Source organism: Pristiophorus japonicus, chromosome 5, assembly GCF_044704955.1.
Source record: "Pristiophorus japonicus isolate sPriJap1 chromosome 5, sPriJap1.hap1, whole genome shotgun sequence".
NCBI lineage: Eukaryota > Metazoa > Chordata > Chondrichthyes > Pristiophoridae > Pristiophorus > Pristiophorus japonicus.
Genome location: NC_091981.1, coordinates 194,721,882 through 194,866,060, shown reverse-complemented (window position 1 = coordinate 194,866,060; position 144,179 = coordinate 194,721,882).

Genomic DNA, 144,179 nt, shown 5'->3' with positions numbered 1-144,179 from the left:
TAGAGTGAAATGATAATTCTAACCTAACCCACTGGTGGGAAACAGGTCCGCCCAAGTCAATGGAGAGTAAACTCATGTGGGGTGTGAAACTGGCATCTTATCCGAACCCGCTTGTTTCTCACTCAGTGGGCTAGGTTAAAATTAGTCTCATTAAATGTAAAGATCATTTCTCAAATGGCAGAGTATGAATTGAAATAAAAACAGAAAGTGCTGGAAATACACAGCATGTCAGGCAGCATCTGTAGAGAGAGAAACTGAGTTAACGGCTGCGGTGTCCCCAACCTCGGTGGGGTCAGTGTGACTGGGGTCGGTGGCGGTGCAGAGAGCAAAATTCATCAGAACCCCCCTGTGTTTGAGTTCATTCGAAAGGAAATTTAATTTGGGACTATCTACCGAAATGTTTGGAACTCTAAAATGCTTATGGAAGAAACTACGAACTTTAATAGAATTATGAACTTTTACAAGACAAATTCATACCTGTGGGCAGACCTAGGGAACAAAAGAAGCCCACTTGATTATTGGAACTGTCTGGGTGTGAGGACTGAGGTAACCTGTCTGGAAGAATGAGTATTTGGAAATCTTCCTCCACAAGAGGCATTACCATCACAAATCACCCAGAGGTGGCTCCCCATCAACATGGGTCTGGACAAACCATTTCAGCATATACATCACAAAGAGGCCCAATCCAGCCTGTATGCGAAAGACTATACACAAAAGGACATTGCAATTACCAAACTAATATTTCTACCAGGAAACAGTTTCTCGAACATCAACCCACTCAAGACATATCAACTTTAACGAGCCCGACAAAAATATTACAAAGAAGAACCAAGTCCGCCAAAATTTTACCAAGGACTGTGAACAGATTGGACGGCAAGATTACAACACTGAAATTGTATAACTGGCCACTATTTTCAACAGAGAGAGGAGAGAGAGAGAGAGAAAGAGAGAGAGAGAGAGAGGGGAGAGAGGTGGTTGCTACTACCTCATCAAGACAAGGAGAGAATCCAACATGACAGTTGTAAACTAACTTCTCCAGCCTCGAAGTCTTGAAGTCCTGAAGGAAGGAAGATCATCATCATCTACCATTCACTATCAAAAGGATTGGTAAGCATAAGTCCCTGCCTGCCCTGGAATCTAACCTAGCTAGAATTAGGTATTGGGAGGTGGGAGGTATAATTTTACTGCAACCCCCTTTGAATGTGTAGTGTATGATACTTTATTAGAGTGATTTTAAGCTTGACCTTGTACCTTTCCTTGTATTGTTCCTTATTGGAGCGATTTTAAGTTTGACCTTGTACCTTTCCTTGTATTGTTCTTCATTAAAGTGATTGTAAGTTTGGCCTTGTATTTTCTTACTAGAGTAATAAGCCTGTATTACCCTGACTGTAATAAAAACAAAGTTATTTGCATCAAACCAGTGTCCTCTGCACTTTTGTCACACCCCCCAAATAAATCCAGAGTACAGAACACAAGGGAGGGGGAGTGATTCAAAACAGCTCAAGTTGGTCAGAAGGGTACCTGACCCCCTCATAGAGACACAAAACCGCCGCCCCCTCCCCTTACAGCGGATACCGACCTCGCTGCTGCCTCCATCCGCTCTATGAAATGAAAAACTCGATCAAATTGGTGAAGCACGATTTGCCTTTAACAAATCCAGGCTGGCGTTGCTTAATTAATCCACACTTATCCAAGTGACTGTTAATTTTGTCTCTGATTTTTGTTTCTAAAAGCTTCCCCACAACCAAGGTTAAACTAACCAGCTTATAGTTGCTGGGTTTATCTTTACATCCTTTTTTGAACAAGGGTGTAACATTTGCAATTCTCCAGTCCTCTGGCATCAGCCCCGTTTCTAAGGAGGATTGGAAGATTATGGCCAATATCTCTGCAATCTACACCTTCACTTCCCTCAGCGTCCTAGGATGCATCCCATCCACTCCTGGTGACTTATCTACTTTAAGTACAGCCAGCCTTTCTAGTAGCTCATCTTTATCAATTCTCATCCCATCCAGTATCTCCTCTACCTCCTCCTTTACTATGTATATGGCAGAATCTTCTTCCTTGGTGAAGACAGATGCAAAGTACTCATTTAGTACCTCAGCCATACCCTCTGCCTCCATGCATAGCTCTCATTTTTGGTCCTTAATTGGGCTAATTGATCTAGGAAACTGAACAGCTGTGAGATGGGTGCATTTATAGTACATTTGCAGCTGTCAAGTAAATAAATAAATTCATAGTCACAGAACTCCCGACGTCCTTACCTGACGTGATCCCCGAGCAGCTTAGATCTCATGGACAACCTGGTAAAATGGTCAGGTGAGCTCAAAATACTATTTAAGGGGCTGTTAAGGTCATAATGACCTAAATTGACTTCCTCGCCGCTGCATGTCAGGTCTGTTCAGCCCTGACAGACTCCACATCTAGGAAAGTAGCATGGTGGCTGGTTGACAACTCTGGTCGTCCCGCTATAAAAACATTTTTTTGCCCATTCGACCCCCACCAAACGTGCCCACTGATCTTCTGAAAAATTCCCCCAGTGTTTCAGGTCCATGACCTTTTGTCAGAAATGGAAAAGTTAGAGATATAACAGGTTTTAAGCAAGGACAGAGGCAGGGAAAGGAGGGAGGGGAGAAAAAAACCCAAAGGGAAGGTATGTGATAGGGTGGAAGGCAGGAAACATTAAAGTACAAAAAATTGGACAAGGCAAAAGGAGATTGTCATGTATTCAACTATTATTGTAATCCATGTATAAGCTGACCTAAGTTGAACATCTTGAGAACATTGACCACAAGGGGGTGAACTTGTGGGAGACACTCCTAACCTGGACTTTCAGGTATAAAAGGGGAAGCTCCACCCATCTTCATCACTTGAGGTCTTGGTAATAAAGGTAACTGGTCACAGAGTGACCTTCTCTCAAGTATGGGCCTCGTGTGCATTTATACTGTATAGTAAGGACATATCATTGGCGATGAGAAACTGGGATTTAAACCACACGAGCATGACCACTAGCAGCACAGAAGAGAGGTACTGTGTCGGTGATGATTGGGACGACTTTATTGAGAGACTACAGCAAAGTTTTGTCACTAAGGAATGGTTGGGACAGGATTCAGCCGACAAACGCAGGGCTCATCTCCTGACAGTTTGTGGATCCAGAACGTACTTCCTGATGAAGGACCTTCTAGCACCAGAGAAGCCGGCAGACAAGACGTTCGAAGAGCTCAGTAAGTTGATCGGGGAACATCTTAAACCAGCGAGCAGCATGCACATGGCGAGACACCGGTTTTACACGCACTGGTGGCGAGAAGGGCAAAGCGTTCCAGACTTCGTGGCAGATCTCTGGCGACTGGTGAGCCTATGTAAGTTCCCAGATGCATGCAGAGCGGAGATGCTGCGAGACTTTTTTATTGAGGGCATCGGGCACGTTGGGGTTTTCAGGAAACTTATTGAGACCGAAGACTTGACCTTGGAAGCGGCGGCTCTGATAGCCCAGACATTTATCTCAGGGGAGGAAGAGACCAGAATGATGTATGACAAAAATCTTGGCTCAAATGCGGCAAACGATCAGGGAGTCAACATTGTTAACGTGGCATACAGTTCTCTAGTAGACAAGGGTAATCAGACATGCCCCAGCATGTAGTCGAACCCAGAGGGGGAATTCAACAGAGAAAATGGCTAGCTGAATAGTGATTCATGCCATCGCAATGAACAATGCCGCCTGTTAATGGTGCGCTTAAGGACAGTTACAGAGACAGTCAGAGACGATCGACTGGTAATGGACTTTTTGTTTCCAACAACAGGGCCTCCAGCTCATGCTGGAGGTGTGGAGGCAAACACCCAGCCAGAGCTTGCAGGTATCAGCAACGTCAGCGGTCAATTGGCGCATATGTGCAGGAAGCCTGCAGCCAGGTTGATGTATGAGGAGGACGGGCCCGATGTAAGCCCTACGAGGCCAAATGAATACTGGGGGAAATCACTGGAAGTTGAAGCTCAGCGAGTTCATGTGGAGCACATCTACAGTTCATATACCAGGACACCACCGATAATGATGAAAGTGCTCCTTATGGCATCCCAGTATCAATGGAGCTAGACACAGGAGCCAGCCAGTCCCTGATGAGTATCAAACAGTTTGAAAGGTTGTGGGTGTCCAAGGCCAGGAGGCTAAAATTATTGACGATTGACGCATAGCTACGGACATATACAAAGGAGATCATTCCGGTGCTAAGCAGCGCCACGGTAGTCATGACCCACAAAGATTCGGAGAACAGGTTGCCACTCTGGATTGTCCCGGGGGATGGTCCCGCACTACTGGGGGGGAGTTGGCTTGCTGTCATGAACTGGAAATGGGGCGACGTCAATGCAATTTCTTCTGTGGAGCGAGTATCATGCTCACAGGTCCTGGACAAATTTGGCTCATTATTTCAATCCGGCATCGCCACTTTCATGGGGACCAAGGTAGTGATTCACATAAACCCGGACGCCAGGCCAGAACACCACAAGGCCAGAGTGGTGCCGTACGTGATGCGGGAAAAGATAGAAGGCGAATTGGACCGCCTGCTGAGGGAAGGCATCATCTCGCCAGTCGAATTCAATGACTGGGCAAGCCTGATCGTGCTGGTGCTCAAGGCGGATGGGTCGGTCAGGATATGTGGCGATTACAAGGCCACCATCAATCGGGTGTCACTCCAAGACCAGTACCCGCTACCGAGAGCGGAGGACCTCTTTGCGACGCTATCCGGTGGCAAACTTTTTTCAAAATTGGACCTGACCTCAGCTTATACGACCCAGGAGCTGGCGAGTGAGTCGAAGAAGCTGACCACCATCACGACACACAAGGGGTTGTTTGAATATAACAGATGTTCGTTCAGGATTCGTTCGGCCGCCACGATCTTCCAGTGAAATATGGAAAGCCTCCTCAAGTCAATTCCAAGGACGGTGGTTTTTCAAGACGACATCCTCATCACGGGTTGCGATACTGAAGAACACTTCCACAACCTGGAGAAGGTGCTATGCAGGCTGGACCGGTAGGGCTGTGACTGAAAAAGGCGAAGTGGGTCTTCTTAGCTCCAGAGGTAGAATTCCTGGGGAGGAGGGTAGCAACAGACGGGATCAGACCTACTACGTCCAAAATGGAAGCGATCCAGAGAGCACCCAGACTCCATAACACGACGGAGCTGCGTTCGTTCCTGGGGCTCCTGAACTATTTTGGCAACTTTCTTCCCAAATTGAGCACGCTGTTAGAGCCGCTACACGTGCTCCTATGCAAAGGTCGCGATTGGGTCTGAGGGGACAGCCAGGAAAGGGCTTTTGATAGAGCACGCAATTTGTTATGCTCCAACAAATTGTTAATTTTATATGAAGAAACTTGTTTTAACATGCAATGCGTCGTCCTATGGGGTCGGGTGTGTGTTGCAGCATATGAATGCCAATGGTCAGTTACAGCTGGTAGCTTATGCCTCCAGAAGTCTGTCCCAGGCAGAAAGGGGCTACAGGATGGTAGAAAAGGAAGCGCTAGCATGTGTATATGCAGTAAAAAAAAAATGCACCAGTACCTGTTTGGCAGGAAATTTGAGCTGGAGACAGATCACAAACCCCTAACATCCTTTTTGGCCGACAGCAAGGCCATAAATGCGAATGCATCGGCCCGCATACAGAGGTGGGCACAGACCGGGCACTGAAAACTGCGCCGATGCACTCAGCAGGCTCCCATTAGCCACTACTGAGGGGGCAACTGAGCATGATGCTGAGATGGTCATGGCTGTTGAAGCTTTCGAAAACGAAGGCTCATCTGTGACAGCCCGTCATGTAAAGTCCTGTCCCCTCAGTACAGATTCACACGAGACATGTAGTGAAGTCAAGGTCACTCTGGACCTGCACCTTTATTTTCCAGTTCTGGAGAAGGTGCTACGCAGACTGGACTGGATAGGGCTGTGACTGAAAAAGGCGAAGTGTGTCTTCTTAGCTCCAGAGGTAGAATTCCTGTCCTTATATACCTGTCTCTTGCAATTGCACCCCTGGTGGTAAGGTATGCTGGTGGTTACAGGTCATATCTTATTACAGTCATGTATAGCATGTTAGGATACAGTTATATATAATAATGTAAGATACTTGACACGTCAGATTAAAGTCTGGACAAATAAAGACCCGCTACTGTCTTTAATTAAGAAATGTGTCCTGAATGGAGACTGGGCAGCCACGTACGGGGCATGCCCTGAGGAATTTAAACCGTTTCATAGGCGCAAGGATGAACTCTCGATTCAGGCCGAATGCCTACTGTGGGGAAACCGAGTAGTCATGCCCCAGATGGGCAGAGTGGTGTTTATCAGAGAACTTCACAATGAGCACCCGGGCATTGTCATGATGAAGGCAATTGCCAGGTCACACGATTGGTGGCCAGTGATAGATGCAGACCTAGAACTTTGTGTTCGCAGGTGCAACACGTTTGCTCAGCTGGGCAACGCACCCAGGGAAGCCCCCCTTTGCCCCTGGTCCTGGCCCGCCAAGCCATGGTCACGCATCCATATGGACTACGCAGGTCCTTTCATGGGAAAAATGTTTTTGGTTGTAGTAGATGCCTACTCCAAATGGATTGAGTGTGCCATTTTAAATTCAAGCACATCCTCTGCCATGGTAGAAAGTCTACGGGCAGTGTTCGCCGCCCATGGTCTACCGGATGTTTTGGTCAGCGACAATGGCCCGTGCTTCACAAGCACTGAATTCCAGGACTTCATGGCAGGCAATGGAATCAACCGTGTCAGAACGGCACCGTTCAAGCCGACCTCAAACGGCCAGGCGGAACGAGCAGTGCAGATCAATCAAACAGGGGATGCTCAGAATCCAAGGGGGTTCCTTACAAAGGCGCTGATCACGCCTCCTGTTGGCCAATAGATCCCGACCACACTCGCTCACAGGGGTTCCACCCGCAGAGCTGCTAATGAAAAGGACGCTCAAAAATAGGTTATCCCTTATACGCCCCACCATGAAAGAAATTGTTGAGAGCGGGCGTCAGTCACAATGTGACTACCCTGACAGGAATGCGAGGGCGCAATGTATTGATGTCAATGATGCTGTTTTTGTCCTTAATTACGCTGCAGGGCCCAAATGGCTTGCTGGCACTGTGATTGCCAAAGAGGGGAATAGGGTTTTGGTAGTTAAACTTACCAATGGACAAATCTGCCGCAAACACGTGGATCAAACTAAAAGAAGAAGCAAAGGAAGAACACGACGTAGAGTTTACTACACCACAGGTGACCGAATACCGGAACCAAGTGGAGGAGAACCCAGTCACTGTGGGCAGTCTGGACAGGCCTGAGGCACCGCAAACAGCAGACACTCAGGCCAACGCCCAACAACCGGAGCCCCCATCGCAGGCGCTCTACAAGGGAGCATAAACCACCAGAGAGACTTAACCTGTGATCCCAATAAGACTTTGGGGGGGGAGGTGATGTCATGTATTCAACTATCATTGTAATCCATGTATAAGCTGACCTAAGTTGTACACCTTGAGAACATTGACCACAAGGGGGTGAACTTGTGGGAGACACTCCTAACCTGGACTTTCAGGTATAAAAGGGGAAGCTCCACCCACCTTCATCACTTGAGGTCTTGGTAACAAAGGTAACTGGTCACAGAGTGACCTTCTCTCAAGTATGGGCCTCGTGTGCATTTATGCTGTATCGTAAGGACATATCAGAGATGGTAATGGCATGAGTAAAGAAACAAAAGATGGGACTCGAAGAGGTGTAATTGGGAACAGCAGAATCATCTGCAACAGCTGCCATCTGAAAAAATGGGGGCAGAGGTTATAATCTGAAATTGTTGAACTTAATGTTGAGTCCAGAAGGCTGTAAAGTGCTTAATCACAAGATGAGGTGCTGTTCCTCGATCTTACATTGAACTGTGTACGAGGCCGAGAACAGAGAGGTCAGAGTGGGAGTGGAGCGGAGAATTAAAGTGACAGGCGACCGGAAGCTCAGGGTCATGCTTGTGAACTGAACAGAGATGGTCCACAAAGTGGTCACCCAATCTGCTTTTGGTCTTCCCAATGTAGAGGAGACCACATCGTGAGCAGTGAATACAGAATAAATTTGAAAGAAGTACAAGTAAATCGCTGCTGCACCTGGAAGGAGTGTTTGGGGCACTGGACAGTGGGAAGGGAGGAGGTAAAAGGGCAGCTGTTGCATCTCCTGCACTTGCATGGGAAGGTTCTGTGGGAAGAGGAGGGGGTGTTGTGGGTGATTAGAGAGTAGACCAGCATGTTATGGAGGGAAAAGAGAGAGAGAGAGAGAGAGAACCGGGAGAATGGGGACCGAGAATGGGGCCGGACTGGCAAGTCCTTCGGGCTGGGTTGGAGGTAAGTTGCTGCTATGTGTTTTTCAATTCTTTTAATGTGTTGGGAGCTGGCTGTATGCTTCACTTTGCAGCCTCAGCTCGCATTATGTCCCTGGTTACCATGGCAGCCTGATCTTTTTGGCGCAGATCAAGGCTCCACCCCCAAACCTAAAGGTCGGGTTACGCCAAGCCAAAATGAAGAAATCCAAAGGGGAAACTTAGAGGTTTTTTTGGCATACATAGGCCCCAAAAAATCGGTCATAACTCTTCAAGTACACCAAAAAAATGCTTTGGGAAAATTGAGCCCCATATCTTTCAGCAATATCCCAAACTCCTCCATCACCATCGCTGGTTATGTCCTGTCCCACCGGCAGGACAGACCCACCAGGGGTGGCGGCACAGTGGTATACAATCGGGAGGGAGTGGGCCTGAGAGTCCATAGCACTGACTCCGGACCCTATGAAGTCTCATGGCCTCAGGTCAAGCACGGGCAAGGAAACCTCCTGCTGATTATTACCTACTGCCCGCCTTCAACTGATGAATCAGTACTCCTCCATGTTAAACACAACTTGGAAGAAGCACTGAGGGTAGCAAGGGCACAAAATGCACTCTGGGTGGGGGAAGTAAATGTCCAACATTAAGAATAGCTCGGTGGTGCCACCACTGACTGAGCTGGCCATGTCCTGAAGGACATAGCTGCCAGACTGGGCCTGCGACAGGTAGTGAGAGAACCAACACGAGGGAAAAACCTGCTTGAACTCATCCTCACCAATCTACCTGTCACAGATGCATCTGTCAATGACAGCATTGGTGGCAGTGACCACCGGCCAGTCATTGTGGAGACAAAGTCCCGTCTTCACACTGAGAACACCCTCCATCATGTTGTGTGGCACTACCACCGTGCTAAATGGGATAGAGTCAGAACAGATCTAGCTCAAAAATGGGTATCCATGAGGCACTATGGGCCGTCAGCAGCAGCAGAATTGTATTCCACCACAATCTGTAACCTCATGGCTTGGCATATCCCTCACTCTGTCATTACCATCAAGCCAGAGGACCAACCCTGGTTCAATAAGGAGTGTAGAAGAGTGTGCCAGGAACAGCACCAGTCGTACCTAAAAAGGAGGTGCCAACCTCAGGAGTCAGCAACACAGGACTACATGCATGCTAAAAAACGGAAGCAACAGCTATCGACAGGGCAAGCGATCCCACAACCAATGGATCAGATCAAAGCTCTGTAGTCCTGCCATATCCAGTCATGAATGGTGGATGACCATTAAACAACTAATGGAAGGAGGAGGCTCCATGAACATTCCATCCTCAAAGATGGCGAAGCTCAGCTGGTAAGTGCAAATGACAAGGCTGAAGCGTTTGCAACAATCTTCTGCCAGAAGTGCCAAGTGGATGATACATATCGGCCTCCCCTTGAGCTTCCCACCATCGCAGAAACCTTTCTTCAGCCAATTTGATTCACTCCACGTGAAATCAAGGATCAGCTGAGCACACTGGATACAGCAAAAGCTATGGGCCCTGACAACATCCCGGCTGTCGTGCTGAAGACTTGTGCTGCAGAACTAGCTGCGCCTCTAGCCAAGTTGTTCCAGTACAGCCACAACACTGACATCTATCCAACAATGTGGAAAACTGCCCAGGTATGTCCTGTCCACAAAAAGCAGGACAAATCCAATCCGGCCAATGACCACCACATCAGTCCACTCTCAATCATCAACAAAGTGATGGAAGGTCTTATCGACAGTGGTATCAGCGGCACTTACCGCTGGTCACGTGTTATGCTCCTCCTGTACCATGTGGGAACTCAGGGACGCTTCCGGTGTCCCTGACGACGATGTGTGCGGGAAGTGTATCCGCCCATAGCTCCTGACAGACCACGTTGCGGAGTTGGAGCTGAGGGTGGATTTACTCTGGAGGATCCACGATGCTGAGAATGATGTGCGTAGCACGTGTAGCGAGTTGGTCTTACCGCAGGTGAAGGGTCCACAGCCAGCTAGGGAATGGAAGACCAGCAAGAAGAGCAGTGCAAGGAAGGTAGTGCAGGGGTCCCTTGCGGTCATCCCCCTGCAAAACAGATACACCGCTTTGGGTACTGTTGAGGAGGATGATTCATCAGGGAAGGGAGCAGCAGCCAAGTTCATGGCACCGTGGCTGGCTCTGCTGCACAGAAGGATGGGAAAAAGAGTGGGAGAGCTATAGTGATAGGGGACTCTATTGTAAGGGGAATAGATAGGAGTTTCTGCGGCCGCAACCGAGACTCCAGGATGGTATGTTGCCTCCCTGGTGCAAGGGTCAAGGATGTCTCAGAGCGGCTGCAGAGCATTCTGGAGAGGGAGGGTGAACAGCCAGTTGTCGTGGTACATGTAGGTACCAACGATATAGGTAAGAAGCGGGAAGAGGTCCGACAAGCTGAATTTAGGGAGCTAGGAGTTAAATTAAAATGTAGGACCTCAAAGGTAGTAATCTCTGGATTGCTACCAGTGCCACGTTCTAATCAGAGTAGAGGGAGCAGGATAGTTAGAATAAATACATGGCTTGAGCAGTGGTGCAAGAGGGAGGGATTCAAATGCCTGGGACATTGGAACCAGTTCTGGAGGAAGTGGGACCTGTACAAAAGGGAGGGTCTGCACTTGGGCAGGACTGGAACTGATGTCCTAGGGGTAACATTTTCTAATGCAGTTCGGGAGTGTTTAAACTAATATGGCAGGGGGATGGGAACCTATGCAGCGAGATAGGCCGAAGTAATATGGAGTCAGAAACAGATGGTAGAAAGGTAAAAAGCAATAGTGGAAGGCTGAGTAAACAAAGGCAAGAAACAAAAAGGGCCACACTACATCATAATTCTAAAAGGACAAAGGGTGTTAAAAAAACAAGCCTGAAGGCTTTGTGTCTTAATGCATGGAGTATCCATAATAAGGTGGATGAATTAACTGTGCAAATAGATGTGATTGGGATTATGGAGACGTGGCTCCAGGATGATCAGGGCTGGGAACTCAACATCCATGGGTATTCAACATTCACGAAGCATAGGATAAAAGGAAAAGGAGGTGGGGTAGCATTGCTGATTAAAGAGGAGATTAATGCAATAGTTAGGAAGGACATTAGCTTGGATGATGTGGAATCTATATGGGTAGAGCTGCAGAACACCAAAGGGCAAAAAACGTTAGTGGGAGTTGTGTACAGACCTCCAAACAGTAGTAGTGATGTTGGGGAGGGCATCAAACAGGAAATTAGGGATGCATGCAATAAAGGTGCAACAGTTATCATGGGTGACTTTAATATGCATATAGATTGGGCTAACCAAACTGGAAGCAATACGGTGGAGGAGGATTTCCTGGAGTGCATAAGGGATGGTTTTCTAGACCAATATGTCGAGGAATCAACTAGGGGGGAGGCCATCTTAGACTGGGTGCTGTGTAATGAGAGAGGATTAATTAGTAATCTCGTTGTGCGAGGACCCTTGGGGAAGAGTAACCATAATGTGGTGGAATTCTACATTAGGATGGAGAATGAAACAGTGAATTCAGAGACCATGGTCCAGAACTTAAAGAAGGGTAACTTTGAAGGTATGAGGCGTGAATTGGCTTGGATAGATTGGCGAATGATACTTAAGGGGTTGACAGTGGATGGGGAATGTCAGACATTTAGAGACCGCATAGATGAACTACAACAATTGTGCATCCCTGTCTGGCGTAAAAATAAAAAAGGGAAGATGGCTCAACCGTGGCTATCAAGGGAAATCAGGGATAGTATTAAAGCCAAGGAAGTGGCATACAAATTGGCCAGAAATAGCAGTGAACCCGGACTGGGAGAAATTTAGAACTCAGCAGAGGAGGACAAAGGGTTTGATTAGGGCAGGGAAAATAGAGTACGAGAGGAAGCTTGCAGGGAACATTAAGATGGACTGCAAAAGTTTCTATAGATATGTAAAGAGAAAAAGGTTAGTAAAGACAAACATAGGGCCCCTGCAGTCAGAATCAGGGGAAGTCATAATGGGGAACAAAGAAATGGCAGACCAATTGAACAAGTACTTTGGTTCGGTATTCACTAAGGGGGACACAAACAACCTTCCGGATATAATAGGGGTCAGAGGGCCTAGTAAGAAGGAGGAACTGAGGGAAATCCTTATTAGTCGGGAAATTGTGTTGGGGAAATTGATGGGATTGAAGGCCGATAAATCCCCAGGGCCTGATGGACTGCATCCCAGAGTACTTAAGGACGTGGCCTTGGAAATAGCGGATGCATTGACAGTCATTTTCCAACATTCCATAGACTCTGGATCAGTTCCTATCGAGTGGAGGGTAGCCAATGTAACCCCACTTTTTAAAAAAGGAGGGAGAGAGAAAACAGGGAATTATAAACCGGTCAGCCTGACATCAGTAGTGGGTAAAATGATGGAATCAATTATTAAGGATGTCATAGCAGCGCATTTGGAAAGAGGTGACATGATAGGTCCAAGTCAGCATGGATTTGTGAAAGGGAAATCATGCTTGACAAATCTTCTGGAATTTTTTGAGGATGTTTCCAGTAGAGTGGACAAGGGAGAACCAGTTGATGTGGTATATTTGGACTTTCAGAAGGCTTTCGACAAGGTCCCACACAAGAGATTAATGTGCAAAGTTAAAGCACATGGGATTGGGGGTATTGTGCTGACATGGATTGAGAACTGGTTGTCAGACAGGAAGCAAAGAGTAGGAGTAAATGGGTACTTTTCAGAATGGCAGGCAGTGACTAGTGGGGTACCGCAAGGTTCTGTGCTGGGGCCCCAGCTGTTTACATTGTACATTAATGATTTAGACGAGGGGATTAAATGTAGTATCTCCAAATTTGCGGATGACACTAAGTTGGGTGGCAGTGTGAGCTGCGAGGAGGATGCTATGAGGCTGCAGAGTGACTTGGATAGGTTAGGTGAGTGGGCAAATGCATAGCAGATGAAGTATAATGTGGATAAATGTGAGGTTATCCACTTTGGTGGTAAAAACAGAGAGACAGACTATTATCTGAATGGTGACAGATTAGGAAAAGGGGAGGTGCAATGAGACCTGGGTGTCATGGTACATCAGTCATTGAAGGTTGGCATGCAGGTACAGCAGGCGGTTAAGAAAACAAATGGCATGTTGGCCTTCATAGCGAGAGGATTTGAGTACAGGGGCAGGGAGGAATTGCTGCATTTGTACAGGGCCTTGGTGAGGCCACACCTGGAGTATTGTGTACAGTTTTGGTCTCCTAACTTGAGGAAGGACATTCTTGCTATTGAGGGAGTGCAGCGAAGGTTCAACAGACTGATTCCCGGGATGGCGGGACTGACCTATCAAGAAAGACTGGATCAACTGGGCTTGTATATTCACTGGAGTTCAGAAGAATGAGAGGGGATCTCATAGAAACGTTTAAAATTCTGACGGGTTTAGACAGGTTAGATGCAGGAAGAATGTTCCCAATGTTGGGGAAATCCAGAACCAGGGGTCACAGTCTAAGGATAAGGGGTAAGCCATTTAGGACCGATATGAGGAGAAACTTCTTCACCCAGAGAGTGGTGAAACTGTGGAATTCTCTACCACAGAAAGTTGTTGAGGCCAATTCATTAAATATATTCAAAAAGGTGTTAGATATAGTCCTTACTACTAGGGGGATCAAAGGGTATGGCGAGAAAGCAGGAATGGGGTACTGAGGTTGCATGTTCAGCCATGAACTCATTGAATGGCGGTGCAGGCTCAAAGGGCCGAATGGCCTAATACTGCACCTATTTTCTATGTTTCTATGTTACCCATAACCTGCTTACCGATACTCAGTTTTGGTTCTGCCAGGACCACTGAGCTCCAGACCTCATTATAGCCTTTGCCCAAACATAAACAAAATCCAGAAGTAAGGGGAGAATGATTGCCCTTGATATCAAGGTAGTATTTGACCAAATGTGGCATCAAGGAGCCCTAGTAAAACTGAAGTCAATGGGAATCAGGGGCAAAACTCTCCACTGGTTGGAGTCATATCTAGCACAAAGGAAGATGTTTGTGATAGTTGGAGGTCAATCATCACAGCCCCAGGGCATCACTGCAGGAGTTCCTCAGGGCAGTATCCTAGGCCCAACCATCTTCAGTTGCTTCATCAATGACCTTCCCACTATCATAAGGTCAGAAGTGGGAATGTTTGCTGATGACTGCACAGTGTTCAGTGCCATTCGCAACTCCTCAGATAATGAAGCAGTCCATGCCCACATGCAGCAAGATCTGGATGACATTCAGGCTCGGGCTGATAAGTGGCAAGTAAGTTTTGTGCCACACAAGTGCCAGGCAATGACTATCTCCAAGCGAGAATCTAACTACCACCCCTTGATATTCAACGGCATTAGCATCGCCGAATCCCCAACCTTTAACATTCCGGAGTCACCATTCATCAGAAACTAAACTGGACCAGCCAAATAAATACTGTGGCAACAAGAGCAGGTCAGAGGCTGGGTATTCTGCGGTGAGTGCTTTACCTCCTGACTTCCCAAAGCCTTTCCACCCTCTACAAGGCACAAGTCAGGAGTGCGATGGAATACTCTTCACTTGCCTGGATGAGTGCAGTTCCAACGACACTCAAGAATCTCGACACCATCCAGGACAAAGCAACCCACTTGATTGACATATCCTCCACCACCTTAAACATTCACTCCCTCCACCACTGGCGCAACATGGCTGCAGTGTGTACCATCTGCAAGATTGACGACAGCAACTCGCCAAGGCTTCTTCCGCAGCATCTCCCAAACACACAACCCCTACCACATAGAAGGACATTGGCAGCAGACGAATGGAACACCAGCATCTTCAAATTCCTCTCCAAGGTACATACCATCTTGACTTGGAAATATATCGCTGTTCCTTCATTGTCGCTGGGTCAAAATCTTGGAACTCCCTCCCTAACAGCATTGTGGGAGTACCTTCATCACATGGGCTGCAGCGGTTCAAGAAGGCGACTCACCACCTTCTCAAGGGCAATTAGGGATGAGCAATAAATGCTGGCCTTGCCAGCAATGCCCACATTTCATGAACTAATTTTTAATAAAATATTGGAAGCACTATTATGTAAGGTAGCATCGTCAGAACAGATGCGACAGAGATTGAGAAACTGGGAGAATGGAATACAGTCCTTACAGGAAGCGGGATGGGAAGAAGTGTAGTCAAGGTAGCTATGGCAGTCAGTGGGCTTAAAATGGATGTTGGTCGATAGCCTATCCCCAGAAATGGTGACAGAGAAGTCGAGGAAGGGAAGGGAAGAGTTGGAGATGGACCATGTGAAGGCAAGGGAAGGGTGAAAATTGCAAGCAACGTAAATTATATTTTTTAGTTCGGGGCAAGAGCAGGAAATGGTACTTATACAGTCATCAATGTACTGGAAAAAGAGCTGAGGGAGGGGACCTGAATAGGACTGGAACAAAGAATATTCCAAATATCCCATGAAAAGACAGGCATAGCTATGACCCATGTGGGTTCCCATAGCATCACCTCTAATTTTGAGGAAGTGAGTCGAGTTAAAGAATAAGTTGTTCAATGTGAGAACAAGTTCAGCCAGGCAGAGGAGAGCAGTGATGCATGAGGACTGGTTAGGCCTCTGTTCGAGGAAACTGTGAAGCACCCTCAGGCCATCCTGGTAAGGGATGGAGGTGTCAAGAGATTGGTCGTCCATGGTGTAAAGGAGAGAGTTAGAGCCAGGAAACCGAAAACTATTGAAGTGGCAGAAGGCATCGGAAGAGTTGTGGATGTAGGTGGGAAGAGACTGGACAAAGGACAAAAGATAGAGTCGAGATCAGAAGACATCATTGCTGTGGGGCAAGATCAGACTGAAATGATGGATGAATTGAAGCTTTATTTCAACTTTATTTTGTTTAACCCTTTGCTGACAGTGTCTTCTTTGGCTGTCATCTGTGGAATGATTTTAATTGTTGTAATGGTGACAAAAACCTTATCATCTTGCCTTACCAATGAAGGAGCCTTCTTGCTAGATTGAGGTGGAAACTGGCCATCTTGGAGAACATTACCCTTGAATGTCTTTTATGTTCATTTTCAGAGCTTGAAAGAGAATCCTAAGATAACCTTTATTCTAGCTAATCCCAGCCTCTACTGAAGCATTATATCTTATCCTGCCTAAGTGTGAATCAGTTAGATGAGTACAACGAAGAAAGACAATTGGTCTAGGTGAGGGCTGGGACTTTGGATGCTGTTGTCCACTTGCTTGGTTGAGAGGTTCTTTGATATGAGAAATTGGTTTACCCTGCTTGTTTTTCTAACTTTCTGACTCATCTTTGAGGAACGTGTAGCTTAATGATTAGAATTGGTATTTTAATCATCTATATTTAATTATGGTTACAAGTTATTTCTGGATTTTGTGTGCTAGCATCCAGTATTACGTTATTTATGCACTGTATTGCCATGATGATATTTGATTGTAGGGGTTTGCTTTATACTGGACAATACAATCATTCAAATAAGATTGAGTTTAATAACCTGTAAAAAGACATTGCAACCAAAACAGCAGTGCCGTCACCAGAAGATAAAACAATGAACTGATTACATTTGTGGAAGTTTATTTACATTGTTTCATACATTGGCTTATTATTTGCTGTAACATATTGGCTACTTCGCCAGTAGTGATGCTTTTTCATGAATTGAAATTATTTGTCAATTATGAGAGTTTAATAAAACCTGGAATGGGAAAAGACAGTTGGCACGTCAAATTTACTTCATCAGACTGCTGATCATGGACTCTAGCCCAGCTAATTAAACTATTGATGGGAAGTTATACATAGTGCTCCATGATCTCCAAAGCCAAATCAAGCAAAGCTTCAAAATATTGAAACATCTTCAGAACTCCAGTAGCCACATCATTTTCCAGATGATATTACCTTCTGGCATCAGCAGCACAGGAACTGTGGGGCGATTAATCGGCTCCTTGTGCAGTGACACTGGGATTACTGTGTGTATCTGTGTGCTTCCTGCTGACCTTCTGCGATAATGTGAGGTCAGCTCATTTTAATAAATCATCGGTCATCCTGGAACACAGAACATATCATGGAGTCAGCAGGGAGAGTATAAGAAATTCATTCTCGGAATGTGTGCTTTGCTGCCAAGGCCAACATTTATTGCCCATTCCTAGTTGCTCCCTCTGCAGCACCCTGGTCCATTCCACAGTCACCCCCAACAACCCTCCCCTTCCCACGGCACCTTCCCATGCAAGCGCAGGAGATGCAACACCTGCCCTTTTACCTCCTCCCTTCCCACTATCCAAGGTCTCAAATACTCCTTCCAGGTGAAACAGCGACTTACTTGTGTTTCTTTCAATTTAGTACACTGTATTAGCTACTCACGATATGGTCTTCTCTACATTGGGAGACCAAACATAGTCCGTAAGCATGACCATGAGCTTCCAGTCACCTGTTACTTCAATTCGCCGCTCCACTCCCACTCCGACATCTCCATCCTCGGCCTCCTACACTGTTGCAATGAAGCTCAACGTAAGCTCGAGGACCAGCACCTCATCTTTCGTTTCGGCACTTTACAGCCTCTGGACTCAACATCAAGTTCAACAATTTCAAATAACCTCTGCCCATTTTTGGCTCCCTCCCCGTCCCGTCCCATTCTCCAATGCTTCCACCAACCTTCGGCCAAAGTTACAGTGGGTGACTGAGAGAAACCCAAAGAAATTCTAGGCTCATGTTCAGTGATTCCTCATGAAAATAACTCTAAATGAATCAAACCAACAAGAAAATTTGCTTCACAGTATTCTTAAGACTAAAAATTTATTCTTTGGAGTTCAGAAGGATGAGGGGTGATCTTATAGAAACATTTAAAATAATGAAAGGGATAGACAAAATAGAGGCAGAGAGGTTGTTTCCACTGGTAGGGGAGACTAGAACTAGGAGGCACAGCCTCAAAATACCGGGGAACCAATTTAAAACCGAGTTGAGAAGGAATTTCTTCTCCCAGAAGGTTGTGAATCTGTAGAATTCTCTGCCCAAGGAAGCAGTTGAGGCTAGCTCATTGAATGTATTCAAATCACAGAGAGATAGATGTTTAACCAATATGGGAATTAAGGGTTATGGGGAGCGGGCGGGTAAGTGGAGCTGAGTCCACGGCCAGATCAGCCATGATCTTTTTGAATGGCGGAGCAGGCTCGAGGGGCTAGATGGCCTACTCCTGTTACTAATTCCTATGTTCTTATGTTCTTATGTAGACCAGCCCTGAGCCCCATCCACACGAAACTGAGAACGTACACCAAAGAGCTCATCACATCCTGGGCACGCCATGGTCAAGGTCACCTACGAGGGCATGGTGCATGAACTGCCACTCTGGATTGTCCCGGGCGATGGTCCCACACTGCTTGGAAGGAGCTGGCTGGGCAAAATCCGCTGGAACTGGGATGACATCCGAGCACTATCACATGTCGATGAGGCCTCATGTACACAGGTTCTTAACAAATTTCCTTCCCTTTCTGAGCCAGGCATTTCAAACTTTTCCTGGTCGAAGGTGTGGATCCACTTGGTCCCAGAGGCACGACCCATTCACCACAAGGCGCGAGCGGTACCTCATATGATGAGGGAGAGAGTGGAAATCGAGCTGGACAAGCTGCAACGCGAGGGCATCATCTCCCCAGTGGAATTCAGCGAGTGGGCCAGCCCGATTGTTCCAGTACTCAAAGGTGATGACACGGTCAGGATTTGCGGCGATTATAAAGTAACTATTAATCGTTTCCCGCCACAGGACCAAGACCCGCTACCAAAGGCAGACAACCTATTTGCGCCGCTGGCAGGAGGCAAGACGTTCACCAAGCTCAACCTGACTTCGGCCTACATGACGCAGGAGCTGAAGGAGTCTTCGAAGGGCCTCACCTGCATCAACACGCACAAGGGGCTGTTCATCGACAACAGATGCCCGTTTGGAATTCGGTCAGCTGCAGCGATCTTCCAGAGAAACATGGAGAACCTACTCAAGTCGGTACTACGCAAGGTGGTTTTTCAGGACGAAATATTGGTCATGGGTCGGGACACCGTTGAGCATCTACAAAACCTGGAGGAGGTCCTCCAGCGACTGGATCGCGTAGAGCTGCGGCTGAAGAGGTCGAAATGCGTCTTCATGGCGACAGAAGTGGAGATTTTGGGGAGAAAGATCGCGGCGGACGGCATTTGGCCCACAGACTCCAAGACAGAGGCTATAAGGAATGCTATAAGGAACGCGCCCAGGCCACAGAATGTCACGGAGCTGCGGTCGTACCTGGGACTCCTCAACTATTTTGATAACTTCCTACCGGGGTTAAGCACCCTCTTAGAGCCCCTACATGCGTTATTGCGTAAAGGTGAGAACTCGGTATGGGGAAAAAACCAAGTAATTGCTTTGAGAAAGCCAGAAACATTTTATGCTCCAACAAGCTGCATGTATTGAATAACCCGTGTAAAAGAATTGTGATAGCATGTGATGCGTCGTCGTATGGAGTCGGGTGTGTATTACAACAAGCTAACATTGCGGGGAAGTTGCAACCTATCGCCCATGCCTCCTTGAGCTTGCCTAAGGCCGAGAGGGCCTACAGCATGATTGAGAAAGAGGCATTAGCGTGTGTGTTCGGGGTAAAGAAAATGCATCAGTAGCTGTTTGGCCTCAAATTTGAGCTGGAAACCGATCGCAAGCCCCTCATATCCCTGTTCGCTGAAAACAAGGGGTTAAATACTAATGCCTCAGCCCGCATACAAAGGTGAGCACTCGCGCTATCAGCGTATAACTATACCATCCGCCACAGGCCAGGCACCGAGAACTGTGCGGATGCTCTCAGTCGGCTACCATTGCCCACCACGGGGGTGGAAATGGTGCAGCCTGCAAACTTGCTGATGGTGGCGCAGCCCACAGACTTGTTGATGGCTATGGAAGCGTTTGAAAATGATAAATCACCTGTCACGGCCCGCCAAATTAGGACTTGGACCAGCCAAGATCCTCTGCTGTCCCTAGTAAAAAACTGTGTACTGCATGGGAGCTGGGCCAGCATCTCCGTTGAAATGCAAGAGCTAATCAAGCCGTTCCAGCGGCGAAAGGACGAGCTGTCCATTCAGGCAGACTGCCTGTTGTGGGATAACAACGTAGTGCTACCAAAAAAGGGCAGGGAGACGTTTAGCTCGGATCTCCACAGCACAAACCTGGGTATTGTAATGATGAAAGCAATACCAGATCCCACGTGTGGTGGCCCGGTATCGACTCTGATCGAGTCCTGTGTACGGCAATGCAGCGTGTGTGCTCAGTTGAACAACGCACCCAGAGAGGCACCACTAAGTTTGTGCTCCTGGCCCTCCAAACCATGGTCAAGGATCCATGTTGACTATACGGGCCCGTTTCTCGGTAAAATGTTCCTGGTGGTGGTGGATGCTTTTTCAAAATGGATTGAATGTGAAATAATGTTGGGAAGCACTGCCACCGCCACCATTGAAAGCCTGAGGGCCATGTTTGCCACCCACGTCCTGCCTGATATACTGGTTAGTGACAACGGGCCATTTTTCACCAGTGCCGAATTTAAAGAATTCATGACCCGCAATGGGATCAAACATGTCACCTCGGCCCCGTTTAAACCAGCCTCCAATGGGCAGGCAGAGCAGGCAGTACAAACAATCAAACAGAGCCTTAAACGAGTCACAGAAGGCTCACTCCAAACCCGCCTGTCCCGAGTTATGCTCAGCTACCGCACGAGACCCCACTCGCTCACAGGGGTGCCCCCGGCTGAGCTACTCATGAAAAGGACACTTAAAACCAGACTCTCGCTGGTTCACCCCAACCTGCATGATCAGGTCGAGAGCAGGCGGCAGCAACAAAATGTAAACGATGGTCGCGCCACTGTGTCACGGAAAATTGATTTGAATGACCCTGTGTATGTGCTAAACTATGGACATGGTCCCAAGTGGATTGCGGGCACGATGATAGCTAAAGAAGGGAGTAGGGTGTTTGTAGTCAAACTAGACAATGGACAAATTTGCAGAAAGCACCTGGACCAAACGAGACTGCGGTTCACAGACTGCCCTGAACAACCCACAGCAGACACCACCTTTTTCGAGCCTACAACACACACCCAAAGGATCACCGACACCACCCCGGACCAGGAAATCACGCCCAACAGCCCAGCAAGGCCAGGCTCACCCAGCAGCCCTGCAGGGCCAACAACACACCAGCCCAGCGAGGGCACAGCCAACACACCAGAACGAAAGGCTCCCGACCGCCTCACCTTGTAAATAGTTTTCACTTTGACTTTGCGGGGGGAGTGATGTTGTGTATCTGTAAAGCATGCACTCCCATGTTCCGCCACCAGGGAGCACATCCCCTGAAGTCCCAAGGGATCCCAGCATCCGTTGGGAGCACTGCATATAAGCCGACCTCTAATGCCTGTTCCTCACTCTAGAGTGTCTTAATAAAGACTGAGGTCACTGTTACTTTAACCTCCCTGTGTGCAGTCCCATCTGTGTTAGGAACACAATATTAACCACAGTGGTGGGGACTCCTCGGTTGAAGAAAAAGGAAGACATTTCAGAGGCACTCGTGTGAAAGATGGCATCGTCAGAGCAGATGTGATGGAAAAACTGGGAGAATGGAATGGAGTTCTTACATGATGCGGGGTGGGCAGAAGTGTAGTCCAGGTAGCTGTGGGAGTATGTGGGCTTATGGTGGATACTGGTCGATAGCCTATCCCCAGAAATGGAGACAGAGAAGTCGAGGAAGGGAAGGGAAGAGTCGGAGGTGGACCATGAGAAGGTACCGATAATTCATCAATATACTGGAAAAAGAGGTGAGGGAGGGGACCCAAGTAGAACTGGAACAATGAATGTTGCACATATCCCACAAAAAGGCAGGCATAGCCAAGACCCATGTGGGTTCCCATAGCAACACCTTTAATTTGGAGGAAGTGAGTGGAGTTAACGGAGAAGTTGTTCAACGTGAGAACAAGTTCAGCCAGGCAGAGAAGGGTGGTGGTGGATGGGGACTGGTTGGGCCTCTGTTTGAAGAAGAAGCAGAGCACTCTCAGGCCATCCTGGTGGGGGATGGAAGTGTAGAGGGATTGGATGTCCATGGTGAAACGGAGACCGTTGGGGCTAGGAAACTGGAAACTGTTAAAGTGACAGAGGGCGTCGGAGGAGTCATGGATGTAGGTGGTAGAGACTGGACAAGGAGAGAAAAAATAGAGTCGTGATCGGAAGAAATAAGTTCTGTAGGTCAAGAACAGGCTGAAACCATAGGTCTACCGGGGCAGTCCTGTTTGTGGATCTTGGGGAGGAGGTAGAAGCGGGCGGTGCGGGGTTGGGGAACTATGAATTTGGAGGCCGTGGAGGGAAGATCACCAGAGGAGATGAGGTCAGTGACCATCTGGGAAATGATGGCCTGATGTTCAATGGTGGGGTCATGATCCAGGGGGAGATAGGAGGAAGTATCAGAGAGTTGGCGATCGGCCGCTGCAAGGTAGAGATCGGTTCGCCAAACAACAACAGCGCTACCCTTGTCAGCAAGTTTGATGACAAAGTTGGGATTGGATCTGAACAAGCGGAGTGCTGCAAGTTCAGAGGGAGGTAGGTTGGAGTGAGTGAGAGAAGCAGAGAAATTGAGATGGCCGCTGTCCTTTCGGCAGTTTGCAATAAAGAGGTCTGGAGAGGGGAAGAGGTCAGAGGGAAGGGTCCAGGTAGAGCGAGAATTCTGAAACAGGAGAAAGGGTCAGCTGTGCGGGGGTAAGACTGCTGGCTGAAGAAGTGGGCACGGAGGCGAAGGCGGCAGAAAAAGAGCTCAGCATCGTGCCGAGCTCGAAATTCATTGAGATGGGGGCGTAAGGGGATGAAACTCAGGCCTTTGCTGAGAACTGATCATTTGGGGTCAGAGAGGGGAAGGTCAGAGGGCATAGTGAAAACACGGCAGGAGGTGAGATTGGAAGAAGGGATGGAATCAGAGGGAAGTGTTGGGGAAGAAGGTTCCGGAGGGCGTTGGTGTCCAAGAGTTGTTGAAGTTTACGATCCTTGACACCTGAAAGGAAGGAAAAAAGTTTTTGGTTAAAGCCCCTGATGAGGTGAAGGATGAATTGGAACTGTGGACCAGGACAGCTCTGAGATAGAGTGAGTTGGTGCTGCTGAGGAGAGAGATCGAGAGCATGCATGTGCCGGTGCATAGCATTGAGTGTGGATCTCAGGATACAGCAAGAGCAGTGGTTTGAGGAAAGATTCTGAAGGGGATTTACAGGGTAAATGCTGAGCAATTGTTTCCCATGCTGGAGTGTCTAGAATTAGGGGGCATAGTCTCAGGATAAGGGGTAGGTCATTTAAGACCGCGATGAGGTGGAATTTCTTCACTCAGAGGGTTGTGAATCTTTGGAATTCTCTGCCCCAGAGAGCTGTGGATGCTGAGTCTCTGAATATATTCAAGACTGAGATAGATAGATTTTTGGACTCTAGGGAAATCAAGGGATATGGGGATCAGGTGGGACAGTGGAGTTGATAAGAAAGAAAGAAAGAAAGAAAGAAAGAAAGAAAGAAAGAAAGAAAGAAAGAAAGAAAGAAAGAAAGAAAGAAAGAAAGAAAGAAAGAAAGAAAGAAAGAAAGAAAGAAAGAAAGAAAGAAAGAAAGAAAGAAAGAAAGAAAGAAAGAAAGAAAGAAAGAAAGAAAGAAAGAAAGAAAGAAAGAAAGAAAGAAAGAAAGAAAGAAAGAAAGAAAGAAAGAAAGAAAGAAAGAAAGAAAGAAAGAAAGATTTGCATTTATATAGTGTCTTTCATGATCACTGAACATCTCAAAGTGCTTTACAGCCAATGAAGTACTTTTGGAGTGTAGTCACTGTTGTAATGTGGGAAATGCTGCAGCCAATTTGCGCACAGCATAGTCCCACAAATAGTAATGTGACAATTGTTATGTCTTCAGATGCTCTAATAATGACTCCATGAGACAATGTGTTGCTTGAACTGTCGTGACCTTAGTCCATTTAATGTAACTCCAGAGTGAGGATCACACATGGTGGCCTGCCTTTTATACTAGGTAACCTACAGGTAACCTACAAGTGCCCTTTGGTGGCACACCTTGTAAGAGTACAAGTAGTAACCATGTAGATTACATTGCATCACTCTCCCCCAAGTCTTTAGTGTAAATCACCTTCATGCATTGACTGTGCTCTGGGCTTAGCTCTATCTGGTTGAGCCTTGAAGGGTTATTTCCATCTTGGGTGAGTAGGTGGTGTTTCGTTGGCAGTAGAGATGCTGGTGGTTTCTGTTTGCGCGTCCATGACCACTCCATTCTCTCCCCCCCCACCCCCCCCCCCCCCGCCCCCACATATAGATTGTGCTGTTGGCTCATTACATTCATACACATTCAAGTCCAACAAAAAAAATTGCATTTACAGTATTGTATTCGTGGTACCATGGTGAGGCAAGTACATATGAATGGTGAGGTACATACTTGGAATCAGTGATGGGGTCAGCACCAGTGCGTGAGGACAAACTAGTGCCAGAGCTGCTGGATGGTGTCCAGGTAGTCTGGTGGTGGCGCAATGCCCAGTGCTGACAGTGGAAGCCTAGTTGGCTCAAGTTGCCTGCTCTCGGGGTTTTTGCCGTTGGTCCTAGCGTCGGGAAGGTTCACAGATGCCTGTGACCTCCCTGTCCTCTCCTTGCGCCCCGGGTCGCTGCTGTTCCCTGAGGAGCAGGCGTCTAGCAGTGCACAGGGAACTGCTGACTCACTTGCCTGGGCGTTATTTGGTTTGGGATCCTGGCTGGTCCCAGTCCCATTTGGGAGAACCGTTGCGGATGACCCTTCGTTCCCGGATGTAGCCTTGGTGGTGATAGGGTCTGGGGGCTGCGCCTTAGCACAGTTTGCTCTTTCAGGCTCGTGGCGGTTGGTGCCATCTGATGCCTGAGAGGTGGAGCTGATCAGGGGCAAGGTATCGATACCGTTGCCCTTCTGAGATCGCTTGCTCTGCAGCTTGTATATATTAGCTGCTTGTGGCCACACTCCGTGGTGCATCACTCTGGTCCCAGGAACGCAGGCTACAGCATTGGGTAGCTCGCTGGACCTGTGCGCTCCCAATGGGTGTTTGCCCGCTGCATTGACTGTATGGAATTGAAATCTTACATTGCACAACGTTTCATTACTTGCTTATTGCATGTACACAATTCTGATCATCAATTACACATTTTACATGATCGCAATCACACGACTTTTTCTTGTTTATTGCATGTACACAACTCTGATCATCAATTACACATTTTACATCTAACTCACAGTTGCTGTTACAGTGTGGAACTGTCCCTTTAAGTGTGGTGAGTTGTGGGCCTCCTTTAAGATAGCTTTGATATCTTTACCCCAATACTCTTCTCCGTTTGGTGCTACATATTGCTCCATCAGCGCTGCACCTCGTGGTCCGGCTGCGGCCATCCTTTTCTTCAGCGTCTCACCTCGTGGTTTGGGCGCCATCTTTCTTCCATCCACGATGTCGACTGCTGTGATCCTCTTCTGCCCGGGTTCCGCCACCAAAGCTGGGAAGTTGCCTCGGGGTCCAATTTTCTTCCTCTGGAGTCCTGCCACTGGAGCCTGGAAGGTGCGTTCGGGTCGTCTCAGCTGGATCACCTCCACACAATCATGCTGAGCGGTCGGTGCCTCGGGTGCTGTGCTGGCCTGCTCTCTGGTGCCAGATCCAACCACAGGTGGGGGTTTGCTTTGCCTCTGAGCGCGGGAGACGTTGATCGCTGGAGGGATAACATCTTCCCAGCTCCAATGGATCTTCTCCATCCACCTTCTTCCGAGTAGCATTGGTCCATCGCCTGCAAAAATCCACAGGGATAACTTGTGCACCACGCCGTCATGGAGTACCTTTACATGCTCACTACCAACGACTGGGATAAGTTCATCAGTGTAGGTGCGCAGCTTTGCCTGAACCGGGATCAACTTGGGTCGTTCAGCCTGATTGTCCCATTGCCTCTCAAAGGCTTCTTGATTCATTACTGACTGGCTCGCCCCCATATCCACTTCCATGAAGACTGGAATGCCATTTATCTCAACTTCCATCCTCAACGGAGAACATTCGGTGGCGCAGGTAAACATGCTATATACCTCATCGTGGGGCTGAGCTGCCTCTCTGACTATCGCTTCATAATCCGCGCTGGATTTATGGCCACCTGCAGACTCTTCATCAACAGTGAGTCATATTTCTTTTACACATTCGCTGGAGGTGGCCCTTTGTGCTGCAGCCTTTACACACAGTCTTTAAAACAGCACTGGTGAGCCCTGTGATTCCCTGCGAAAATGGCTAACCTTGGTACATTGCATCAGTTCGCCGATGGTGATGATTGGGAAGCCTTTGTGGAGAGGCTCAACCATTTCTTCACAGCAAACGACCTGGTAGGCGACAATCCGGCCACACTGGTTGATAAGCACAGAGCTATCCTGCTAACCACTTGTGGGCCCACTGTCTATGGCCTCGTCAGGGACTTGCTGGCACCAGCGAAGACAATGACCAAGACATACGAGGAGCTTGTAACGCTAATCCAAGAACAACTCAAGCCCAAAGAGAACATCCTCACAGCCAGACACCCATTTTATATACACCGACGGCCCAAAGGCCAGGAGATCACGAAATATGCTGCAGACCTCAGGAGGCTGGCGGCACTGTGTGATTTCGGCGGCCACCTCACCGAAGCACTGCAGGATATCTTTGTCATCGGAATTGGCCATGAGGGCCTTCTTCATAAGCTACTATCTGCGGATACCACAGTCACACTGCAGAAGGCCATCTCCGTGACCCAATCATTCATGACCTCGACCTGCGACTCTAGGCGGATGACTCATCCTCAGGACTCAAACCCGGCAGTACTGTGCACAGAGTGGCACCTTTTAGAGGCTGGACTGTAGAACATGAATCTTCTCAGGGGAGAGAGAACAGGCCCTTGAGTCCCTTAACCCAGAGTCCGCTGAGGGAGGCTAATCGAGTAGCACCATGCTGGCATTGGCAGTCGGACGAGAGGGCTGTGGCTGGCGAGGTGACTAGGGTCAGGGAACTGCTTGATAGCAGAGGAGCGGGCTGGATGGCGCCAGACGTGCTGGCACAGTGCCTAAACTGGGCCGACGTCCACCATGCGGCCGATGCCATCGAGTCGCTAAAAACAGCTCTGGGCCCTGACTCCGTTAGGTGTGTCGAGGAGGCTCAAGCACGTGGGGAGATCCGGTCCGAACTGACCCCCGTCCGGACGGAATTCCTCATCGGCACCAAGCCCTGAAACCTCCCTCGGGAGCCGGTGCCTCACAACTTGAGCTGCCTCAGGGAAATCCCCTTCGTGCCTTTCAGTTCTGCGCAGCGGGATTTCCTGTACAGGCTGCCCCTGCACACTCTCAACCTTGCCATCGTCGTCTGCCGTCCGGACACGCCTTGGCGCACTATCTTGCCGTCCGGAGGAGGCGGGGGTCCCCGATGGAGTGCACTCTACACGGGAGTCATCCCACTATTTATCGGGGACTTGGCCTGGAGAGTGGTGCACGGAGCAGTCCCGTGCAACAAATTTTTAAGTCGGTTCACAGGCTCCCAGACCGCCTGCAATTTCTGCAGTCTGGAGGAGTCCGTGTTCCATGTATTTATGGAATGTGCGAGGTTGCAGCCCCTCTTCCAATATTTAAAGGGACTGCTCCTCAAATTCTGGTTGTAGTTCAGTCCCATACTCCTGATCTTTGGGCACCCTGTGCGGAGGGGAGCGGGTAGGTCCAAGGGCCTCCTCGTAGGACTGCCCCTGGGCATGGCCAAGGGTGGCATCAGCCGGTCCAGGCAGCGGGCGGTCGAGGGGGTCATTCAGCCTGACTGCCTGCCTCTCTTCCATGCTTATATCCGAGTCAGGGTGTCCCTGGAGATGGAGCACGCAGTGTCCACCGGTACGCTCGCGGCCTTCCGCGAGAGGTGGGCGCCGGAGGGACTGGAGTGCATCATCACCCCCGGCAACCAAATTTTAATTTGATTTTATATGTTTTAAAGGTTAATTTGTTTTTATTGATTGGTTTTAGTGTCCACCTCCCCTTTTATTGGGGGCACTTGTAAAATTTATGATATTAGTGCCCAAAAAAAAATTTTTTTAAAACACAAAAAACACAAAACCCCCCCCAAAAAAACAAAAAAAAGGGCACTTGAAAAGTGTTTGGAGTGTCCCCCAGATCAGGGGCACTTGATTTAATTGATTTATTGTTTTACAGCCAAAAATAATTGTAGTGCTCACGTTAGGTCCTTTGAGCCAGCTGCACACAGGAAAACTGAACCTTGGGACCACCTTCTCCCAACAATGTAAGTTTTTAAAATATACTTACATAAATGTGGAGCCAGGAGGAGCCGGAGGCCCCAAATTTAAAGAACGCGGGCCGCCCCCCCCCATCCCCGCCCCCGCAATCGCTGCTGCTCCCCAATGCCCACAGCCTCCAATGTCCCCAATCCACCAGCCCTACAATCCATCCAGTCTCTGATCTCCATCCACAGCCTGAGATCTCCCTAGCTTCCTTTCTTCCCCCCATCCCCACAACCACTTCCCTGGCCTTCAGTTACCCGAGAGCTGCTGTGACATTAGTAGCAGCGAATCTTTGTTCATCCTTCACCAACAGGCTGTTCACGGATTCCAGCTCTATTGGAATGAGGCCTGAGGACCAATACCGGGGGTATCTCAGGACTCACGATTCAGGGATTGTACCCTCAGTGTCCAAATTTCTCCCCATAGTCTCCTGTTTAAAATAACAGGAGAAAGTGATTTCCCTCCAATTTTATGAACCTACTCTTTTTCTAAAGCAAAGGAGCAATATTTTTAAACGTGTTTGTCCTGTCCAGAATATCATTTTTATCGTTTCTTTTAAAGAACTCCAATATAATTAGATGTCCTGACATTTGCCAAACATAATTATCATGTCTGCGTCACTCTGTGAAAAGCTTGCGAATCACAAATAAGTCGCGTTTGAGTACATTAACATGTTCTTTTTATGTGACCTGAACGAAGTTACAGGAATTAGGAAATTGATTAAATAGCAAGACTTCAATGGTAGTAATATTAGGATTGCTCCCATTGTCACGGCTAGAGAGCTTAAGAATAGTAAGATGAGGGAGGTAAATACGTGGCTTGAGAAATAGTTTAAGAGGGAAGGGTTTAGATTCCTGCGACATTGGACTGGTTCTGGAATAGACTGCACAGAAAGAAGGCTTCACCAGGAGGTTGGAACCAATGTCCCCCACTGGAGGAATAACTAGTGTGGCAGGATAGACAAAAAACAAGATAACAAAGCAGAAATGACAATGGGGTGAGAGAAATAAGATATAAACTAAAAAGAGTAAATTTACAAAACAAATAGAGGCATGCATGAGTTGTATGTTAGAAATGCACAAAGTACTTTAAATAATGTTAATGAGCTAGGAACACAAAGTGCGATATTAGCATTAACAGAGACTTGGCTAGGACAGGACTGGAAGCTATGGATTCTTGGTTACAAAATACTCAGGAGAGAAAGAGTAGTAGAAAAAAGAGGGTTGATGATATTAACCAAAGATTTTATTATGGGCACAAGGATATGACAATTTGATACTGGGTTTTGAAATTCACCTTGGAAGGTAGTGCAAAATGAGAGATAGTGAATTGTCAGCCAGTTTTACACACTGCATAAATTTATTTTCTATTAACTTCAATGGAAAATTCACCAGCAAAATCATGCTGGTTGCTATTGGCAGGCAGCTTCAAGCTGGAAGAATGGTTCTTGTCCATGGTCGGAAACGGAATCGAAGAGGTCGCAGACATTTGGGGAGGAGGCTTTACCCCCAACGGATTTACAGGGAACATCTCTCATACCTCCACATTTCTGATGTGCAGTGCATTTGAAGGCTGTGCTTCAGAAAACAAGTGCTGACAGAGATATGCCAGCTCCTACAGGCAGACTTGCAGCCTATCAGCGCCAACAGGACTGCGCTGCCTGTTGAGGTGAATGTTACAGTGGCGATGGCCTTCTATGCCTCCAGCTCCTTCCAGGCAGCAGCAGTGGATATATGCAGCATCTCGCAGCACGCTGCACATTGTTGCATTCGCCAGGTGACAAGGGCACTGTTCACATGCACAATGGACTTCATAATGTTCCCAATGAGCAGGAACAGCCAGAATAAGAGGGCTCTAGGGTTTGCAGGCTTCCCCAAGGTTCAGGGTGCCATTGACTGTACACATGTCGCCCTGCAAGCACCAACACAGAATGCAGAGGTCTTCTAACATAGAAAGGGTTACCACTCCCTAAACGTTCAGCTGGTCTGTGACCACACTCAGCACATCCTGGCAGCCAATGCCCGATATCCAGGGAGCACACATGATGCTTTCATCTGGCGTGAGAGCAGTGTTTCACGAATGTTTCAGCGACAAAGACAAGGTCAGAGCAGACTGATCGGGGACAGAGGATATGGTCTGGCCACCTGGCTCTTGACCCCCCCTCTGGAACCCTGCCACAGAAGCTGAGCAGCGCTATAATGACAGCCGTGTAGCCACTCGCAACATAATTGAACAGACAATTGGCATGCTGAAGCAGCGCTTCCGATGCCTGGACCACTCTGGAGGCAGCCTTCAATACTCCCCTCAGCAGGTCTCCGAGTTCTTTGTTGTGTGCTGCATGCTACACAACTTAGCTATCATGAGGGGACAGGCATTGCCAGTGGGGATTGCAGGACCATCTCAGGAGGAGGAGGATGAGAAAGACGAGGAAGAGCAGCCTGCCGAGGAACCCATACCGCAACCACCACAACCACAGGGGAGGCAGCGTGGAGATGTGGCCGCTGCAAGAGCCTTTTGTCGGCAGCTCATCATTGACTGGTTTGCTTGCACGGGGAATGGGAGGTTTGAGCATTGTCTCGCTACTCTATGCCACCATGCTGGCTATTCTACAACTGATTTTGCAAATGAGAAACAAGACAGCAATGTCAAAGTCAAACAACAATTTTTACCAACAGTCTCAATTCCCACCCTCCCCGCCCCCCCCAAACAAAACCCACAATTATACAATGGTTAAACACTTAAGGACACAGAAATGATCTCTGCAATCAGAAACATGTAAGGTAACAAAAAACTGCATCCTGCAGTGCACAACATGTAATTGAACAATAAATTGTTGCCAGCCCTTAGTGAGTCTTCGACAGACTTCGCCCCCCTTTCCTTCAACCCCCTCCCATGTCTGCTGGTCCTCCTCAATGAGGCCTCAGGGCTGCTAGAGGGCTGCTGTGTTAGGGGGCCAGACAATGGAGACAGCGTCTGAAGACTCACTGGACCAGCTGCTGGCCTTGAAGGCCCAGCTTTCGACTGGCGCGCCTCTTCTTTGACATTATCAGTCACAAGTGGCTGGGGTGTCACTTGTGTATGGTGCATTGTTAGTGAGTAAGTGGTGGAAGCCAGAATGCTGTCATCCTGAGATGACAGCACTTCCCATTTCCCTGGAACCACTCACTCTCCGACGGGGCTGGGCCTTAGGAACTGTAATACGATGTTGATGATCAACTTGGTGGCCAGCTTTGGCACCGTCACTTCCCTGTGGGACAGTAGAGAATGCAGAGAGCATGGAAGCAGACATGATAATCCTCGTGATGTCATTGAACTTTTTCGGCACAGTGTGCCAGTCGTGGGCACAGTGTGTGCAGCAGAGACCTCCTGTGCTATCTCCTTCCATATTCTCTTAAACACAGGAGGGAGTGGTCTGGCTCCCCCAGCAAGATGGAGTGAGGGCCACCTCCCTTCCACCACGCTCACTAAGGCCTCGTTAGCCTCTGTCACTCCCAGACACCAGCTCAGAAAATGGAACAGCATGAACTTTAGAGGGTAGTATAGAGGCAAGATTTGCACCAGGCACAAATGGGCTGCCGCCAAGCCAGGGGGACAGGGTAGGTCAGGTGCTAGCTCCCCGGAGGGCGAGTTCGCACAAGAGTTCTGCTGCACAGGACGCAGATAAGGACTTTGAGGGGGTAGCCTTCAGAAGAAGGGTGATGGGCATGTACACAGAAATGCTTGGTGCAATGGCAGGCATGCCAGAAAGCCTTTTGCCAGTGTCAAGGAGCATGGGGGAGTTTGGCTCCAACATTGCATGTAGTTATGCATGGAGCTTGGAGCCCATGATTTCCAGGATGGAAGTGATGGGCAACTCCACTAGAGCACTTATGGACCCAACCATGAGGCTAGGCAATGTCACAGCTTCCGTTGCAGCACAAACGGAAGCAACCCAACGTCTGAGTGCTGCAGTGGAAGCTCAGAATGATCTCATGAAGGCTCAGTTTGGTGCCACGCAAGTTCAGATTGCTTTCATGCTGTCTCAGCTTGTTGCCACACAAGCTCAGACTGATGCCATAGTGGCTGGGTTTAAAAGTCTGGCAAGGGGCTTGCAGTATCTGACAGCAGTCCGGCAATCTGTCCTCCACCAGATGGCTAGGAATGCTGAGGCACCGCCCCAGGGAGTGGCATTCGCTGCTTGGCGCAAGAATCTGCTTTTCTCTCTCAGGTTGATAGCATTCCTACTCCTACCATTGCCACTCCGCCAGTGCCCTTGCTGTTGCCTGTTAGCGAGCCAGCCCAGATTGCTGCCGCCCATGCCGAGGTGGTGCAGTCGACAGCTTGGCCTTCTAGGCCCAGAGTTGCTCAAGTTGTTCTGCAAAGCTAGCTGCAGTGTCCCCCACAGAAAGTCAGCAGCTTTCCACCAGCCATGCTGTAGCCATAGGGGTAGAACTGCGTAGGAGCACTAGAATCGGCAAAGAAGCACGAAAGACAGAAGGGAATGCATAAACATAGAAATATAGAAATATAGAAAATAGGTGCAGGAGTAGGCCATTCGGCCCTTCTAGCCTGCACCGCCATTCAATGAGTTCATGGCTGAACATGCAACTTCAGTACCCCATTCCTGCTTTCTCGCCATACCCCTTGATCCCCCTATATCTAACTCCTTTTTGAATGTATTTAGTGAATTGGCCTCAACAACTTGTAGAGAATTCCACAGGTTCACCACTCTCTGGGTGAAGAAGTTTCTCCTCCTCTCGGTCCTAAATGGCTTACCCCTTATCCTTAGACTGTGTCCCCTGGTTCTGGACTTCCCCAACATTGGGAACATTCTTCCTGCATCTAACCTGTCTAAATCCATCAGAATTTTAAACGTTTCTATGAGGTCCCCTCTCATTCTTCTGAACTCCAGTGAATACAAGCCCAGTTGATCCAGTCTTTCTTGATATGTCAGTCCCGCCATCCCGGGAATCAGTCTGGTGAACCTTCGCTGCACTCCCTCAATAGCAAGAATGTCCTTCCTCAGGTTAGGGGACCAAAACTGTACACAATACTCCAGGTGTGGCCTCACCAAGGCCCTGTACAACTGTAGCAACACCTCCCTGCCCCTGTACTCAAATCCCCTCGCTATGAAGGCCAACATGCCATTTGCTTTCTTAACCGCCTGCTGTACCTGCATGCCAACCTTCAATGACTGATGTACCATGACACCCAGGTCTCGTTGCACCTCCCTTTTCCTAATCTGTCACCATTCAGATAATAGTCTGTCTCTTTGTTTTTACCACCAAAGTGGATAACCTCACATTTATCCACATTATACTTCATCTGCCATGCATTTGCCCACTCACCTAACCTATCCAAGTCGCTCTGCAGCCTCATAGCATCCTCCTCGCAGCTCACACTGCCACCCAACTTAGTTTCATCCACAAATTTGGAAATACTACATTTAATCCCCTCGTCTAAATCATTAATGTACAGTGTAAACAGCTGGGACCCCAGCACAGAACCTTGCGGTACCCAACTAGTCACTGCCTGCCATTCTGAAAAGTACCCATTTACTCCTACTCTTTGCTTCCTGTCTGACAACCAGTTCTCAATCCATGTCAGCACACTACCCCCCAATCCCATGTGCTTTAACTTTGCACATTAATCTCTTGTGTGGGACCTTGTCGAAAGCCTTCTGAAAGTCCAAATATACCACATCAACTGGTTCTCCTTTGTCCACGCTACTGGAAACATCCTCAAAAAATTCCAGAAGATTTGTCAAGCATGATTTCCCTTTCACAAATCCATGCTGACTTGGACCTATCATGTCACCTCTTTCCAAATGCGCTGCTATGACATCCTTAATAATTGATTCCATCATTTTACCCACTACCGATGTCAGGCTGACCGGTCTATAATTCCCTGTTTTCTCTCTCCCTCCTTTTTTAAAAAGTGGGGTTACATTGGCTACCCTCCACTCGATAGGAACTGATCCAGAGTCAATGGAATGTTGGAAAATGACTGTCAATGCATCTGCTATTTCCAAGGCCACCTCCTTGAGTATTCTGGGATGCAGTCCATCAGGCCCTGGGGATTTATCGGCCTTCAATCCCATCAATTTCCCCAACACAATTTCCCGACTAATAAGGATTTCCCTCAGTTCCTCCTCCTTACTAGACCCTCTGACCCCTTTTATATCCGGAAGGTTGTTTGTGTCCTCCTTACTGAATACCGAACCAAAGTACTTGTTCAATTGGTCCGCCATTTCTTTGTTCCCCGTTATGACTTCCCCTGATTCTGACTGCAGGGGACCTACGTTTGTCTTTACTAACCTTTTTCTCTTTACATATCTATAGAAACTTTTGCAATCCGTCTTAATGTTCCCTGCAAGCTTCTTCTCGTACTCCATTTTTCCTACCCTAATCAAACCCTTTGTCCTCCTCTGCTGAGTTCTAAATTTCTCCCAGTCCCTGGGTTCGCTGCTATTTCTGGCCAATTTGTATGCCACTTCCTTGGCTTTAATACTATCCCTGATTTCCCTTGATAGCCACGGTTGAGCCACCTTCCCTTTTTTATTTTTACGCCAGACAGGAATGTACAATTGTTGTAGTTCATCCATGCGGTCTCTAAATGTCTCCCATTGCCCATCCACAGTCAACCTCTTAAGTATCATTCGCCAATCTATCCTAGCCAATTCACGCCTCATACCTTCAAAGTTAGCCTTCTTTAAGTTCTGGACCATGGTCTCTGAATTAACTGTTTCATTCTCCATCCTAATGCAGAATTCCACCATATTATGGTCACTCTTCCCCAAGGGGCCTCACACAACGAGATTGCTAATTAATCCTCTCTCATTACACAACACCCAGTCTAAGATGGCCTCCCCCCTAGTTGGTTCCTCGACATATTGTTCTCGAAAACCATCCCTTATGCACTCCAGGAAATCCTCCTCCACAGTATTGCTTCCAGTTTGGTTAGCCCAATCTATGTGCATATTAAAGTCACCCATTATAACTGCTGCACCTTTATTGCATGCACCCCTAATTTCCTGTTTGATGCCCTCCCGAACATCACTACTACTGTTTGGAGGTCTGTACACAACTCCCACTAACGTTTTTTGCCCTTTCAGAGTGATTAGTTGACTTTGTTATGAAGTATTGTATTGAATCATTTATAAGTTATGTTTGGAATGTTTGTTTCGTGATGGCTTTCATTTCAGCTTTGTGCGCAAGAGAATACTGTGATGTTCTGTGACAGAGGGATGATAAAGTGGGGAAGTTGAGCAACGGGGATCTGGGGTTTCATTCAGGGGAACTGGAGTTTGATAAGGTGCTCACAGGCAGCCCATCCGGAATGAGGATTTGTTGCCTCCTCCCTTCCTCCTCCTCCTCCTCCTCCTCATCCTTCCCCTCCTGAGGTGGTCGCAGAACTGCCTATGATGATGGTGGCAAGAGCTGCACCCTCGTGATGGCCAAGTTGCGGAGCATGCAGCAAACCATCACGAAATAGGACACCCAGTCAGCCAAGTACTGGAGATCAAGGCAGCGGAACCGTTGCTTCAGCAACCCGATGCTCAGCTCCACTTGATGGTGTTCCTGGCGGCAGCATGACTGTCATTATAAGATGTGGTGGGTTGTGGAGGGGAGTCATCAGTTCAGTGCAGAGCGGATAGCCCTTGTCTCCCAGCAGCCACCCTCAGGCTGGAAGATTGCTGGCAGAGCGGATTGAGGCCAAATGAAGGCATCATGACTGCTCCCAGGATACCGTGCATTCACCATCAGGATGTGATGGGCATGGTCGCATTCATTGACTACACATTCATTGAGTGGTAGCCTTTGCAATTGTGGTTCAGCTCAGCATTGATATGCGGCACCCGCAAAGCCACATGTTTTCAGTCAATGGTGCCCTGCACTACGGGGAAACCTGATTTCCTGGCAAAGTCATGTGAGCACACCTCCTGTTTCTATCTGTTCAAAGAGAAGACATCGAAGTCCCTTCTCTTGGAGTATGGAGCCTCAGTGACCCCCCGGATGCAGCTATGGATGACGAACTGGGTGATGTTAGCTATGTCACCTGCTCAAGAGTGCAAGGTGGCAAAATAATTGAGGGCCACAGTCACCTTGAAGGCCACCGGTAATGCTGTCGCCACCCTGCTCTGAGGCTGCAGGTATGTTTCCAAGATGTGACAGACAATGTTCCCGCGTGGCCACTCAATGGCATTATAATGGAAAAAACCATGCATGTGCAGTAATTTGAATGGGCCGCGGAGGGTGCACCCAAAGTTAAATTTGCATGTACATTTGTGGTAGAGTTCTGTGACAACCTCCTTGGTGAAACAGAGCCTCCTAATACACTGTTCCTAGCTTAAATGCTGATAGGAGAGTTGCCCTTGAAAGAGCCTACATGAGTAAGGCCTCTGCTGAGCGCCCTCCTGCCGCTCCTTCTCCTCCCTCTGCGAGAATCTGCTTCTGCTCCATCATGAGGGGGACTGCATGAGGGGGACTGCAAGTCGAGCCCCCATGACTGAGAGCAAGTGGTCTGAGCAGAACCAGTGGATTCAGAAGGAAGGCATTCTCCACTTGCAGCTTCACTCCTTGTCACCTCACCAACTTTAAATAACTGTAGAAAGCTCCAAACTGTTCCACAAACTTACACAAAGCTAGTAGAAATCAAAAAGCAAGTTACCTGATTGCTTTAAATATTGCTGGTGGGGTCCCTCCTGCAGCTGAATGCACGTTCAGCCATGCGTGCCTTAGAAAGGCTGAGCAGTCGAGCAGTAACGTCCAAAATAGCAGGCCATGTGTCAAATCAGCATTGCAGGCTTAACAGGGCCGCTAGACGTCGCTCAGAAAAGGGCCCCAAAAGCATTTTTTAGAACGATTTTTTGTGGGGCCAGCAGGAACAAAGTCTTCGCTGTTTGTTTGCAGTCAGGTTTCTATTTGAAGCGAGTTTGAGAGGCTTCAACCCAGGTCCCAGTGACCAAAGCACCAAAGGACAAAATCTCTTCCACACTAACTGGTTGTCTCATTCAGAGAGGTTATAGGATGTTTGGTATGAAAAATGGAGAAGGGTGCTCTTCAGAGGTTAGTGTTATGTAACATTGTTGGGAGTAGGCTAGAAAAAGCTGAATTTGACATGATGTATTTGACTAAAGCATGCTTGATACAATATTGGGAGTCCAAAATGGACCGAGGAATATAAAATTCATCAATAAATAAGAAAAAATTATGTTGAGCCGAAAATGCTTGCTGTCCTTCTTTAAATTTCTAAATATAATGCATTGATTTTTGTTAAAATATTTTTTGCACAAAAGGCTTTTGTTTTGGTAGTTCATTCTTCTCTTGTTCGGATATATAACTGTTAAGGATTTTTAGTCTAAGTTGGCATTTTTCAATTCTTTATTGGTCTCCCATGGAATGTCATAAATATTTAGTTTTATAATTGTGGTGCCTTTGCTGAACATGATTCAGTTATTTTCTTGAGAGGATATTTTGGGGTCAAACTGTCTTGTATTAATTGGAAAAATAATGATGTTGATTTGACAGCATAATGTGCGCTACCAAAAGATGCAGGACTTCAGTTATGTGGAGAGGCTAGAGAAACTGGGGTTGATCTCTTTTGGGCAGAAAAAGTTAAGGGGAGATTTAATAGAGGTGTTCAAAACCATGAAGGGTTTTGATAGAATACATAAGGAGAAACTGTTTCCAGTGGCAGAATGATTAACCAGAGGACACAACACCAACAACTTGTATTTATATAGCACCTTTAACATAGTAAAACATCCCAAGGCGCTTCACAGGAGTATTATGAGACAAAAAAATTGACACCGAGTCACATAAGGATAAATTAGGGAAGATGACCAAAGGCTTGGTCAAAGAGGCAGGTTTTAAGGAGCATCTTAAAGGAGGAAAGAGAGGCAGAGAGATTTAGGCAGGAATTCCAGAGATTAGGGCCTAGGCAACAACGGTTGAGTAATAATCAGGGATGCTCAAGAGGGAAAAATTAGAGGAGCACAGATATCTCGGGGGGAGGGGGTGGGGTTGTGGGATTGAAGGAGATTACAGAGATAGGGAGGGGCAAGGCCATGGAGGGATTTGAAAACAAAGATGAGAATTTTGAATTCGAGGCATTGCTTAACCGGGTGCCAATGTAGGTCAGCGAGCACAGAAGTGATGGGTGAGCGGGACTTGTTGTGAGTTAAGATATGGGCAGCCGAGATTTGGATCACCTCAAGTTTACATAGGGTAGAACATGGGAGGCCAGCCAGGAGTGCATTGGAATAGTCAAGTCTAGAGGTAACACAGGCATGGATGAGGGTTTCAGCAGCAGATGAGCTGAGGCAAGGGCGGAGATGGCGATGTTACGGAGATGGAAATAGGCGATCTTTGTTACGCTACGGATATGTGGTTGAAAGCTCATTTCAGGGTCAAATATGACACCAAGGTTGCAAACAATCTGGTTCAACCTCAGATAGAAGTTGTGGAGAGGGATGGAGTCAATGGCTGGGGAACGGAGTTTGTGGCAGGGACCGAAAACAATGGCTTCGGTCTTCCCAATATTTACTTGGAGAAATTTTCTGCTCAACCAGCCGAATAATTTAGAGACCGTGGAGGGGTCGAGAGAAGTGGTACTGAGGTAGAGCTGGGTGTCATCAGCGTGCATGTGGAAACTGACACTGTGTTTTCCGATGACAGATTTAAGGTAATTGGCAAAAGAGCCAAAGGCGACATGAGAATTTTGTTTTATGCAGTGAGTTATGATCTGGAATGCACTGCCTGAAAGGGTGATGGAAGCAGATTCAATGATAACTTTCAAAAGGGAATTGGATAAACAATTAAAAGGGAAACATTTATAGAGCTATGGAGAAAGAACAAGGGAGTGGGACTAATTGGATTGCTCTTTCAAAGAGCCGGCACAGACACAAAGGGCCGAATGGCCTCCTTCTATGCTGTATCATTCTATGATTCTATAAAGGTGTTACAAATTTTGGGTCTGTACTGGATATTCTCTCAAGTTCAGTGTTGTCAGGCACTCCCATAAGAGTCTACATTTACTGTGCAATAACTAGACATGCGATAGTGTGACCTGGGACCATAAGAATAAGATTTTTATGTGCGCACTGATTATTGTGATCTCGCCCTTTCCCCTTATGCATTTTGTCTATCATTCGAAGTGGACTGATGAGACCATTAGTGGGACAAGATCAACTGTAAAGATTTATTTTATGAAATATGTGACTGAACAGAATGTCATTATCACCGTGAGATTTATTTCCTTCTAACATCATAAACAATAAATTATGCAAACTTTGTCCTCGATATAGGTCTACCTTGACTTTACTTGTCTATCACTGAACTGATAGGTGCTCACTGAGAAACACAGTTCTCTGCTTCTCGAGAGAAGAAACCAAAAGCTTAACCTCTGACTCTACCTTCCGCTCTGTGTTGAAGATTGGCCTGCCAAACTGCTAATCAAGGTTACCATCTTCGATCAGAAATCTCCCATCCTCCCAGAGTGAGAGCTATGGTCATTATATTACTTCTTTAGTTGGGTCTCCTGCTGTGCAAATCTTACTGAAATGTGGCAATTAACTAATTAATGGGGTCAAGTTTAACCTAACCCACCCCTGATGAGATCAGTTAGTTTTATACCACATCCGAATTTATCTCAATTTTATAAAAGGTTTGATTGAATAGTGTCAGCTGTAGCTCAATGGGTATTACACTTGCCTTTAAGTCACAATGATTGTGGGTTCAATTCCCACTCCATGGATTTGAACATATAAATCTAGGTTGACATTCCTGTGCAGTGCTGAAGGAATGCTGCAATGTAAGAGTTGCTGTCTTTCAGATGAGATATTAAACTGACGCACTGTCTGCTCTCTCACATGAATGTAAAAGATCCCATGGCACTATTTTGAAGAAGAGCAGGGGAGTTATCCTGTTGACCTGGCCAATATTTATCCCTCAATCAACATAACAAAAATCAGATTAAGTGGTCATTATCACATTACTGTTTGTGGGAGCTTGCTGTGTACAAATTGGCTGCGCGTTTCCTACATGATAACAGTGACTACACTCCAAAAGTACTTCATTGGCTATAAACTGCTTTGAGATGTCTGGTGGTCGTGAAAGGCACTATATAAATGCAAGTCTTTCCTTTTTTTCTCTTCAATGGAGAGTAATATTGGCCGGGATGTAAAGTCGGCATTTCAACTGATCCCATGGGTTTTCTGACTGGCGATTTAGGTTAAAATTACCTCCATTATCTCAAATTAATCTGGTATATGAGAAAAACAATTCTGAGGTGACTGGTATTACAACTAGTATGCTCTAAACACCATCTCAAATAGTTTAGATGATTCTGGAAGCTAACCATGTATGAACCAAATTTAATTGTATAGTAACATCGTAATGTAAATTAACCCAAGAATCTATTCTAGGCCAAATAGGTAAAATCATGAAACATGCCATTGAGTTTGTTTTTTCTCTGATTGACTGTTTTGGAAATGGTAGCTGTGTTTAAATTGGTTGTGCTGATTGTGCCGTTTGAGTGTGTTTTTATATGCATGCACAAGTGAAAGGCAGTTGAGTTATGAGATGCCAGCTGAGTGAGTAGGAGGGAGTTTGGCTTGAACTGCATTTCAGCACTGACGTTTAGTTGGCTTGAAACTACTAACAAATATTCGTGTTTCCAAAGTCTTTTGAGTCTGTTTATAATGATACGACAAAGGAAATAAGTGTTCAGTAGAACTTGAATGGTGTGAACAATTCTGGAAACCATGAGTATCCAGGACAGCCACAGCTGTAAGAAATACCTACAGGGTGACTCATTTAATCTCAAATGTTGTTGAGCTTGAAATAAAGTTGGAAACACTCTACACAATGCAGGAGGAGGAAGGATTCCTAAAGCAAATATTTCACGAGGTTTCCCCCTTACACCTAGAGAATATGGAAGGGAGGTTGGTGACCATTAGCCTGGGGGTGCGGTGGGGAAGAGAGAAGAGGAGAGGATGATTTGGATAGATAAACTATAAAAAGTCCTGGAGATATGAAGCTTTCTACTGCTTGGTTAAATTAGTCAGAACGTTGCCTTCATTCAAATCATTCCTCAGCAAAACCTTGACTGACACCAGAATAGTCACTTGGGGCTGAAATTGCCCCTTCCCTTTAAGGACTGTTATGTGGAATGGCTGCTATTTTGAAAATTCCGCTCCTGCGGTATCCCGGCGGTGACCCGCTCCCCGGACTACCGTTCTGCTGCTGCTGATGCATCCTAAGTGTAACTTTGGGAGGGACTGTTGGATTCCTAATGGTCACCTGCACACACGTGCAGGGCCAGGATAAAAGGTTGGCTGCCATGTTGTTTAGGCACTCTGCAGTTGTAATAAAGAAGACTAAGGTCACACTAAGTTTAGCTCACAGTACTCAGCCTCATGGAGTTCTTCTGTACACAACAATTGGCGTCGAGTAACAGAATACAAACCTTCATGCAACCATGGCTGCCATTGGAATATTAGAGAGATTCGTAGAGGGTGATGATTGGGAAGCCTTCGTCGAGCGTCTCGACCAGTACTTAGTTGGCCAATGAGGGAGTCACTAACACAGTCAAGCGCAGGGCAGTTCTCCTCACCGTCTGTGGGCCTAAAATATACAGCCTCATCAAGAATCTGCTCACACTGACAAAACCAATGGAGAAGGAATATACAGAATTGTGCACGCTGTTTCGGGACCACCTCAAGCTGAAGGAGAGTATCCTCGTGGCCAGGTATCATTTTTGCACTCACCATTGCTCCGGGGGCCAGGACGTAATGGATTATGTCGCCGACCTGAGATGCCTCGCGGGACCTTGCGATTTTTGAGCTGCGTTAGGGGAAATGCTGCGGGACTTTTTCGTGCTTGGCATCAGCCACGAGGTCATTCTTTGAAAACTGCTGGCTGTCGAAACCCTAGACCTGAGCAGGGCCATCACGATCGGCCAGGCATGCATGGCCATGGACAATAACACCAAACAGATATCTTCTCAACATCGAAGCTCACCGGCAAGTACTGCGCATAAAATGACGTCGCTAGCAGGCCGAACTGCATATGGCAGGGCTAATACGTCTGCGGCTGCAAGACCTGTGATGACTCAGAGTCCGCCATCGGGGTGAATGTGAATCCATTAGCACCGTGTTGGCGCTGCAGGGGTAATCATCGGACCCAACAATGTAGATTCAAGCACTACGTGTGCAAAGACTGTGCAACAATGGGGCACTTCCAGCGAACATGCAAATTGCTGCGACACACCACGTGGCAGAGGATGATCGATCCGGCACATATCACGCAGCACAGGCAACTCAATCTGAGGAAGAAGTGTATGGAGTAATACCTTCACCACCAAGAGCCCTCCTATAATGCTGAAAATCAAATTAAATGGAATTCCAGTATTCATGGAGTTGGACACGGGTGCGAGTCAGTCAATAATGAGCCAGTAGGCTTTCGGGAAACTCTGGGGCAATAAGGCACAAAGGCCCAAACTGAGCCCGATTACTGCAAAGCTGCGTACCTACACCAAAAAAAAAGCTCATACCAGTCTTTGGAAATGCGGCAGTGAAGATATTGTATGATGGGACTGTGCATGACCTATCATTGTCGATTGTTCCAGGCAATGGCCCAACGTTGTTCGGCAGAAGCTGGCTAGAAAAGATTAAATGGAATTGGAACGACATCAAAGCACTATCTTCAGTGAATGACGCCTCGTGTGCTCAAGTGCTGAGCAAGTTTCCCTTGCTATTTGAACCAGGCATCGGCAACTTCACAGGCGCCAAGGTACAGATCCATCTAGGCTCCGATGCACAAGGCTCGGGCGGTTCCATACATGATGAGGGAGAGAGTCGAGATCGAACTGGACAGGCTCCAACGCAAAGAAATCGTATCGCCAGTTGAGTTCAACGAGTGGGCCAGTCCAATTGTTCCGGTGTTGAAAAGTGATGGCACGGTCAGAATCTGCGGAAACTACAAGGTAACGATTAACCAAGTCTCACGACAGGACCAGTACCCGCTGCACAAGGCGGATGACCTGTTCGCAACGTTAGCGGGTGGGAAGTCATTCACCAAATTGGACCTAACCTCTGCCTACATGACACAGGAGCTGGCTGAATCTTCGAAAAGACTGATGTGCATCAACACACACAAAGGACTGTTTATATACCACAGGTGCCCTTTCGGGATTTGCTCGGCTGCGGCCATTTTCCAGAGAAACATGGAGAGTTTGCTGAAATCTGTTCCACGCACCGTTGTGTTTCAAGACAACATCCTGATCACCGGTCGGGACACCATTGAACATCTACACAACCTAGACAGAGTGGGACTCAGGCTGAAACGCTCCAAGTGTGTTTTCCTGGTGCCAGAAGTCAAATTTTTGGGGAGAAAGATTGCAGCAGACGGCATCAGGCCCACGGACTCAAAGACAGAGGCCATCAAGAATGCACCCAGACCACAGAATGTGACGGAGTTGCGTTCTTTCCTGGGACTCCTCATCTACTTCGGTAACTTTCTACCCGGGTTGAGCACGTTGTTACAGCCTTTGCACATGTTGCTACATAAGGGTGATGACTGGGTTTGGGACAAATCTCAAGACACAGCCTTTGAGAAGACCAGGAACCTGCTATGTTCAAATAAGTTACTTGTACACTATGATCCATGTAAACATTTAGTGCTAGCTTGTGACGCCTCATCGTATGGGGTCGGCTGTGTGTTACAGCAAGCCAATGTATCGGGCAACCTCCAACCGGTTGCATATGCATCTAGAAGTCTGTCTAAGACGGAGAGAGCCTATAGTATGGTTGAGAAAGAGGCATTAGCCTATGTATATGGGGTTAAGAAAATGCACCAATACTTATTTGTACTTCGGTTTGAGCTTGAAATGGACCACAAGCCGCTCATTTCACTGTTTTTAGAAAGCAAAGATATAAATACCAACGCTTCGTCCCGCGTCCAAAGATGGACACTAACATTGTCCGCTTATGTTATCCGCCATAGACCAGGCACTGAAAACTGTGCTGATGCTCTCAGCCGGCTACCATTACCCACCACCAGGGTTGAAATGGCGCAGCCCGTAGACTTGTTACTGGTCATGGATGCTTTTGAGAGCGAGGGGTCACCAGTCATGGCTCACCAGATCAGGACCATGACCAGCCAGGATCGTGTGCTATCATTAGTAAAGAGTTGCGTCCGTTTAAGCCCGCGTCTAATGGTCAAGCGGAACTGGCAGTCCAAACAATCAAGCAGAGCATGAAATGCGTGACGGACGGCTCCCTGCAGACCCGCTTGTCTTGCATTCTGCTCAGTTACTGGACACGACCTCACTCGCTCACCGGGGTTCCCACGGCAGAATTGTTAATGAAGAGAGCCCTCAAAACCAGGCTCTCCCTAGTCCACCCGGATCTTGCTGATCACGTGAAAACCCGGCGACACCGGCAGAACATGTACCACGATCACGCTGCTGCTACACGTAACATTGATGTTAACGACCCTGTGTTTGTCCTGAATTACGGTCATGGTCCCAAGTGGATTGCTGGCACTGTTTTGGCCAAGAAAGGGAATAGGGTGTTTATAATCAAACTGTTAAATGGCCAAACATGCAGAAAGCATTTAGATCAGACCAAATTGCGATTTACTGACAACCAGGAACGACTTGAAGAGGACAACACCATCGACGATCCACCAACACACACCCAACCAGCAATCAACCACGCTGTCACTCACGAGGATAAACCCACTGTTCCTGACAGTCCGGTCAGACCAGCCATGGTGCAGTGCAGCAATGGTCCGACCAACTTACGCATGCCAGGGTTTGAACTTAGATGATCAATCAGGGAGCAAAGGGCTCCGGATCGCCTCAACTTGTAAATAACTTGTACCGAAGACTTTGGGGGGGAGTGATGTTATGTATGTAACTATGTAATACTTGCCACCAAAGGGCACGACTGTTGGAGTCCAAATGGTCACCTGAACACATATGCAGGGCCAGTATAAAAGGTTGGCTGCCATGTTGTTTAGGCACTCTGGAGTTGTAATAAAGAAGACTAAGGTCACACTAAGTTTAGCTCACAGTACACAGCATCGTGGAGTTCTTCTATAACATAATGCTAAGTGCATCTTCAGAGCACGCACCGCCGATGTTCCCCATCCGATCGCGAAATTCCGCAGAGAAAATTTTGCTGCCGCCGCTTGGTTCCACCGGCAGCTTTTTCTGCTGGTGCACTGTGCTTGGAGTGCTTCTAAATTGGTGCTGTGGCTGCCATTAAAGAGAAGGACCTACTGCCGTGGCTGGCATCTTAATTTTTTTAAGACTGCCATGTAGGCCCGACAATTATGCCCCCGGGTTGTAGGCAGCCTGGCACGCCCTCTTGGGTGCCAGGCCGCTGGTCCAACCGAAACCCTCCCTGATAGCCTAGTGGACTGAATTTCAAGAATTGCACAGGCTCTCGCGATGATGTCATCAGTGCTATGCTGATGACTGACAGCAGAGGACACTCTGTCTGGCCCCCAACTTCTACCCCTCTAGTGTGTGAACTTCCACTCACCACCGCACATCCGCCCCCATTATGACCGACTTTCGGTACGCTGGAAAAAAAAAGCCAAACAACGGAATTTCACTCAAGAGGCCACCGCATCAATCATGCCGGTAAAAACATCTGAAACACGGCAGGTGCATCATGTTTCCGGCAGTGGGCAATTTCGGTCCCTTTTACTTCATTTAATTTTGACTGTGAGTGATCTGAACAAGGCCATCCTACCCTTTAAGTATTGGTACGCATGGTCGTACTAGTGTTAGGATATACCCAGTATTACATAGAAAGAAATAAAAAAACGTATATTTATATATCGCCTATCATGAGCTCAGGATGTCCCAAAGTTTTTTTCCAGCCAATGAAATACTTTTGATGTGTAGTCACAGATGTAATATTATCACTTCCCCATCTCAATAGCCACCCTTCACACTCACCTTCATCCTAGTGCAATCATACCAATTAACAACACACAAGGGTAGCATTTGGGTGGTTTATGAAATGTTCATGTAAAGTTTCTGTTAATGTGTTGTGGAACATTGAAACCTTTATTTTCAACACTTTTCATTCTTGGACAGATTTCAGACGTGGCTTAATGAGTTGCAGTGAATGGTGAGACATAATGATACCGCCCCCCCCTCCCCCCCCGCAATGGTGATGAGTGTGAAAGGAATGCCTTGGGCATTGTAGGGATGCTTTATGGTGTTGTTGTGAGGTGGTGCTAACCTGGTGCATCATGTGGCAGCCAGGGTTTACAGCATCAAGTGAAGTAAATGTGGCCATGGTGAGACCATCCCTGGTATCCCCAGCAGCAATGTGATCAGGTGCTGATGCCCTGTGTCCTGTGCAGCATCAGTTGATTATGGAGAAGGTCGGTGTTGTTGTTGGTGCTGCTGGTGTGCCTGGTGCTGCTGGTGTTGGGGCTGATCGTGGTGGGATTCTGAGAACCAAGGTGAAACATTATAAAGGGCACCCATGTTGATGGAATAGATGGCAGGTGAAGTAGAGATGACAGAAGCATTCTGTCAATGGTGAAAGAGTTTTTCCAATGAGGTGAGAGTGGTTGGAGAGTGAAAGTGGAAAGTCTGCAGAATGTGTGCTGGAAATGGAGTGAGAGAAAGCATCTGCCTGAGCAAAGTGAATGTCAGTCAGGTGTGAGCTTTTAATTCACATTTGAAGCTGTCAAGTAATCAGCTGGAGCAATGACCACTGAACTCATGCCTCAGCTTGACAGCTGTGGTCTGCGCACAACGGGGATCCTGTGGCCATGAAGTTAAAGACAAAAGGTAAGTGAAAAAAGGCTGTTAAGCATCTGACAACTAGATGCTAATCATTTTAATTAGGTCCCCCGCTGCTGCCCGTTGGATCTGCTCAGCGTTGACAGAACCGACATTGGGAAAGGCGCGTGGCGGCGGATTTCCGACACGCTATCAAATAAAAAACACTTTCCCACCCGACCTGCCACCGATTGCGCCCACTGACCCCGCAGACAATTCCGACCTCTGGATCTACCCTATCAAATCCTTTTACCAGTTTAAACACTGTGATTAGATCACCCTTCAATCTTCTAAACTCAAAGGAACGCAAACCAAGTTTATGTAACCTATCCTCATAATTTAACCCTTTAAGACCTGATTTAATTCCGGCGATGAAGCCAGTGAAAAGCATTCCGAATTGCATTTTTATGCGGCACATTGTTTTTGTTTCATTATTTCCTTTTGAACATAATATCCAGTTGCGAACATTTTACCATCTTTGCTATTTTAGGAATGCTAATATATTAGACAGGTAAAGACTTGGGGGAAAAATTGCCCCGTGCCCTGATTGGGAGTGGTAACCTTCCTGACCTGGGACTTTTAGCGCTAATTGGGCTATAAAAAGGAGCAATTTCACCCCCCAGGTTTCTATTTTATTCCCTTATGTCATTGCTAAATAGGACCAATTCCATGATCAGTTGCTAATGCTATTTAATAATGTGCTAGATTAGAACGTAACTTAATTTCCTTTCACACTTGTGGCTCAGGAGTTCTGGGCTGCCCACTGTGGAGGGGCTGGAGAGATTGATAACTGCTTTACTAACACACCTCAGCTACTGACAAATATATAGTTAAATGGAAATCTGTACACCTTCTGATCTCTGCAACTGATAACTCTGCTATATTTCTAATGTACATATTTGAAAAATGAACAAGTATTTGCCTGTAGAGCTCTGTCCTATTCATTGCCCTGACCCAAAAGGGCAGTGGTTATAAATGGTCTTAATTATGTTTTTATTATTTTTTGATTTTATTCACTTGCATAATTATACTCTTATTAAAAAACAAATTCTTAGCTCATGAAAAGAAATAGAGCAAATACTTACATTTATATAGTGTTAAAACAGCTCCAAGAGCTTCATGTAAAGCGTTATTTTTGGTTGTGCTTATTATGTAGGCAACCATGGCTGGTCAGCAATGGTAATATCCCACCGAAAAGCACTGAAATGAATGACCAGCTCTTATGTTATTTTTGGTGGTTTTGGTCAGGGAAGATTGTTATTGGATAGGACACCAGAAGGACTCCCTGCTCTTCTTTGAATAGTGCCACGGGATCTTTAACATTCACATGAATAAGTAGGTGAGACCATCAATTAATATCGTACCTGAAGCATTTTTTTATTGAGCAGTTTGTTTGAAACATAGAAACATAGAAATTTAAGTGCAGAAGGAGGCCATTTCAGCCCATCGTGTCTGCACCGGCCGACAAAGTGCCGCACGGCCCTTGGTCAGCAGCCCTAAATGTTACATATAAACCTATGAACAATGACGGAAGGCAAAGTGCACCCAGCCCAACCAACCCATCTAACATGACTGCGACACCCCTTATACTGAAAACATCTACACTCCACCCCAACCGGAGCCATGTGATCTTCTGGGAGAGGCAAAAACCAGATAAAAACCCAGGCTAATTTAGGGAGAAAAAATCTGGGAAAATTCCTCTCCGACCCATCCAAGCGATCGACACTAGTCCAGGAGATCACCCTGGCCGTATTCTATTCCCTGCAGTACTTACCATTATATCTGTGCTGTCCAACAAAAGGTCATCCAGTCTAATCCCAATTACCAGCTCTAGGTCTGTAACCCTGCAGGTTACAGCACTTTAAGTGCTCATCCAACCATCTCTTAAAAGTGGTGAGGGTTTCTGCATCCACCACTCTTCCAGGCAGCGAGTTCCAGATCCCCACAACCCTCTGCGCAAAGAAGCCCCCCCCTCAAATCTCCTCTAAACCTTCCACCAACTGCCTTAAAACTATACCCCCTTGTAATAGACCCCTCCACCAATGGAAATAGACCCTCACTATCCACTATGTCCAGGCTCCTCAATATTTTGTACACCTCAATGAGGTCTCCTCTTAACCTCCTCTGTTCCAATGAGAACAAACCCAGCCTATCCAATCTGTCCTCATAACTAAGATTCTCCATTCCAGGCAGCATCCTAGTAAATCTCCTCTGCACCCTCTCTAATGCAATCATGTCCTTCCTATAATATGGCGACCAGAACTGCATGCAGTACTCCAACTGTGGCCTAACCAAAGTATTATACAATTTAAGCATAACCTCCCTGCTCTTATATTCTATGCCTCGGCCAATAAAGGCAAGCATTCTGTATGCCTTCTTAACCACCTTATCCACCTGGCCTGCTACTTTCAGGGATCTGTGGACAAGCACTCCAACGTCCCTTTGTTCATCTACACTATTAAGTGGCCTACCGCTTAATGTGTATACCCTTTCCTTATTAGCCCTCCCAAAGTGCATCACCTCACACTTCTCTGAATTAAATTCCATTTGCCACTGCTCTGCCCACCTGACCAGTAGATTGATATCCTCCTGCAGCCCATGATTTTCCTCTTCATCATCAACCACACAGCAAATTTTAGTATAGTTTGCAAACTTCTTAATCATACTCCCTATATTCAAACCTAAATCGTTTGCTTTTGATAAATTGAGTTAAACAGACATTTGTGACCATGATAATTTGAAGAATTTTCTGATTAATCCAGACTAATCTGATCAGCTGCCTGGCCAGAGGTATCTTTAGAAGACTCAAGAGATTGCATAGTCTTTGCGGAGCTTTTCAATTTTTTAATAAGGAGGTTGTAATGTACTTGTTTCATGAGTCCTTTGCTTAAGAATTCCTAGCAAGACATTGTTATTAAGAAATAGTTGTTTTATTAACAAAGGTTTATTAATCACACTACACACTACCAGTTCACCTACTAGGCTCATAACTGCATACCTCATCGTGGATGTCCTAGACTCAACCGACTGGAGTTTTATTGAGTCTTGTGAACATCACATGACTGGCTAAGCAGCAGCTCTACAAACCTGTGAGTATATTCACATGTGCATACATTACAGAGGTCATTTGTCGTATCTGGACTACTCATGTTATGATGGTAATTTTGGTTTTACCAACTATCTGGTGTTCTTTCCTCCTGGGATGAGGACTCTCTGGCGCTGTAGTGAGTAGAATTGTAATTGTGAGGAAATTCCTTCCTAAATGCATTATTGCTCATGAGAGGTGTTCCAATGACTGCAATCATGCCTTCACAGTTACCCACTGCATCTTCAGAGCTACTCATAATCACATAGGTCTGCCCTTCCTTTCCACAACAAAATCTGACAATTGACTAACTGAGAGAAACGTTTGTAGCCAAGGGAGCTGAAAGTTGGAATTTGGACGACCAAGGACCACTTTCTAAGATTATTATTTCAAAATGTTAGAAATCTTAATGGATTTGATCCCATGCTCCTTGTATGCATCAACGGCAAAATCGAAAGCCAAATAATGTCACATTTATCCATATCAAACAAGTGGCCTGGTAATTCCGACCATAATTACCAATTAATGCTAACTTCTGTAAATCTATTGAAGTCTACAAATGTTATCTCAGCGTTCTAGGGTGATGAGAAAGATGGGCTTGCATTTCTCCTCAACATGAAGGAGATATATTTGTAAATTGCTCGGGAAATATACTCAGATACACGTTTCATTTTTAGAGCATAATTTTTGCTAATTGAGGATGTCAATCAGCTTCTTGTAAAACTTTGTCTATAGCCCACTTAACCATATATTCCAAACTTGGTTTAAATAAGAAAAACATGTGAGCCTTCACCAAAACCTATTGTTTATGCAGAAGTGATCAGACTTTTAAAAACACGCTGCTGCTTCTGGATTAAGAGAAGCCATTAATTGAATGCACAACATCAAATACTTAAACAACACTGGGGGCAATTTGTGCTCAGACCATGATTTTGTTTTTAAATGTCACAATTGGTTCATAAATTCTGTATAAAAGGAACAAGTGACAAATGGCTTGGATCAGTGGGATTTTATGTTTGCAACCAAGTAAAGTTCAGATTAGGATTACCTTACCTGTTTTCACTGTAGTATTCATTCTCGTACTCTGTAGATACTGCTGTTAGGTACATCTTAACATGTTCTGCTGCTATTGCTTTTATAAAATTGAGAGTTCAGACATTAATTAAAGAATTACATCTCAGTTCATTAAACTTCTAATTGTTAGGGCTATACCTCTGAACTTCAGTACAGTCTCCCTACCTTCGAGGATGCCAGCTAGAAGGAAATGAGCTTGGAAATCTCCCTTAGAAGATGAGAAGGGGGATTTAATAATGGGAAATGTGGAAATGGCTGAGACCTTAAACAATTATTTTGCTTCGGTCTTCACAGTGGAAGACACAAAAACCATGCCAAAAATTGCTGGTCACAGGAATGTGGGAAGGGAGGACCTTGAGACAATCACTATCACTATCACTAGGGGGGTAGTGATGGACAGGCTAATGGGACTCAAGGTAGACAAGTCCCCTGGTACTGATGAAATGCATCCCAGGGTATTAAAAGAGATGGCGGAAGTTATAGCAGATGCATTCGTTATAATCTACCAAAAGTCTCTGCACTCTGGGAAGGTACCAGCGGATTGGAAAATAGCTAATGTAATGCCTCTGTTTAAAAAAGGGAGCAGACAAAAGGCAGGTAACTATAGGCCAGTTAGTTTAACATCTGTAGTGGGGAAAATGCCTGAAACTATCATTAAGGAAGAAATAGCGGGACATCTAGATAGGAATAGTGCAATCAAGCAGACGCAGCATGGATTCATGAAGGGGAAATCGTGTTTAACTAATTTACTGGAATTCTTTGAGGATATAACGAGCATGGTGGATAGAGGTGTACCGATGGATGTGGTGTATTTAGATTTCCAAAAGGCATTCGATAAGGTGCCACACAAAAGGTTACTGCAGAAGATAGAGGCACGTGGAGTCAGAGGAAATGTATTAGCATGGATAGAGAATTGGCTGGCGAACAGAAAGCAGATAGTCGGGATAAATGGGTCCTTTTTGGGTTGGAAATCGGTGGTTAGTGGTGTGCCACAGGGATCGGTGCTGGGACCACAACTGTTTACAATATACATAGATGACCTGGAAGAGGGGACAGAGTGTAGTGTAACAAAATTTGCAGATGCCACAAAGATTAGTGGGAAAGCAGGTTGTGTAGAAGACACAGAAAGGCTGCAAAGAGATTTAGATAGGTTAAGCGAATGGGCTAAGGTTTGGCAGATGGAATACAATGTCGGAAAGTGTGAGGTCATCCACCTTGGGAAAAAAAACAGTAAAAGGGAATATTATTTGAATGGGGAGAAATTACAACATGCTGAGGTGCAGAGGGACCTGGGGTCCTTGTGCATGAAACTCTTTTGGAGTCCTTGTGCATGAATCCCAAAAAGTTAGTTTGCAGGTGCAGCAGGTAATCAGGAAGGTGAATGGAATGTTGGCCTTCATTGCGAGAGGGATGGAGTACAAAAGCAGGGAGGTCCTTCTGCAACTGTATAGGGTATTGGTGAGGCCGCACCTGGAGTACTGCGTGCAGTTTTGGTCACCTTACTTAAGGAAGGATATACTAGATTTGGAGGGGGTGCAGAGACGATTCACGAGGCTGATTCCGGAGATGAGGGGGTTACCTTATGATGATAGATTGAGTAGACTGGGTCTTTACTCGTTGGAGTTCAGAAGAATGAGGGGGGATCTTATAGAAACATTTAAAATAATGAAAGGGATAGACAATATAGAGGCAGAAAGGTTGTTTCCACTGGTCGGGGGAACCAATTTAAAACTGAGTTGAGCAGGAATTTCTTCTTTTAGAGGGTTGTGAATCTGTGGAATTCTCTGCCCAAGGAAGCAGTTGAGGCTAACTCATTGAATGTATTCAAGTCGCAGATAGATAGATTTTTAACCAATAAGGGAATTAAGGGTTATGGGGAGCGGGCGGGTAAGTGGAGCTAGATGTCCTACTCCTGTTCCTAATTCTTATGTTCTTATGTTCTTATTACTGCTGACAGACACAGCCCTAAAACTGAAAGTTTATTGAAACAGAGATAGTCCTTCAATTACATTTATTGGGGTGGAATTTTCTATGAGGTTGTAAGTGGGAAGTTACACCCAAAATTAAGCTAATTTGTGCGCCCATTTTGTAATAATCAATTTACTCTTAAATTTTCTACATACCCCGGAACATAAAATTCACCGTAAAAACGCAGAAATCAGCATAATCAATCGGAGGCTCAAGGACAGCACTGAACTCACACCATAGATTCCTTCTTTAAATATGAAAATTAAAGTTTCAATCCATTTAACCATGATTCATGCACGTTAGGCAAAGCATCTTTAAGAACCTGCAATCGTGGAAGCTTTTCCAGTTTTAATGTGACTCACACTGAAGCCATTAAAAGAAACAGAAAATACAGTGTAGCTCTCAGTGAGGATCAATTTAAATAAATTGCTTAGAAAAATCACAATGTAACACTAGAAAAATGACTTTGTTTCCTGCTGCACCTAATATTCTGGGCAGAATTTTACATCCGTTTTGAACCAGCATAATTACAGGAAATTTGTGTCTACAGCTCTTTAGCCTGGGGACGGTGCCATTATAATGTGTAGCGAGGCATTTGCTGCAAGGATTGATAGACGGGTGTAAAAAAATTGGGGCAATTTGGGCTTAACATAATTACGTGCATAACACAATTGTGCCTGAGTTTGCTCAATCTTTTACGGCAGGTATTTGCTTTACACCCCGAATATTCATGTCTCTGGTCGCAAATGCACAGGAAATTCCACCCCATTGCATTTATTTTAGTTTTGTTGTTTTCAAATTATAATCTAATAATATCTGATATAACCTTGCTTTTTCACAGTTTGAAATAGACGAAAGTAACAAACTTTAACACTCAAAGTCCGCTTAACAATACTTTGGATAACAAAATATAATTATGAATGATGCTGTGTTTCTGTACTTCCTTGCCAAAAATAAAGCCACCTGCCCTTGAAAGTGTTCAAAAGGCACGTGTCCAGCTTGTGTGGAATTTTTTAATGTCACCATAGTTTCCTTCAAGCTAGGAATGGCTATGAACTGTTGGGCTTGTGAAGTTTCCTGTTGTTTTAAATTATCGTTCTGCCAGCTGTTCTTTCCTACTAGGAGACAGAAATGCACAATTTTTCACACCATTATTTTAAATAAGAAAATCAGACACAAATAAACATATTGGGCTAGAGCCTACACTTTTTTCGCATGCTTAACGTCCACTTAACTCCCATTTAATCGCTTAAATAACGCCCAAATATTGCCCATTTTGGCACAAAATGGAAACTGACGTGCTTTTTTAGGAGACTTATCGGCGAGCGTTATTTTCCCCATGTGCTTATGCCGAGAAAAAATATTATCACCCGCCCACTTTTTTGGGACGAAATCAGCAGAATGGGCAATTTCAATGCCCATATTATCGCCCAGCGTTACTTTCCTCACGGACTTAACGCCGAGATTCAATAATAACGCCCGGTGACTGTTTTTTGTCGTAAAGAGCATATTTACCCAAACTAGCAGCCATGGAGATCACCCACTGTCAATTTCACCACCTCGCACACATATCGCCCAGAATATCGCCCGCTCAAAAAAAAGCCCCACAAAAAGTGGAACTAACCGGGACGGACGCCAGTGGTGTGGCTGGCATTTGTTAAATCCCACTCTTACGTGAGGAGCTGATATCTGAAAGATTTTCCTGAAAGAGCGCTGATGTGAGTGACAACGCTGTCACACTGCTGTGTGTGTGCAGCTCAGACATCAATAGTGCCCATCACCTTGATGCCAGTTAAAGTTTACGTTGATTGATGTTAAGTTGTATTTATCCCTTTCATGTTAAGGAATCACCAGTGTGTAACGGTCCAGCTATCTGAGACAATACGCAACAAGGTTATGTTCAATAACAAAAGTTTAATACCAACCTTGGTCTGAAATCATAAGTACACAGCCAATAACACCCAACCCCCACCCACATCCCACTTTTTCCACCATTGACATAAATCATATGTTCAACATGTCTAGCAACATAGAATACAAAGATAAAGCAGGAGCGTGGTCCCCAGCCCCCATACATTGCAACAAATTGCCTACACCCAGATGGAGATATAACACAGCCAATCACCTGCGCACATGCACCTCACTTTCCTTCCCCCCTCTCTTTCTTCTCTCCACCTCTATCCCTTCCGCTCCTCGCTCCATGGCACCTGGCCGAGGAGCTCCTCAGGCGGGATGAAGGCAGATCCGTTGGTTGGATGGGTATGGGAGTGGCGGGTGCCAAGAGAACAACATTCTCTGATGCAGAAGCAGGATCTTGGTGCTTGCTCGCATTTGTTATTCGCAGTGGTGGTACGGAACCTAAGGGTGGAATGCCATGCTCTGGGACCACTGGGAGGGCTGTGGCAGCAGTGTTCCTGGCTATCGCATCCAGGGACTGCGCCATGCGCGGAGTGTACTCGGACATGGTGGCCAGGTGTTGGGATATGCCCCCAAAAGCTTTGATGAGCTGGTCACCAATGTCTACAGTCCTCCTGGACAACTGAACCATCTCTCCGCTGTCATGTGGCGCTCGTGGAACAGACCTGCTGCGTCCACAAGGCCTCCCCGGAGTCAGCGCCATCCTGGGGAAAAATTGGGTGCCCTGTGGAGAGTTGCTTGGGGCCGGCACCTCCAGCGTGAAGGCGGGAATGACCGGAGGACCAATAGATGACCTTGGGGTGGAATGGGTTCTGGAGCATGGTGATGCAGGTTCTTCGAAGTCCGCGCTCTCATCCGTCGAGAACAGACCCAGCGGAATGACGGGCGACAATTGGAGCTCCTCAGCACCAGATGTAATAGGATCGTCCACCAACTCCTGCCCCGCGCCCCCACCTTCTGGCCTCTGTGGCCTTGCCTGGGGCCATGCTGATGGCTGAGCTGCAAGACACAAATGAGATTGTTAGAGGAGACGGGGGTGCTAGGGTGACAAGGTGAGTCCAGCACTACACACAGCATATGCACGACAAAAGCACCACCTCTCTCAAAATCATCGCAGACATCACATTTCATGACCATGTGGATTGCAATGATTTTCATTAGGCTAGCATGATTTCTATGACACTTTTAGAAATCATCTATCATATATGATTAGTCGGATATGAGTTGGTGTGGCATCTATTGAATTTACATCACGCAATGGTGTAAGCTTTATTCACGTGGCATCACTTCAGGGTCTGCAGATGCTTCCATGGCTGTCCGGGGGTGCTTCCCCACGAGTGCTAGCACTCACTCCTCCATGTCAGTGATGTCGCTGGGGACTGGTGGCCCCCCACCCGTTCGACTCTGCATGGACATCATCAATAGCTTCTTCTGTAAAAGGTGACAGGACGACATGGCATGAGATGATTGCATGATATCATTGCTAGATACTGTCACAGACACTGATACAACACAAAACCGACAGATGTAATCATGATTATTATGATTATTATCATTCTTTACCTAAAGACATACACCGTGACCGCAGGTTTTGAGTAAAATATTCCCGGCAAAAGTGCAAGACCTCACATCTGCTGTTAGTCACTCATGACTGTTACAAATCAAATTATATAAATACATAAGTACATGTAAATCAATTTAATACTTACTCGCGGATCCCACAAGGTCGTTCCATCGTTTGCAGCATTGGTTGCCCTCACACACCTCGTTGGTCGCCGACGAGACCACCTCTGTTATCTTGGTCCATATCCTCTCGTAGGCCTTTGGGGTGGGCTTCCCTCATCCTCCCTGTGTCAAATTACCCCAGCGTGACTCGACCTCCTGCAGGAGGGAGGCATTTGCCTCGTCTGAGAACGTCCTGGCTCTTTTGCGGCCTCCAATGTGCTCCTCTCCCACCTCACTTCTCTCTCCAGCATCAGTCTCCACAGCGTGCTGTGATGCCTCCTCCTCTCCCTCCATTATAGGGCAAATTCGGTCAAATATGTGGCTGATAACAGCTACTTTTTGCTTGCCTACTTGCTGTGAAGCATTAAAGTCTCCCTCCTTCCTCCAAAAGCAGCCACACCACACCCAGATATGCCTTCAGTCCCTCTGAGCTCCCTCTCTCTCTGTCTCCTCTTCTGCGCATGTCATAGTGACCCTTGACCTCCAGAATCGCGGGAATCGAGCGTTGCCATGCCGTTGCTAAGGACGGCCACACTTTAAGGCAGAAGATCAAAAAAATTTAACTCTACCGCCCATTTGATATCGCTCACGATAAAGCCCATTTTCAAAAATGTAAACTAGGTGTTTTGAGAATGGGTGAGAAGCCGACGATCTGAAAACCCTTTTTTACTGCCCACACCGGAAATAACACCTATTTTTGGGCGATAAGTTCAAAAGTGGAGGTTCTAACCCATTGACACATAAACGTGGTACACTCTTTGTGAGCTCAGATTAATTTTTCTTCCTGTAAATCTTTTAAATTCCCATTTAAAAACAACATAGCAAGTACAGAAGTTAAGTTTGAATGCTATATTGCCCTTTTTAACATCGCTGGTATTTTCATGTCCTCTCTTCAGGTCTTCCGGAGCCCCCAAACATTTTGTGAAGGGAATGATTTGCAACAACTCCATTCTGGTCTCTGTCTGAATTGCTATTGTACTACATGCCAAGTTTTAGGAGGCTCTGGTGACTGGCTCCAAGACACAAATAAAATTGGATAAGACGTGAGTTTAAAATGAGCCTCAGAATCTTTCACTCGACTTTATTAACACTAGTGCTAAGATGTTGTTGGAGTGGATTTTTGGACATAGTAAAGCATGATGATACTTGACTATTATGCGAAGCCAACTATCTGCTTTTCCACTAAATGAACTTTGTACCAAGAAACCTATCTGCTGTCCGCCGACATGAACTCTGCAGCAACAAGTGACTCATGGCCAGGTACAGGCCACTGTTTCATAGATAGCTTTGCAAACAATCAGAATAACTAACCACAAAAGAAGATAAAGAGGAAGGGCCCCAAACACACGCCATGCTATTAGGTTTCACTAGGACTAAAGAAGTTGTGAAACAATATGATTGGGAGAATGTAATTTTATGCGTTGCCATATGGATTGATTGGTTGTATGTAAATGAATTTAAATGATTGTATTCCGCCCTCTGTAAACTGCTTATAAGCCCACGGCACCAGGCACTCGGGAGAAGGTGCTTTGCAGGTTGCGAGATCTCAAACTCTTCTCCCAGAGCTCTGTTAGCAATAAAGTTGTCTCTCTTACTTTACCAGAGTCTATGTGAATTTATTTTCACTAACAAATTGGCTTCACGAACAGGATACCGCGGAGCTGGATAGTCGTATGACCGAGTAGAATGGGACAGTAGTCAATTTCTGACTAACCAGAAATTATACTGGGGGAAGCAGCTGGCCGGCGAAGTGGTATCAAACAAATAAAATAGATTAAGTAAGTAAAGAGACATAACTTGTTAGTATGTGATAGTATGTGATAGTATGTGATAAGAGTTAAGAAATTCAGACAGTAGTGGCGTACAACGCAGACTGAAAGTAAAGTAATTAGTGATATCCGAAATGCGGTTGTTGATTATTTTAGTCCATTGTTCATAGAAGGTAGTATAGAAATCGGTGTGGAAGGAAGCTGATCACTTCAACCAAGAGCCGGACTCCGGTGGTAAGGAAACACGTTAATCTTCGTGAGCCAGACAAGAGGTCTCTGCGAGGTGAATCGTAGCCGTGAGCATTTAAGTTTGGAAATTCCATGAACTAGAGGGGAATACAGGAACATAGAGTAAACATCTTCAATGGCAGGTAAGGAAACGGACGTAAAATGTGGACCGCCTGGGTCCCTAATTAACTCTTACATGACCGATTGACAAGTCTTAATTAAAAAAATGCAGAAAGACGGCTGGGATGTATCCCAGACATTAGAACAACAACAAAATTGGATGGCAAAACAAAAGAAAGATAAAACCAAAAAGGCCGGTGTATTACTAGTACATCAGTTAGCAGGACTAATTGAGCAAGTAAAGGACGTTAGAGAGAAAATGGAAGAGAAAAGTTAACAATTAAGTCAGGCACAAGGAAAATGTAGGGGATGGGAAAATAAATGCCTGGCATTAGAACAACAGATTCAGTACCGTTCCCAATGGGGAGGAGAAACAGCCTCACTGCCCCCTTACGAAGATTACCAAGGTGAGGCAACAGCCCCGGGTCAGGAAGATCTAGAAACCTTCCCGGCGGCGCCAGTCACCAGGGGAGGAACTGCAGCGAATCCCACTGCAACCTATAAACCATTTACCCCCGGCGAGAGACAGCAGATAATGGCATCCCTGGGTAAATTACAACCCCGGTGTGTGAATACCAAATTTTGGGCAGAGCTGGATACAGTTTGGGTGGGCCACCAACTACACCTCAGAGATATCCACCAACTAGTCCGAGCGGCTTGCCCGGCAGATCGGTGGAGAGTAGTGGCCAGAGGAGCCGCGGTAGCAGCCAATGCCGACTTTTCAGGGGGACGTTGGACACACGCGGTACCTTTAACCACTGAAGTAGATGGTCAACAGACGGCCTTTGGCCCTTTTAAAACCGAGATCCAACGAGTTTTAGGTAATGCCCCTACTAATTGGAGTAAAATTACTACAACCAAACAACAGAAGGGGGAAGGAGCCTCAGAGTATGGGGAACGATTATTCCAGGTATATCACAAATGCTCTGGACAGGGAAACCCAGGCCGCGGCGACCGAGCATTTATCCAGGCATTTAAGGACGGACTATCCGCTGCACACCAGACTATTATAAAAATGGGAGTAATTGTAACCCAGAATTATGATGAACTGGTCGAGTGGGCTAGTGACATCCAGGAAGGGGGCGATGAAAAATCCCAAACAAAGATAAAACAAGAAAGGGTTTTTGCCGCAGGGAAGGGGGGAGGACAGAAAAAGGGGACATGCCATAACTGCAGGAAGGTGCGTCACTTTGCTGAAGAATGTAAGGGGAAATGCATGGAAAAACAATGCACATATTGTGGCAAAAAGGGACATTTAGAAGCGACCTGCTATGGTAAAAATGGCTATCCTAATAAGGCAAGGACCCTGTCAGAACAGGAATACCAGCAGTGGCAGGAGTACAAAGCCACCCTGTGATGCCCGGCGGCCCCTGTACAAAGTAAAAAGGAGGGAAGGATATATGTGTCTGCACTAGTAGGGGGCCGACAGTGTGAGATGCTAGTGGACACTGGAGCCTCAATATCCATTACCAATCTACCCTTTCCCGTAACCGACAAAAAGGCTTTAATAAACGGAATAGATGGACGGCCAACACTGGCCTATCTGAGCATCACCCAAGTGGTGAAATTGATAATTTATGTATACCCATGATATTTTACGTATGCAAGAATCGTGAGGGAACAATATTGGGGAATGACGTCATGAAGGAATTTCAGGCCCTGATTGATTGTGGCAAGGGGAAATTAACACGGCCAAAGGCAGATGGCAGTAAGGGAGATTTGGGACAGACAGCTCACCATATGGAAAGTTTAGGTGTAGCAACAGCCACAAAAACCAACTGGCATACCGAGACTGGAGGATATGGTGGCATCTGTGTCTCTGTGTCCGAGGTTTGGGCACAGACAAAATTGGATACCGGAAAGGCGGACATGGACCCTATTAAGGTCCCTGGACGATCTCATAAACCACACCGGCAATACCCTATAAGACCCGAAGCCTGAACAGCAGTTGTAGAAATAGTAAAGGGACTAGTTGAAAAAGGTATCTCAAGAGAAACTGTTAGCACCACTAACTCCCCAACATGGTTAGTAGGGAAGCTAGATGGGAGTTATAAACTAACCATTTACTACACCGCCCTTAATAAGGTCACCCCCAAACTATACCCGATAGTGGCCAGTCCCTCCACAATCCTTAATGGATTATCCCCTGAACATAAAATCTTTACAGTCCTGGACATAGCCAATGGCTTCTGGGCACTTCCCCTTGACCCAGAATCACAAGAGAAATTCGTCTTCACAGTGGAGGATAAACAATATACTTGGACCCGATTACCACAAGGGTTCCATAATAGTCCTGCCATATTCCACCGAGTCATGAGCGACGTACTAAAACAAATAGAAGTACCGGCAGGAAATAGTATTTTACAATATGTCGATGACATATTAATAGCTTCAGAAACCAAGGAGGGACATCAGGCAACCCTATACCTGGTGTTACAAGCTTTGGAGATGGCAGGCCTTAAGGTCAACCCCAAGAAAGCCCAGGTAGGGAAAACCCAAGTCCTGTACCTAGGGTACTGCCTTTCAAAGGGGCTGAAAGAAATGCCCTCGGATAGGAAAAAGGCTGTCAAGGACATGCCTAGACCAGTAACGGTAAGGGGGGGGTGAGGAAGGTACTGGGTCTCTTTAATTACAACCGAAACTTTATCCCTGAGTTTGCAAAGATTGGCGAGCCTATACAAAGACTAGTAAAGGGAGGAAAACCGGACCTAGACCTTATAGAGTGGGGCCCTGAACAAGAACAGGCATATAGTAAACTCAAGTCAGAACTAGTCTCCGCACCTGGATTGGGACTGCCTGACATGGGTAAAGATTTCCACATCCGCTGTAACAATGAAGGTGGGTTCTATACGGCCGTGGTCACCCAAGATCACAGGGATAAAAGGAGACCTATAGCCTATTACTCCACCGCCGAAGGTCCGGTGGTGACCGGATTATACAAATGTATAGCTACACTAGACTGCGCAGCTTGGGCAGTAAAAATAAGCGAGCCCGTGGTAATGATCGGAAACATCATTCTCCACACCAAACACACGCTGGTAGAAATGTTAAACACAGGAAAACTGAGAAGCGTTTCTAATATGAGACGGGCAAAGTGGGAAGCAGTCCTCTTGCCACCCAACAAAGCAGTAACTATAATTAGAAATGTAGGGGAAAACCCCGCGTAGGGCATAGTGCAAGAGGGAGAGCCCCACGATTGCGGGGACGTGGATATGGACATGGAAGAGGATAGGATAAAAGACACGCCCCTTCAAACCGCAGAACAAACCTTGTTTATGGACGGCTCGCAAAAATACGTAAAGGGACTACCTCGTACCGGATGGGCCGTAGTTAACCAGGATCTAGAGACAGTCGAATCAGGGTGAATTAATGGGGGGTCATCAGCTCAGGTGGCAGAATTGGTAGCCCTCACCCGGGCACTGGAACTATCAGAGAGTAAGATTGTTAATATCTATACGGACAGTAGATATGCATTCGGGGTAGTGCACGATTATATGACAGCATGGGGGAGGAGGGGTTTTATCACAACCAGCGGACATCCCATAAAACACCAGCTGAGAATAGAAACTCTCTTAGCAGCCAGTAATAAACCAAAACAGGTAGCGGTCATTAAAATTAAAGCCTACTAAAGGGAACCGGACGGAACCAGTCCAGATTGGCTGAGTCACCAGGGAAATCAAGCTGTAGACTTAGCTGCACAAGAGGCATTAGAACAAGAGGAGTATGAGGAAGCCTCAGTCAGCGCCGCTGGGGTCCGAGACGAACAGATAAGTATCGAGAAACTACACCAGGACACTTCTGAGGAAGAAAGGGGTATGTGGACAAAGCAGGGCGCAACGCAAGGAAAGGATAATGTTTGGAGACGAAATGACAAGGTAATGGCGCCTGAATGCATACAGAATACCTTATTGGAGTTGCACCATGGCCTGTCCCATTCGAGACGAGAGACCATGACCGGGAGTCTTGGGAGAGATTGGTGGTGGAAGGGGATGGGGAGAGATATTGCCAAACATTGCCATCGATGCGTTACGTGCGCACAATATAATCCAGGCAGGCCCATTAAAATTAAAAAGGTACACCAGCCCCGTCCACGGGGGCCATGGGAACATTTACAAATTGATTTCACAAGTCCTTTGCCCCCATCCCATGGAAAAAGATATTGCCTTAGTGATTATAGATCAATTTACCCGGTGGGTGGAAGCTTTCCCCACACGTGATTGCACTGCCTCAACAGTGGCAAGGACATTGACCAAGCAGGTGATTCCCCGATGGGGAGTGCCTCTTTAGATAAATTCCGACCAAGGTATCCACTTCACCAGGAAGATTGTAAAAACAGTATGCCAGCTGATGGGCATAAAACAAAAATTCCACATCCCCTACCACCCGCAGAGTTCTGGAATGGTAGCGCGCATGAACCATACCCTTAAGAACGCCCTGGCCAAGGCCATGCAAATGTCAGGAAGAACGTGGACAGAAGTATTAACTATTATATTAATGAAGTTAAGAGCAACGGCAAACCGGACAACTGGATTAACCCCTTATGAACTAATGACAGGAAGGGCGATGCAATTACCAGAAAGCCTCATAACAGGTGGGGCCGACGTAGGCCCATTAAAAGACAAAATTAAACAGTATGTTTTGGAACTAAGCACTCAACTCAAAGGGATGCGTAAATTAGTAAGAGACAATCAGGAAGAGAGAGACGCTCTGAGAGAGCTTGAAAGGCTCCCTCACATCCCGATGGCGGGACGTCGCGTCATGGTAAAAACATTACCTGAAAAACCAGGGTTTGCACCAAAATGGAATGGTCCATATGAGGTCATAATCAGTGGAGATACCTGTGCCTAAGAGGGAAGAGTGTATGGAAACATTGGACCCAGTTGAAATTGTACAATTAAACTAATGAGTAAACATAAGACATTTGATTCACGATCAACCAATAAAGTAACCAGGATACTTGTTTATGCACCCCGAACAGGTGACGACTGCAAGCAAGTCCAAATTACGGCTACTGCTAATGTGTAAATATTGTATTGTTTGAGCGTAACAAACATGTCTAAGATAGCGTATATAATCGCGTTACTCTAGTTTGTCACGGTTGTAAAGCTAATAGGATTAGAAGATAACTTGGTCTTCAAGACCCATGTACGTTTACACGGCAATTGAACCGTGTGTTACCCACTAGCCCAATCAGTAGAGGCCCTGTTCGTGGCCACCCCTGGGTGGACTACCCGTGACTTATATACGGCGGATACCTCGGACGCACCCTGTGAGGGACAAACGTGCGAATATAGAAGGGGTATATGGAATTAATAAATCCCACAGATCCTGTGTGCAGAGGGTCCCGGGGAAAGGACGAGACGGTATGCTCAGACAATGCAAGCTACCCGCTTTGCTTCTCGGGGCAAGGATGGGGGTGTGCATATGCCCTGGTCCCCGAGAACGCCACCTGTGTGCAGACGCAGTGTGCCCGTCAGCACTGTCGAGTGCATAGAGGCCAGTTTACCTGCACCTGTAACGAGCAAAGATGCCTGAACGTGACCGCAGGGAGGCAAGTTATCTGCGGTCAGTGCAACGGAACTCATGTCAGCTCAGAAACATGGGCATACCCGTTTGATGCTTACCAATTGGTAGGATTGGGCTCAAATTCAAGGGAACCGAGCAATTGGTGGTATAAGCAGTTCATGAGTGTTAGCAACACTGATGTAAAGTGTTATAGAGCTAAGGAGGGAATCATGTTCCTCCTCAATGGCACCTTCAAGACAGCAACACCGACCCTCCCGGTCCTCTTTGCAGTAGGAACTAGAGGACCACTCACTGTTCCATGCCCCCAAAGGGGGCATACCTGGAGAAGGATAGTAACACGGGCCATCAGCAAGGAGTTCTGTGCCGATTGGGAGGATCCTATCACGTTGGGATCATCACTCGGCCATGGGATCCTCGGGGCCCTTTCTGTGGGGGAATTAGCGGGGGTAATTAGTGCCAAAAATAGGAATTATCTTATCTGTGGATTAACCATTCTGGGAAACAGCACATCGAAGGGATTGGATGCCATCAACCAGGAGCTGTTTGAATTGAGATTGTATATGCAGCAGACCCGCTATGCCATAGATTATCAGTTAGCCCAACAGGGGGGAGTATGCATAATAATAGGTATAACGCATGTTACGGATGAATCATACAATATCACCCAAGCCAATGATGCCATAAGAAAGCAGCTTGACGAGTTCAGACAAGGCCCAAAAAAGGAGAATAGCTGGCTTGACTGGCTATTAGGGGGATCCTGGGGGTTCTATTTAATGGATGGAGTAGTTATTCTTGTTGTAATAATAATTACTTGTTGCTTGATTATCGGATGTTTTAATATCTGCTGTAAAGTCATGATGGCCCGAATAGTGCCGGTTGCCAGCATGATCACCGAAAAAGAACATCTGATGGGAGCACCCGGAGACGCCGAGGAAGACGGAGCGGACGACGCAGGCACAGACCACTACCTATGAAGGGTGGGCTAGAGTTACAGACGAGGTGTACATACAGAACGTCAGGGAAGTAACTTGCCTCGAAGGCTGCATATTAGGCACTGAGCCACCTTAATTGTGGTCATCTGGATTTCGTGAACATCCTCCATGACCAAAAGGGGGAACTGTTGGAGTGGATTTTCGGACATAGTAAAGCATGATGAGATACTTGCCTATTATGCGAAGCCAACTATCTGCTTTTGCACTAAATGAACTTTGTACCAAGAATCCTATCTGCTGTCCGCTGACATGAACTCTGCAGCAACAAGTGACTCATGGCCAGGTACAGGCCACTGTTTCATAGATAGCTTTGCAAACAAGCAGAATAACTAACCACAAAAGAAGATAAAGAGGAAGGGCCCCAAACATGCGCCATGCTATCAGGTTTCACTAGGACTAAAGAAGTTGTGCAACAATATGATTGGGAGAATATAATTTTATGCATTGCCATATGGATTGATTGGTTGTATGTAAATGATTTTAAATGATTGTATTCCGCCCTCTGTAAACTGCTTATAAGCCCATGGCACCAGGCACTCGGGGAGAAGGTGCTTCGCAGGTCGTGGGATCACAAACTCTTCACCCAGAGCTCTGTTAGCAATAAAGTTGTCTCTCTTACTTTACCAGAGTCTATGTGAATTTATTTTCACTAACAATGTCCTGATCTCAAAGACAGAATCAAAAATAAATATAAGCTATCTAACCAATATTCCATATACACATGTGTGGCAGTGTCAAACTCAAATGCTTGTCACAATGAATGCTAATTTCTCTAACTGTGCTGTTTACATTCAATTAAATGAAAATTCTTAACGGAAAATGGAAAAAGAATGATTCACATATGTGAGGTTAAACTTCATAGATGTTGGCAACAACTAGATTTTTGCAGCTGCTTAATATTTCATTAGAATAAAGAGTATGGGGCCATACTTCAGGGTCCCGCTAAGGCCTGTTACCGCTGGACTGCAGTGACCAGGCGGCAGAATCCAATGGCTACTGATTTCTGGTCGAATGGCTGCCACCAGCCAAATTCAGCAGGGGTTGTTTTCTGGCGGTGCCCACTTCCGCCCTGCCACTGCCGAGCGGCCGTAAATACGTCATCAGTGCGTGCCCCGCCGGGATACCCCACCTCCGTCGAAATTCAGGCTGAAAAGTCTAATGGCCGTCGAGCGGTGCCCCCGACAGTTTTTTCTGTCGGTGCACCTTGCATTCTCTCTGTGAGCCATGGCTGTGCGGTGGCCAGTAAAGACAAGGGCCCACTGCTGCGGCCAGCATTTTATTGTTTTGTCGGCCGGACTATTGTGCTCCCAGGTTCGGATGGGCCGCCAACAGGGTGTCAGGCCACTGGCCCGTCCGAAACCCTTCATGGTGGCCCAGCGGCCGATCCTAAATAATCGCAGCTTCTCTCCCCTTTAAGTCAAGGGGAGAGTGTGGTGACATCGCTGCCGACTTCTTGGCGACTTCAAAAAAAAGGACAAAACTGAATAGCAATCAAGAATCGACCGCATCCTACCCGGTGGTGAAAACATTTAAAAAACGATAAATGCGCCATGTTTCTGGCAGGCCTGAATTTAGGCCCCTATATCTCATCAATTAGAAGGATGTGTCGAAGGCTGCAGTTTTACAGCTACTGATGTCTGCAGAGCACGATATACAGCTGGGAGTCCTGAGTTACAAAGGAGCTCTGTGCATGTGCACACATCTCCACTAATTCTAATATTATGGGAGAGCTGATTGGATTGTTTGCTTTCTCCTAACATGATAAGCATTAAAAAATACATTTTAAAAAGTTGCAATTGGTCTACTGGACCACCTGGGCACTTTACAAATGCAGCTTTGTATTAGGCTGGAATTACACCGCATCAGGTGTAAAGTACAAGACTAGAACCGGTTTCACATCTCTCGCTTTCGTGTGCTTGGTAGTCAGCTATGCTCTCTTGAACATCCCTGATTATCATCGCTCAACCATTGATGATGATGCCTTCAGTTGCCTAGGCCCTAAGCTCTGGAATTCTCTGTCTAAACCTTGCCGTCTCTCTACCTCTCTTTCCTCCTTTAAGACGCTCTTTAAAACCTACCTTTTTGACCAAACTTTTGGTCACCTGCTCTAATTTCTCCTTACGTGGCTCAGTGCCAAATTCTTTGTCTTATAATACTCCTGTGAAGTGCCTTTTTGATGTTTTACTATGTTAAAGGCTCTCTATAAATATAGGTTTTTGTTGTTGTTCTTGCCTGATTCTTGAGCGACTTTCTGTCATGCATGTATGCTTGGGGTTACTAGCCACCAAGTGCCGCCACTGTCGGAGGTCATTGGGCTGTACGCACGTGTGTGCGGCCCAGGTATAAAAGGCAAGCCATCATGTAATGTAATCACTTTGGGCCCTAATAAGCAGAGCCAGGTTTGTACCTGTGTTAGTTTACTGTATTCAGTCTATCGAGTTATTACATACATAACATTTGACGACGAGGTAACTTAAGAACCTTCGCATGCAAAAATGAGCACAATTGGAATTCTGGAGAGATTTGTGGAGGGAGAGGACTGAGCAGATTTTGTAGCTCGCCTGGACCAGTACTTCGTGGCCAACAAAATGGAGGAACCCACTGACGCAGTTAGGCGCAGTGAGGTCGTCCTCATGGTTTACGGTCCGAGAATCTATGGACTCATAAAGAATCTTCTCTCGCCTGCAAGTCCAACGGACAAGGACTATGAGGAATTGTGTGCTCTGGTACATGACCATCTCAAACCAGAAGAAGGCATCATCACCACACGATATCGATTCTACAAGCACGTTCGTTCTGAGGGCCAGGATGTGCCAGAATTCGTTGCTGACCTAAGATGTCTAGTTGGACCGTGTAAGTTCGAAAACGCATTGGGAGACATGCTGCGGGATGTCTTTGTAATCGGCATCAACCACGAGGTGATCCTGCGTAAGCTACTGGCGGCGGAGATGCTGGATTTGAGCAAGGCCATCACAATTGCCCAGGCATGCATGACGACGGACCAAAACTTAAAGCAGATATCATTGAAAAATTGGAGCTTAGCAAGTACTGTAAACAAAATTGTATCGTCGTTTGGCAGAGCTGCATATGGCAGGGTCTACTCGACTGCGTATGCGAAATCTGTGGCTGCCCAAAGTCTACCAATGGGAATGAATCCGATTTCACCGTGTTGGCGTTGTGGGGGCAATCATCAGCCTCATCAGTGTCAGTTTAAACAGTACATTTTTATTGTGTTCCTAACACAGATGAGACTGCACACAGGGAGGTTAAAGTAACAATGACCTCAGTCTTTATTAAAACACTCCAGAGTGAGGAACAAGCCTTAGGAGACGGCTTATATACAGTGCTCCCAACGGATGCTGGGATCCCTTGGAACTTCAGGGGATGCGCTCCCTGGTGGCAGAACATGGGAGTGCATGCTTTACAGATACACAACATCACTCCCCCACCAAAATCAAAGTGAAAACTATTTACAAGGTGAGGCGGTCGGGAGCCTTTCTTTCCCTGATGGACTGCCTCGGTACAAATGTCTGTTCTGGTGTGCTGCCTGTGCCCTCGCTGGGCTGGCGTGTTGTTGGCCCTGCAGGGCTGCTGGGTGAGCCTGGCCTTGCTGGGCTGTTGGGCGTGATGGGTTCAATTTCCTGGTCCGGTGTGGTGTCGTTGATCCTTTGGGTGTTTGTTGTGGGCTCGAAAAAGCTGGTGTCTGCTGTGGGTTGCTCAGGGCAGTCTGTGAACCGTAGCCTCGTTTGGTCCAGGTGCTTTCTGCAAATTTGTCCATTGTCTAGTTTGACTACAAACACCCTATTCCCTTCTTTAGCTATCACCGTGCCCGCGATCCACTTGGGACCATGTCCATAGTTTAGCACATACACAGCGTCATTCAGATCAATGGGTGACACAGTGCCGCTCCCATTGTTTACATTTTGTTGCTGCCGCCTGCTCTCCACCTGATCATGCAGGTTGGGGTGAACCAGCGAGAGTCTGGTTGTAAGTGTCCTTTTCATGAGTAGCTCAGCCAGGGGCACCCCTATGAGCGAGTGGGGTCTCATGCGGTAGCTGAGCAATACTCGGGACAGGCGGGTTTGGAGTGAGCATTCTGTGACTCGTTTAAGGCTCTGTTTGATTGTTTGTACTGCCCGCTCTGCCTGCCCATTGGAGGCTGGTTTAAACGGGGCCGAGGTGACATGTTTGATCCCATTGCGGGTCATCAATTCTTTAAATTCGGCACTGGTGAAACATGGCCCGTTGTCACTGACCAGTATGTCAGGCAGGCCGTGGGTGGCAAACATGGCCCTCAGGCTTTCAATGGTGGCAGTGGCGGTGCTTCCCGACATTATTTCACATTCAATCCATTTTGAAAAAGCATCCACCACCACCAGGAAAAATTTACCGAGAAACGGGCCCGCATAGTCGACATGGATCCTCGATCATGGTCTGGAGGGCCAGGAGCACAAACTTAGTGATGCCTCTCTCGGCACGTTGCTCAACTGAGCACACATGCTGCATTGCTGTACACAGGACTCTTAGTCAGAGTCGATACCGGGCCACCACACGTGGGATCTGGCTATCGCTTTTATCATTACTATACCCGCGTGTGTGGTGTGGAGATTCGAGATGAACATCTCCCTGCCCTTTTTGGGTAGCACTACGCTGCTACCCCACAACAGGCAGTCGGCCTGAATGGACAGCTCGTCCTTTCGCCGCTGGAACGGCTTGATTAGCTCTTGCATTTCAATGGGGATGCTGGCCCAGCTCCCATGCAGTACACAGTTTTTTACTAGGGACAGCAGAGGATCTTGGCTGGTCCAAGTCCTAATCTGACGGGCCGTGACAGATGATTTATCATTTTCGAACGCTTGCATGACCATCAACAAGTCTGCGGGCTGTGCCACCATCAACATGTTTGCAGGCTGTGCCATTTCCACCCCCGTGGTGGACAATGGTAGCCGACTGAGAGCATCCGCACAGTTCTTGGTGCCTAGCCTATGGCGGATGGTATAGTTATACGCTGATAGCGCGAGTGCCCACCTTTGTATGCGGGCTGAGGCATTAGTATTTATCCCCTTGTTTTCAGTGAGCAGCGAGGAGCTTGTGATCGGTTTCCAGCTCAAATTTGAGGCCAAACAGGTACTGATGCATTTTCTTTACCCTGAACACACACGTTAATGCCTCTTTCTCATTCAAGCTGTAGGCCCTCTCGGCCTTAGACAGGCTCCTGGAGGCATAGGCGATAGGTTGCAACTTCCCCGCAACGCCAGCTTGTTGTAATACACACCCGACTCCGTACAACGACGCATCACATGCTAGCACAAGTCTTTTACACGGGTTATACAATACAAGCAGCTTGTTGGAGCATAAAATGTTTCTGGCTTTCTCAAAAGCAATTACTTTTTTTATCCCCATACCCAGTTCTCACCTTTATGCAATAACACATGTAGGGGCTCTAAGAGGGTGCTTAACCCCGGTAGGAAATTACCAAAATAGTTGAGGAGTCCCAGGAACGATCGCAGCTCCGTGACGCTCTGTGGCCTGGGCGCGTTCCTGATAGCCTCTGTCTTAGCGTCTGTGGGCCGAATGCCGTCCGCCGCGATCTTTCTCCCCAAGAATTCCACTTCTGTTGCCATGAAGATGCAGCCCTACGTGATCCAGTCGCTGGAGGACCTCACCTAGGTTTTGTAGGTGCTCGACGGTGTCCCGACCCGTGACCAATATATCGTCCTGAAAAACCACCGTGCGTGGTACCGACTTGAGTAGACTCTCCATGTTTCGCTGGAAGATCGTTGCAGCCGACCGAATTCCAAACAGGCATCTGTTGTAGACGAACAGCCCCTTTTGCGTGTTGATGCAGGTGAGGCCTTTTGAAGACTCCTCCAGCTCCTGTGTCATGTAGGCCGAAGCCAGGTCCAAGCTTGGTGAACGTCTTGCCTCCTGCCAGTGTCGCAAATAGGTCGTCTGCCTTAGGGAGCAGGTATTGGTCCTGTATTGAGAAACGATTAATAGTTACTTTATAATCGCTGCAAATCCTGACCGTCTTATCACTTTTGAGTACTGGAACAATCGGGCGGCCCACTCGCTGAATTCCACTGGGGAGATGATGCCCTCGTGTTGCAGCCTGTCCAGCTCGATTTCCACTCTCTCCCTCATCATGTGAGGTACCGCTTGTGCCTTGTGGTGAATGGGTCGTGCCTCTGGACCAAGTGATTCCGCACCTTCGCTCCGGAAAAGTTTCCAATCCCTGGCTCAAAAAGGGAAGGACATTTGTAAAGAACCTGGGGACATGAGGCCTCATCGACATGTGATAGCGCTCGGATGTCATCCCAGTTCCAGCGGATTTTGCCCAGTCAGCTCCTTACAAGCAGTGTGGGGCCATCGCCCGGGACAATCTAGAGTGGCAGTTCGTGCACCGTGCCCTCATAGGTGACCTTGACCATGGTGCTGCCCAGGACAGTGATGAGCTCTTTGGTGTACGTTCTCAGTTTCGTGTGGATGGGGCTCAGGGCTGGTCTGAGTGCCTTGTTACACCACAGTCTCTCAAACACCTTTTTACTCATGATGGATTGACTAGCACCAGTGTCCAGTTCCATGGCTACGGGTAAGCCATTCAATTTTACTTTTAGCATTATAGGTGGACATTTCGTCGAAAATGTGTGCACCCCGTGTACTTCAGCATCTGCCTCCTCTCTCTGAGGCTCGAAATTGCTTTGATCCACCATGGACCGATCTTCCTCTGCCACATGGTGGTTATCAGGTTTTGCAGAGCTTGCAGCTCGTCTGTGAGCTCGTTGGAGGTGCCCCATTGTTCCACAGCTCTTGCACAGCTGTTGTGGACTCTGAGTCATCTGGGTCACCTGAGGCTGGCTGGCAGTTGCAGACTCATGGGTTATGCCCTGTACATTTCTGCTCACAAACACAGTTCCAGTTAATTTATGAACATTGCTAGCACTTGTGTGCCGAGAGATTTATTTGGTGTTATCACTGGTGGACATAAACGCCTGTTCTATCACAATAGCCTTACTGAGGGTCGATGTCTCTACAGTCAAAAGTTTTCATAGGATGGTCTCGTGGCCAATGCCCAGTACAAAACATTCTCTGAGCATCTGCTCCAGTAGCCATCAAACTCACATTGTCCTGCAAGTCGCCTTAGCTTGGCAACGTAGCTCGCCACTTCCTGACCTTCAGATCGCTGGCACGTGCAGAACTGATACCTCTCCATCAGCACGCTCTCCCTTGGGTTAAGATGCTCCTGAACCAGTGTACACAGCCCCTCATATGACTTATCTATGGGTTTCACCGGAGCCAGAAGATTGTTCATGAGGCTGGAGGTCAGTGCCCCGCAGACCGTGAGGAGGACCGCTCTCCTTTTTGCAGCACTTCTTTCTCCATCCAGCTCGTTGGCTACAAAGTACTGGTCTAGCCATTCGACATAGGCTTCCCAGTCCTCACCCTCCGAGAACTTCTCCAGGATGCCCACAGTTTGCTGCATCTTTGCGTTGGATTCATATACTCGTCGTCAGTTATTGTGTTCCTAACACAGATGAGACTGCACACAGGGAGGTTAAAGTAACAGTGACCTCAGTCTTTATTAAGACACTCCAGAGTGAGGAACAGGCCTTAGAGGCCGGCTTATATACAGTGCTCCCAAGGGATGCTGGGATCCCTTGGGACTTCAGGGGATGCGCTCCCTGGAGGCGGAACATGGCAGTGCCTGCTTTACAGATACACAATATAAATGACCTGCTTTTGTTTTCTGCCGAGGGGGAGGAGCATGGTCTGCTGCTGGCCGAGCTTCTGGAGCTGTTGAAGGATACCAGGTTCAAGGTCAACCCCAAGAAAGCACAGATAAGTCAGTTCGGAAATAAAATTCCTCGGGCTGACTGTGCGTGCTGGGGAGAGGGCCATAGATGGGGCCAAGCGAATGGCGGTACAAGAGTTACCAGCCCCCACGACCGTGATGGGGGTGAAATCCTTCTTGGGGCTCACGTGGTACCGCAGGGACTTCGTAGAAAATGACGCTGCCACAGCAGCCCCTCTACTTCGGCTCCTCCGCAAGGGAGTCTGATGGGAGTGGGATGAGGACTGCACAGCAGCGTTCAATCGTCTGAAGGGAGACCTGCAGACGGCACCTGCACTAGGGGCGATTAATGGTGGGGAGGATTTCTTTTTAGAAGTAGCAGCCAGCAGGGACTGTTTGAACGCAGTGCTGCTCCAGGAGCGGCACGGCAAACTGAGACCTGTGGCTTACTCCTCAAGAGTCCTCACAGATGTAGAATGGGGTACTCCAATTGCGAGAGGCATCTCCTTGCCACGCATTGGACCGCGAAGCTTTCCCAGCTCGTTACGGGGTCATCCCAGATCATTCTACTGACCCACCATACCCCCACTCAGATATTGCTAGATGGGAGAATAAAGGACGGCAAGGTGAACAGTGCTCGCATTGCTCGCTGGACTTTATTGCTCTCAAAGATGAATCTGAGAGTGCAAGGCCTGTGTGAGCCCAAGCTGGCAGCTAACATGATCTATGCAGGGGCGGCCCATAAGTGTTTGGTAGAGGGAGCATGGGACGTAGACATAGGATTTTGGGCCGGGTTACACCCCACGGGCCGCGAAATATATGTCGACAGATTCAGTTCGGTGGTAGCAGGGGAGCGTTTCACTGGGTGCGGGATTTATGACCCGACCACAGTCATTGCAAGGGCCATTAAACTCCTGAGCATCCTGAGCGCTCAGCACACCGAACTTTCGGCAGTGGTGTACGTCGTTACCCACGCCGACGAGTGCCCGACCCCATACACCATCTGCTCAGATTCCATGTTCACATGCAATTCGTGCACCGAATACTTGGCCATTTGGTCTCGTAGCAGTTTCACATCTGAGAGAAGTCCTTAGTAACCAAACCACTGTTGCAAAGGATTTTAGAGGCCAAGGGAACCCAGGGAAGTCATTAAATTCATAAAGTAAAGGCCCATTCCAAGACAGAGCCCAGAGGGGAAGGCAACCAAAAGGCTGATGAATTAGCCAAGGAAGGAGCCAAAACAGGAGAGCTTTGGGACCCATACGGGTCCAGCCCAGTCACAGCGATCCGGGACAAAGGGGGAACACAAGGGAGTGTAGAGGTAGCGTTGGCCCTGGACTTTAGGAAAGTCCAGGCACAGGATCCCATCCTCAAGGTTGTCCTGGAGCACCTGGCTAGGGGAGAAAAGGTAGAAGGCCCGTTCGGGGTAGTGGGCATTACTTTAAAAGAGGGAATGCTTTTCAGGGGAGATCAGTGGGTGGTTCCAGAAGAGCACCAGAGGGAATTCCTCAAGATAGCCCACGGGGGCCCAGGAGCGGGACACCCTACCTGGCAGAGGGTAGAACAGGCAGGATGGTGGCCACAACTGAGGGAGATTGTCCATGATTTTTGCGCAGACTGTCTGGTGTGCACGGCGAATAACCCCGATCCCCAGAAAAGAAAGGTTCCCATGGGACACACGAGAAGGGTAGAGGGAGCATGGTAGTCGGTACAGGTTGATTACATTGGGCCATTGCTCACCGCAAAGGTGGGGTGACAAGTACTGTTTGGTCCTCCTGGACGTTTTCTCGAAGTGGGTTGAAGCCTTTCCGTGCCGATCAGCCATGGCACTGGCGACTGCACGGATCTTGGTGAGGGAAGTATTCTCTAGATGGTGACTGCCGCAGATCATGGAGTCCGACCAGGGGAGCCACTTCACAGGGCAGGTCATGCAGGTTACCTTGTAAGTGCTAGGGATAGAAGGGAAATGGCATGTGGCTCACAACCCATAGTCATAGGCAGTTGTGGAGCGACTTAATCGGACCATCAAAGAAAGGCTGCGGGAGGAAACAGGACAGTCCCCGAAAAAGTGGATTGAGGTCCTGCTGTTTGTCCTGATGGGGGTCCGAACCAGCCTCTCCAGAAGCACAGGGTATTCCCTACATGAGCTCATGACTAGTAGGGTCATGCGCATGCCCACCCATGTTCTGGCGTGGGTTCTCACAGTGGGGCAGGTGGGGGAGGTAAACCGGGACAAGTTTGTCAAGAATTTGTTCGTGTACTTGAAACAGATTCATTGGCAAGCTGCCAGTAACATGGGGAAGCAACACCGGAGCAATTGGTTGCTGCCCGAGCCCCAGAGAACCAACGAATGGAAGGTAGGGGATCAGGTCATGGTCCGCAATTACACACGGGTGCGCACATTTGAGCCTTTGTACATGGGACGCTACAGCATCGTAGATAAGGCCAGTCCCATGGTGTACGCGGTGAAGCTTCTGAAGCACACAAAGTGGTTCCATGTGAGCCAGTGCAAGTTGTTTAACCCGGGGGAAAGAGTGAGAAACAGAAAGAAGGACCAAGGCGCTGTAAACAGCATGGTGGACGCGGGTCTTCCTCCCATAGTTTGGGACAGTGAGGAGCCCGTGCTGGTGGTGGTTAGGAGGCGTAGCAGGATCTCATGGCCGGGAACGCCGTGGTCACCTCCTTACACACTGCCGAGGAGCCGTAAAAGGCCCAGGGTCATAGAGACCTAGCGGGGCCACCCAGAGACGGATGGTGGTGTATATAGTTTCCTCCTCAGTTTCATGTTTTACAGAGTGTGTGTTTTGATGAAGCCAGACCTGTGGAGGTATGCCCTCTCACAGAAAGGTTGTTGTTTCTTTGTATCTTCACAGGAAGCCGAGAGAAAGATGGAGACAACCCTGGTAATCGTTCTTTGGAGCTTGGCCGGAACAGGGTACAGCAGGAGGGGGGTGGGGGGGCAGGGCACCGAGTTGTCGTTCCTCTATGGATGTACTGGGAGGAACGGTCCCACCATGACACAGAGGGGTAGGACAGGGGTCATGGACGGGATGGCAGCCTACTTCCACGAGGGAAGGTGGCCAGGGTCGAATTCAACTAAATACTCCAACCACGCCAGCTTCACATACGGGGAGGCTTCCATACCATGTCCCAGACTGAAGGTCACATAGAAACATAGAAACATAGAAAATAGGTGCAGGAGTAGGCCATGCGGCCCTTCGAGCCTGCACCACCATTCAATAAGATCATGGCTGATCATTTCCTCAGTACCCCTTCCCTGCTTTCTCTCCATACCCCTTGATCCCTTTAGCCGTAATGGCCATATCTAACTCCCTCTTGAATATATCCAATGAACTGGCATCAGCAACTCTCTGCGGCAGGGAATTCCACAGGTTAACAACTCTCTGAGTGAAGAAGTTTCTCCTCATCTCAGTCCTAAATGGCCTACCCCTTATCCTAAGACTGTGTCCCCTGGTTCTGGACTTCCCCAACATCGGGAACAATTACCCGCATCTAACCTGTCCCGTCCCATCAGAATCTTGTATGTTTCTATGAGATCCCCTCTCATCCTTCTAAACTCCAATGTATAAAGGCCCAGTTGATCCAATCTTTCCTCACATGTCAGTCCAGCCATTCTGGGAACTTTAAATTTTCTGTGTGGAGGACTCCCAAGGAAATATTGACACACTCCTGGGCACCCCCACTTCCAATCTTATTTTCTGAAAGACAACTATCCAAAGGAAAAGTGTTATCCCTGCAGGAAATATTTTTTAACATTTTTTTTTAAAAGATAGTGACAGAAATAGTATGTCAGTGAGTTCCATTTACCTCTATTGCACTGGATTAAATGTTCAGAATTACCAAACAATAATGAATATTCTTAAACGAAGTTTTAGAAAACCGCCAGTTAAGAGAGACGTACAATCTCCTCAGTTGACCACCATTTGAGGTTGTGTGGAATTGTCCTCCAATGCCCACATCTGGGATTGCACCAAAACTAAAATGGAGTCGGTAACCAATCCTGCAGTCCTTCTCTATTCTTCCGCTGATGTCATAACAATGTGGCATTTAAGAGGTTCAGACCTGGTGGAGCTCAGTCATATTCCGAACCGATAGTAATGCTGAGCTCTTCTCCAAAATGTGCGTTTTGTGAAATCATTTATTCATGTCCAGCACAATGATCTGCCCAGGATTGGGGTGACCGAGGGCAAGTGCGTATGCTTGAAGTGCAAGGGACACATTCCCCTGGGACAGCGGTGGTGGCTCAGGAAATTGAGTCAGGACACAGAGAACCAGACAGAGGACTGGGAATGACTGGGGAACGATATGTACCGACGGATCACGGGGTCAAAGCGGGAAGTGGGAGTGTGCTGGGACAAGTGGTGGAAGGAGGAACAGGGAATTTATGTCTGTATGTGGGGATCGGAGAGGATCTGCGTAGCAGGTGTGTCGATTACCTTTTCGCGGCAATGGCAGGAGCCGGGGCTGGGATCAAATGGGATCAGAGTATGGACTCCTGCGTGATCCCAGACCCTCCCAACACAATAAATTCCACGGAGCTTGTCGCACACAAGAGGAAGCCCCTGCCCACAGCTCCACCGGTATAGAAGACAATAGTTAGGTGTCCCGCCACCACATGGTTTAGTTTTAGTCCCGACTGGAAAGGTTTTATTCCAGGGGGTGCATTACACGGTTGAGTCAGTCATTTTAAATTTAACCCGAGTACATCTGCCCGAGTGGCATCCGAAGAAAATAGAGAAACTGTATGAAGCCCTCATTAAGGAAATGTTCTGCCAGTTCTATGAGCTCAGTTACGGGGATGTGAGTCGGGAAAGATTGTACGATATGGGAGTGAGGGATAACGTTGGTCTGGAGAGGCAGAGGCGAGGGATGCTCAATGATGTCGCGACAGCGTTTAGCGCGGGTAGATCTCTCATCAACAGCATGGACAACGTGCAGCTGCAGATGCAGATCAGTGGTTTAAAGGACCAACTGCGGAAAATCCTGGGGGAAGGGAACGCGGTGGTAGGGTTGGAGTTAGAGGAGGACCAGGCAATGACTGTCCATTTAAAGGAGGTTATCGCAGAGCTGGAGACACATGGAAAGACTGTAAATGCATTAATACGGGAGGACAGGAATGCCTTGGCACAGGCAGCATGAAACGAAGTGTGCGTGTTGTACGGTGCCTGGTTGCTGAATGAGGGGTGCAGTAATTTTGAGGACCTCCAGCAAGGTCACGTCCCGTTACGGATCAGCAACCGGCACCTCGCCGCACTCAGCCCGTACAGTAATCCGATGAGACCGTGTCAGCTCCGTCTAGCCTCCGAAGCCTACCCAGTCCCAGTGGATTGTGGTCGGTCCAACCACACAATCATGGGGATAGTGTTGTGTATGCCGGTAATGGGCGGGACATCACAACCAGCGCCGGTATACATGGTGGAGAACATTGGGGTCATACGGGAAGGGGTGCATGTGCGATATCATATGGTCCCACTGTTTGTTATAAAGTGGGAGCACGCCATGACCAGCACTGACCTCAGGGGGTTCCAGAGCAGGGGTACACATGTTATATTGTGACCCCAGCATTTGAACGCGTTTGATCAGCCAGAGTGTGGGTTTGAATCCGAGAGTCAAGAGCCCTTCAATTGCACCATGGAGGTGAGGGCCAAGAGCCACGTTCCACCTCAGGTAACATATGTGGGCAACGGGACATACTGCGTAAACAGCAAGGAGGTGTCCTCACTGTAAACAGCAAGGAGGTGTCCTCACTGTAAACAGCAAGGAGGTGTTCTCACTGTAAACAGCAAGGAGGTGTCCTCACTGTAAACAGCAAGGAGGTGTTCTCACTGTAAACAGCAAAGAGGTGTTCTCACTGTAAACAGCAAGGAGGTGTTCTCACTGTAAACAGCAAGGAGGTGTTCTCACTGTAAACAGCAAGGAGGTGTCCTCACTGTAAACAGCAAGGAGGTGTTCTCACTGTAAACAGCAAAGAGGTGTTCTCACTGTAAACAGCAAGGAGGTGTTCTCACTGTAAACAGCAAAGAGGTGTTCTCACTGTAAACAGCAAGGAGGTGTCCTCACTGTAAACAGCAAGGAGGTGTTCTCACTGTAAACAGCAAAGAGGTGTTCTCACTGTAAACAGCAAGGAGGTGTTCTCACTGTAAACAGCAAAGAGGTGTTCTCACTGTAAACAGCAAGGAGGTGTTCTCACTGTAAACAGCAAAGAGGTGTTCTCACTGTAAACAGCAAGGAGGTGTTCTCACTGTAAACAGCAAGGAGGTGTTCTCACTGTAAACAGCAAGGAGGTGTTCTCACTGTAAACAGCAAGGAGGTGTCCTCATTGTAAACAGCAAGGAGGTGTCCTCACTGTAAACAGCAAGGAGGTGTTCTCACTGTAAGCACTGTAAGTGAGGACACCTCCTTGCCGTTTACAGTGAGGACACCTTGCTATTTAGGCAACATTTTTTAGAGTTCATGTTTCACATTAATCAAGGAGTTGCCATAAACCCTTTAATGCTCAGTCAGAGGACAGGGTTTTTGAATCGAGGGCTTCCTGTGGCTGGTAAGGAATTGGCTGTGGAGTCTAATATTAGGCAGATTAGTCTCAATTTCTCACCTGAAAGAAGTTGTTTGCTCCTTGGATTTTAGCGAGGCTTTTGACAAGGTCCCACATGGCAGTCTAATCAAAAAGTAATAGTCCATGGCAGAGCAGCAAATTGGATCCAAAATTGGCAAGAGGCAGGCAGCAAACGGTAATGGTTGAAGGGAGCTTTTGTGACTGGAGGCTGTTTCCAGTGGGGTTCCTCAGGGCTCAGTTCCAGGAGAGGTGTGAATCTGGGACCCAGAAGAGGCGAGAGCCCAGGGGCAGCATGGGTCAGCCCACACTGCGATATGTGTACGCACTAGGTCTGTGCAGCAGAGCTGGTCTCATAGAAACATAGAAACATAGAAAATAGGTGCAGGAGTAGGCCATTCGGTCCTTCTAGACTGCACCGCCATTCAATGAGTTCATGGCTAAACATGCAACTTCAGTACCCCATTCCTCCAGTTAGTCTTGGGTAATCCTTGCCACTGGACCAAGACCTAGCTCTGTCAAGCCCGTGTGATGGCTGGTGTGCAACGGCCACCACACGTTAAAAAAAAATCAACGCACAGGCATCTTCCAACCGTCACGATGTAGTTCGGGACCTGGAATATTAGGTCCTTCATTGAAACACCTATGAACTCATCCTTTTTAGGCGTGGAAGCAAGTCATCCTCACTTTGAGGGACTGCCTATGATAATGATTTAGCACCTCTGTGTCTCCTCTTAACAAAAAAGACCGTGTTCGTGATTCCATTTTAGTGGGTGGCTCTAGTATGATAAGAGGAAGTACTTTCTGTAAATAGATTCGCTCTGAGACTTGAGCTTGAATGGAGAAATTCTCCCACTAATGAGGGTGTCCCAAGTGAATTTGTCATGACTGAGTCAGGACATAGTTTGGCATTGTTGCTTTTGAAAGGCCTAGATGTGAAAGTGTGGGGCATTAACTGTGTCCTGGTTAAGTCTTCCTTCTGCTGATAGTCTCTTGTTCCAGACATTTCATCACTGACTTCCTACCCTGCTTTTCTCTGATAAAACTGACTCAGTTCCACGCTCCATTTCCAAGCCTCAGGGACATCTGGATATTGGCTGCTCTGTGTAAAGTGTAAAATGAATGCAACCAGTCGACAAAAAACAATAAATTAGAAATTACTGTTGGTGATGTTCCTCACGCCATTATATAACAGAGATATTAATCCATTTATTTTAAATGGGTTAATGCATCTATTAAAATAGCAGAGACAGGAAGTTGACATGATTGCATTAAGCATTCCTGTGACAACATCATTGACAGTAATTTGTATTGTAATGATAGAAAGTTATTTATTTAATATGAAGATTTCCAGTACACTATTGAGTCTTCTTCTTTTGTATGGTAATGGCAAAGCAAATCAAAATGTCAATATCTAAGTCAGATATCCAGGTCAAAGCTACAGTGTAACAGCGTGGATATCTTGTAGACTACCTGTGAATTTCCTCTGAGGGCAGTGCTCAGTGATGTGCTCCAGGGTCTCATTAAGAGCTCCACAGTCACATGATGGTGATGCTCTAATCTTCTGTCTCATCAGCATCATAGACAGTCCCTCGGAATCGAGGAAGACTTGCTTCCACTCTAAAAATGAGTCCTTAGGTGGCTGAACAGTCTAATATGAGAGGCACAGTCCCTGTCACAGGTGGGACAGATAGTCGTTGAGGGAAAGGGTGGGTGGGACTGGTTTGCCACATGCACTTTCCGTTGCCTGCACTTGGTTTCTGCATGTTCTCGGCGACGAGACTCGAGGTGCTCAGCGCCCTCTCGGATGCACTTCCTCCACTTAGGGCGGTCTTTGGCCAGGGTCTCCCAGGTGTCAGTGGGGATGTTGCACTTTATCAGGGAGGCTTTGAGGGCGTCCTTGTAACATTTCCTCTTGCCACCTTTGGCTCGTTTGCCGTGAAGGAGTTCCGAGTAGAGCGCTTGCTTTGGGAGTCTTGTGTCTAGCATACGAACAGTGTGGCCTGCCCAGCGGAGCTGATAAAGTGTGGTCAGTGCTTCAATGCTGGGGATGTTGGCCTGGTCGAGGACGCTACTGTTGGTGAGTCTGTCCTTCCAGGAGATTTGCAAGATCTTGAGGAGATATCGTTGGTGGTATTTCTTCAGCGACTTGAGGTGTCTACTGTACATGGTCCATGTCTCTGAGCCATACAGGGGACAGGTATTACTACAGCCTGTAGACCATGAGCTTGGTGGTAGATTTGAGGGTCTGGTCTTCAAACACTCTTTTCCTCAGGCAGCCTAAGGCTGCATTGGCGCATTGGAGGCGGTGTTGAATCTCGTCGTCAATGTCTGCTCTTGTTGATAGGAGGCTCCCAAGGTATGGGAAATGGTCCACGTTGTCCAGGGCCGTGCCATTGGTCTTGATGACTGGGAGGCAGTGTTGTGTGGTGGGGACAGGTTGATGGAGGACCTTTGTCTTATGGATGTTTAGCATAAGGCCCATGCTTTCGTACGCCTCAGAAAATACGTTGACTATGACTTGGAGTTCAGCCTCTGTATGTGCGCAGACGCAGACGTCGTCTGCGTACTGTAGCTCGACGACAGAGATTGGGGTGGTCTTGGACCTGGCCTGGAGACGATGAAGGTTGAACAGGTTCCCACTGGTTCTGTAGTTTAGTTCCAGGCACAGGCATCTTCCACCCCCTCAACTGGAGTTCAGGACTGGAACATCGGGTCCTTCATTGAAACATCTGTGAACTCTTGTGGAAGCAAGTCATCCTCGTTCGAAGGACTGCCTATGATGATGATGAGTTTAGTTCCACTCCAGCGGGGAGCTTGTTGACTGTGAGGTGGAGCATGGCAGCGAGGAAGATTGAGAAGATGTTTGGGGCGATGACGCAGTCCTGTTTGACCCCGGTCCGGATGTAGATTGGGTCTGTGATGGATCCGTTGGTAAGGATCACGGCCTGCATGTCATCGTGGAGCAGGTGGAGGATGGTGACGAGCTTTTGGGGGCATCCGAAACGGAGGAGGATGCTCCATAGACTCTCGCGGTTGACAATGTCAAAGACCTTTGTAAGGTCGAAGAAGGCCATGTATAAGGGCTGGTGCTGTTCCCTGCATTTTTCCTACAGCTATCGCGCTGCAAAAATCATCTCGGTTGTGCCCCATGGGGGACGAAATCTGCACTGTGACTCCGGGAGGAGCTCCTCAGCCACAGGGAGAAGACGGTTGAGGAGGATTCTAGCGACGACTTTCCCAGTGGCTGATAACAGGGAGATTCCTCTGTAGTTGCCACAGTCGGACTTGTCCCCTTTTTTAAAGATGGTCACGATTATTGCACCTCTAAGATCTCCCGGCATGCTCTCCTCCCTCCAGATGAGAGAGATGAGGTCATAGATTCGCGGCAGCAATGTTTCTCCGCCATACTTCAGTGCCTCAGTGGAGATTCCATCCGCTCCCGTAGCCTTATTGTGCTTAAGCTGTCTTATGGCTTTTTCTACCTCGTGCAGTGCTGGGGTTTTACTGAGGTGGTGGCGGGTAGCATGCTGCGGGATGGAGTCGAGAACACTTGAGTCAAAGTGTTATCATCTTCCATCTGTGGAGAACATGGCTACATCTACCATGACCATTTCTGAGGCATTTGATGGTTGTCCACTGTTTGCGAGGAAGGTTTGATCCTTCAGGTTGCACTGTGGGATCCTCTATAAGTAATCCATTCCGTATGTCACAGTTCTTCCAAGCATTTTGCCATCGGTCGTCAAGGCTGAGGGGAGACCGCTGAAGGGCTGCTGCAATGGTCCAAAATGGCCTTCTAGATTTGAGACAGGTTGGTGGCAGGTTGTTCAAGTTGGCCTGGATCGGCCTGGAGTCTGCATATTCCGTGGCGTAGGTGTGGTGGTGCGATGTTTACAAGCATGGGCAGCCAAGGTGTTGGTGTCGATAAAAGCATACCGGTGATTATTCTCATGCAGGTTGAGCGTCCGAAATCTGAAAAACCTCGGGATCGAGGCCATTCTGGATTCCGGGTACTTCCGCATTTTGGAACGTCTTTGCCTGAGCCGAGGTAGGTGGGGTCGGGCAGCCGATGGCCGGGGCGGAGCCGGGCCGGGGCGAGGTTGGGCCGGAGCAAGGTCGGGCCGCCGAGGGCCGGGGCGAAGTTGGGCTGCCAAGGCGGGGGAGTCCGGATTCCGGAACATTTTCCGGTTTCCGGACGACCCTGCCACGGAACAGCCCGGTGTCCGGATTCCGGAACATTCTGAATTTTGGAACTCTGGATTTCGGACGCTCAACCTGTCGTAGAATGCAGCTGGACATCAATGGATTTGACACGCACATTTGATAGCCTTGGTGGAGAGCAGTACTCCGCTGTAGAGTACACCAGGACAAGCGCTGCCGTATGGAGGGTTTGAGCATATGCTCCTCATGTGGATCCGTAAGTTTCTGGATCAAGTTGACCCTACTCTCTTGTTTCTTCCTAAGATTCTGGGGATGTTGTCTATATGGCAGGGTGTGATCAAGTGTGACTTTTAAATAGGAGGGGTTTTTTGGCATGGTTTACCTCTGCGCCGCAAAAGGAGGCTTTCAAAGGTTGGTTTACTTGATGGGTGTTGAGGTGAAATGTCGAGGTGACAGTCTTTTGTGGGTTTGGCCGGAGTTGCCATTGGTGGAAGTAGGCCTCCATCCTCTGTAAATCACTGGTCAGGGTCTCTTCGGTGATGGACAGATTCATGGTTTGCGTGGCCAAGGCAAGGTCATCAGCATATACGAACTTGCGGGACTCTGTTTTGGGCAGATCACTGTTGTAAAAGTTGAATAACATGGTTGTAAGAACTGAACTCTTGGAAGTCCATTGTTTAATGTCCTATATCTGCTCTTCTCGGTGCCAGAGTAAACATAGAGATGAGAAGATGGATCGTTGTTCTGCAGGGTAAAATGGTGGAGAGCTTGAAAAGCAGTCCATGTTTCCATACTGTGTCATACACCGCTGACAGGTTCACGAGTACTACGGCGGTCTTGAGCTGGTGCTGGAAGCCGCTCCGGAAGCCCGCTTGTTCCTTAGGAATGATTGGCTTGATGATGGGGGCTAGTCTGTGGGGTAGTAGCCTGTCCAAATGCAAAGTAAGCAGATTGGGCGGTAACTGGAGGTTTCACAAGAATTCTTCCTCTGCTTCAGTTGGGCAATTATTTTAGTCTCCTTCCAAATAGGTATAATTTTACCAGTTGCCAGTACGTTAGAGCAGAAGGAGGTCCACCATCTCTTTGTTTTGGGTCCCAATGCTTTTAAGAATTCTGGGTGAACACCATCTGGACCAGCAGCTTTTCCAGATTTGCTTGTCGACAGGGCTGCGTTTAGTTCATCCAACGTGAATGGATCAGACATAGTTGCCGATCTTGGTGCCGCCATCAAATTTGTCGAAAACTGCCACTTCACCTGCCATCGAAATTCTTTGATGTTTGTATCAAGTGGAAAGCAATAGCTTCTGATGGTCATCCTGTGTTTATAGCAGGGTTTGCCCCACTAAGTTGACAGAGCAGGGCCCATGCTTTCCTGCTGGAGTGAGTGAAGTTAGTCTTCTCCATAAGGCTCCTCCACCTTTCATGTCTCACCGAGTTCAAGGACTCCAGCATTGCAATGGCTATGGCAGGGTTCTTGTTCAGCGAATACTCCTGGTAGAGAGCCTTACTTTCTTCCGTCCAACAAGGAATATATGTCTTTCTAAACCCCCGAGGTATACTGTGTTTTGCGTCAAATTTAATAATTTCTATAAATCTGTTGAAAGCATTGGTGTTTGGTGGAATCCACGTGATGTTGGTTTCTCAATCTGCTTTTTTGAAGTTCCATCATGGTTCTGGTATTGATGTAATGACAGGAATTTCGATGCCAACGTTGATGATTGAGGGCCTGTGTTGACTGTTGGGGAAGTCATCGAGAATGGCTCTAGAGGCGATGATTGGGTTTCTTTGCTGTGTTTAAAGAGGAAACATAGGTCTGGGTTATATTCTCTCTGCCACCTTGACGAATGAAACGTACCTCAATATTTGGAGTCAAAAAGGAGGAATTTATTCTCTAGTGAAGCCCACTGTACAATTGCTTCTCCATTATAGTTGGCGTCTGCATAGCCCTACATTGTGTGGTGGCTATTAAAGTCTTCGAGATCGGTGGATGGATGTTAACTCGGAGGGACCAGTGGGTCAGGCCACTGTACGAGTAGTGGTTTGTAGACATTGGAGATTGTTAGCTCTCCTACGCGTAGTGTTGTAGTGAAAACTCCGGCAATACTGGTGTGCTCAAGTTCAGTGCAGCCTTCAATGCCTTGTTTAATATAGCACATCAGGCCATATTTGGGATGGTTATTGAATGTGATTAGGTCAAAACCTGTGATCTGTCCTCTTGTGTCAAACTGGCGGATATGTTCAATGTGTATTTCTTGAGATACCAGAACATCGACACTGTGTTTCTTCAGTAATCTTTCGAGGTATTCGCATTTTGAATGAGAGATGCCTTCACTGTTAAGTTGGTATATTCGGATGGCTGGGTATGTGTAGTTTTCTTTGGAGGGGTAAATTTGATTTGTTTGGTTTGCTACTGTCGATTTAATAACAAGTTCGGTGAGTCAAGACCAATTGTAGTCTTCAGTTGAATTGGGCTTCGCAGAAGGAATAATTGGGCCAGGTCATGCAAATGTAATTCAGTCGTCATCTTAAAGTCTTGCATTCTGTCCTTAATTTAATGTATTCTAAATTTAATTTTATATTATTACTTAGTTAAAGCGCAAAGCTTAAAGCAATTTGGGAAGCAGAGTTGGTTGGAGCATCGGAGTTTCTTTATAGTTTGGGCTGAGGACTATAAAGAACTGAGGCACTAGAGTACCACCACATGTGGGAGGCTGTAATTACAGCACGATAAATTTACATAGACATTGAGGCTAAAATTCAAATTGGCAGTGGCACAAAATGGGCGATAACAGATCAGCCACCCTTTATACCCTGCATGATTTTCCATTGTTGTCAATGAAAAGGAAAATCGGGCAGGGTACATAACAGGCAGTTGATCCTCTACAACCCGTTTTTAAATGCCTCAGCCGAAGTTGAATTTGATCCCAGTTTCTATTATAAATGAGGACATAGAAATTTAGAATGGAATAGTTAACAGAAAAGTGTGATAAAAATATGACAAAAAGAAGGAAGGTTTTGTAGTAGGAAGTTTGAGCAGCTGTAAAATTTTAATTAGTTACTTGTTGACCTACCGTTTCATAGAACATAGAACATAGAACATTCAATATGATCATGGCTGATCATGCAACTTCAGTACCCCATTTCTACTTTCTCTCCATACCCCTTGACCCCTTTAGCTGTAAGGGCCACATCTAACTCCCTCTTGAATATATCTAATGAACTGGCCTCAACAACTTTCTGTGGTAGAGAATTCCAAGGTTCACAATTCTCGAAGTGAAGAAGTTTCTCCTCATCTCAGTCCTAAATGGCTTACCCCTTCTCTCCTGGTTCTGGACTTCCCCAACATCGGAAACATTCTTCCTGCATCTAACCTGTCCAATCCCGTCAGAATTTTATATGTTTCCATGAAATCCCCTCTCATTCTTCTAAATTCCAGTGAATATAAGCCTAGTCGATCCAGTCTTTCTTCATATGTCAGTCCTGCCATCCCGGGAATCAGTCTAATGAACCTTCGCTGCATTCCCTCAATAGCAAGAACGTCCTTCCTCAGATTAGGAGACTAAAACTGTACATAATATTCAAGGTGTGGCCTCACCAAGGCCCTGTACAACTGCAGTAAGACCTCCCTGCTCCTATACTCAAATCCTCTCGCTATGAAGGCCAACATACCATTTGCCTTCTTCACCGCATGCTGTACCTGCATGCCAACTTTCAATAACTGATGTACCATGACATCCAGGTCACGTTGCACCTCCCCTTTTCCTAATCTGTCACCATTCAGATAATATTCTGCCTTCCTGTTTTTGCCACCAATGTGGATAACCTCACATTTATCTACATTATACTGCATCTGTCATGCATTTGCCCACTCACCTAACATGTCCAAGTCACCCTGCAGCTTCTTAGCATCCTCCTCACTGCTCACACTGCCACCCAACTTAGTTTCATCTGTAAACTTGGAGATATTACATTCAATTCCTTTGTCCAAATTATTAATGTATATTGTAAATAGCTGGGGTCCCAGCACTGAACCTTGCGGTGCCCCACTAGTCACTGCCTGCCTTTCTGAAAAGGACCCGTTTATTCCTACTCTCTGCTTCCTGTCTGCCAACCAGTTCTCTATCCACGTCAATACATTACCCCCAATACCATGTGCTTTAATTTTGCACACCAATCTCTTGTGTGGGACCTTGTCAAAAGCCTTTTGAAAGTCCAAATATACCACATCCACTGGTTCTCCCTTGTCCACTCTACTAGTTACATCCTCAAAAAATTCTAGAAGATTTGTCAAGCATGATTTCCCTTTCATAAATCCATGCTGACTTGAACCGATCCTGTCACTGCTTTCCAAATGCGCTGCTATTACATCTTTAATAATTGATTCCAACATTTTCCCCACTACCGATGTCAAGCTAACCAGTCTATAATTCCCTGTTTTCTCTCTCCCTCCTCTTTTAAAAAGTGGTTTTACATTAACTACCCTCCAATCCATAGGAATTGATCCAGAGTCTATAGAATGTTGGAAAATGACTTTCTAGGGCCACTTTCTTAAGTACTCTGGGATATGAACAGAAGAACATAAGAAATAGGAGCAGGAGTAGGCCATTTGGCCCCTCGAGCCTGCTCCACCATTCAATAAGATCATGGCTGATCTGATCGTGGCCTCAGCTCCACTTCCCTGCCCGTTCCCATAACCCTCGACCCCCCTTCGTTCAAAAATCTGTCTATCTCCACCTTAAATATATTCAATGACTCAGCTTCCACAGCTCTCTGGAGCAGAGAATTCTATAGATTCACGACCCTCTGAGAGAAGAAATTCCTCCTCATCTCGATTTTGATTGGTGACCCTTATTCTGAAACTATGTCCCCTAATTCTAGATTCCCTTACGAAGGCGAAAGATCCTCTCTGCATCTACCCTGTCAAGCCCTCTCAGAATCTTATACATTTCAATAAGATCATCTCTCATTCTTCTAAACTCCAATGAGTACAGGCCCAACCTGCTCAACCTTTCTTCTTAAGTCAACCCCCTCATCTCAGGAATCAACCTGGTGAACCTTCTCTGAACTGAATTAAAATCTCATCCAAATCTCATCCAAATCTCAGATTTCATTCTTAAAAGGTGTTTTTCTCCATAGCCTTTAATTAATACCGAGAGAAGACCCCTTGATCATTTGATATTGAGATACAGAAATGTCATTCCACCTTCTGCTTCAAGATGTGGCCTATCTTTGCTCACAGTTAAATTAATATTTTACTAACGTTCCTCTGGGGAAATACCAGTGGAAATAAAATTAAAATAGTAACTCCGCAGGTAGAATGTCATATTACTTTCTTGAGCTTCAAAAATTTGCAAAAGAACTCAGCAAAATTCATTTAATGCTGAGTGCTCACCACAAATGTTAGAAATAGCGCAGTTGGTGACCAGCCCTGTTTGCCTGGGTTTCCCCTGAAGGCTCGGCTGAAGAAGGCCCCATCCACTGTAGTACCCATGCAGGAAGGGCAGAAAATTCCAGGTTAGAAACATAGAAACATAGGAACATAGAAAATAGGTGCAGGAGTAGGCCATCCGGCCCTTCGAGCCTGCACCACCATTCAATAAGATCATGGCTGATCATTCCTTCAGTACCCCGTTCCTGCTTTCTCTCCATACCCCTTGATCCCTTTAGCCGTAAGGGCCGTATCTAACTCCCTCTTGAATATATCCAATGAACTGGCATCAACAACTCTCTGCGGTAGGGAATTCCATAGGTTAACAACTCTCTGAGTGAAGAAGTTCCTCCTCATCTCAGTCCTAAATGGCTTACTCCTTATCCTAAGACTATGTCCCCTGGTTCTGGACTTCCCCAACATCGGGAACATTTTTCCTGCATCTAAATGTCCAGTCCCATCAGAATTTTATATGTTTCTATGAGATCCCCTCTCATCCTCCTAAATTCCAGTGTATGCAGGCCCAGTCGATCCAGTCTCTCCTTATATGTCAGTCCTGCCATCCCAGGAATCAGTCTGGTGAACCTTCGCTGCACTTCCTCAATAGCAAGAACGTCCTTCCTCAGATTAGGAGACCAAAACTCAACACAATATTCCAGGTGGGGCCTCACCAAGGCCCTGTACAACTTCCCTGCTCCTATACTCAAATCCCCTTGCTATAAAGGCCAACATACCATTTGCCTTCTTCACTGCTTGCTGTACCTGCATGCCAACCTTCAATGACTGATGAATCATGACAGATCTCGCTGCACCTCCCCTTTTCCTAATCTGCCGCCATTCAAATAATATTTTGCTTTCTTGTTTTTGCCCTCAAAGTAGATAACCCCACATTTATCCACTTAATACTGCATCTGCCATGTATTTGCCCACTGACCTAACTTGTCCAAATCATCCTGCAGCCTCTTAGCGTCCTCCTCACAGCTCACACCGCCACCCAGTTTAGTGTCATCTGCAAACTTGGAGAAATTACACTCAATTCCATCATCTAAATCATTAATATATATTGTAAAGAGCTGGGGTCCCAGCACCGAGCCCTGCGGCACTCCACTAGTCACTACCTGCCATTCTGAAAAGGACCCGTTAATCCCGACTCTCTGCTTCCTGTCTGCCAACCAGTTCTCTATCCACATTAGTGCATTACCACCAATACCATGTGCTTTGATTTTGCACACGAATCTCTTGTATGGGACCTTGTCAAAAACCTTTTGAAAGTCCAAATACACCACATCCACTAGTTCTCCCATGTCCACTCTACTAGTTACATCCTCAAAAAATTCCAGAAGATTTGTCAAGCATGATTTCCCCTTCATAAGTCCATGCTGACTTGGACCAATCCTATCACTGCTTTCCAAATGTGCTGCTATTTCATCCTTAATGATTGATTCCAACATTTTCCCAACTACTGATGTCAGGTTAACTGGTCTATAATTACCCGTTTTCTCTCTCCTTCCTTTTTTAAAAAGTGGAGTAACACTAGCAACCCTCCAGTCCATAGGAACTGATCCAGAGTCGATGGACTGTTGGAAAATTATCACCAATGCATCTACTATTTCTAGGGCCACTTCCTTGAGCACTCTGGGATGTAGACTATCAGGCCCTGAGGATTTATCGGCCTTCAATCCCATCAATTTCCCTAACACAATTTCCTGCCTAATAAGGATATCTTTCAGTTCCTCCTTCTCACTAGACCTTCGGACCCCTAGTACATCCGGAAGGTTATTTGTGTCTTCCTTTGTGAAGACAGAACCAAAGTACTTGTTCAATTGGTCCACCATTTCTTTGTTCCCCATTATAAATTCACCCGAATCCGACTGCAAGGGACCTACGTTTGTCTTCACGAATCTTTTTCTCTTCACATATCTATAGAAGCTTTTGCAGTCATTTTTTATGTTTCCGGCAAGCTTCCTCTCGTATTCTATTTTCCCCCTCTTAATTAATTCCTTTGTCCCCCTCTACTGTATTCTAAATTTCTCCCAGTCCTCTGGCTTTCTACTTTTTCTGGCTAATTTATATGCCTCTTCCTTGGATTTAACACTATCCTTAATTTCCCTTGTTAGCCACGGTTGAGCCACCTTCCCTGTTTAATTTTTACTGCAGGGATGTATAATTGTTGAAGTTCGACCATATGATCTTTAAAGGTTTGCCATTGCCAATCCTCTGACAACCCTTTAAGTATCATTTGATAGTCTTCTCTAGCCAATTCGCGCCTCATACCATCAAAGTTACCTTTCCTTAAATTCAGGACCCTAGTCTCTGAATTAACTGTGTCACTCTCCATCTTAATAAAGAATTCTACCATATTATGGTCACTCTTCCCCAAGGAGCCTCGCACAACAAGAATGCTAATTAGTCCCTTCTCATTACACATCACCCAGTCTAGGATGGCCAGCTCTCTGGTTGGTTCCTCGACATATTGGTCATCGAAAACCATCCCAAATACACTCAAGGAAATCCTCCTCTACCGCATTGCTACCAGTTTGGATAGCCCAATCTATATGTAGATTAAAGTCGCCCATGATTACTGCTGTACCTTTATTGCACACATCCCTTATTTCTTGTTTGATGCTGTCCCCTAACCGCAGTACTACTATTTGGTGGCCTGTACACAACTCCCACTAGCGTTTTCTGCCCTTTGGTATTCCATAGCTCCACCCATACCGATTCCACATCATCCAAGCTAATTTCCTTCCTTACAATTGCATTAATTTCCTCTTTAACCAGCAACGCCATCCCACCTCCTTCTCCTTTCTGTCTATCCTTCCGAAATGCTGAATACCCCTGGATGTTGAGTTCCCAACCTTGGTCACCCTGGAGCCATGTCACCGTGATGCCAATCACATCATACCCGTTAACTGCTAACTGCGCAGTTAATTCGTCCACCTTATTCCGAATACTCCTCGCATTGAGGCACAGAGCCTACAGGCTTGTCTTTTTAACACACTTTGACCCTTTAGAATTCTGCTGTAAAGTGACCCTTTTTGTTTTTTGCCTTGGATTTCTCTGCCCTCCACTTTTACTCTTCTCCTTTCTATTTTTTGCTCCTGTCCCCATTTTATTCCCCTCTGTCTCCCTGCATAGGTTCCCATCCCCCTGCCATATTAGTTTAACTCCTCCCAAACAGCACTAGCAAACACACTCCCTAGAACATTGGTTCCGGCCCTACCCAAGTGCAGACCATCCGGTTTGTACTGGTCCCACCTCCCCCAGAACCGGTTCCAATGTCCCAGGAATTTGAATCCCTCCCTTCTGCACCACTCCTCAAGCCACGTATTCATCTGCGCTATCCTGCGATTCCTACTCTGACTAGCACGTGGCACTGGTAGCATTCCTGAGATTACTACCTTTGAGGTCCTACTTTTTAATTTAACTCCTAGCTCCTTAAATTAATCTCGTAGGACCACACCCCATTTTTTACCTATATCGTTGTTACCTATGTGTACCACGACAACTGGCTGTTCACCCTCCCTTTTATAGATGTAGACTATCAGGCCCTGGGGATTTATCGGCTTTCAATCCCATCAATTTCCCTAACACAATTTCCTGACTAATAAGGATTTCCTTCAGTTCCTCCTTCTCGCTAGACCCTCGGTCCCCTAATATCTCTGGAAGGTTATTTGTGTCTTCGTTAGTGAAGACAGAACCAAAGTATTGTTTCAATTGATCTGCCATTTCTTTGTTCCCCATTATAAATTCACTTGATTCTGACTGTATGGGGAGTCACGTGTAGTTACGCGTAGTCTTCAAATGAAGGGGAGTTAGAAGGTGGCGACGAAGGCGCATACACATTATTCCATCCCCATTTTTAAATAATTCATTTTGTCCTTTCTTTATATAATACTGTAATGCCTTCACTGGCTAAAGGGTGTAATCACAGTGATAAGTTTACATAGATAGTTTCCATTATAAACATAGAAACAGGAATTTATAATAGAAAAAGTTGATAGATATAGATGTAAGGTTTTTAATATGCACATCAGCCGTAGCTCAGAAGGTCGTAGGTTCCACTCCAGAGACTTGAGCACATAGTCTAGGCTGACTCTCCAGTGCAGTGCTGAGGGAGTGCTGCACTGTCGGAGGTGCCGTCTCTTGAAAGAGCTGTTAAACCGAGGCCCCGTTTACTCTCGCAGATGGACATAAAATATCCCGTGACACTATTTCGAAGAGGTGTAGGGAAGCTTTTCCCAGTGTCCCCTCCAACATTTATCCCTCAATCAACATCACTAAAACAGATTAACTGGTCATTTATCTCGTTGCGGTTTGTGGGCAAATTGCCTGCCACGTTTCCTATATTACAGCAGTGACGACACTTTAAAAGTACTTAATTGTATGTAACAGCACTTTGGGATGTCCTGATGTTGTGAATGGTGCTATATAAATACAAGTTCTTTCTTTCTAACTAAATTCTGGGCATTAATACCTCTGTGGTTAATCACAACCCCTTGAATGCGGTCAACCATCCATTTACCTAACCCCTCTCCACACAGTCCCGGCGAGTGGAGTTGGAGCTTTGGCTTTGGATTCTGGGTTCATATCCAGCAGGATACTCTCATCCAGTGGGTGTGGGTGGGCCCCCCCCCTCATCATATGGGTTGTGGGAGCCCATGAAAACCCTCCCGCCATATAGGACTAACCACCCTATCGGCTGGTATAAAGATGGTTACAGCCATGGAAGGAGCATTAACACGGCCAATCAGTCTATTAATCAGCCTGCGAATCCTTCCATTACTTCACACTGATCCCCAAAGGGAACAGCGAGGAGACTAGAGAGGAAGAAGAATCCTACTCCAGGCTGCTATGTACCATCTTGAAAGAGTAATCAGTGTATCACTGTGACTAGATGAAGATAAGGCTGACTTCGTCTCCATGATATTGGCTGTCTCATCCCTTACAAGCTCATGTGGCCTTCTGATTTGCACTGCAGGGTTTCTAAGAGACCAGCATCGTGTGGCAATTCCGGCAGACTCCCGCTGTAAGTCCGACGGGTGATCGCTGAAATGGACACAAACATGGCGGGGACCTGGCTGTGCTGGATCCAAGTGATTTTACTTTATGGGATGGCTTTGTTGAAGGTGAAGCGGCCATTCACCCCAACAAGACTACCGATGCAAGGAGTGGGGTTGCTGTGGCGGGTGAGGACTCTGTGTCCGACTCTGAAATCTTTGGCAGAGTCAGTGGTGGAGTTTGATGGCAGACAAGATTCCTACGTAACTGCTGGGATCAGACCTCCCCACAGGTTCTCCAAGCCCTGATCTCCTGATCATCAGATATCTGACTTCTGATTGGCCGTCCTTCACCCCACCCTCCCCGCACAAGGCCGCCTCATAATGTTCCTCATCTGTGGCAAAAAATAATCTCTTAAGTGTGACTGCCGATTTGACCAAGTTTGGCAATTGCCTCCATTTTTTGTTAGGATAGATAGTGGAAATTAGAGTATAAAGTTAATATTACAGTTCCCATCCCTACTGATTTCACTGTTTAACCATAGCCATAAAAATGTTACAAATAATATTAGATCTCTTGAAATGGCCTGCAACTATCTGACAAAAGGCAGCTCATGGAGTTATGTGACTCACTTGGGAGTTTGTAGCCCATGACTTTTACTGTCCATGACTTTCATTGAAGTATTGTATTCAACAACTTCATGGGCAGCTGCCATCTACAGACTAACAGTTAGTTCCTCTCTGAAGTTTGCATCTTTTACTGTTTCCTACTCTTCATTTACATAGAATACCATCGTAACTGCTTTGGAAGTAGAATAATTCAATCATTAGTATCTTCACTGTAAATACAGATAATACAAAAATTCTCATTTTTTTGTATGAATCTCAAAATGCAATGGAATTGATCGAGACCACACAGTAGTAATGTACTCTCTTCGCCAGTGATGATTCTAGATGTCAGGTGGTTGGCACCTCCCAAGAACAAGAGGAACAGTAGGAGGAGCAGCTTCCCCTTCCATTCTTGCTAGCAGCACTGAAGTACCTACTTCACTGGATAGGGAAGAACATCAGGGTTCACTCAACAAAAGCAATGGCCCAGCCTCTCTGAATCCTCTCTAAATCCTTTTGAATGAGGAAGCAACTTCTCATTGGAACTTATTGAGCAAAGCATATTGGACCATGTGCGTGTTGTGCTCAGTTCCTTAGGCTCCATGTCATCATCATCATAGACGGCCCCTTGAACGAGGATGACTTGCTTCCATGAGATTTCACAGATGTTTCAATGAAGGACCTGATGTTCCAGTCCTGAACTCCAGTTGAGGGGGTGGAAGATGCCTGTGCGTGAATTTTTTTTAATGTGTGGTGACCGTTGCACATCAGCCACCACACGGGCTTGACAGAGCTAGGCCTTTATCCAGTGGCAAGGGTTAACCAGGACGACTGGAGACCTGCTCTGCTGCGCGGACCTAGTGAGCACACATATCACAGTGTGGGCACGTCCGTGCTGCCCCTGGGCCCTCGGCTCGTCTGGGCCCCGTACCCTCATTAGCCGTACCTCCGCCACAATGTTCTATGGCCCGGCGCTCCAGCTCTATTTATGGCCCCGACCTGCGGTGGTGTTCTCACACAGGTCGGGGTGGCCCACTATGTTCCAGGGCCATGTAAAGCTCCATGTAAAGCTCTGTGCAATAACATCTGAATGGTTTGGGAGAGTCTGTGCCTAAGATTTGAAACAACTGATCGACATGGGTAAGGCAATTTTAAAATGGAAGGTGCTATTCTTTGTTAAAGTTGACATATTGGTGGACAATGCTAAACAATGCATTATTCTTTCTCGATTGCATCAGGGTTGTATCCATAGGGTGCTTGGACATATTGCCCCACCCCAGATCTGATCCTAGAAAACCTTCCCAGGATTTCTGGCCTAAAATATCTCCAACTCAACAACAACTTGTATTTATATAGCGCCTTTACCATATTAAAACATCCCAAGGCACTTCACAGGAGCATTATCAAAGAAAATTTGACACTGAGCCACATAAGAAGATATTAAGACAAATGACCAAAAGGTTAGGTCAACGAAATAGGTTTCATGGAATGTTTGAAAGTAGGAAAGAGAGGTTAGAGATGCGGAGAGGTTTAGAGAGGGAATTCCAGCGCTTAAGGCCTTGGCAGCTGAAGGTATGCCCCCCATGGTGTAGCGATTAAAATTGGGGATGCTCAAGAGGCCAGAATTGGAGGAGTGCAGATATCTCTGAGGGTTGTAGGGCTGGAGGAAATAACAGTAATAGAGAGAGGTGAGGCCATGGAGAAATTTGAAAACAAGGATGAGAATTTTAAAATCGAGACGTTGCTTAACTGGGAGCCAATTTTAGTCAGTGAGCACAAGCGTGATGGGTATGTGAGATTTGGTGTGAGGTAGGACACAGCTAGCAGAGTTTTGGATGACATGAAGTTTACGGAGGGTAGAACTTGGGAGGCCAGCCAGGAGTGCCAACTCAGGTTGACACCATTGCAGAATTGTCTGTATCCAACAGAAAACATCACCACTCAGTATTAGCAGCCATTAGCGAGCCTTAATTGGTATTATTGAGCAGTGAGTAATAAAATAATGTCAACATTACTGGTAATAAATTCTTTCTTTGCATGGCAGACATTAGGTAAAGTATTACAAACCCAGTTCTTATTACTTTTTTGCTGGCTATTTGCCCTTTAATAATCAGCAACCATCAGTAGTACTAGCAGTGGAAAACAAACTCCATTGAGGGTTATTTTGATGTGTGTGGTAGTGTAAAATGGGTGATAGCGAATTGGCAGCATGTTTTACATCTCTCCTAATTTTTATTTTGGAAGAGATGTAAAACGGGCTGACAATTCACCCGTTTTACACTATTGCACAAAGTCAAAATGTCCTTTGGGTTGTTTTATGTGTGCACGGTACTCATATATGATCTTGTGAGTGGAATTGTCTTATTAAATTTAGGTACTAGTCTGATTAGGAGTTTAAAAGGCAACATTACAAAACAAATATCATATTATGAAATATTACATGAAAATATTTAAGAATCCTTGTCACTGCACATTTCTCATGTACTGCAGCTTCAACCTGTGCTGTACACCACATCCTTGTCACTACCCTCTTGTCTTTGATTGAGTGCTCTGCTTGTTCTCCTCAGCACTTTCTATACACAGTGTAAACATCTGCTTATCTGGAAATTGAGCTATGCGCTGTTTTGAGTCTCTTGTCTCAAATCACAAACATGACAGCATGCTTGCAATGTAAATATGAAAGTAACTTCAAAGGGAAAGATTTTAATGAAAAATGGATGAGCATTTTTTGAAATTTATCAAGAAAATGACATTTTTTATTATTGTAGAACTTTCCAACAGAATTGCAGTGATGCCATGATAGCGTGGCAAGGAGCTTCCTCTGTTAATCCCTTTTATTTTATCTTCCCTTTCTGACCTCTGCGAATACCAGTGGACCTTTACAAAGGGCTATCTGCCTGAGAACCACTGAAGCATATAAGTAAAGTATTTTTCTTTCCAGTTTTTCTTCTATGATGTCCTTGTGACAGATTGAAGTTTTGGTCATGTTTTTCCTTCACTGTATTTGGTGATTTTGTTCCATCCCTCTTCCTAGACTAGAAAATGTAACAAACTGCTTATGGGGATATTTAAATATATCTGATATGTGCAAATATATCCCAAGGTCCATTTGTGGCAAAAGTGCAATATCCGAAGCGGCCTTGCGACATTGCAGGCTGCTTAATGAATGGCACTAAGTTGTGTTGAGGATAAATACAGCCTGTCGCATTTCTTCACCACCAGGCTGGATGCCATTACTTATTCTTCATCCAATACATTTTGGGAATGATAGTGTCACTGTAGCTAGCTTATGCTCTGAACAGTACAATAAAACTTCAGAGTCTAACACCTCATAAAAAATATATTAATTTTTTTTTTCATGAGCCAATATTTACCAAACAGAGCCAATATATTGTAGTAAAGTACAATTATATGGCACAGCTGCCAACAGTAATGCCATCCTTGCCATAATAGAAAAGTAAGAACATAGACAATGCATTGCTTAACCTCAGTTTCTCCACAATGCAACAATACCTAAGTCAAAGCACTTTTCATAGATATAATCAGGCCAATCTCTCATGCATAAGAACACATTAAACCCAGAAGGGCAGCTACTGGACAAATAGACTTATTGGCAGCCTCTGTAATGCATGATTACATCAAGATGAATTAACTCATCTATGGTAAAATAGTTATTCTGGTAACAACTGAATAATTATTTACTTCAGTTACACAATCTAATTAATAGTTCTAAAGCTCAGCTCATTGGGTTAAAGTCCACTTCAGGACATATAATCTAGGCTGATACTTCAGTCGAGCACTCAGTGCTGCATTTTTGGACGCGTCATCTTTCAGATGAGATATTAAACAGAGGCCTTGTCTGTCTATTCAGGCGGATGTAAAACATCTCACAGTACCATTTAAAGAGCAATACCATGATTAGACCAGCCATCCAATTGATATGCTTCGATAACGATAAGAGTTGATGTTCATTAATGCATATTCTCCAAATAAACAATTCCAGAAATGAAAGTCCAGCCTCACTTTGCTTATAACTGTTAGTTGTGTTGTATATTTGGCACTTTTTTGTAGTATGATGCTGCAGCATGACAGGGAGACAGTGGAGCCACACAGACAAGCTGCTCATGGAGGCCCAACGAGGAAGGAGGCATTGACTGGGAACAAGTGGTGTAGTCAGAGGCCTTTCTTTAAGAGCCAACACTTTCCCTATGTCTGGCAGCACTTCCTGCACTCCCTGCACACTTCCACAACTTTTTCAATGTAATACACTAAGAGCACTGTTCAAATAAACTGCACAGGAACCAATATAAAACCAAAAAGCAACTTGCCTCAAAGTTGCATTGTGTCTCTTTAAGTAGCACTGTTGGTGCACCCCTTGTGCAGCTGAACGCATGTTCAGCTGTGCGTGCTTAGGAGAGGACACAAAGAGTTGCGACGATGCCTATAGATGTCACAATCTGCCTCATTTGAATTATTCTGTTGCACGCAGGTAACGGCCGCGCTATCGTCCTTCCCAAGATGGCGACCAGAGCGGTCTTTGCCGGAAGTTGGCAGACGTGAGGCAGCCGCTATTTTATTCCGGAAACCGGCCGCAACTCCCAGCGCTAAGCACTGGAATATCGTGGCCATGGTAGCACGGGCCAGCCCACACTGCGATATGTGTGCACACTAGGTCCATGCAGCAGAGCAGGTCTCCAGTCGTCCTGGTTTACCCTTGCCACTGGCTAAAGGCCTAGCTCTGTCAAGCCTATGTGGTGGTTGATATGCAACAGTCACCACACGTTAAAAAAATCCATGCACAGGCATCTTCCACCCCTGGAGCTCAGGACTGGAATATCGGGTTCTCCATTGAAACATCTGTGAACTCATCCCTTTTGGTGTGGAATCAAGTCATCCTCGTTCGAGGGACCGCCTATGAAAAAAAATGAAAAATCAAAAAATATTTGGCAGTGGTGCAGTACAAACCTTCTTACATCACTGATGCCAAACATGATTTATAACATTGTATATTTCAAAGGAATCAGCAGTTTGCAGTTATTTACGCGTACACAACATAATTTCAAATTACCCTCCCTATCCCCCACCTTTCCTTTCTATTTGTTTGTTATTAGGATCCTGCGGGAGCTATTCCCAGTTGCTGTATTCATGCTGGTTCATGCCGGTTTACTTAAGTTACATTTATCCTGGTTCAGTTTGTCAGTTATTTACATGTACACAACATAATTCCAAATTAACCTCTCTATCCCCCACCTTTCCTCTGCACACACGGGGACCCTCCACTTCCGTGGCCATACATACATCATGTAAGTGGTTTTGATCCTAGCCCAATTGCTAGACGGACGGTTCGAATCGCCCCCGCATTACGAAAGTTCTAGACCCGGGATTATTATTCAGAGTGTAAATGAACTGAGTCACGGACAGGAAGGCTCCGGTGAAAAATCGTACTTATATTTATTTGGTCTAACATACACTGGCTAAAACATGCACTACTAAACGAAATCATTGTCTCGGTGGAGAATACAGTACGAAACTGAGGACCTGTAACATGCAGTAATTCCCTGGTGGATTCTAATTCCACCCCTACCAACAAATTACCTAGACAAAGCTTCCTCCCCAGAAAAAGCTTCACATGAGAAAACCCTGAGCCCTTACACCTCACCCAGCTTGCCTGGGATATCTGGATATCTGGTTACTGGGACACTCGCGACCATGCTCACCACCACACGCAGCCGGTCTCGATCGCTCTTCTCCTGCGGAACTGCGGCTTCCTCCTTGGTGGAGCGAGAGCGAGAGGGAGAAGAAGAAGCTCTCTCTCTCTTCCTTCCTTTCTTATTTTCTTCTCGTACAAACAAGTGGTGGAAAAGAGTCTAACTTTATAGCAGTCTTGCTGCCCCTATCTTTCCCGCCAATCTTTAAACTACTTTTATTTCTAAGCATTCCGGTACTCAGTCGGTGATGGGCCATCGGATGAGTCATCATACCCATGTGTATTCCGTGAGTGGGCTAATGGCCCTGAGTCTGGGACATAGCTCGGCCTTTGTGTTGGAAAACACTGGCTCCTCTTCGGCTAGCCAGGCCAGTGGGTTCATTGTTCTGCTTCTCCTCTGAGATGGAGGTGAGAAGTTCTTTTGCATACTTGAGCCCCTTCCCGCTGCTAGGGCTGGTGGGTGAACCCGTACATTCTGGATGACTGACAGTCCCTTTGTCACAGCCAACCGCCACGCGGACTCTGCAGTTTGAAGAAACCAGCTTTTCACGTATCTGCACAGGGTGATCCCATCACAGGGAAAAATACCCTCAGAAAATCCATGAAAATATACTCGACTGAGTCCATTCCTTAAACAGAGACTTTGCGAGTGGGTTAGATGGTCACAACTTAAAACACCAGCTCGCCGCTGTGCAATACTTATCCACTGCCTCGGCACTGAAGGCCAACGTATCTTTGGCCAAATTGAAGACACGGAGTCCAACGACGGAGAACTATTTTGGGCCAAAGAAAAGTATCATGATGTAGAGATACCAATTCTGTCAAAGGGCGCAAGGGAACGGTGAACCAATCAAACAGTACATAATTTCATTAACTGAACTGGCCACTATGTGTAACTTTGGAGCAGTTAGAGGAAATGATCAGGGATCAAATGGTTGAGAAAACAACGATCCCCCGCATTTGGAAACGCTTGCATTAATGGAGGATGATAAATTGACATTAGACATAGCAACTAATATGGCCATCCAAATCGAATCAGCGCTTTCTGATTCAAAAGCAATCAGTTCCCCTGCTCCTCCTGTGCAGCAGACTGCAGCTACAGCCCATGTGCAAGGCATTCATCCAAAGTGGAAATCACAGCAGAGACCCAGGGCTAGTAATAAGCCACTCACTATGGATCTCGGGCTTAACTTTCACTGCTTTAACTGTTGGAACAAATCACACTCAACAAAGAGTCCTAACTGCTCTGCACATGGGAAGAAATGCTCTGCATGTGGTAAAATGAACCATTTTGCTAGTGTCTCGCTCATCGCAGCATATTCGACAGGTGGACAACCCTGATAGTGATGAACCCAGTATGGTTTACACTGTTAGCGACATTTCACACACCGGTTCGGGCAAATTCAAGGACTGTGAGGTAAGCATTGATGACACACCCATCTGTCTCCTCATTGACCTTGGAGCCAAAATCTCCAGTTTAAGTGAGGCTGTGTACAAAAGCCACTTCAAGCATTGTCCACTGCAGCCCGCAACTTCTACTCTATATGCATATTCCTACTCCAAAATTGAAGTACTTGGGTTATATCTCTCCCGATATACTACAAGGACATAACATTGGAGAACTTTTCCTTTCATGTCGCGAAGGGACAAAGCCTCATGGGTGTTGGCCTTTTTGACCCAACAGGCACACCTGTGTATACGGTGTACTTTGACAAGCAATATCCCTCAATCTTCACAGGGTTTGGAGTGACAACAAAATTCTACCATCATCCCCACGTGTGGTGGGGAGAGATTGTCAGCACTTGACAAACCATTACTTGCATGGACACACAGCTCATGCAAGCACCGGCTTTTTTTCAAAGCATATGGTAACCGTCAACCGGTTACTGTCCCATTAGCGGTTTACGACCAAGTATCCGCAGAATTAACGCGACTCGAATCTCAGGGAATCATTGAGAGCATCGACTCCTCACCCTGGATCTCGAACTTAGTCATTGCTTGGCATAAAAATGGGGAGATCCGCCTATGCATCGACCTGAAAGAGGTCAACAAGGCTATCATCCCCAACAAGTATCCTCTTCCTACCATCGACAAACTGTCTTCAGAATCCCATGGCTTAATAGTCTTTACAAAACTCGACACGCACCGCAGTTACCTCCAAATACCCCAAGCGGAGGACAGCAAACCGCTCATGGCATTCACGACGCATGATGGTCTGTATCAGTATCGACGCTTGCCAAGTGCATTTCAGAAGATTGTCAGTACTATGCTAGCAGGCATAGAGGGAGCCTTCAATACTTGACGATATCGTCGTCCATGGATGGACAGTGGAAGAACATGACCAGCGACCTCGCACATAACATTACACATAACATTACACTTAATGTCGATAAATGTACATTCGCTGCTGGAGAAATAAACTTTCTGGGCTACAGAGTCACAGCACATGCAGGAGGCTACCAACTTTCATTATTCCTCTGCACTTGCAACTTCTACCTGAATTTCGTCCCGCACTATGCGCACATTGCCGAACCACTTTGCAAGGACGTCCCTTGGGAATGAAACATAGAAACATAGAAACATAGAAAATAGGTGCAGGAGTAGGCCATTCGGCCCTTCGAGCCTGCACCGCCATTCAATATGATCATGGCTGATCGTGCAACCTCAGTACCCCACCCCTGTCTTCTCACCATACCCCCTGATCCCTTTAGCCGTAAGGGCCACATCTAACTGCCTTTTGTATATGTTCAACGAACTGGACTCAAAAACATTCTGTGGCAGACATTTCCACAGGTTCACAACTCTCAGGGTGAAAAAGTTTCTCCTCATCTCGGTCCTATATGGCTTACACCTTATCTTTAGTCTGGTTCTGAACATTCTTCCTGCATCTAACCTATCCAATCCCATCAGAATTTTATAAGTATCTATGAGACCCCCTCTCATTCTTCTAAATTCCAGTGATTATAAGCCTAGCCAATCCAGTCTTTCCTCATATGTCAGTCCTGTCATCCCGGGAATCAGTCTGGTGAACCTTCGCTGCACTCCCTCAATAGCAAGCACGTCCTTCCTCAGATTAGGAGACTGAGAAAACTGCACACAATACTCAAGGTGTGGTCTCACTAAGGCCCTGTACAACTGCAGTAAGACCTCCATGCTCCTATACTCAATCCCCTCGCTATGAAGGCCAGCATGCCATTTGCTTTCTTTACTACCTGCTGTACCTGCATGCCTATCTTCAATGACTGATGTACCATGACACCCAGGACTTGTTGCACCTCCCCTTTTACTAATCTGTCACCATTCACATAATAATCTGCCTTCTGTTTTTGCCACCAAAGTGGATAACCTCACATTTATCCACATTATATTGCATCTGCCATGCATTTGCCCATTCACCTAACCTGTCCAAGTCCCCCTGCAGCCTCTAAGCACCCTTCGCACAGCTCGCACTGCCACCCAGCTTAGTGTCATCTGCAAACTTGGAGATATTACATTCAATTCCTTCGTCTAAATCATTAATGTATATTGTAAATAGCTGGGGTCCCAACACTGAACCCTGCGGCACCCCACTGGTCACTGCCTGCCATTCTGAAGAGGACCCGTTTATTCCTACTCTTTGCTTCCTGTCTGCCAACCAGTTCTCTATCCACATCAATACATTACCCCCAATGACATGTGACTTAATTTTGCACACTAATCTCTTGTTTGGGACCTTGTCAAAAGCCTTTTGAAAGTCCAAATACACCACATCCACTGGTTTTCCTTTATCCACTCTACTAGTTACATCCTCAAAAATAAGCATGATTTTCCTTTCATAAATCCATGCTGACTTGGACCGATCCTGTCACTGCTTTCCAAATGCGCTGCTATTACATCTTTAATAATTGATTCCAGCATTTTCCCCACCACCGATGTCAGGGTAACCTATAATTCCCTGTTTTCTCTCTACCTCCTTTTTTAAACAGTGGGGTTACATCACCTTCCCCTCCAATCCATAGGTACTGAACCAGATTCCATGGAATATTGGAAAATGACCACCAATGCATCTACTATTTCTAGGGCCACTTCCTTAAGTACTCTGGGATGCAGACTATCAGGCCCTGGAGATTTATCGGCCTTCAGTCCCTTCAATTTCCCTAATACCATTTCATGACCAATAAGGATTTCCCTCAGTTCCCCCTTCTCGCTAGATCCTCAGTCCCCTAGTATTTTCGGGAGGTTATTTGTGTCTTCCTTAGTGAAGACAGAACCAAAGTATTTGTTCAATTGGTCTGCCATTTCCTTGTTCCCCATTATGAATTTACCTGATTATGACTGCAAGGGACCTACATTAGTCTTCATTAATCTTTTTCTCTTCACATATCTATAGAAGCTTTTACAGTCAGTTTTTATGTTCCCTGCAAGCTAACTCTCATAATCTACTTTCCCCCTCCTAATTAAACCCTTTTGTCCTCCTCTGCTGAATTCTAAATTTCTCCTAGTCCTCAGGTTTGCTGCTTTTTCTGGCCAATTTATATGCCTCTTCCTTGAATTTAACACTTTCCCTAATTTCCATTGTTAGCCACGGTTGAGCCACCTTCCCTTTTTTATTCTATGCCACATAGGGATGTACAATTGTTGTAGTTATTTAAATGTCTGCCATTGCCTATCCACCATCAACCCTTTAAATATCATTCTCCAGTCTATCCTAGCCAATTCACATCTCATACTGTCGATGTTCCTTCCTTTAAGTTCAGGATCCGAGTCTCTGAATTAACTGTGTCACTCTCCATCTTAATGAAGAATTCTACCATATTATGGTCACTCTTCCCCAAGGGGCCCTGCACGACCAGATTGCTAATTAATCCTCTCTCGTTACACAAGACCCAGTCTAGGATGGCCTGCTCTCTAGTTGGTTCCTCGATTTATTGGTCTCGAAAACCATCCCTAATACACTCCAGGAAATCCTCCTCCACAATATTGCTACCAGTTCGGTTAGCCCAATCAATATGTAGATTAAAGTCACCCATGATAACTGCTGTATCCTTATTGCATTCTTCCCTAATTTCCTGTTTGATGCCATCCCCAACCTCCCAACTACTGTTTGGTGGTCTGTACACAACTCCCACTAATGTTTTCTGCCCTTTGGTGTTTCGCAGCTCTACCCATATAGATTCCACATCATCCACGCTCATCTCCTTCCTTACTATTGCGTTAATCTCCTCTTTAACCAGCAATGTTACCCCACCTCCTTTTCCTTCCTGTCTGTCCTTCCTGAATATTGAATAACCCTGGATGTTGAGTTCCCAGCTTTGGTTACCCTGGAGCCATGTATCCGCAATTCCAATTACATCATATCCGTTAACAGCTATCTGTGCAGTCAATTTATCGACCTTATTACGAATGCTCCTCACATTGAGACTCAGAGCCTTCAGGCTTGTTTTTTTAACACTCTTTTTCCTTTTAGAATTATGTTGTAATGTGCCCATTTTTGATTTTTGCCCTTGATTTCTCTGCCTTCCATTCTTGCTTTTCTTCTACCTACCTTTTGCTTCAGCCCAGGTGCAGACCGTTCAGTTTATACTGCTCCCACCTCCCCCAGAACCGGTTCCAATGTCCCAGGAATTTGAATCCCTCCCCCTTGCACCATTCCTCAAGCCACGTATTCATCTGAGCTATCCTGCAATTCCTACTTTGACTTGCGCGTGGCACTGTTAGCAATACTGAGATTACTACCTTAGAGGTCCTACTTTTTAATTTAACTCCTAGCTCCCTAACTTCAGCTTGTAGGACCTCATCCCATTTTTTACCTATATCTTTGGTACCTATATGTACCATGACAGCTGGCTACTCCCTCTCCAGAATACGCTGCAGCCGCTCCGAGACATCCTTAACCCTTGCACCAGGGAGGCAACATACCATCCTGGAGTTTCGTTTGCGGTTGCAGAAATGCCTATCTATTCCCCTTACAATAGAATCCTTTATCACTATAGCTCTCCCACTTTTTTTCCTGCCCTCTTGTGCAGCAGAGCCACCCCTGGTGCCATGGACTCGGCTGCTGCTGCATTCCCCTGATGAGCCATCTCCCCCAACAGTACCCAAGGTCGTGTATCTGTTTTGGAGGGAGATGACCGCAGGGGATCTCTGCACTACCTTCCTTCTACTGCTCTTCCTGATGGTCAGCCATTCCCTATCTGCCTGTGTAACCTTTACTTGCGATGTGACCAACTCACTAAACGTGCTATTAATGACATCCTCAGCATCGCGGATGGTCCACAGTGAATCCATCCGCAGCTCCAGTGTTGTAATGTGGTCTGTCAGGAGCTGCAGCTGGATACACTTCCTGCACATGTAGTTGTCAGGGACACTTTTCGTCCCTGATTTCCCACATAGCACAGGAGGAGCATGACACGGGTCTGGGCTCTCCTTTCATGACTTAACCCTAAATTAACCTAATTGGTTACAACGTCAAAGGTTTCTTACCGATACAAAAAGAAAAAGATAAAGAAAAAAGAAAAACTACTCACCAATCGACCAGCCAATCACTTACCTGATTGGCTGTGATGTCACACTCAATTTCTTTCTACTTCTTTTTTGCCTTTTGAACCTGAACCTGCTCTCCCACTGTTGAGCTGCTATCCCAACTGCTGCCCTTTTATGGGCCTCGCTCTCCCTCTGTTGAGTTGCTCTCCCGACTGCCGCCCTTTTATGGGCCTCGCTCTCCCTCTGTTGAGCTGCTCTCCCGACTGCTGCCCTTTTATGGGCCTAGCTCTCCCTCTGTTGAGCTGCTATCCCGACTGCCGCCTTTTTATGGGCCTCGCTCTCCCTCTGTTGAGCTGCTCTCCCGACTGTCACTCTTTGATAGGCCTCGCTCTCCTTCTGTCCCAGGCTCAGTCATTCACCATGCTTAAGGAGAAAATCATATCCCCTCCTATCCTTGTGCACTTTGATCCGAATGCCACTAAGTATATCACCATAGATGCATCAGGAACCGCCATGGTTGCTGTGCTCTTGCAATGGATTGACGGCCTGGAACGCCCAGTTGCCTTCGCCTCTCGCACACTCTCATCTGCTGAACGTAAATACTTCTCAGGGAAACGCAAAGTACTTGTTTGCAACTGCATGTGAACGCTGGCACATCTACCTCTATGGCAGGAAATTTACCCTCTGTACGGATCACCAAGCGTTAACTATGCTACTCGCTACAACTGGATCTGGGCACAAACCACTATGAATCAGTCGATGGTCAGATCGCCTTCATCAGTACAACTTTGATGTACAGTACAGCGCTGGCAGTCGCAACTAAGTAGCTGACATCCTCAGCCGCTCGACGCCTGTTTCAGACTCTGGTGCTGAATTATTCACAGATGACGACACATATGTCACATCGATCATCACTCAGTCCATCACAAACCTTGTCTCCTGCGACGAACTCAAAACTGAATCACAGCGTGATGCTACGCTCCAGCACATATGCCACTTCCTCCAGACTGAGTGGCCTAAGCAAATTCCGGAAGAGCTGAAAACCTTCCACAGACTTCGCGATGAATTTTCCATTTGAAACGATGGCTGCCTAGCTCGTGATGATAGAGCAGTAATTCCCAAGTCGCTTCAACAGCACATTCTCTCATTGGCACGCGATGGACACCATGGCATTGGCCGCATGAAGCAGAGATGTCTTGATTCAGTATTGTGGCCTGGGATTGACATTCGCATCGAGGAGTTTGTCTCACACTGTGAAGCATGCAGTCTGAGCAAAACGGCCACAAATACCCGACCAGCGTCAATGAAGCCCATTCCAAGGCCACAAAAACCATGGCAACAACTTCAGTTGGATATCTTCGGTCCAGTTGAAGCAGCTCCACAGCACCAGCATTTCCTTGTTGTAGTACATGACCTACATTCCAATTGGCCCGAAATCGCTATTCTGCAGTGTATGTTCATGAAGCGGGGCCTCCCAGAGGTCATAATCATTGACAGTTTATATCTGACCAGTTTGCAGATTTCCTCACTCGTCATGCTATCGAGCATCGCGTTACTGCTCGGTACAATCCTCAAAGTAACAGAGTTGTTGAGTGCTTTAACCGTGTCATCAAAGAGGGTTTGAAAGCCAACCTCGCAGCAGGCCAAACATTTGATAAAGCGGTTCAAACCATTCTCCGCACATATCGTTCGACAAAGCACTTGCTAACGGGGAAGACACCCGCTGAGCTCATGATTGGGCGGAATCTTCGCTGGCTACTCGACAATCTCAACCCCCTAGCCAAACCTCGTGCAAAGCTAACCACGAAGTTGTACACTGAAACAAAATGACGCGCTCAAAAGCTCCAACTGAAGAGCGGAGATTGGGTCAGAGTTAAGCGCCCAAACCGTAGTTATAAACTCGCATCCTCACTTTCGCCTCCAAAATAGAAAGTTCAGCCCTTACACCTACGAGCTCAATAATGGAACTCGATGGAATGCTCGTAGACTGATCCCAATGCACAGGCCAACAGAGCAGGATGGGACAGAGGTACCATTCTGTTTCCCAACCGAAAACCTTGATCAAACACCGCAAGCTCCACGCTGGTCTCAGCGTATCAGAACACCATCTGGCTATCTCAATGACATTGTCTGTACATAGATTGTAGTTTTGTGTTCATACTCTTTTTGTTTGTTACAGCTCACAGGACGGGCATTAGGATCCTGCGGGAGCTATTCACAGTTGCTGTCCTCATGCTGATTCATGACGGTTTGAGACTCCATTTTGGGTTGTATAAAAGCACAGTTAAGTTAAGATACATTTCTCCTGACTCAGTTTGTCGGTTATTTACACGTCACATTGGTAACATGAAAAGTTCATTTTGCACTGTTAACATTATGCATCACCAGATGGTACCACCCAGCCTACTTTTGAAACTTTAAATTTCTATTGATAGAAAAGTGTTGACTATCCTGCCTGCTCTTCTCTACCATTGAACATTTCATCAGCAATCGGTGTGTTTTTGAGCTGTTTTCTTCTGCTCACAGTGGTGCAGGAGGCAATTCAATCATAGCTGTCTAGTTAAAACCCAGTCAATATTGTATCACTTCATGCAGTATAACTGAGGTTTTATCTACAAGAATGCAACTACCTGCACTACCATGGCTATTATTACCATAAGTCCCTGTTAGTATTACAAATATTTTATTACTAGTAAAATGAAAACATTCATTTAATAATATCTTAGTCAATATAGGTCTTCCCTTTATGATAAAGCTATTATCTTACTTGCCTTTGGCATAGATCTTAAAAAGTGAATCAGTTTGTTCAAATTGCAAAACAAATATTAGCAAAGGTAGACAGCAAACTAATTTAGGAGCAAGCAATTTAATGCTTCAGATGCGGTATTTTAATCCAGTGGAAATTATTTAAAATTTCGTGGATGGCCCTGAGATTGCAATACTGACAGTGATCGAAGTAGACACAATCCCATCGGACTTACTCTTAACCTTTCACTGTCCTCTTTTCTTCATCCTTTAGACCAAGTATTAATGTTAACCTCCTTGAAATAGCCCAATGTGTTGTTAAACAGATTACAGAGAAGATTGAAAGACATTGCAGCTTTTGATCTCCAACTAATGCACCATACAAACACTAGTCACTGACAGCCAAGATATTTTATTCTTTGCCAGAGTTTGTCTTTTCACAATTCTATTTTCCAAGAATTGGACACAAAGGGGAAGAAATTCCTCTTTAGGTTCAAGCTAATACATATACTAAGTGTGCTTTAATATGTAAATGAGCATTAGTACATTTTTGGCCATTCTCCTAAACTTCTGCAGGGGATTAATCTGGATAATTGCACATTAAAAGACAGACCCAACATTTGTTTGCTTGTTAATGATTTTTAAGCACCACTTAATGACGAGAACGTGCCAATCTAACCATGCTTGCCTTCCAGCCCACGTCGTGCGAATGACAACTGATATCAAGATGGTGTGAAAATAGCAGTGGTCCAATTTGAAGGAATAACTCAACTATTTCAGTTAATATATCGACATCAATGCATCATAATATATTGAATGAGGAGTAGGAGGAGCGGCAGAAAATCTAGGTCATAGAAAGAGGAACACCAGGATCCAATCTGATAGAAGTGTTTAAAATTCTGAAAGGATTGGATAGGGTAGATAAAAGCAGACTGTTTCCAGTAGTTGAGGGGTCAAGAATGAGGGGACATACATATAAAATTGAATGTAACAGAGTGCAGGAGAAACTTCTTCACACAAAAAGTTGGGGTGCTTTAGAATGGCTGTGTCTATTTGCAACAACAGATTTCTGATTGGTCCTCTTGGAAGACAAGACGCACCTAACAGCAGATTTCTGATTGGTCCCTTGGAGGACAAGACACACCCAACAGTTTGTCTGGAATGTGTAATTTGATCATGCCTGCTGTAGACAACCCCGCAATGTGTAATTTCATCCAGTCTTGCCAGATCCCAGAATGTGGAAGTATAGTTAGCTTTGTGAAGATCCTCTGTTAATAGTATTCTGCAATTGTAATTATTGTTGTCCTTGGCTGGCAAAATAACATACTATATACTCTAATTAATGGGTTAGTTAATTCTTTGGAGTTTTATGAGGGAAAAATTCAGGAATGCCCCGTTTGGGGTGCTAACTTTTAAAAGTTGGAAAAATTAGCGGCAGACGCTAATGTTTTTTAACTTTTAAAAAATTTGGGGTTTGCACTGCGAAGGAAGTGGAGCACTAAATCAAGCACTCCACTTCCTTCCTGGAGCGCAACAGGCAGCAGGCGGGGCGGTAGGTGGGCAACGCGGCACAATGGGCCGTACAGCGCTGCCACGTTGGAAGGCTCCTTCCCTCCTTTAAAGGGCTATCACTGCAGGCTCTGCGAAGTAAAAACTTATCTGCTCCCCGACGGCTGCCACGATCCGACCCGGTCAGCAGGATGCACTGAAAAAGAGTGCAGGGCTGTTCAACTTCGGCAAAGAAAATCTGAAAAAAATCAGAGTATGAACATTTTTTCTTATTTACCTCGGCTACCTGGCCTTTAAGCAGAGCCCCCAAAGGGCCTGGCCTCCTGATGAACGCCTCCTGCAGCTGTCGGTGTTGTCGCCCGGAGATGCTGCAGGCGGCAGAACCGAAGTTCGGGTGCGGGACGCTACCGGGGAGATGCGCACTGCGATGGCGTCACAATCTCCGGGCCACTGCAAACCTCCTGCCGGATATGGCGGGAGTCGATCTTCTCACTGCTCCCGGTCGCTAAGTGCTTAGTGTCCCGTTATCGCCTCCGGGGGGCGATAAGTGGAAGCGCTAAGGAGGCCAATTTCTAGACCTATGTTTTTTTTCCTTCTGGAAGTCATAAAAATTATTTAATTCTGAACGATGGGACTGTGTGTGTGGGGTTCATGAATGTGAGGTCTGTGTGTGTATCCATCCTTCTGACACACCACTGAGTTCACACTGGTGGGAGGCTGTTCACCAGCTCCGCGTGTGAGAATGGATTCATGAATTCACCCGGTTGGAAGAATGTAATCCACGTCTAATGGAGGGGGGAGAACATCATCTGTCTTCCCATCTGAAGTTCCTGAACTTCTTCCCCATAGCTCCTGACCTTACCCTCCCTGAGCTCCTCTCCCCCCCTCCTCCCCGAGTTTCTGACCTTACCCCTTCACCCAGTTCCTGACCTTCTCTCTCCACTCTGAGCTCCTTTCCCCCAACTCTGAACTCCTCTCCCCCCACTCCGGGCTCCTCTCCCCCCACTCCATACTCCTCTCCCCCCACTCCGGGCTCCTCTCCCCCCACTCCAGGCTCCTCTCCCCCCACTCCGGGCTCTTCTCCCCCCACTCCAGGCTCCTCTCTCCGAGTCCCTCTCCTCCCCACTTTGACCTTCTCTCCTCTAGCCCCCCATCAGATCCTTTGACCTTCTCCACAGGGAGGACAGCATGCCCTACAGGCCGCAACTGCTGCAATGTCGGGTATGCCTGTGCAACCGGAACGAGTGCGCATGCGCAAAGGAACTCAGAGCACTGTGGAAATAATCACTTCCTTGCAGAATTTATTTCTAGGGCTAATTGTCGTGGCAGAAACCGTAGCTTGGAATTTACTTAGATCTGCTCCTGCTCTGCCGCCGTATCTCCGTTGGAAATGTGGCGGAAACCCAGTTTATGCACGTTAACAGGGTACGGCACACTTCCATCGAAATAACGGCAGTGGAGCGGGAGCAGCTATGAGGAGCTTCCTGGTTTATGTCAACATTAAAGATTAGAATGGATAGTGGATGAAGGAAAAGGGGTTGAAAGGATACAGGAACAAGGTGGGTCAATGTGATTAGAACTATTTGATCGCATGGAGGGTAAACGCTGACATAGACTGGTTGGGCAGAATGGCCTGTTTCAGTGCTGTAACATCCATGTATTTCTATGTACTTAAGGCAGCTTGTGTGAGGTAACTACGCTTCACTATATTGACAACAAAACTCAATTTCTTTGTCACAGGCTCCTTCCAGGCAATAACAGAAGACTTGGCAAGTATCAACCAGTCTGTGGTTCACTGATACAGAACTAAGGTCACAGATGCCCTGTTGTAACATACTGCAGACTACATTAAATTCAGCACTTGGATATAGCAGGTCCGAGAGAGGCAGATGCAACGTTTTCAATGAGGTCGTATTCTAAGGAGCACAGGGCTACATCAACTACAAATAAAGTATGGTTCTAGCGTTCTGACACCTCACCAAGACATCCATTATTCATCTGTGAGCCTTGACAGTGAATGCAGCCTGATCATTTCTCATCCAGAGCTCACCTGCGTAGTTCCCATAGGGGGTCACAGTATAATGGTCAGAAATGAGAAGTCTGGCTTATTTTATCTTCCTTAACCCGAGGATTCTGATGCCAATTGTAGTGTCCTTACTTCCAGTCTGGCTCAGATCCTTTAACTTGGCACAAACTGGAAATTGAACCTGGGATCTTATCTGGTTCAGAAGCAGAGACTTTCGACAATATTTTCTGCTTCATACCATTGATTTTCAGAAACTACTGGCCTGGGCAGGAGTGAAATATTTGTTACATCTGGGGTGGATATCTGTTACATCGGATTTCTGCCTGTTTTTCCAGTGTCACTTTTGGCGGATGCTGGTTGTGCCCAGTCAAATATAATGGGTGGTACATTTAAATAAGGTGGCAATCGTACATTTTTTTTACACTGGATGTTAATCACTGTATAAAATAGGCATCAGCATTGATAGGCACCGGGACAGGCTACAGTAAATTTAAAGGGCCACAGCAGACAAATTAAAGATTGCTGTAAAATGTTTATCTTTCAACCATAATTTTCCATTATTGACTTGGCTCAATGTCAACAACTGTGCCTTTTTTGGGGGAGCATCCTCCCTCATTCTCAGGAGATCACTAGGGGGTTTCCCAAATGGAATAACACTGGAGTGTCAGCTTCTGAGCAGCAGTTAAATGATCTAGCAGGTGTTTAACACCTCCCCCCTTCCCCCAGCAATACCCACCCGCTGCCCTACAATGCACACTTGCACAGGACAAAACAGACCCCACCCATCCTTCATAATCTCTTAACATTACATGACTGCCGCATCGGAGTTACTCCTTCTTCCCTAGTCCCTCTGCTCCACTTATTCAGCCATTACCCTTCTGTACACTAGACCTGCCTGCCTAATACAACTTGCCTTGCTAATTTTCTCCGTCTTTTCAAATACCTCCTCAAAACTTTTATCTTTATCTTGGCCCTACTGCAACATGACAAGTACAATAGATGTGTATAACTCAAACTGTAGTCAGACTGAAAACTTAAAGAGCCTTGATACCGATAAGCTAACCTAGCTATATGATGTAAGTTCATTTAGGTCAGGTAGGATATATTGCAGGATGGGCAGTGTATGTCTCTACAGACACCTGAGGTTGGAATGGGCGAACAGGCTGATATCTGTCTAACTTATGCATATGGCCATTCATGCCATGTCTAATCAATTATGTATGGTGCGATCCTGACCAAGCAATGGGCTGCCCTAGGAGCTCATATGCACAAAGGCAGGATTTCTGAGTGCTGTTGAATAAGGTTGCTGCATCAAAGTGCAGAATGCTGTTTTTTCCTTTTCAATTTTCATGGTGCCGGAGGATTGGAGGACTGCTAATGTAGTACCCTTGTTTAAGAAGGGAAAAAGGGATAGGTTGAGTAATTACAGGCCTGTCAGCCTAACCTCAGTGGTGGGAAAGCTATTGGAAAAAAATCCTGAAAGACAGGATAAATCTGCATTTGGATAGACAAGGATTAATTAGAGACAGTCAGCACGGATTTGTTAAGGAAAGATCCTGTTTGACTAACCTGATTGAATTTTTTGAGGAGGTAACCAAGAGGGTCGATGAGGATAGTGCATACGATGCAGTATATATGGATTTTAGCAAAGCTTTTGATAAGGTCCCGCATGGTAGACTGGTCATGAAGGTTAAAGCCCATGGGATCCAGGGCAAAGTGGCAAGTTGGATCCAAAATTGGCTCAGAGGTAAGAATCAAAGGATAATGATTGATGGATGTTTTTGTGACTGGAAGGATGTTTCCAGTGGGTTCCGCAGGGCTCAGTATTAGGTCCCTTGCTTTTTGTGGCATATATCAACGATTTAGATTTGAATATAGGGAGTATGATTAAGAAGTTTGCAGACGACATTAAAATTGGCTGTGTGGTTGATAATGAAAAGGAAAGTCATGGGCTGCAGGAGGATATCAATCTACTGGTCAGGTGGGCAGAGCAGTGGCAAATGGAATTTAATTTAGAGAAGTGTGAGGTGATGCACTTTGGGAAGGCTAATAAGGAAAGGGTATACACATTAAGCGGTAGGTCGCTTGATAGTGTAGATGAACAAAGGGACCTTGGACTGCTTGTCCACAGATCCCTGAAAGTAGCAGGCCAGGTGGATAAGGTGGTTAAGAAGGCATGTGGAATGCTTGCCTTTATTGGCCGAGGCATAGAATACAAGAGCAGGGAGGTTATGCTTAAATTGTATAATACTTTGGTTAGGCCACAGCTGAAGTACTGCGTGCAGTTCTGGACGCTGTATTATAGGAAGGACGTGATTGCACTCGAGAGGGTGCAGTGGAGATTTATGAGGATGCTGCCTGGAATGGAGAATCTTAGTTATGAGGACAGATTGGATAGACTGGGTTTGTTTTCATAAGGCAATAGTTAGGAAGGACATTAGCTTGGATGATGTGGAATCTATATGGGTAGAGCTACAGAACACCAAAGGGCAAAAAACGTTAGTGGGAGTTGTGTACAGACCTCCAAACAGTAGTAGTGATGTTCGGGAGGGCATCAAACAGTAAATTAGGGGTGCATGCAATAAAGGTGCAGCAGTTATAATGGGTGACTTTAATATGCACATAGATTGGGCTAACCAAATTGGAAGCAATACGGTGGAGGAGGATTTCCTGGAGTGCATAAGGGATGGTTTTTTAGACCAATATGTCGAGGAACCAACTAGGGGGGAGGCAATCTTAGACTGGGTGTTATGTAATGAGAGAGGATTAATTAGCAATCACGTTGTGCGAGGCCCCTTGGGGAAGAGTGACCATAATATGGTGGAATTCTGCATTAGGATGGAGAATGAAACAGTTAATTCAGAGACCATGGTCCAGAACTTCAAGAAGGCTAACTTTGAAGGTATGAGGCGTGAATTGGCTGGGATGGATTGGCGAATGATACTTAAGGGGTTGACTGTGGATGGGCAATGGCAGACATTTAGAGACCGCATGGATGAACTACAACAATTGTACATTCCTGTCTGGCATAAAAATAAAAAAGGGAAGGTGGCTCAACCGTGGCTATCAAGGGAAATCAGGGATAGTATTAAAGCCAAGGAAGTGGCATACAAATTGGCCAGAAATAACAGCGAACCTGGGGACTGGGAGAAATTTAGAACTCAGCAGAGGAGGACAAAGGGTTTGATTAGGGCAGGGAAAATGGAGTATGAGAAGAAGCTTGCAGGGAACATTAAGACGGATTGCAAAACTTTCTATAGATATGTAAAGAGAAAAAGGTTAGTAAAGACAAACGTAGGTCCCCTGCAGTCAGAATCAGGGGAAGTCATAACGGGGAACAAAGAAATGGCGGACCAATTGAACAAGTACTTTGGTTCGGTATTCACGAAGGAGGACACAAACAACCTTCCGGTTATAAAAGGGGTCGGGGGGTCTAGTAAGGAGGAGGAACTGAGGGAAATCCTTATTAGCCGGGAAATTGTGTTGGGGAAATTGATGGGATTGAAGGCCGATAAATCCCCAGGGCCTGATGGACTGCATCCCAGAGTACTTAAGGAGGTGGCCTTGGAAATAGTGGATGCATTGACAGTCATTTTCCAACATTCCATTGACTCTGGATCAGTTCCTATAGAGTGGAGGGTAGCCAATGTAACCCCACTTTTTAAAAAAGGAGGGAGAGAGAAAACAGGGAATTATAGACCGGTCAGCCTGACATCGGTAGTGGGTAAAATGATGGAATCAATTATTAAGGATGTCATAGCAGTGCATTTGGAAAGAGGTGACATGATAGGTCCAAGTCAGCATGGATTTGTGAAAGGGAAATCATGCTTGACAAATCTTCTGGAATTTTTTGAGGATGTTTCCAGTAGAGTGGACAAGGGAGAACCAGTTGATGTGGTATATTTGGACTTTCAGAAGGCGTTCGACAAGGTCCCACACAAGAGATTGATGTGCAAAGTTAGAGCACATGGGATTGGGGGTATTGTGCTGACATGGATTGAGAACTGGTTGTCAGACAGGAAGCAAAGAGTAGGAGTAAATGGGTACTTTTCAGAATGGCAGGCAGTGACTAGTGGGGTACCGCAAGGTTCTGTGCTGGGGCCCCAGCTGTTTACACTGTACATTAATGATTTAGATGAGGGGATTAAATGTAGTATCTCCAAATTTGCGGATGACACTAAGTTGGGTGGCAGTGTGAGCTGCGAGGAGGATGCTGTGAGGCTGCAGAGCGACTTGGATAGGTTAGGTGAGTGGGCAAATGCATGGCAGATGAAGTATAATGTGGATAAATGTGAGGTTATCCACTTTGGTGGTAAAAACAGAGAGACAGACTATTATCTGAATGGTGACAGATTAGGAAAAGGGGAGGTGCAAAGAGACCTGGGTGTCGTGGTAAATCAGTCATTGAAGGTTGGCATGCAGGTACAGCAGGCGGTTAAGAAAGCAAATGGCATGTTGGCCTTCATAGCAAGGGGATTTGAGTACAGGGGCAGGGAGGTGTTACTACAGTTGTACAGGGCATTGGTGAGGCCACACCTGGAGTATTGTGTACAGTTTTGGTCTCCTAACCTGAGGAAGGACATTCTTGCTGTTGAGGGAGTGCAGCGAAGGTTCACCAGACTGATTCCCGGGATGGCGGGACTGACCTATCAAGAAAGACTGGATCAACTGGGCTTGTATTCACTGGAGTTCAGAAGAATGAGAGGGGACCTCATAGAAACATTTAAAATTCTGACGGGGTTAGACAGGTTAGATGCAGGAAGAATGTTCCCAATGTTGGGGAAGTCCAGAACCAGAGGTCACAGTCTAAGGATAAGGGGTAAGCCATTTAGGACCGAGATGCGGAGGAACTTCTTCACCCAGAGAGTGGTGAACCTGTGGAATTCTCTACCACAGAAAGTAGTTGAGGCCAATTCACTAAATATATTCAAAAAGGAGTTAGATGAGGTCCTTACCACTAGGGGGATCAAGGGGTATGGCGAGAAAGCAGGAATGGGGTACTGAAGTTGAATGTTCAGCCATGAACTCATTGAATGGCGGTGCAGGCTAGAAGGGCCGAATGGCCTACTCCTGCACCTATTTTCTATGTTTCTATGTTTCTAAGAACAGAGGAGGTTGAGTGGAGACCTCATTGAGGGGTACAAAATATTGAGGGGCCTGGACATAGTGGATAGTAAGGGTCTATTGCATTTGGTGGAGGGGTCTAAAAAGAGGGGGCATAGTTTTAAGGTAGTTGGTGGAAGATTTAGAGGGGATTTGAGGGGGGGCTTCTTTATGCAAAGGGTTGTGGGGATCTGGAACTCACTACCTGGAAGAGTGGTGGATGCAGAAACCCTCATCTCTTTTAAGAGATGGTTGGATGGGCGCTTGAAGTGCCGTAACCTGCAGGGTTACGGACCTAGAGCTGGTAATTGGGATTAGACTGGATGACCTTTTGCTGGACAGCGCAGATATAATGGTAAGTACTGCAGGGAATAGAATATGGCCAGGGTGATCTCCCGGACTAGTTTCGATCGCCTGGATGGGTCGGAAAGGAATTTTCCCAGATTTTTTTCTCCCCAAATATGCCTGGATTTTTATCTGGTTTTTGCCTCTCCCAGGAAACATAGAAACATAGAAAATAGGTGCAGGAGTATGCCATTCGGCCCTTCGAGACTGCACCGCCATTCAATAAGATAATGGCTGATCATTCCCTCAGTACCCTTTTCCTGCTTTCTCTCCATACCCCTTGATCTCCTTTGCCGTAAGAGCCATATCTAACTCCCTCTTGAATATATCCAATGAACTGGCATCAACAACTCTCTGTGGCAGGGAATTCCAGAGGTTAACAACTCTCTGAGTGAAGAAGTTCCTCCTCATTTCAGTCCTAAATGGCCTACCCCTTATCCTAAGATTATTTCTCCTGGTTCTGGACTTCCCCAACATCGGGAACATTCTTCCTGCATCTAACCTGTCCCGTCCCGTCAGAATCTTATATGTTTCTATGAGATCCCCTCTCATCATTCTAAACTCCAATGTATAAAGGCCCAGTTGATCCAGTCTCTCCTCGTATGTCAGTCCAGCCATCCCGGGAATCAGTCTGGTGAACCTTCGCTGCACTCCCTCAATAGCAAGAACGTCCTTCCTCAGATTAGGAGATGAAAACTGAACACAATATTCCAGGTGAGACCTCACCAAGGCCCTGTATAACTGTAGTAAGACCTCCCTGCTCCTATACTCAAATCCCCTAGCTATGAAGGCCAACATACCATTTGCCTTTTTCACCGCCTGCTGTACCTGTATGCCAACTTTCAATGACTGATGAACCATGACACCCAGGTCTCGTTGCACCTCCCCTTTTCTTAATCTGCCTCCATTCAGATAATATTCTGTCTTTGCATTTTTGTCCTCAAAGTGGATAACCTCACATTTATCCACATTATACTGCATCTGCCATGCATTTACACACTCACCTAACCTGTTCAAGTCACCCTGCAGCCTCCTAGCGTCCCCCTCACAGCTCACACCGCCACCCAGTTTAGTGTCATCTGCAAACTTGGAGATATTACACTCAATTCCTTCATCCAAATCATTAATGCATATTGTAAAGAGCTGGGGTCCCAGCACTGAGTCCTGCGGCACTCCACTAGTCACTGCCTGCCATTCTGAAAAGGACCCGTTTATCCCGACTCTCTGCTTCCTATCTGCTAACCAGTTCTCTATCCACGTCAGTATATTACCCCCAATACCATGTGCTTTGATTTTGCACACCAGTCTCTTGTGTGGGACCTTGTCAAAAGCCTTTTGAAAGTCCAAATACACCACATCCACTGGTTCTCCCCTGTCCACTCTACTAATTACATCCTCAAAAAATTCCAGAAGATTTGTCAAGGATGATTTCCCCTTAATAAATCAATGCTGGCTTAGACCAATCCTGTCACTGCTTTACAAATCCTTAATAATTGATTCCAACATTTTCCCCACTACTGATGTCAGGAGATCACATGGCTCCGGTTGGGGTGGAGTGTCGATGTGTTCAGTATAAGGGATGTCGCAGTTGTGTGAAGCAGACTGGTTGAGCTGGGTTCTCTTTGCCTTTCCGTCATTGTTCATAGGTTTATATATATAACCTTTAGGGCTGCTGATCAGGGGCCGTGCGGCTCTTTGTTGGCCAACGCGGACACAAAGGGCCGAAATTGCCTCCTTCTGTGCTGTAAATTGCAATGTTTCTATGTTTCTAACTCAATCACTGATAAAATTAGGAAATTGGAAGTAAAATTAAAACTACATTTCAGTGACCATAGAGTTAAATAAGGAATGCACGGCCAGGGGAAATATGTGCATCGTTTTATTTTATTAAAGAGCAACTAATCACATGGTTGTGAACAATGTGAACTAAGGCATTTTGCAATGTAATGCTGCTGAGTGTTCAGATTTCTGCCATTGCTTACAAACCTGTGTTTGCATTTTGCACTGGAAAGAATCATCTGTCTGAGATGACAAGACCGTAGTAAATTACAAAAGTAGTGATGAGCAAGCTGCACCAAATATGTTATTTAAAGTTTTCCTTCATGACCAACAAATAAAGTACATTGATGAAATTTTTAAAAAAAATTCAAAACAATGATCTAAAATTTTCCACTTGCGCAAAATGCTGAGCTGATTAATAGCAGCATGCCTTTCATGCTGCTGATGTGAACTGGATTAGCCTGCCGGGGTAGTTTCCAGGGCTCCTGGCCGCATGAGGATAACTTGGACCTCTCCTGACCTGGATTTCCCTCCCACTTCCCCGATCGTGGACTTTCTGATCTCCTCAAATTCTTTAGTTACCTTGCCGAGGACCGTTTCTGTGAAGCCCCACCGGCGATGATGTAATTCCCACCAAGTTTGGATGGGAGTCAGTGTTAGGTCATGCTATTGAGGACCTGGACATTACAATTTGCCTGCTTTGACCTGCACAACCCTGATTCCAGCTCCCATGTTAAAATTGGGTCTCTGGGCTTTGCAACCTTTCATGGAATCAAAAGCAATTTTCATTCTGTAACTTCTTTTTCAAGACAAGATAGTCCATAAAGACAAGGTGAGGCATTCCACAGGAGGTGGACTTCCCAATCTCTGCCCTGTCACTCTATACAAGGAGGAAGCCCTTGCAGTCGTGGCGCGGGGGTGGTGGGGCGGTCACAGAGTGTGTCAGACATGGAAAAATAGGAGATTTATATCTGAAATGTCAACTGACTTGTTTTCTTGATGGATGCTGCTTGACCTGTTAAGTGTCTCCAGCATTTTCTTTTTGTGTTTAAGATTTCCAACATTTTCAATATTTTGCTTTATTTCCTTCCATTCACTCCCCCATTGCAATCTCTTCCCATTGCCCTCCTCTTGCATTATCGCCCCCTCCTTTGCCTTGCATGTTTTCACCTCTCCTTTCATTCTCTCACCCCTGCTCTTCCCTTATATTCTTTCCCTGTTGCCTTCCTCTTGTATTCTCTTCTATCTGCTTGGATATTCTTCTCCACTTCCATTCTCTCCTCTCCCCACTCCATGTCCATGACCATGTCCTAAGGTTAATGCACCAAACAGGCCTCCTCTACTCGCATTCACATGACTACAAGCCCTGATTGTCACCTCTATATATTGGAGACAGGAATTCCTGATCTCACTAGAGTTTCTAGCTCCAGTATACAGTTGTAAATCAAGACCAGTAGCACTGGGAGCTTACAGAGTGCATGGTTGGGGCCAGTCTGCTGCATTAGCCACCAGACTCAAGAAGAGTGGGACAGTGGGGCAGAAGGGTCTGGCTTTGAAAATCTGTACTAGCTCACACTAGCATGTTGATTCGACCCCTAATATGTTGACTGTCAGCATTAAATAAGGCAGATAGCATCATTATCATCATAGGCAGTCCCTTGAAATGAGGATGACTTGCTTCCACGCCAAAAAAGGATAAGTTCCCTGGTGTTCCAATGAAGGACCTAAGATTCCAGGTCCTGAACTACATCCTGAAGGGATGGAAGATGCCTGTGCGTGGATTTTTTTAACGTGTGGTGGCCGTTGCACACCAGCCACCAGCAGATATACAGAGGAATTTCAATACAGGGGCCAGGTGTGGTAGTCAAATGAAGATCTCCTGTATCAGTGTGGCATGAATGTGCCTTGCAGCCAGCAAAAGATTGTCCTTTGCACCCTCTTTAGACTCTTTGCATAATTGCAGGTAGAAGTGCATCTATCTCTGACATGGGGGTGCCAGTGAGTGAGCACCATAGTGTCCTTGAATAAGTCTTACCACCATGGCCTCCCTCCATTCATACTCCTATTCTCATGGGAAGCAAAGGTAGAGAGGAACCTTCATGGGAATCTCACTGCTCCCTGCCTGAGGGAGGAAGGTAAATGGCACACCAAAGCAAATGGCAGAGAAACAGATGCAATAGTAATAGGTATCAGCCTTGCCTCAGTGAGTTCAAGCCCCACTCCAGGATGTGAGCACATAATTTTGGCTCACATTTCAGTGGAGTACTGAGGGAGTGCTGTGCTATCAGAGGTGCTGTCTTTTGGGTGACATGTTAAATTGAGGTCCCAGCTGCCCTTTCAGGTCGACATAAAATATCCCATGACACTATTTGAAGAAGAGTAGGGACATTTTCCTGTTGTCCTGACCATCATGTATCCCTCAACCAACACTACTAAAGCAGTTTAATTGGTAATTTATTTCATTGCTGTTTGTGGGACCTTGCTGTGTGCAAATTGCAGGTTCCCTACATTATAATATTGATGACACTCCAAAGTAATTCATTGTCTGTGAAGTGCTTTGGGGTGCCCTGAGGTCTTTCTTTAGTTGACAGGAGAAAAAAAATCTGAAGTTGGTGGAGAAATAAGGATTCTGCAAAGTTTTAAAACATCTGCGCTTGGCTCTTTAAATTTACTTCTGACTTTTCCCCAACCATTCACCGCAAATCCCTGCTTCGTTTCCTCTTTCTGTCTGCCCGACTATCAGCCGAAAATTGGGCAGAGGGAAATCCAGACGAAAGTGTTCTTTGAATTAAACTCCCATTTCATAAGAACTGAATGGCATGGGTTGAATACCAATTGTCCAAACTTGCACAGCCAATGGGGAGCCTCACCCACCAGCTGTGCAGGTCAGGAAATTGAGGGCAAGACGCCTGCAAATTTCTGACATGCAAGGCTAGCGGGTGCGGCTTCCTGCCAGTGCCATGAACTTGGAAATCTATGACATGTTTCTCAGCAAAGCAGGGTTACTGAAAGTGCACGGCAGATGTTCTAACTGCACAAAAATGTATGAAACTGCAACAATTCCCTCTGATTCTCAACATGCAAGAACCTTCCTCTGCTGTAAAACCCATTTCATATAAGCTCATTTAGCACATTGCATGTGCAGTGCATGAAGACTGGGCTGTCTGCTTCAGAAGCAAAATTTTAGGAATTAATAAGCATAACAAGGCTAATACACAGGTGTAAACACTTATAGTGCACCACCACCTCAAAAATGGTATATCAATGTTACAGCCGCAGGAATGAGACAATGATGTTGAACAACAACAACAATAAAAACTTGTATTTATATAGCATCTTTAACATAGTAAAACATCCCAAGGCACGTCGCAAGAGTGTTATAAGACAAAAAAATAAATTTGAACTCCAGACATTGCTGGCCAGTAATATGAAATTGGTGCCAGGTTAAAATTTAACATTGGCAGCAATTTCTATGTTAGTGTGTGGGACCAAAATCCAAACTAAATTTTGTTGAGAACTTTGAAAAAACTGTATATTTGAATTCCAACCTGTTTTTACCAGGTGGACCAACTTCACTGTGGGTCAGATTTCTGCCCCCGATCCCTATCTGTATTCCTAAAATGCGGTGGAATATGTCAAATTTTTAAGCAATTTTATGCTGACCCTGCTCTCAGGTCTTGATGTTTTTATTACCTCTGCCAAACTGTCTGACAAAACTAAGAGCACTAAAAGGTCAGTTGTGGTAATAAAATATATAACAAATAATACAATTACAGATACTGGTTGTCTTTCTGATTAATATCCAACAGAATAACAGAACGCTTAAAAGCTCAGCAGAAGAATACCTCAGAATAGCTGCTGTTATGGTCCAAGCTTCTCCAGACATTTTTTCTTGTGCTTAACACAAAAGCCAGCTCCAATAGGCAAGCCCACACTTCCTATGAATTTAAGTGAGACCTTGTGCATATAGTAATCTGTAATATTGCAGGTAAGCAATAGATCTGTTTATTCTCTCTGAATTTTGAATGGGATTTCCACAACCCACCCATTTCACTTCAGAAGATCAATCGGTCATGCCAGACACTTTTGTAATAAACCAAACTGCCAAGCAGTCAGTTTACAGTCATTTGCAGGAACAATCGGTAATAGGGAGTTGTTGAAATCAGTCCAAATAACAGTTACTTTGAACTAGTTTATAAAAGAGTTAACCAGACAAATGCATTGGTTGACTTCCTTTGTTGCAGATCTTTCAGATAAAAGACTTACAGATGCTTTACAGAGGCAAGTAGCCACCCAGTCCCTAATGGTTACAGTTTTTCTTGGAAATATGCAGGTCTCCCCACCTATTTGCTTTTGGTCTTTTCCAATTACGTCAAAACTATAACTAAAGGGTACATAAAAAGAGTCATATTCTTATATCCAGAAACACGCTTGAAATGTAGTCTTGCCTTTGAGAATTCACACTATGGTAAATTTATTCAAACAGTGGACAGTATGCCCCATAACATCTTCACAAAAGCATGCCAATAGTAACGTACGTTATATGACAAGTACTTTCTATGTTAGAGCCCTCCTCATTGCTCGGACCACTCTTGGAAAGAATGCACAAGTGCCTCCACTTGTCAGGGAGCCAATTATTTTCTTTAAATCTTGGGGCTGAGATTGGCCTCTTGTGCTCCTGCTGTTAGTGCCTCTGGGAGATGCTAATGGGGCGCAAATGGCTTTTCGCCTGGGCGCAGTGAGAACAGCGCCTCCTGTGGAATTGGGTGGGGGTTTTGCGGAGGCCCTAAGAGGTAGCGCCTTGCTCCTGCTGGAAGTGCCCCGCTCAGCTGTGGCCAGCGATGATCACGTTGTCGCCGTGTGCAGGGCCTGTTATCACCCCAGCACTGAATATCCGGCAACGCCCCCTCACTTACCGACTGGCGCTGACAACGACAGATTCAGCTGTTGAGTTGGAATCGGGAGTCGTCTGAAGAAGTGCTATTTAAAGGCGTCATCTTGAAAAACAATGTTTATCGCTCATTATTCTTTGCAGTTGATGAACACATGGACAGAGTGGCTGGTGGACAGATTTCAGCGATTTTCACCTCAAGGACTGTTCTGCCTCCTACCGATTCAACTTGTATCATTGAGGGAAGATGTGAAACCACAATATTTATTTCATTTCATGGGGCTGTGCTAGCACTCGACCTCCTGCTTCAATGCCACAATCAGAGGCTCGTCATCATAAGCAGTCCCTCGGGGTCGAGGATGACTTGCTTCCACAATTAAAATGAGTACTCGGGTGACTGATGAACTCATTTTAAACAGTGGAAGATGCCTGTGCGTGAATTCTCTTAACGTGAGGTGGCTGTTGCACACCAGCCACCACACAGGCTTGACGGAGCAAGGTCTTGGTCCAATGGCAAGGGGATCCAAGATGACTGGGGACCAGACTCCGCCACATGTGCCAATACACACACACAAACTCAAACATACTCCTACTGTTCTCCTTCCTTCCTCCTACCCACAGAACTTCTCGCTACATGAAATTCATAGTACACAATGTGAGCCTCATGACCTCACAGCCTCGCTATTGGCCCCTGCTCCGCCTTCCCTTGGTCTTGTCCACACTGCTCCACCTCTGGGCTCCGTCTTTCTGTTCCTCTGTGTTCTTCCATCCTCTCCTCTCCGCTTTTGATCTCCGGACCTCACCCGTCCCGACCTTCGGACCTCGCCGGTCCCGACCTACACTCCTCACCCATCCTGACCTCCGCTCCTCACCTGTCTCGACCTCTGGACCTCGTCGGTCCCGACATCTGCTCCACGCCGCTTCTGACCTCCACTCCTACCCGATTCTAACCTCCGCTCCTCCCCGATTCTGACCTCCGCTCCATGCCGGTTACAACCTCCACACCGCTCCAGAAAGGCAAATGGAATGTTGGCCTTTATTGCAAGGGGGATAGAGTATAAAAGCAGGGAAGTCCTGTTACAACTGTACAGGGTATTGGTGAGGCCACACCTGGAGTACTGCGTACTGGTCTCCGTATTTATGGAAAGATATACTTCCGGAGATGAGGGAGTTGACTTATGAAAATAGGTTGAGTAGGTCGGACCTATACTCATTGGAGTTCAGAAGAATGAGAGGTGATCTTATTGAAACATATAAGATAATGAGGGGGCTCGATAAGGTAGATGCAGAGTGGATATTTCCACTCATAGGAGAAACTAAAACTAGGGGACATAGTCTCAGAATAAGGGGCTGCCCATTTAAAACTGAGATGAGGAGGAATTTCTTCTCTCAGAGGGTTGTAAATCTATGGCATTCAGTGCTCCATCCAATGCTCCATCCGCAAGGTCACAGATGCTCTGTACAGAAGATGGAGGGACTACATTTCCTTCCCCATGACCAGAGAGAAGCAGCTGGAGTGTGCATGTGGCTTCGCCAGGATAGCAGGCTTCCCCATGGTGCAGGGCGTCATTGATTGCACCCACGTCACTTTGCGGGCGTCACATCAGAATCCTGAGGTCTTCCGTAACTGTAAAGGCTTCCACTCACTGAACGTGCAGCTGGTGTGCGACCACACATGCAGAATCCTCATGTTCAATGCCCGCTAACCTGACAGCAACCACTATGCCTTCATCCTGCGCCGGACCGGTGTGCCAGCTCTCTTCCAGCCGCCACATCAAGTTCGCGGCTGGCTGCTCGGAGACAAGGGATATCTGCTCTCCCCTCATGAGTCCCCTCCGCAACCTCAACACTCCTGCCCAGCACTCATGCAATGAGAGCCATGCTGCCACCAGGAATATCGGAGTACTGATCAATGGTTCCTCTGCCTTAATTGCTCAGGAGGAGTCGTCCAGTATTTTCCTGAGTGGATGTTGGTATTCTTCATCATCTGCTGCATGCTGCACAACCTGGCCATCATGAGGGCACAGCCATGACAAACATGCATAGCCGCACCACCTCAGTCGGAGGAGGAGGAGGAAGAGGATCAGCCACACCAGTTAATCACAATTCTGCAAGGGTGGTCCGTGACCGTCTCATCAGAGTTCGCTTCCAGTGAAGGCCATCCCACTTCCCAGCTTCTCTGGATGTCCCCATCACCTCATCAATTTGTTCTTCCATACCAAAGCCACAAAACTGAAATGAGAGACAACAGCAAAGATGAAACATCCCAATCAAAATTTATATCACATCAATAAACGCTTTCACAATGTATTTAATAATCACCCTTGTGCATTTCCTTATAGTCCCTCTTTGCTTTAACTAATCTAGTGCTCCTCCGCAGCGTGTTCTCTATGGCTACAGCACGGCTGGTGGAAGGTGCTGTGTGTCAGGGTCAGAAATTACAGATGGCCTTGCAGGAAGCCCTCCACCAACTCTGGGCCTGGAAGGCCCAGCTGTAGACTACACCACCTCAGGCTGGGAGACAGCAGTGTGGGCTGGTTGGGTGACTGCCAGCGACAAGTGCAATGGTGGAGTGACAGTGGTGGGCTCAGAAATGCTGTCATCCTGAGAGAGGACTGCAGGTTCCTGCTTCACTGACCCAAAGCTACTCCCCCGGGCAGCACCACAGCATTGCCACCAATCTGCTGGAGCACAAGTTGGTGGGCTGCTGCAATGCCGTGAGATCTCCGGTGGACTGTGGTGGATCCAGCGACGATGGCAGCAGTCAGAGCACGCATAGCATCCAGCTGAGAGTGCATGAGAGCGGTCTGAGACTCATCATCATCATCATAGGCAGTTCCTCGGAATTGAGGAAGACTTGCTTCCACTCTTAACATGAGTTCTTAGGTGGTTATACAGTCCAATACAAGAATCACAGTCTCTGTCACAGGTGGGGCAGATAGCCGTTGAGGGAAGGGGTGGGTGGGTTGCCGCATGCTCTTTCTGCTGCCTGCACTTGATTTCTGCATGCTCTCGGCGATGAGACTCGAAGTGCTCAGCACCCTCCGGGATGCGCTTCCTCTACTTAGGGTGGCCTTTGGCCAGGGTCTCCCAGGTGTCAGTGGGAATGTAGCACTTTATCCGGGAAGCTTTGAGGGTGTCCTTGTAATGTTTCTGCTACCCACCTTTGGCTCGTTTGCCATGAAGACTGCTGCGACTCAATGCCAGCAATCATTGACTGCATGACACCAGTCAGACCGTGCATGGCATGAAGCAGTTCTCCAGTCTATGATCATTTTATTCGTTCCAGGATGTGGGCATCACTGGCAAGACCAGCATTTATTGCCCATCACTAATTGCTCTTGAGAAGGTGATGGTGAGTCACCTTCTTGAACCGTTGCAGTCCTTGTGGTGAAGGTACTGCACAGTGCTGTTAGGGAGGGAGTGCCAGGATTTTGACCTAGCGACGATGAAGGAACGGCGATATATTTTTAAGTCAGGATGGTGTGTAACTTAGAGGGGAATTTGCAGATGATGGTGTTCCCATGTGACTGCAGCCCTTGTCCTAGGTGATAGAGATCACGGGTTTGGGAGGTGCTGCTGAAGAAGCCGTGGCGAGTTGCTGCAGTGCATCTTATAGATGGTATACACTGCAGCCACGATGTGCCGGTAGTGGAGAGAGTGAATGTTGAAGGTGGTGGGTGGGATGCCAATCAAGCAGGCTGCCTTATCCTGAATGGTATTGAGCTTCTTGAGTGTTGTTGGAGCTGCACTCATCCAGACAAGTGGAGAGTATTCTGTCACACTCCTGACTTGTGCCTTGTAGATGGTGGAAAGGCTTTGGGCAGTCAGGAGATGAGACACTCGCCACAGAATATCTAGCCTCTGACCCGCCCTTGTTGCCACAGTATTTATCTGGCTGATCCAGTTAAGTTTCTGATCAATGGTAACCTCCAGAATGTTGATGGTGGGGTATTCGGTGATGCTAATGCCGTTGAATATCAAGGGGAGGTGTTTATTTTGACTCTCGCTTGTTGGAGATAGTCATTGCCTGGCACTTGTTTGGCACAAATGTTACTTGCCACTTATCAGCCCAAGCCAAAATGTCACCAGCTCTTGCTGCATGTGAGCATGGACTGCTCCATTATCTGAGGAGTTGCAAATGGAACTGAACACTGTGAAATCATCAGCAAAGATCCCACTTCTGACCTTATGGTGGAGGGAAGGCCATTGATGAAGCAGCTGAACATGGTTGGGCCTAGGATACTGCCCTGAGGAACTCCTGCAGTAATGCCCTGGGGCTGGGATGATTGACCTCCAATAACCACAACCATCTTCCTTTGTGCTAGGTATGACTCCAGCCAGTGGAGAGTTTTCCTCCTGATTCTCATTGATTTCAATTTTACCAGGGATCCTTGATGTCAAGGGCAGTCACTCTCACCTCACCTCTGGAATTCAGCTCTTTTGTTATGTTTGGTCCAAGGCTGTAATGAGGTTTGGAGCCGAGTGGTCCTGATGGAACCCAAACTGAGCCTCGGTTAGCAGGTTATTGTTGAGTAAGTGCTGTTCGATAGCACTGTCGACGACACCTTCCATCACTTTGTTGATGATTAAGTGTAGACTGATTGGATAGTAATTGGCTGGATTGGATTTGTCCTGCTTTTTGTGGACCAGACACACGGGCAGTTTTCCACATTGTCGGGTAGATGCCAGTGTTATAGCTGGAACAGCTTAGCTAGAGGTGTGGCTAGTTCTGGAGCCCAACTCTTCACCACTACAGCCGGGATGTTATCGGGGCTATAGACTTTGCTGTAGCTGGTGTGCTCAGCCGCTTCTTGATATCACGTGGAGTGAATTGAATTGACTGAAGACTGGCTAAAGACTGGTTTCTGTAAACACTTCATTCTTGCCTTTTGCACTCACGTGCTGGGCTCCACCATCATTGAGGATGGGGACATTCATGGAGCCCCCTCCTCCCATTAGTTGTTTAATGGTCCACCACCATTCATGGCTGGATGTGGCAGGATTGTAGAGCTTTGATCTGAACCGTTGGTTGTGGGATCGCTTAGCTCTGTTTATAACATGCTACTTCCGCTGCTTAACATGCATGTAGTTTTATGTTGCAGCTTCCCCAGGTTGGTACCTCATTTTTAGGTCTGCCTGGTGCTGCTCCTGGCATGCTCTTCTGCACTCCTCATTGAACCAAGGTTGGTCCCCTGGCTTGATGGAAATGGTGGAGTGAGGGATATGCTGGGCCATGAATTTACAGATTGTGGTGGAAGACAATTTTGCAGCTGTTGATGGCCCACAGTGCCTTTTGGAGATACAGTTTGTGCTGCTAGATATGTTCTGAATCTATTTCATTTAGCATGGTGGTAGTGCCACACAACATGATGGAAGGTGGCTACAGTGTGAAGACAGGACTCCGTCTCCACAATGACTGTGCGGTGACCACTGCCACCAATGATGTCATGGACAAATGCGACAGGTAGGTTGGTGAGGATGAGGTCAAATAGGTTTTTCCCTCATGTTGGTTCTCTCACCACCTGCTGCAGGCCCAGTCTGGCAGCAATGTCCTTCAGGACTCAGCCAGCTCGGTCAGTAATGGTGCCACCGAGCCACTCTTGGTGATAGACATTGAAGTCCCCCACCCAGAGTATATTCTGTGCCATTGCTACCCTCAGTGCTTCTTCCAAGTGGTATTTAACATGGAGGAGTACTGATTCATCAGCTGAGGGAGGGCGGTAGGAGGTAATCAGCAGGAAGTTTCCTTGCCCATACTTGACTTGAAGCCATGAGACTTCATGGGGTCCGGAATCAATGTTGAGGACTCCCAGGGCCACTCCCTCCCGACTGTATATCACTGTGCCACTACTTCTGGTGGGTCTGTCCTGCCGGTGAGACAGGACAAACCCAGGGATGGTAATAGAGGAGTCTGGAATATTGGCTGACAGGTATGATTCTATGAGTATGACTGTCAGGCTGTTGCTTGACTAGTCTGTTGGACAGCTCTCCCAACTTTGGCACAAGTCCCCAGATGTTGGTCAGGAGGACTTTGCAGGGCTGGGTGTGCCATTGTTGTGTCCGAATCCGGTGCCAAGGTTGATGATGGGTGGACCGTCCGGTGTTATTATTATTTTTGTTTCTTGTAGTGGTTTGTTACATCTGAGTGGCTTGCTAGGCCAGTTCAGAGGGAAGTTAAGAGTCAACCACATTGATGTGGATTGGCCGGCAAAATACTGACCCAGGTTCAGCCGGGCCGCCAACAGGCAGCCTGGCACCTCCTCGTGGGTGCCAGGCTGCTGGCCCAGCCGAAACTCACCCTGGTGGCCCAGTGGCCAAAGATAAAAAATAATTGAATCTCTTCCCTTTAACGGATGGGAGAGAGCATGGTGACGCACATGCGCCGAGACGTCACTACGACTTCACCGCTGATTGACAGCAGCGGAGGCCCCGACCGACCCATTTTCAGCCAGTCAGCCTAGCTTTGAGTCTAAGGCCCGCCCCCATTATGATCCATTTCCTATAGGACTTTGAAAAAATGTCAAAGTCCTGAAAATGTATTGACACCATATCAGGAATTCCAGTGGTAAGTACCACCCTAAAAGTCATAGGTGCGCCAGCTTGCTGATGCACCTGAATTTTGACCCCCATGTCTCCGGATTATTAAGCTAGGCCTCTGGATTACTCGTCCCGTAATTTAACCACTATGCTACCACTCCCGATAAAGTGTGGCCAACTTCTGTCCTTTGACTGGTCTCAGCTCTGTTGATATAGGGAGTCCCCACCCAGCTCTGCCCCTCCTGTATAAATGACTATTTACAGCAGGCAGAGGACCCACCCCCAATGGGCCAGACAGGAGGCTCACAAAGCAAAGATGGGAGGCAGTGTAACTAAGTCCTGGCCTAATTTGTGGCCCTTCTAGCACACTCCCAATGACGTTATGGCAGGAATGAGCCAAATGGACTGCAGATTTTCAGCCCTCCTATTTTTAAGCTGAGATAACCTAGTACAGAAAGAAAACTCTTAAAGTATGGACCAAAATTCCCATTTTTTGTTACAGCTGTCTTTATTTCACTGCATATAAGTACTACCCTTTAGTAATCTGACATAGTAGAACACAGGAATGTAGATCCTAAATATTCACTTGGGCTAGTTGGCTTGAAGTCCAGATTGCATATCATTCAAATGACTTTGCTGTCTACAATGGAAATTTACTGTAAAGTCCTTGATGAAACAATATGCTGTCTAAGATCTCTACATGGGAAAGGACAGAATTAAAATACTACAGGAAGTCATACTTTAGCATCAATGATAATAATTAATCCTGCAGAAGCAGATATAGTTTGACTAAAATAACTTAAAAAGAAAGAAAAAGGGGGGTCAAGCATATTAAAGAATGTATTATGAAGAAAATTAAATGCTGAATAGGTAATGGCAGAAGAATTAGAAGACTGACACTGCATCAAGTTGATAAACTCTTCACAATGGACCTAATCAATAAATTCCTGATGTACTGCTGTGGAATATTTTCATGGGCAGAAAGACAGGTCTAAAGAATGAGCTAGATAATTATCCAAAAATATATTTTAAAGAGAAGTTCCCATAAATGAGACATGCAATTGGTATGGAATTATCTGCTGAAGAACGGAATGGGAACTCTCCAGTCCGCAGGTAACTTCCAAGGAATTGTCAAGTTTCCCGAGAGGTTATTGAAAAAAGAGCAAGGACAAAATGAAGACACAACTGGATGATGAATTGGGGATTATCAAGATTTTTCTAAGGATGGCACAGAATGGTAAAATGCAGCTTAGATGCCAAAGTTCACTGAGCGCTCAATATCAGGCCATTTCCTGCTGAGGGAAGTGAAGACCAGATGGGGATAATCCACCAGCTTGTCCTCCCATGCCTCTAGTTAGAATGGCAGTAGTGGTGTTTATGGATGTTGCCTTAAGGCCTAAACCCACCCAGCCTTCTCAGACACAGAACAGACATGACTCAGATGGGACTAACAAGGGAAGAAAATTAAAGGAAGATGATTACATACCCTCATAAGAAAGTGTATACCCGCTAACAACTTACTTTACAGGATACACTACCTCGGCATCTGAGTCACTTGGTATAATAATACCTTAGAAGTAAACCTGAGTCAAAGAAAGAATTGGATGTTTGAATGTAAACTTCTTTATTGTAAAACTGGAGAGAAATACAAAGACACTTATTGATGAGTTTAATGGCCTGGAAATTGGATTAGACCCGAAAATGGGCAGTGTCATCAAATTATAAGAACATAAGAATTAGGAGCAGGAATAGGGCATTCAGCCCCTCGAGCCTGCTCCGCCATTCAATAAGATCATAGCTTATCTTCTACCTCAACTCCACTTTCCTGCACTATCCCCATATCCCTTGATTCCCTTCGTATTCAAAAATCTATCGATCTCTGCTTGAATATACTCAATAACCGAGTATTCACAGCCCTCTGTGGGAGAGAATTCCAAAGATGCACCACCCTCTGAATGAAGAAATTTCTCCTCATTTCAACCTAAATGGTCGACCCCTTATTCTGATTCTGTGACCCCTGGTTCGAGACTCCCCAGCCGGGGAAACATCCTCCCTACATTTACCCTGTCAAGCCCTAAAAGAATTTTGTATGTTTCAATGAGATCACCTCTCATTCTTCTAAACTCTAGAGAATCTAGGCCTAGTCTACTCATAGGATAATCCCCCCATCCCAGAAATCAGTCTAATAAATCTTCATTCACACCCTCTATGGCAAGTCTATCCTTCCTTAGATAAGGAGATCAAAACTGTACACAATACTCCAGGTGTGGTCTCACCAGGGCCCTATATAATTGCAGTAAGACATCTTTACTCTTGCTTTCTTAATTGCTTGCTGTACCTGCATGTTAACTTTCAGTGATTCGTGTACAAGGACACCCAGGTCCCTCTGAACATCAACGTTTCCCAATCTCTCGCCGTTTAAAAAATACTCTACTTTTCTATTTTTCCTACCAAAGTGGATAACTTCACATTTCTCCACATTAAATTCCATTTGCCATGTTCTTGACCATTCATTTAGCGTGTCTATATCCCCATGAAATCTCTTTGCATCCTCCTCACAACTTACATTCCCACCTAGCTTTGTATAATCAGCAAACTTGGATGTATTACATATGGTCCCCTCATCCAAATCATCGATATAGATTGTAAATAGCTGAGACCCAAGCACTGATCCTTGCGGTTCCCCACTCATTTCAGTCTGCCAACCTGAAAATGACCCATTTATTCACACTCTCTGTTTTACGTCCGTTAACCAATCCTAAATCCATGCTAATATATTACCCGCTATCCCATGAGCTCTAATTTTGTTGAATAACCTCTTGTGCGACACCTTACCAAATGTCTTCTGATAAACCAAATACACCACATCCACTGGTTCCCCTTAACTATTCTGCGAGTTGCAACCTCAAAAGACTCTTAACAGATTGGTCAAACATGAGTTCCCTTTTATAAATTTGTGTTGACTCTGCTCAATCCTATTATTATTTTCTAAGTGCCCTGTTATCACGTCCTTAACAATAGATTTTAGCATTTTCCCTACTACTGATGTCAGGCTAACTGGTCTGTAGTTCCCCGTTTTCACCCTCCCTCCTTTCTTAAATAACTGGGTTACATTAGTTACCTTCTAATCTGTGCGAACCTTTCTAGAATCTATGGAATTTTGGAAGATGACAACCAATACATCTACTATCTCTATAACCATCTCTTTCAAAACCCTAGGATGTCGGCCATCGGGTCCAGGGGATTTATCAGCTTTCAGTCCCATTAATTTCTCCAGTTCTATTTTTTTTTACTGCAGGTAATACTAATTTTTTTCAATTCTCATTGTCGCTAGACCCTTGGTTCTCCACTATTTCTGGGAGGTTTTTTGTGTCTTCTTCCGTGAAGACCAGAAACACTGTATTTGTTTAATTTCTCTGCCATTTCCTTATACCCCATTATAATTTCCCCTGTCTCAGCCTGTAGGGGACCCCACATTTACTTTCACTAATCTTTACCTTTTTACATACCTATATAAGTTTTTCAAACTGTCTCTCACGAGTTTACTCTCATATTCTATTTTCTCTTTCTTTATCAATTTCATGGTCCTCCTTTGCTGAATTCTAAAATCCACCCAATCTTCAGGCTTATTTTGCTTTTTGGCAACTTTTTAAGCCTCTTACTTTGATCTAATACTATCTTTAACTTCTCATGTTAGCCACGGTTGGACCACTTTTCCTGTGGCGTTTTTGCGCCTTAAAGGAATGTATATTAATTGTAAATTATGTATTAATTCTTTAAATGCTAGTTATGCTCATCTACCTTCATACCTTTTAATGTAGTTTCCCAATCTACCTTCGCCAACTCGCCTCTCATACCTATGTAGTGTCAAGGTGTCAAGCCAAAGAATGACAAAAAAAATGATTAAGAAAGGGAAGATAGACTATGAAAGTAAACTAGCACGAAATATAAAAACAATAGCAGGAGTTTCTGCAGGTATATAAAAAGGAAAAGAGTGGCTAAAGTAAATGTTGGTTCCTTAGAGGACGAGACCGAGGAATTAGTGATTGGGAACATGGAGGTGGCAGAAACTCTGATCAGTCTTTACGGTAGTGGACACAAACAATATCCCAATAGTGGATAGTCAAGGGGTTATAGGGGGGAGGAACTTAAGACAATCACAATCACTAAGAGATGGTACTCAGTAAGATAATGGGACTTAAGGTGGATAAATCCCCTGGATCTAATGGCTTGCATCCTAGGGTCTTACGAGAAGTAGTGGCAAGGATAGTGGATGCATTGGTTGTAATTTACCAAAATTCCCTGGATTCTGGGGAGGTCCCAGCAGATTGGAAAACTGCAAATGTAATGCCTCTATTTAAAAAAGGTGGTAGACAAAAAGTAGGAAACTATAGACCAGTTAGCCTAACATCTGTGGTTGGGAAAATGTTGGAGTCCATTATTAAAGAAGCAGTAGAAGGACATTGGTAAAAGCATAATTCAGTCAGGCAGAGTCAGCATGGATTTATGAAGGGGAAGTCATGTGTGACAAATTTGCTGGAATTCTTTGAGGATGTAACGAACAGGGTGAATAAAGGAGAACCAGTGGATGTGGTGTATTTGGACTTCCAGAAGGCAGTGGACCTCGCCCTCCAGGATCTATGGTGGAGAGCAGAGGCAGTGAGACAATTGGCCTTCCAGACAGGCTGTCTATGACCGGCTCATCAGACTCCGATTCACATGAATGAAACCCCAGATCCCCGTAGCCCACGACATTCCCATCACACAATCCCTGTCTCATGCCATATCACAGCGTCCTCCTGGGTGCAAAGGTGAAATGAGAGAGACCACAAAATATTCCAAACATAATTAATAAATTTATCTATGAATATATCACATGAAATCTAATAACTACTCATCCTTGTGCCTGTCATGGTTGAGTAGCTGTCATTGTGTGCAAGGTGTGGGATGTGGGTGTGTGTGTTGCTGGGTAAAGATTGTTGGTGGGTTAGTGCTGGAGGTGTGGTGCATTGAGCAGTGTGTGAAGCTTGTGGTACAGATGATGGTATGTAGCATTTGTTGAAGCCTTCGCTCAACCTTAACTCCCATGTGCACTCATTAAACTTTCTCCTGCATTGCGTGTGGGTCCTGGGGACCACAGTGTTGCCCGTGACATGGTGTGGCAGACTTGTGGTGAGGGCCTCCTCCCAGTTGGCTGGTGCAGGATACCTGCCTTCTCTCCATCCCTAAAGCCAATGCCTCCAAAGCTTCATTGAAAAACCTGTAGACGCTCTCCCTGGGGTGGTGATCTGCCAACAGGATTTGTAAATAAGTAATTCTTCTCCTTATCATTCTTTTATGGTCATTGAGTCAGCTGGACAGCCAACAATGCTGAGAATGAGGTGCTGCAGCATCAATGAACCTTCCCTTTAAATAATGAAAAAAGCCTGTGGCAATCATTACTTGCATTTAAACAGCTCCCCCATTTTGGTCCATCTTTTCAGTGTAATGCTATTGAGCTTGGGTTTTGAAGATTAGAATCATGATTGCACACATTTTAATGAGGAGTGAGGATGAAATTTGCATGCAGCCTAGATGATTTTCAACTGGTGCTATTTAACCATTTTTAGTCTAAACACTACCCATTTCTGGCTATAATGAATTTCTAGCCCATAGAATCATAGAATGGTTACTGCACAGAAGGAGGCCATTTGGTCCGTCGCGCCCGTGCTGACTATGCACAAGAGCAATTCAGGTAGTCCCACTTACCCACCCTTTCCCCCGTAGCCTTGCAATCTTTTTTTCCTTCAGCATCTTATCCAATTCCCTTTTGAAAGCCATGATTGAATCTGCCTCTACCACCCTTTCAGACAGTGCAACCACTCGCTGCGTAAAAAAGTTTTTCTTCATGTTACCAAGCATTGCAGGACGTCACACAGAGCCAGTCAAACTGAAAAACCATGTCAGCTGCAAGTTGTTGCTGAGGATCCCTTTAAATAGTGCTGCTGGATGCTCCTTCCTGCTAGTGAATGCTTGGTCAGCTGGTCGTGATTAACACAGGCTGGGAACTGAAGCGGCAAATGCGAATATGGCAGATTGGTCGTCAAATTTGCACACTCACTATCGTCACGATCTGCTCAATCTAAATATCTCGAGCGAACGCGGCCATTGGCAGCACCGACCTACTGAAAATGGTGGCCGCCATGGGACCCACCAAAAGCAAACGAGAGTAAAGTGGCCGCCATTTTGTTCAGCATATAAGAACATAAGAACATAAGAATTAGGAACAGGAGTAGGCCATCTAGCCCCTCGAGCCTGCTCCGCCATTCAACAAGATCATGGCTGATCTGGCCGTGGACTCAGCTCCACTTACCCGCCCGCTCCCCATAACCCTTAATTCCCTTATTGGTTAAAAATCTATCTATCTGTGACTTGAATACATTCAATGAGCTAGCCTCAACTGCTTCCTTGGGCAGAGAATTCCACAGATTCACAACCCTCTGGGAGAAGAAATTCCTTCTCAACTCGGTTTTAAAATGGCTCCCCCGTATTGAGGCTGTGCCCCCTAGTTCTAGTCTCCCCGACCAGTGGAAACAACCTCTCTGCCTCTATCTTGTCTATCCCTTTCATTATTTTAAATGTTTCTATAAGATCACCCCTTATCCTTGTGAACTCCAACGAGTAAAGACCCAGTCTACTTAATCTATCATCATAAGGTCACCCCCTCATCTCCGGAATCAGCCTCGTGAATCGTCTCTGTACCCCCTCCAAAGCCAATATATCCTTCCTTAAGTAAGGTGACCAAAACTGCATGCAGTACTCCAGGTGCGGCCTCACCAATACCCTATACAGTTGCAGCAGGACCTCCCTGCTTTTGTACTCCATCCCTCTCGCAATGAAGGCCAACATTCCATTCGCCTTCCTGATTACCTGCTGCACCTGCAAACTAACTTTTTGGGATTCATGCACAAGGACCCCCAGGTCCCTCTGCACCGCAGCATGTTGTAATTTCTCCCATTCAACTAATATTCCCTTTTACTGTTTTTTTCCCCAAGGTGAATGACCTCACACTTTCTGACATTGTATTCCATCTGCCAAACCTTAGCCCATTCGCTTAACCTATCCAAATCTCTTTGCAACCTCTCTGTGTCCTCTACACAACCCGCTTTCCCACTAATCTTTGTGTCATCTGCAAATTTTGTTACACTACACTCTGTCCCCTCTTCCAGGTCATCTATGTATATTGTAAACAGTTGTGGTCCCAGCACCGATCCCTGTGGCACACCACTAACCACCGATTTCCAACCTGAAAAGGACCCATTTATCCCGACTCTCTGCTTTCTGTTCGCCAGCCAATTCTCTATCCATGCTAATACATTTCCTCTGATTCCGCATACCTCTATTTTCTGCAGTAACCTTTTGTGTGGCACCTTATTGAATGCCTTTTGGAAATCTAAATACACCACATCCATCGGTACACCCTTATTCACCATGCTCGTTATATCCTCAAAGAATTCCAGTAAATTAGTTAAATATGATTTCCCCTTCATGAATCCATGCTGCGTCTGCTTGATTGCACTATTCCTATCTAGATGTCCCGCTATTTCTTCCTTAATGATAGTTTCAAGCATTTTCTCCACTACAGATGTTAAACTAACCAGCCTATAGTTACCTGCCTTTTGTCTGCCCCCTTTTTTAAACAGAGACGTTACATTAGCTGCTTTCCAATCCGCTGGTACCTCTCCAGAGTCCAGAGAATTTTGGTAGATTATAACGAATGCATCTGCTATAACTTTCACCATCTCTTTGAATACCCTGGGATGCATTTCATCAGGACCAGGGGACTTGTCTACCTTGAGGCCCATTAGCCTGTCCATCACTACCCCCCTAGTGATAGTGATTGTCTCAAGGTCCTCCCTTCCCACATTCCTGTGACCAGCAATTTTTGGCATGGTTTTTGTGTCTTCCACTGTGAAGACCGAAGCAAAATAATTGTTTAAGGTCTCAGCCATTTCCACATTTCCCATTATTAAATCCCCCTTCTCATCTTCTAAGGGAACAACATTTACTTTAGTCACTCTTTTCCGTTTTATATATCTGTAAAAGCTTTTACTATCTGTTTTTATGTTTTGCACAAGTTTACCTTCATAATCTATATTTCTTTTCTTTATTGCTTTTTTAGTCATTTTTGCTGTTGTTTAAAATTTTCCCAATCTTCTAGTTTCCCACTAACCTTGGCCACCTTATACGCATTGGTCTTTAATTTGATACTCTCCTTTATTACCTTGGTTATCCACGGCTGGTTATCCCTTCTGTTACCGCCCTTCTTTTTCACTGGAATATAATTTTGTTGCGCACTATGAAAGAGCTCCTTAAAAGTCCTCCACTGTTCCTCAATTGTGCCACTGGTTAGTCTGTGTTTCCAGTCGACTTTAGCCAACTCTGCCCTCATCCCACTGTAGTCCCCTTTGTTTAAGCATAGTACGCTCGTTTCTGACACAACTTCCTCACCCTCAATCTGTATTACAAATTCAACCATACTGTGATCACTCATCCCGAGAGGATCTTTTACGAGGAGATCGTTTATTTTTCCTGTCTCATTACACAGGACCAGATCTAAGATAGCTTGCTCCCTTGTAGGTTCTGTAACATACTATTCTAAGAAACAATCCCATATGCATTCTATGAATTCCTCCTCCAGGCTACCCTGTGCGATTTGATTTGACCAATCGATATGTAGGTTAAAATCCCCCATGACTACTGCCGTTCCTTTTTTGACATGCCTCCATTATTCCCTTGATTATTGCCCGCCCCACCGTGAAGTTAATATTTGGGGGCGTATAAACTACGCCCACCAGTGACTTTTTCCCCTTACTATCTCTAATCTCCATCCACAATGATTCAACATTTTGTTCTTTCGAGCCAATATCGTCTCTCACAACTGTCCTGATATCATCCTTTATTGACAGAGCTACCCCACCTCCTTTCCCTTCTTGTCTATCTTTCCGAATCGTCAGATACCCCTGTATGTTTAATTCCCAGTCTTGGCCACCCTGCAACCATGTTTCTGTAATGGTCACCAAATCATACCCATTTGTAATGATTTGTGCCGTCAACTCATTTACTTTATTTCGAATGCTGCGTGCGTTTAGGTAGAGTGTTTTAATCCTAGTTTATAAACCATGATTTTTAGTTTTGACCCCTCCTGCAGCCCCTTTATATTCAGTGGCCCTTTTTGTTTTTGGCCTTGGGTTTCTCTGCCCTCCACTTTTACTCATCTCCTTTCTGTCTTTTGCTTTTGTCTCGTTTTTGTTTCCCTCTGTCTCCCTGCATTGGTTCCCATCCCCCTGCCATATTAGTTTAACTCCTCCCCAACAGCACTAGCAAACACTCTCCTGAGCAAAATGGGCCTTAACCTCCAGCGCTGAACCCTCCAACTTCAAAGCCAAAGCATCTTATCTGTGTAAAGGATACAAACCAGGAATTCTAAAGTTAAAAAATGTAGCTGCTACGTCATTCTTAATCGAGGATTTGCGCAGGCAAGAAAATGTTTACATTATCTTGCTGATTTGATGTCATCCCTTTTTATTACAAAAGCAAAATACTGCAGATGCTGGAATCTGAAATAAAAACAGAAAATGCTGGAAATCTCAGCGGGTCAGGCAGCATCTATGGAGAGAAAAACAGAGTTAACGTTTCGGATCGACGATCCTTCGTCAGACTTGCCGAATGATCGAAAAGAGCACATTCTTAAGCACTGAAAGGGGGAGGGGAAGAAAGAACAAAAGGGAAGACTGTGATCAGGTGGAAGACAGGAGAGATTAGAGAAACAAAAAAGATGATGCTATTATGGACAAAGAGGAGAAAAAGGAGAAGAAAGAAGAATGGCAGCTGGTCATTACTATGCCATTCACACCCTATCCAGATTAACCTTTTCCTAATCTCAATCATTACTACAGGCAACTCTCGATTATCTGGGTCCCTCGGTGATTGGGCTATTCTGGGTAAACGATTTTTCCGTTAGGTTGAGTCTACATTTTAAAGTTAAAACTTGAATGAATAAATACAATCGTTAGGGCGAGTTTACATTTATAAGTTAAAACTTTAATGAATCAATACAATCAGCTACAAAAGATGGATTTTACCAGCAGGTATGTACAGGTTCTGTGCCTGGAACCTGGTGCCGGCACTGCCCCCCGTTCCCAACGTCAGCGGCGGCCGTGAGAGACAGCGGCCCACACACACACACCAGCAAAGCAAGGGCAGAGGAGGGTGATTTTTATGGTGAGTGAGAGAGAGTGTATGTGAGAGAGAAGGTGAGAATGTGCGAGAGAGAAAGAGAGTGTGAGAGAAAGAAAGAGTAAATACAAATGAGCACAGTGTTTGTCAGGCAATTTTTCCAAATTATTTGGAGCTGTCTTTTCACTTGTTAGAAACAGGATTTTAAATCCCGTTGCAACGGTTTCCCGTTGGATCCGTGTACGGATAATCGAGAGTTGCCTGTATTTCACTTTGGCCCATAATCCTTGATAGTCATTTTTAAGGGACTTCCAGTTCATCAAAGGCACTGCATAAATGGCCAAAATGACAGCTTGGATTGTATAATTTTTCCAAGACCTGGAAATAATCTTGGAGGCATTTTACTCCAGTGCATCTTCCTGTCTTTTTGAATCCAGCTTTGAAGAAACTTTGAAGGTCGTAATATCTACCAATGAAAGGCAGTTTATTGTCTTTCCATTATCTCACAGGATTTATGAGGCTCAATATCCTTGAGTCACGTCCCAGTGGATATGCTGAGATTATACCCACCAGTGCCCTCCAGTGCTGGCCCTGCCAGAGTTTTTAGGGTCATTGAGAAGGCACCCAATTTGCACATCGTGGCCCCCCCTGACCTGCGAGAGGACACCACCACTGGTCGGGAGTAAAAGAGCTGGAGCCACTGCAGCTTCCAGCGTGAGCCGACACAAATGTACGACGGCTTTGAGGTAGGCGACAGGGTGACATTATCAAGACCCAGGTCGCCGATTGGAGCGTGGGCTGAAGCATCGGCGGAGGAGCAAGAAGGTCATGGTGAAGGTGCGACGAGTGATCGGGGTGGAGGAGTGATGGGGGATCGTGGCTGAGATTTGGTGGGTGATCGTGGCGGAGGAATGGCGAGAGTTTGTGGTGGAGGAGCAGTGAGAGTTTGTGGCGGAGGTGAGGCAAATGTTTGTGGCGGAGGAGCGGCGAGAGATCATGGCGGAAGTGCGGCAAATGAGGGTACGGGGCCCAGAAGAGCCGAAGGCCCAGAGGCAGCACGCGCCAGTCCACACTGCGATTTGTGTGTGCACTCAGTCCGTGCAGCAGAGCAGGTCTTCAGTCGTCCTTGTTAACCCTTGCCACTGGATAAAGGCCTAGCTCTGTCAAGCCCGTGTGGTGGCTGATATGCAACGGTTACCACACATTAAAAAAATCCACGCGCAGGAATCTTCCACCCTTCAATTGGAGTTCAGGACTGGAATATCGGGTCCTTCATTGAAACATCTGTGAATTCATGTGGAAGCAAGTCATCCTCGTTCGAGGGACCGCCGATGATGATGATGAATTTGCACAGGCAGACGGGCACAAGCACATGTTCAGTTCCTGCCCCATGCAGTGTGAAAACCCCAGTGCCTGCCCGTCATGGAGTTGGGGGGGCGGTGGGGCGGCGACGGGGGGTGGCGATGAACAGTTCCCC